Source organism: Microtus oregoni, unplaced genomic scaffold (assembly GCF_018167655.1).
Source record: "Microtus oregoni isolate MIOR12 unplaced genomic scaffold, Mior012 000040F_ref0000088, whole genome shotgun sequence".
Taxonomy (NCBI): domain Eukaryota; kingdom Metazoa; phylum Chordata; class Mammalia; order Rodentia; family Cricetidae; genus Microtus; species Microtus oregoni.
In genome coordinates, this window is record NW_024543207.1 from 11,707,168 (window position 1) to 11,851,346 (window position 144,179).

At 41.0% G+C, this 144,179-nt stretch overlaps 1 protein-coding gene across 1 annotated transcript; it reads left to right on the forward strand.

Annotated features, from left to right (window-relative positions):
* The first annotated feature begins 17,616 nt into the window (after positions 1 to 17,616).
* Marchf11 (membrane associated ring-CH-type finger 11) lies at positions 17,617 to 109,540 on the forward strand. Its single transcript, XM_041632207.1, has 4 exons — positions 17,617 to 18,342; positions 19,419 to 19,574; positions 90,860 to 91,052; positions 108,918 to 109,540. Exons 1-4 carry the CDS (start codon positions 17,821 to 17,823, stop codon positions 109,238 to 109,240), a joined length of 1,194 nt encoding a protein of 397 aa, XP_041488141.1. The 5' UTR covers positions 17,617 to 17,820; the 3' UTR covers positions 109,241 to 109,540.
* The last annotated feature ends 34,639 nt before the right edge of the window (positions 109,541 to 144,179 follow it).

Genomic DNA, 144,179 nt, shown 5'->3' on the forward strand with positions numbered 1-144,179 from the left:
AAATAAATATAATAAAATAGATGTGAAAAAAATCAAACCTCAGAGGTTCTGCAAATGAGGGTTCTGGCAGATGGGTTGATCTCTTCTCACGGATACAGCATGTTGGTAGAAGTGCCCTGTGGATGGGAACCTGTCTGTGATCTATAGTATGGAGTTTTGATGAGTCTTCTTTTGCTGGCTTCGTGGGGATGCTCTGTCCACTGCGGGCTGGGGGAACAAATAAAAACATCTGGGAACAGTGTTGGTTGTTATGATCTAAGAAAATCGCTGCTGTCACCTAATGTGTGGAGGTCAGGGTGCTTCAGAATGCTAGGACAACCCCTCATTCCATCCCTTCACCAAAAAATAAAATAAAAGTACTGTAGAAAACCAAGCCACACAAGAAAAACAGCTAGAACATGCCTTTAAATTGTTCTTCATAGATTTTTTTTTCATGTTGTCATCTATTAGATACTTATATGCAGGTCCACCTGATTCTTATTCTATGAGAAAGAACTGTGATTTTTTAAAGTCCTTTTAATTTTATCTTAAATACAACATTGCAAACAAAGCATCCACTTACTCATAAACCTTCAGTTCTTTCAAAATCTTGGCAAATTATCTTAAATAACTGCACACTATGAAATCACCCTGGCAGTCTTAATAGAAACTCACACTTGAATGAAAAAAAAATCTATGAAATTAGATTTAAATGGTAAAGAGGAAGAAATAAAAGGAAAGAAATACATAATTAAGATCAAGATAATGTTTATGCCAGTAATCAACACAGGTGAAATTGGTTTGGAAGAAAGATCAAAAGCCCACATTTTTGTAAGGGAGCCAAGGAAAGTACCAGATGTTCAACCCTGATGGTCTCATATGTGGACATGGGGCCTACATTCTCTAAACGAGCAGGCCTTTTCAAGGCAACAGCAAAACTTGTAAATGAAGATAAATTTCAAAGGATCCGATGGTTAAGCATTTGCCTTCAACTTCCCAAAGCTGCTTCACTGTCTAGTGATTTGCTCCTAAGACACTCTTGTGGATAGTTTGCTTTCGTTCTTAAAAACAGCTTCTACTTAGTTTGTAAAATTGCTTGCTGACTTAAGAGTCCCATTCTCTAGAGAATTCTATTATCCATGCCTGTATTTAGAGCATTAAAACATGCAAGGAGGCTGTACTTGAAAACACATACAGTGTAATCCTGACTCTTGGGAAGTTGAGTGTGGAGGTCAAACATTTGAGACCAGCCTGAATGCCCCTGTCACACTGCAGCAGCAAAGCAGCTTTTGTTTTAAAGTTTGCAATGATAGATCCAAGTGGACAAGTGCAGATTGGGTGTTTGTCTTCCAGCTGCTAGGAAGCCAGTAACGCTTCTTCTCCACAAGCGTGAAGTTCTTCCTCACCTAGAGAGTTTGTTCCCACACATAGCTAAAACCTTGTATATGCCTGCAGCCCAGTAAATCACTTCTGAGGAAACTGAATACAACAAAAGCAATAGCCCGCCGTTACTAACTTGAGACTATGAAAGACTGATTTCTTTTGCTGGAGTTTCTCTCAGTTGTTCATCTTACCTGAAGCTGACTGCAATGTTAAGATGCCCACATGGTAAGGAACTTAACATTTGCCCACAGACAGGAAGGGCACAAACATCCAGAGGGAAAAGAGTTCATCCAACAAAGGCCCCAGTGAGCTTGGGGGCTTTCCAATGGGCGTGGGGATACAGACACAGTCATTGATGAACTTAAATTGTGTCTGTCTTGGTAGCGGGGTCTTAGGTGATCTCTACCCAGCCTCCTGATCCACAGCGAGGCTGAGATGATGCACGGTCTGTCCTAATTTACCACATCCTAGAGGCTTTTGTTACACAACAGAAGCTGTCTTAAAAATCCAACAAGCATCTTAAATGATGATGGTGATTTAGCCAAAATTTATTAGAGAAGATGTAATCAAATTTAGAACTATTGATTACAAAAAAGGAGTATAATGTATAGGAAGACATCAGAGTGTGAGTGTCCCTACAATAATTCTCAAAGTGGATCGCCTCTGGGAACCAAAATGTGTGTGTATTGAGCAACCTCTCTTCATACATACCCAGGATTTCAGCAGTAGAGTCTGCAATGGACACAAGCGGGGTCTCTTCTAACTCAATTTTAAGCTGACAAACCTGGTGACAGATTCCACAGGACTGAGTCCCTCATCAGTTACCATTCACACATAATAAGTTGCTATTTACACTTCCACCTAGCAATGAGTTGGGGGTTCACAGCCCTTCTCGTGATTCACACTGTCCAGGAATTAGGGTAATGGTCATTTACAATTTAACCACTTACAATGATAATACAAAAGATACAGGTAAAGAATGACATGGAAGAGATACACAGGCCTAGGCATGTGGGAAGGGGACCCCTCTCCAGGAATCTCCATGTATCCAGTTACTCTTCAGTCTGATAAAGCCCATGGGTGCTTTGTTATGAAATGACAGTCACTCACATCTTTAGGCCCCAGCCATCAGACAACTATTTAGCATAGATCAGATAACTCATTAGCATAGAAAGACACTTACCACTTGGAGATCCTGGTGGTTTCAGGAGTTATTTGCTACAAAACATATGCCTGCACATGTATATGTATATTCACATATATACACGTGCATGTATATATACATAGATATGATGATAAAATCTCATAAATATCAATGAAAATTGATGTATCAAACAAAACATAAAGATGAGCTTTTATGACCTCACTGCAGTCTCCAGTGCCTTTTAGAGCAATCACAGAAGCAATTGGAATTTCCCAGAGAGAAGCAAGCTGATTAAGTTCAGTCTCTGCCAAAGCAGAGAAATTAAGATGTCCCAGAGATAAGGAAGAAGACAGACAATGAAGAATTTCCTCTTCCTCCTTGTCCCCACTGAGGCCATCCTGAAGTGAAGCTTATATTCTTTCAGAGAGGCCTCAAGCATTGAGTGTGTGACTTGGCTGTGTCCCCTGTAGTAGCACATCCTCAGAAGACCGTCTCTCTGCCCTTTGCCTTGTTTCCACTCCTTAGAATAATAATACTGAAATAACTCATAAGACCTCTGCCTGAGGCACTGTTCTGTATGAACCAAATCCAAAATAAATGATCAGAAATAAAAACATTTTTAAGAATGAGCAATAGCTAATTAGGAAGCCTAATGGCAAAAAACACACCCTAAGTTTATTGCATTGTATTTCATCACTGCTTAAAACACTTTCCAATTTCCTCTGTTCTCTCTTCTTCTGAACTATGGGTTAATATATATGCAGTGCTTCCAAGGTATATGGTTAATACTATGTATCTGTGCTAGCTTTATTACTGGAAGGCATAAAGATATTCACATTCACATAAACATATTGGACCACACATAAAAGGTTTCTGTTACAAGATATAAAATGTTGCAATATACATGATAAAATAATTATATCTAGAATAATTGTACCTAGAATATTCTATACATGTTTTATGCATGACAATATGCATACATATATGCATATTTTAAATGAGGGAACAGAGACACGGTACTTTACACAGATTGTAGGGTAAATGGAATCTTATTTTGAATCTTGCTAATCTTAATAGATACAGAAGTTTCAAATCAGTTTAGCAAATGAAAAACACAACTATTACTTTCCCTTCTCAAACCCCGTTATAATAAAATAGGGACACCTGTGTGAATCCATAGGTATTAGAAAGCTGGTGGCCCCTGCCAGTTGTATAACAAAACTTGTGGCTTGGGAGTGTAAGAGGGAAGCGGTCTAATAAACTGTTAGAAATGCTTTCATCGCTGAGAACCTCGTAATAGTGCAAATTAACCCCCAAATTTAGCTTCTCCCCAAGAAATTTCACACTGAGCAGAACTGGAGAAAGCAGGTCTGGGATGTGCCAGACACTGAAAAGGCAAATGCTGGCAGAGAACTACTTCAGCCCCTCCTGCACTTGGGAGAAGAGCCGGCTCTGGTCCTGGCTTCCAGCAGGATCATGCTGAGTAGGGGGCTCTTGGGATGGTTACGAATATCTCAGATGCCAATGCCAGGCTTGGCCACTGCCCAGACCCTGTTCATTCCACACTTCTACCTGCCTGGCTCTGCTTTATCTACTATGGAGACAGCGATGCCAAAGCCAGGCATTTGGACACCATCTCACATGCTGAACACAAAACTAAGACTTCCCAAACTGGGGTAGAAGGATCACCAAGGGAAGGAAATGTCAATGCACTGCAGCGCTACAGGCAACGGGTATAATGCCTTAGTTGCAAAAGATGTAACAACGACAACAAAGTTGCAGGGGTAGAGAGAGGTGCAGGTGGATCTGGGGAACTTAAGGGGAGAGTTGGGGTAATCATGGAATACAAAGTATGAAATTCTCAAGTAATTAATACAAATATTAAAAATGTTTATTGAAATTTAAAAAACCAAGCAGTTGTCCTCTATATGGCATTGACTATTGTTTCTCCTTTCTCTGTTTACTTTTTTTAGTTCTTGATTTGCATTGCACTTTGCTAGTCAATTCATTTCCAGCGTCACCTTTGAGGAGCACAAACTTCATTCCCCGAACTATCATCAAAATGTTTGTTTCCGTTTAGTACATGAGTTTCGGCACAAATTGAATAAGCATGCCTTTTACATTCTAGGAGATTTAAAATCTAATTCACCGAGGGCTATAATTTTCAAAGTCTAATTTTCAGCTTCCACAGCAAAAACCCAAACTGTCCTTTGAAGTCAGTGGGAAACCTTTGCACGGAGCACTGGAGAAAATGAGAGATGAGCGAAAGGACGTGACTTCATTCATCTGAGATGCCTTTCCTCTCCCATTGCACCACGCTGAATTACACTGCTTTCAATACACTTGTTTGTTCTCTCTCTCTCTCTCTCTCTCTCTCTCTCTCTCCCTCCCTCCCTCCTTCCCTCTCTCTCTGTCTCTCCCTCTACACACACACACACACACACACATACATACATGCACACATACATGCATGCATGCATACATATTTTGCTGCGGGGGATGCACACATGCCATAGTGCATCTGTGGAAGGCCAAAGACAACTTTCACCGTGTGTGCCATAGGTTAGGTGGCACGTGGCTTTACATGCTGAGCCATATTGTTGGTCCACATGCATTGTATTTATTCCGTTTTAAATTAACTTCTACTTTAAGCATAAGTCTCTGTGTTGTGCGTAGCCTACCCAGTGAGTTTCAGACACTGCCCTTTGTCCTAAACCTTCTATTTCCTTCAAGTCAAGAAATAAAAATCCAACAACAGCCTCCAGTGTTTAAATTCTTACTGTTGCTTTGTTTAAACTTCTGAAACTTTTAGCATATCCTTCTTTGTGTAGATGCTTTGGTTTTCAGTGGCATGTTTTGCATAAATGTGCAGAGTGCATTCTATTATATATAGATATTCAATGTGTATGGGAATGTCATGTGCAAATGTGTTCATTCTGATGTCATCCTTTCTGCTTCCCATTGCATTTACTAAGCAGGGTCTCTTCTGAGCCTGAAGCTTGACAATTCCCATTTATTCAGCTAGCCATCTTGCTCTGGGGATCCCTTCCCAAGCAATGGAATTACTGGAAGTTGCCATGCCTGTCTAGCTTTTGTATGGGTCCAGGGGGAGTCTAATCATCCCCCTGACACTTGTACAACAAGCATTTAATACACTGAACATCTTCCCTGCCACTTAGTGGCATTTAAAGTTGCTTCTTTCGGCTATATTAATATCTTTTAAAGAAATTCACTATTATTTAGGACGGTGTCTTTCTACACTGATAATGTTGATATCTTTGCTATGATGATATATGTATGTGGGGGGGCAGTGTTTGTCATACAATGCTCATTGACAACTTTGGTGTCTACACATCCTGATATCTGAAGAACTACCCTACTAAATATAGTAACAACAAAATTTTGAAAATGCTTACAAACAACTGCTAAATATCCCTAGCTGGTAGGAGTTGGGTAGATGTTGGTTCTTATTAAGAACCACAGGATGAGAATGAGTTTAGGCCTTTGTTATCATTTGTAAACTCATTGCTTTTCAGATAGGGAACTAGGCAGACATTTTACTGTAGGCTGTCTTTTTCTGATAGAACACAGATAGAAATGTCATACTTACTCAATGACCCTCCACTCCTGTTATTTTCTTTCTGTCAGCAGAATCAAAAAGTAATTTTGAAGAAGTGTGGTTATGTTACTTCATGCCATCAGTCTCAGAAGGTCAGGCCTAGCCTTCTTGCCCCACCCCATCCTTTCTTCACCCATTATTTTTTAAGGGCAGAAACATGAACACCAATTTGAGCTCTGCTAAAGATTCCTTCCCCCACTCTCTTTCAGTCTGGTCCTTCTTAAATACAATTTTCTTAGGTCCCATCACATCCTCTCATGCTATGTTTATCAGGGAATGTTTGTTTGCTAAGGCTTTTTCATCTCCTTGAACCCCAGATTTCTCTCAGGATCTTGTGCTGTTGAAAGTAGGGGGTGAGATTCCTTCTTCTCTGTGAAGGCCTATACAGTAAATACTTTCATCTTTATAGCTGTTGAATGTTCTTTGTTGACTGAAGTTTCTGTCCTGCCTGATCCTTCAGCCATTCAGACCCAATGAAACACACAGAGTTCTACATTAATTATAAACTGGTTGACCTAATAGCTAAGGCTTCTTATAAATTAATTCTTTCTTACATCTTAAATTAGCCCATTATTCTTGTCTATGTCAACCATGTGGCATGTACCTTTTTTCAGCGAGGCATTCTCACCTTGCTTCCTCTGTGTCTGGGTGACGACTGCAGACTGAGTCTTTCCTCATCCTACAATCCTCTGTTCTTGTTACCCCACCTCTACTTCCTGTGACAGAGCAGAGACTTTGGTCAACAGTTCTTCTTTGTTAGCACTCGGGAGTTTGATATTTTAGGAATTCTTGTTCAAAGTCTTCAGTACACCACTGGCACCACCCTGGGGTTCTGCTATTAACTTATAGTATTCTGTTCCCAAGTCTTGGAGCTTCTCTTCCCTCCTCAGTGAGCATAAGACAATCTGTGTAGGTGTCAATAGATACTAATGGGGGTGAGGTCACCCTAATCTAAAACATGGCATCTTGGCATTAGATCAAAGAGTGGAAGCAGAAAGGCCTGATTGGCCCCTCTTCCTCCCAGTCTTTTGTCTTCTTTTTCTTGATACAAATTGTAAAAGAATACTATTACCTTCTTGTAACTCAGGTCACATGACTTTTGTGATACCAATACCATCCCTTTGCCTTGAGGGAGGAAATTTCTGTCTCTTAAGACTCAGGAACACAGAGAACAATATGTACAGCCCTTGATTAACCCCTCCAATTTAGTAATGTCAGGTTACCCTTTTGCCAGATAGTTATTTTGTCCTGCCTCTTTACTCTTCCATCAGAGGCAAAGATTGAAGAGAATATAATTTTCTGTGGTTATTGTCTTTATTCAGAAAGCCTCCTGTGTCCTACACAATTTGTACTGCACAAATCTGTGTCTTTTTTCTTTCTTATTTATTTTGTTTCACAGAAATCTCAGCCACTAAACCTTGATTAAATAAGGACAAAAATGAACCTTCCTCCCACAAAACTCCAGATAACATATCTGTCTTTGTAAAATCCATTCTTAATAAATACAACTCATATAGGGGGCAAAAATGAGGCTGCATTATGTAGTTGAAGTGTGCTGAGAAGTGGTGGTAGCTAGTGTTTTCTACCCTTGGTAATGTTTACTGGCCCATTCTTGATCAGTTGCCCCACTTTTATTTAACATCTTAGTTCAGTCATTCAAATGTTTAGTGTCTGGCGATGATCTAAATTCTTCCTGTCCTCAACCCCAATGTGAAGAGAGTTTGCTTGGGACATATGGGGATGATCTTAATTCTTGTCTCTTTCACATTTCCCCCATGGCTCATCTTTTTCTATAGCCAGAAGCTATTCTGGGTAAAAGTAGGGTGATGAGAGAAGTAGGTATGTGTGGTAGCCCTTTCTTGTCACATCCGTTAGTCCTGGCTGGGACTGATGTGCACTTTGAGCTCTCTTACTCCAGCCTCTCACGGATGCTACCTCCATCTGGCATTTTCCAATTCTTTGGAGGTTCTCAGCTTTTCAATGGCTCCCTTGAACTGCCTAATTCATTGAAATAATTCATTATGACTCAGGGATTTCTTAGTCTGTGACTATTGAGAAGTTCATTGCATCTCTTACTGCTGAACCTTACTGGCTTTGTCATGGAGCTGGAAAGCAGACCACATTTTCTCATGTGTGACAGTTTGATGAAGTTACATACTGAGACACTCCTTGACACACAACCCAGAAATGTATGTAGATTTAAGACAACAGCCTGCCCATAGCTCCAAACATTGGAGCAGCTGGCGTTATTTTGGCTCACTCCCTATCCAGAGCAGGAGTGGATCCAAAGCTCACCATCCTCTTTACATTGAATATGAGTCAAACACCCACTAGTCTTTTTGTGTCTTCTGAGTGTAGAGCCCGTCCAAAAATTCCACTTGAAAGGCTAGGGTGAGAAGAAACCAGCTTCTTCCCAAGCACTAGGTAGAGCAGACTGGCATTATTGATTCTCTCTACAAATATTTATTGAGCATTTACCATGTCTAGATACTCACTGTTCCCAGAGCTGAGGATGCACACAGCCCTGAACTAAATCCCTACCTCATGATGGATGGACTTCTACTAACGGTTATGTATACATAAACCTACTTTTTCATCTTATATTACTTCTGGTGTGGGAGAAATTTCCTGCGTTCTGGTATGTAATATAGATGACATCCTTTTTAAATTCTGGATATTACTAATATAGTAAATCAGCTTTCTATATGTCTCAGAATATGGGTTATTATATATGTACATGGAAACTATGGCATGATCAAACCATGATCATTGAAAAATGCATGAAACACGAAAAGATGCTTAAAAATAAGGCTCATGGAAGGCAAATACAAGGGAGTCTTATAAGGCTCAAAGAACCTAGATCCTGAGGGTGCTTCAAGACAAGTCCCTTTTACAGAAAGCTGGTACAGCCAGGCGGTGGTGGCGCACGCCTTTAATCCCAGCACTCGGGAGGCAGAAGCAGGCGGATCTCTGTGAGTTCGAGGCCAGACTGGTCTACAAGAGCTAGTGCCAGGACAGGCTCCAAAGCTACAGAGAAACCCTGTCTCGAAGAAAAACTAAAAAAAAAAAAAAAAAAAAAAAAAAGAAAGCTGGGACAAAACTATATTAGACAAAACTATATAGTTTTCTATTATAGAAATAAAAGTAGTTTCCAAGCTTTAAACAATTATAGTGGTAAAGAGCAGAATTTTCCATTTGGCTCCTCCTCTCTGGAAATACGCTCATGGACACATCCAGTATTTGCTTTTCTTAATATCATTTGCTTCCTAATTGAACCATACAATCAAGTTTAACCATCACAAATGCCTTTAGAAGATTATGCTACCCTAGGAAGTTGTGTTGCCATTCAAACTGGTAAAGCTGGTTGATGCTCTCAGCCATAGTCCTGCAACTATGAGGTGCGCAGCTCTCTTGAGTTGGTCTACTATGGACTTATTAGTATAAGAAGCACATAAAGTTTGGTGCTGGAATAGGCTGAGAACAGATTTGCCAGAGTGGAAACATAAGCTTCTGTAACCAGCGTACTGAGTGGGCAGCTCCCTTTCTCTGGGACCCCCTCTTTTCCTCACTATAATGAAGATAATGGCACCTGGATGCTGGCCCTGAAACAAGGATTAAGTAAATTAGCACATATGAAGCACTTGGAACAGTGCCTGACCTAGTAAATGAGCAATTAATTTCAGTTATCATCAATAAGTGCAAAAGAATTGCTCATGTAGTTGAAAGCTCATTCATTTCTAAGATGAATTTTTGAAAATGTTGCAATCACTTCATTCTATGTGTTCCCTTTGTAAAGCTTTTCCTGAAAACCCATTATGGGTTAGACATTTGCACCAGGCACCAGGGAAAAACTATCAAAGTTGCATGAATATAAATGACCTGCCCTCAAATGATGTGTGATCTGTTGGTGGAGAAGGAGGGGGAACTTGAAGTGGAAAGTAGTGATAATGTGGTCTTGTCAAGACAGTGGGAGGCATAATGTGAACCTGTTGTAGGAAATCCTTCTGTAAACGTACTGCTTTTATTTGTTAATGAATAAAGAAGCCACTTTGGCCTGTGATAGGGCAGAATAGAGCCAGGCAGGAAAACTAAGCTCAATGCTGGGAGAAAGTAGGTGGAGTCAGTGAGAAGTCATGTGTTGGAAGGAGGCTGCTTATTAGTTCCCGGTTGCTCAGCCTCAAAAAGAACCGCACAGAAACTATATTATTTAAATCACTGCTTGGCTCATTAGCTCTAGCTTCTTATTGGCTAACACTTATATCTTAATTTAACCCATTTCTTGTAATCTGTGTATCACCACATGGCTGTGGCTTATGGGCTAAAGTTTTAGTGTCTATCTCCTGTGGCAGCTCCATGGCTTCTCCCTGACTCTGCTTCCTTTCTCTCACCATTCAGTTTAGTTTTGCCCCTCCTAGGTCTGTTCCCCTAAAGCTCTGCTATAGGCCCAAAGCAGTTCCTTTATTAACCACAGCACACAGAGGGGAATTCCACACTACCTCCCTCTTTCTTTTTAAATAAAAAGGAAGGCTTTATCTTTAACATGGTGAAATTACATATAACAACATAGGTACTAAGCAATAATTGCAGTTACAATATCTGTATCTATCTTTTATCATAACTAAGAAAAACTATAACTATAGATTCTTCAACTCCATCAAAGACTACAGAAAGATATATTACCTAAGTAAACAGGAAGTGCATTATAAGCAACTTCCAAAAACTCTAGAATTGACAGGAGACATCTCACTGCCTGGGCAGTCACCCAAAGTTCTTTTGTACCATCAGGGTATCCTTCTTCAGCCTACAGGCCCATAGTATCTAGCATACTTTTCCATGAAACAGGAAATTTTAAAGACAGTTCTACCTATATTGGCAGTTTGTCAGTCACTTTCTTCTGTGCCCTGCAGAATGTCTGGCAGACTCTTTCATGAAGCAGGAACCTGAAGGAGCATCTCAACTTTAGGCAAGTTCACCAGTCATTTTTCTGCTGGTCCAGTTCTGAAAAAGTCCAGGCAAGAGCAGTTTTTTGGCCAAATGGCTAACAGACTCCATGAGAAGCCTCTTCAGTGCCCAACAAATGTGGTGTGGGCAATGCACTCATTTTTTAATATTAAGGTCCTGATGATTGAATGAAGGAATGGTGCCTGCTAAGTAATTGTGCTCTCCAGAGTAATATGCAAAAGCTATATACTTTCTTGGATACTCACACTCTTCATTATAGATGCCAGTGAGTGTGGAAGCTACGAGGCCATATTTCCAGGAGCTAACTCAAGCATGCACAAAGCTTTTTTCTCAGAAATGAACTCCTGCTGCTGAAATATTTTTTAAGAGATTGGCTTTAATTTTTTTGAGTGGATTAACATTTGCAGTTATTTTGAAATGCTGGGGGTATTGCTTACATTTCCAAATGTGTTGTTAGCAGTATTCTGTGGGCAGGAAAATTGGGAGAGCATATTTAGTAGGGTTCTATTTAAGGTTAAAACAAGAAGATCATATCATGTCACCTGAAGAAGTGAAAATATTAACATATAAATCTGTGAGAATGTTCAGGGCATGGACTGAGGTGATCTGTCAGAGGGCCGCTTGTTCATTTCCCGATTCTCAGCTCTGGGTTGTAGTTGACTCCTTGGTAGGTAAATGCTGGAACTTGCAGGGGTGGTTTGGAGCAGGAAGTCCTTGTTCTTCTCCCTTGTTGCACTTTTTCCTGCTTTCATCACAGCTGCTCCAGGCCTTGTGTTTTAGCCTTCATACTAAACTTACTATACATGTCCAGCAGCTTCTCTAGTCCCTTGATTTGTTTCAGCTGAATTACTTCTAACATATTCTTGTCTGTCACGTAAACCCAGCTCGAATGATGGATTCAGAGAAGCTTTATTGCAACGAGTGCCCTTTTCCATAGAGAATTATTTACATCTCTGGACTTCCGTAACACTTTCAATCCTACAGCTCTTAGTCTATGCAATGAGTTTAATCCTATGTTCCCATCTTCTCAGTTTTTCTACAGGCACTAAGAGATCAGTCAAAGGGCACCGTGCAGCAGATTTTACTCGCTAATTGATGATTGAACATTTTCTTTTACGATCAATCTGGAGTATTTAATAGTTTTACATTTTAAATTTTATTTTATTTGTGTGTGTGTGTGTGTGTGTGTGTGTGTGTGTGTGTGTGTGTGTAGGTTAGAGTACAATTTGTATTGATCCCCTTACTCTCTTTTGATCTGGGTATCATATTCTGGTCACTGGGCCTGGCAGAAGACACCTTTACCCTCTGAGATATCTTGTTGACCCCTAAAATGTTTATAAATGATTAATTTATGCTTTTTACTCAAGCCTTTATACATTTATCACGTAGGCACCCATTGTATAACTAAAGTTTTTATAATGCTTGCGTTTGTCCCACAATAACAAGTATATCTGGATGCACAGTTCCATGCTATAGCCTTAGCTGAGGAGGGGGCTAGCTGTGTGGGTGTGGGAATCCAGGAGGATAGCAGAAGCCAGTTAATAGAATAGTTGCTACAAGCTACAGATTACATCCAAGAAGTAGGCATAAAGAGGATTTTTATTAGCCAAGCAGTCGTTCCTCTGGGAAGAAGACTTCCCTCCCTTTGAGGAATTGGTATTGACTCACAGTGATTCTGCATTTTTATTGGTGGGATCTTCACTGGGTAGTCCTCAGGGTGGGATGTACTGTGGGGACATCACAACCCTCCTTTGGGATGTGCCAGGTCTGGGAAATGGCGCAGTGGGAGGCCGCTGGGGTTAGTGGTCTGGTGTAAACCTGGAACTGGTTCCCTTCTTTGTTGAAGAGAGCCTCTATGGTAGGCACTGCGGCAGACAGATTGACATCCCTGTGAAAGCCTGCAAACTCGTGTTGCTTCCTGTTTTTGATTTCCACTCTTCTCAACAAGGTCTGATGTCCTGGTAGCGCGGTCAGCAATCAGGAGAAAAGTGGGAAAGAGTAAGGAAACTTGGCAATTCCCCTGTACGCGCTGTAGCTCTCGAATGGTTCCTAGGGACCCTGAGTCTTTATCAAGCTAGTTATGAAGTGGTTGTCTGCATTACCAAGTCTTGTAGCTGACTCCTCTGCCCTCTACCCAAGCATGGCAGGAACATACGTCTTTTTAAGTTGTTACTTGTTTAAAAGTGCATTAATAGATTAAAAATAAGATATTTTGAATTAAAATTTATGTTAATTTAATGTTTAATTCATGCTTACTGAGCATCATAGTAATTATAGCCCTTAAGAAAAAGGTTGTATATGCATAGACAGACTCAATTCAAATGGGCTAAAATGTAGAACAATGGGAAAGGCACAAATAGAAACATATTTAGTGCCACAACACAAGGAATAGCATTTGATACATAGCATAAAATAACATTTAATGTATGAGTTTGGTAGCAAACAAGATAATTTCAGCTGGGCAGAATCAAAGATGGCTTTATTAGAGCTTGGCTGACCTGTCAAGTGACATCGATTCCGCAGTTTTCCAGATGGCAGGTTGGTTTTGGATGCCCTGTGCATGCAGACGTCCACAGCGTTTTAATTAGATACTTTGGGTATTTACATCTCTGAGGGGAAGAACTCTTTTGTGTTTCCAAGGTTCAAGACAGAGGAAAGCACAAGGATTCCTTACATTTTATTGCAATATGATCTTTTACAAATCATGCACCCTCTTTAAGAGACCAGTTTCTTGTGTTCAAGGTCTCAGAACCCTTGGGGAGGGTGCTGAAGAGGGGTGGTTTTGGTCACAATCAGGAAGTTTTGACGATGCTTATTTGTTTGCAGAGTTTGGGTATCCTAGAGCTTTTTGAGGTGAGACCAGAGACTTGGAGGATTGTGGTCGGAGTTATTAAGTTGGTGAGGACCAGTGAGAATAACAAAGGAAGAGAGGACCTGGCTGTCATCGATTTGGAAGCCTTTAGAAGCATGGAAAAATTATCAGAAATAAAAAACTGTGGGGAGATGTGGTAACTAAGACGAGAGTGATGGAAAGAAAGAGTGTTCTCAAACTATGGGAGAACTGATATCTGCTAAAAAGCAATCAGGAACCATGCTGACGGTACAGGTGCACCAGGATGGCAGTCTGAACTGGGGCTGTGGGCACAGCAGTGAAAAGAAGTAGTAGAATTTGGTATATATTTTGAAACTACCTTTGAAGGACTTTTTAATTTCATGCACTAATATGAAAATAAAATGCAAGAATGACATTTTCTGGATTGAATGGCAGAATGAGTGAGCAAATTAACTTCTGGTTAATAATGAAGAGGAGAAATGGTTTGGGGTCTCCTCTATTTTTGGAGGGGACCTGCTTCGTGAGATGTGGCTTTGGATGATAAAGCCAGTATGAGACACTAGGGTTAAGTGAAGAGGAGGGAAGTTGTAAATTATTCTCTATATGGAACCATGCTACTCTGAGGCTACGGACACTGCTTAGTTTCTGGTGCCTTACAAAGCTAAACTCTGTACAGGTGAGTGCTGGGTAAGATGCTTGTAGAGCCCCACCCTCAAGTACAGCAGAAGGCTAGAGAGATGATTTCTCTGGGATGAAGTACAGGCTGGATTCTTAGTTTCTTTTCCTGAGTATGTGGAGACAACTGAAAATACTATGTATTATGTTCTGTTTCCTTGGAGGCATCAACATATCCTAAAAGTGCCAAAGGAACAGCCTTGTAATGTCTCTAGAGCTACACTTAAAAGAGTTAAAAGAGCAATTTTAAAAAGCTCTCCCAGCTATCTTTATTTGTTTGAAGGGCATACCAAGGCCATCATGCCTAGCTCAGATTCAGAATAAATCACTCCCACCTGCCATGGCTGGCATTAACTTCTGTCTAACCATCTTCTCTTGAAGTGATTTTTCTGTTGGAATTCTTGAAGGAATTTTCTGTTATTGTTATTTTTTCCCCAGCATCGAATTCCTGGGTGTGCACACTAGGGAAGCTGCAGAAGAAACTCTTAGGGACACACAGGAATGCCACAAAAAAAAGCACCTGACACTTGCCTGGCTTTTTCTCCTTTCCTCCCCCATTCTTAGATTTGACTAGTGGTATGTGAAGGGTTTATACTTTATAGATAAACAGCCCGTGTGTTGAAGGATGAATGCAGGGAGCATTATAATGGATTTGTTTAATCTGCTATGTTATGTTTAGCCTTATCCTTATTTCTATAAGCTAAGAATGGTTTCATATACTTTTCAACATTCACTTGATAAAACTTGATTTTTTAAAAAACTAGGTTGATGCACATCAGCTTCTGGTGACCATCGGAGCTGTGGTGTCCTTCCTCAGCCATCCTTTCTATGTCTCTTTCCTCTCTTCCATTTGGGTGTTGGCTGTTCCTCTCTCCATGTCTCTCATTACTCCACACTTTTACAGCAGAGGTCAGAATTTACAGTTTCTACTGCCCCTTGAAGACTCTGTAGGTAAAGCAAAGACCATAAACAAGCTTTTTGGGGGTGGAGGAGGGAAATTTACCTGTGATTTCAATGAAGATGGGAAACAATGCTTCCTTCAGATTTTACGTGGTTAGCCATCATATTAAGGAAACGGACTTTTCTGTTATTCAGCTATTGGATTTTTTTTTCACAGAAATCGGCAACCAAAAGGATGCACCTAGGTGCTGTTTTACTGCATCCCTATCCAGACAAGCTCTGCTTCATTTTGTCCTTTAAAAACATATTTTGTCATATCTCATAGAGATTTATTAGCAATACATTGCATCACTTGGCATTGTATATAAATTTTGTGTCCCTTTAAGAATTTATGATCTAGGCTTCTGATTATATTAATTCTTATGAAAACTCTAAGAATGGGATAATATATAGATGTGTGCAGTGCAATTTTGACAGGTGAAGACCCAAACAACACTGATCTACAATCACATTTCCTCAGCGTGGTAAGTTCCCGGGGCCTGCAAGAATTATTTTAAAACCGTGTTTGCTGCTGGCCACTCTGCTACCAAAAATAAACCGGTCTGAGGGAATTAAGGGTGAGAGGACATTCCTGGAAGCTGTTTCATCCGAGGCCATTTGTGACAAAGCATTCTTGAATTTTTTTTCTGTTTTTGCAACCTCATCCACATCACACTGATATATGTCAAAAGACCCTGGTCTTTTCTATCTTTCTCTTTTGTAAAAGGCAAATGTACTTCCTACTGCCAAATGTGTAACTGAAAAACTTACTTCAGCTGGTGTTTTGTCTCAACCATTTCGAAATCTGTTAACTGGAGTTAGAGACACCCAACAAACCACATACTACAGAACTATTTTTAAGAGAATGAAGAGAGGATTGGAAGTGAATTCAGGCACCCCCCCCCATGCTCTGATGCCAGAGCCCCTGCCCAAGCTGAAGTTAGTCTCAAAATTCCTTTTACAGGCTGGTGACCTTGAGCTATGTGGTGGTTTGCCTGTCTGACCCTGGGTCTTCAGCTATGAAATTAGCCAAAGTGAATGTCTCCGGGGCCAGTTGCTTGTGTCAAAGTCATTAAAGTGCCACATCCATGAAAAGTCACAATTGATTTGCATAAACAGACACCTTTCGGGGTTAAGAATTCAGACTGCCAGATTTGAAACACACTCTGCCAGAGTACAGGAGCACAGATTTCTGTTCAGTACCCTACCGGAAGGAGGGAAAAGGGGTTAGGGGGGAAACGTTCACAAAGGAACCAGGCCTGAGGAGTTAGAGAAACTGGACTCACACAGAGTCAAATAGAGGTTCAAGGTTGTAGCCCCTTCTCCTGGGAAGGAGGCAGCATCATTACTTAAGGTATGAAGGAGACCCAATGGGGCATTTCTACAGGATGTGACCCTCCAACCTCTGAGACATCTGGAAAATTTCCAAACCCAGGGTGCATACTGCAGGGGACATGGGCACTGAAGGATTCAAGGGGAAAAATGAAACAGTGGGATGATAAAGGTTCCAGAGGCTTCTGCTTGAAGAATCTTGGCATGCAGAGTCCTCTGAAGGGGAAAGGATTGCGAGCCCCCAAATAACAGTGGATCAGCCCCCCAGGAGTCTTTTCCCGCGTGCCTCTGTTCAATGGGTCCTTGCACTACAGGGTTACCTGCCTCTCCCTCACCTCCACTCCCACGCGCGTCTCCGCTTGACTCATCGCGCCCCCACCCGGCCGGTGTCACGGAAATCCCCCCCAGACCCACCCAGCAACGGTTTTGGATCAGCAGCTTCCGACCCCTCCCCCTTTTACTAGCTCATGGGAGCCGCAGTGCCTCGCGCTTCTAAGAGGGGCAATCTGCCCCGGAATCGACTTGAAAGACCAGGGGTTGGTAGAAGCAGTCCGGGGATCCCCAGTTCCAGCCGGGTCCTCTCTGAACCCCACACTTCCCTCTCACGCACGACTCGCACCCTCCTCCCCAGTCCCGCGCCTGGTCCCTCCCAGCCTCCCTGCGCATCTCCGCGCTCCCCCCGCCCCCCTTCGCGCGCCTGGCACGCGCAGCCGAACTCTACGCCGCCTCCATCAGAGCCGAGCCGGCGGCTCAGCCGAACAGCCGCTTCTGCCGCCGCCGCCGCGCTGGTCCTCTGTGTCCCCTCCCGGTTCCTCCCTCCCAGTCCCGGTGCCCTGGTCCCCTTTCCTGCTCTCCTTCCTCCTCCCTCTCCGGCCTCCCCTAGCTCTCGCTCTCTTGCTGCAGTCCTTGTCCGGCCCGCCACAGGGCGGGCAGGAGGGCGGAGGCGGCTCCACCATGAGCGACGAGGGCAGCAATCGGTGTAGCCGGGTGGACCATCGGGAAGCCCAGCCGTCCCTGCCTCCGCCGCCTCCGCCCCCGCCACCGGGAGAGCCGGCCCTGGTCCCCACCTCCCCACGCTACCGGCCGCCTCTGCCCGCTCCTTCAGAGCGCACCGCGGGGTCGGGCGAGCCGCCGCTAGAGGTGGCCCCGCGGCGCAAGGGTGCGGATGAGCGGCTGCCGCCGTCTCTGTTGCCCCACGAGCAGGAGGTGTCAGCGGCCGGCGACTCTTGCGAAGGTCGGAGGCGCCTTCCTGAGGTGGCGGTCCCCGAGAAAACGGCGGAGAAAGGCGGCCCGGGGGAGCCCGAGGCCGGCGCGTGTGGGGAGGGCGATCGGCGCGGCACGGGAGACCAGCCCGAAACACGCTCCGTGTGCAGCAGCCGCAGCAGCAGCAGCGGCGGCGGTGGAGACCAACGCTCGGGGCATCATCACCAGCACCATCAGCCCATTTGCAAGATCTGCTTTCAAGGCGCTGAGCAGGTAAGGCCAGAGGGACCCCAGGTCTGCCGGCTGTCAGCCTTTTCAGCACCGCGGACAGCACACGCCTCTTAGCTTCTACTCCAGTCCTCCACCAGTTTTAACCTATACTTTTTCCCTCTACTTGATTTTGCAGTCGGTTACGCTTCAGGTGCTATAATGGTAACATCATTAAGCGTTTCCTGTGAATTACTCAAAGTATTTTAGTTTGCAAGTAGAATCAAATCTATAGGATGCAAAAGCAAAGTCTGTTTTTTTTATTAATGTATCCAGAGGGCATAGTCTTAGACTACAAACGAGGGGAGGGAGGGAGGAATAATTCATGCTACAATACCAAATTATTAATTATTGCAAAAATTTACTGCAAATTATTAATGCTAAAGGCGCTACAGTTCTGCAGAAAGAAGCACTTTAAAAGAAAAGCCAGTTGATGTACTTGATGCATTGCTAGAAACACATTTCGAAAATTATAAACACCATGAGAAGAGGCAAATGCAAACTTTCATGAAAATCACCAAACAGGGGAAAAGATAATGTATTGCCCTTCCAAAGGGTGTGAAAACACCAGGTTTGATGTCTTTAAAAGTAAGGAAGTTGCATAAGAATATGCAGGTTTTCAGAAATAGAATGTCCCGAGTCAATATTTATGATGCTGCATTTAGAAAAAGTAAAAGCACGATGCTACTGTGAGCTGCTTTCTGCCATGCATTTCTTCTCCAGCGATGGTTAAGAATAACTGCAGAGGAAATGCATCTGACCATCCACTTAAAAGTTATTAAAGAGATTTAATAGTAGAGCTTTCTCCCAAGGGTATTGGGGGCTATGTCTTGCAGACATTTTGTATGTCAGTGGAACACTTATGTCATGACTCTAAGCACTATCTCGGAAATAGGTTTTTTTTTTTTAAGACTTTAGTATCATTCCCATCAGACATATAAAAATTTAATTTGGTTTTCTGGGATAGAGCTTGATGCTCGTATCCATCTGGGCAAACCGTTTAGAAGGGAAAGAAAGAGAGCTTAGGGTTTTTAAGTGGAGGCAGGAACAGGAATATTCACAGTGAGCTGTTTTCTTTCCAGGGTGAGTTGCTAAACCCCTGCCGATGTGACGGGTCTGTGCGGTACACACACCAGCTGTGTCTTCTGAAGTGGATCAGCGAGAGGGGCTCCTGGACCTGTGAGCTGTGCTGCTATAGGTACCACGTCACAGCCATTAAGATGAAGCAACCTTGCCAGGTAGACACGGCGCTTGCTTTTCCAGGCATGCTCTTGTTAACACGGGTGCACTTGACTTTTATTTTTGCTTAAGCAATCCCCTTAATGCTACTTAGGAATATTTAATGCAAACTGAAGTAAGCCCAAGATTTAGAATTTGTAGGACGCGCTTAGAGAAAGCCGTGACATTCTGTCTGAGAAATGCAGAGGACATTTTAACCAAATGATTTTCTTCATAATTTGTTATTTACTAGTCAAGTTATAGCTAGTTCCATTTCTTAAAGAGTATGGTGGTAAAATGTCACAGAATCTACTTGAGTTTGTTTTAGTAATTAGAGATGTTATACAGCTTATTAAGCAGACATTTTTACATTTATTTAAACTATGCCGAGCTCAGTTTATGGAACACAGATGCAAATAAAGTAGCTACTTACTAGGGCAGAAACTTACAGGTGAACTTGTCAGCTCAACTCTTGTATTCTTCATACTTAAGCTTCTGTTTCGTATGAGTTAATTTTTTCCATATTAATTCTTAGTGGCTTCAGTTACATAGTGGATTCAGACATATTCCCTGCAGCTAGCTCTATAATGCTGCTGAAATTGTACATAGTTTCAAACTTTTGTTTAAAATCACACAGTGACACAGTATCATAGACATACAAATGCCACCAATAGGCTTCTTTCTCCCGCTCCCTTATTTTTCTTGGTGGAAATAACTCAAGTTCTTTGACTAGGTTGATGAAGTCTAAAATGCAGAATATTAAGAATGATATCCTAGAATATAGTGGGGAAAGGGGTAGCAGAGGTCTGGCAGGGAAATTCAGCAGCGAGGGATTCAACAGTCATGAAAGAGGCAGTGGGTGAGTGGAGAAGGGAACATGATGGAACCTAGCGTCCCTTGTTTGTATCTAAACTACCAAATCCATTTTACATTGAGCTTAATAATATGTATGGTACTGTAGCATTTCTGAAGGAACCCAGAATGTGAATTGTTATTACACTATTAATTTAAATTTCTTAGTATTTAGTTGGTACCTTATTTATTATGCAGTGACTTTGCATCTCTGAGAGTTGCATTTAAGGCATGATTAGCAATCACAAAATGAAAAGGGGGATTTCTCCACTTCAGGCTTACAAGTTACTTGAAAAAGAGGAGCTACTTTAATGAGAGGTATGGCCACGCTCTTCCAGAACTTCTGACTGTGCATGAGTTAATGAACCTACTTATTCTGCCCTGAAAAACAGTTGGAGCTGTGCCCAAAGGCCATGGCATGGTTGACATCATTGTGTCTGTGATGAGTAGAATTCACGAGAGGTATGACATAGGAGTCTTATCTTCAGTAGTGAGCCCAGTGAGACGATGTGTGGAGCTTCAGTGGAACACTGTATTTCAAAAACTTTGAGAGATACTATATATTTATTTCTTTGAGCATTAATTTTGCAGTACATAGAAATAGGCTCTTTATGACGACTGAACAGAGTTAAAAGTCTAGGGCATATAATGCTATTATAGTCATTATAATCTGAGAGGGAAAGGAATTCAAGCCTTATGCTTCATTAAAAATATAGTATTCTAAAAAAAATAGTATTCTGCCAGCGGTGGTGGCGCATGTCTTCAGTCAGGAGGCAGAGGCAGGCAGATCTCTGTGAGTTTGAGGCCAGCCTGGTCTATAAGAGCTCATTCTAGGACAGGCCCTAAAACTACAGTGAAACCCTGTCTCGAAAGACCAAAAAAAGAAAGTATTTATTTTAACAAAAGCCATTTCCCACTTTCCCTTCAAAAAATCAAAATCCCCAAGTTAACCAACATTACTAATGTATTTAAGATTAGTTTTGTTGTGATACATATACATATATGTTTGTATATACATATACACATATATACACTTATAGATATGATTTGTGTCATTACCTGATTATTCCCCTGAGATGGAAAGTAGTGGTTAGAAAGAGTTCACATGAATGATATGCTAGAGTGTTGTTGCATGAAAGAACTTTACATGACTATACTCCATACATAAAAAGCTTGGTGCTCATTTTTTAAGGTGCTAAGGATTGAACTCTGACCCTCACACATATGATGCAAATATTCTAAAACACTGAGCTGTACTCCAAATCTAAGCTTGCTACCTTTACCTAACAGAAATTGGTCATAAGGCCTCAAAGAATGGACTTAAATGCCCAGATGAAGAGGTAGAGTTTGGTTCTCAGTTCTTTTTATTGTGGATGCCCCACAACCTGAGCCTTCACTCTGACTCCTAATGTGAAGACCCTGGGAGTTGTCAGGCATCACTCCCATGTTCCTGTGGCCTGATAGAAAGCCACCTCCTCCAGGGCAGAATCCAACAGGAAGCATTGCAAGGCTCTCCCTTGCCTGTCTATCTCTGTCTCCTAAGAGTAGGGTCGTCTCATGGCTCTGAGCAGGCAGCTCGCAGGATGAGAACAGAGTAGAGAATAAACAGTAATAGTGAGTGGGAACATTTACTGAGCCGTTAGTCTGTGCCAGCCACTCTTGTAAATGCCTTACACACACAGAGGCTATGATATTTAGTCTTTGTAACATATTAGTAATTTGAGCAATGCTGTTTTCTCTACATTATGCAATGTGAAATTGGAACACAGCCAGTCTCTCCTCAGGGTATATCAGGATTCTAACTCAATCTGGCTTCAGGGTCCATGGTCTTTACCATTGTGTTGGAAATTTCCTCTCAATCTTGTGCTAGAATGTCTTGATGTTTCACAGTCTTTTGAAGCAGGAGCTGGTTTTAACACAGTTCTCTCGGAAGGATTAGAAAATCTTTTGCTTTCTAAATTCTTAGTGATTGAAACAGTCGCTATAGCTTATTATGTCACAGGAGTCTGTGTATTGACTGAGGTCAGCTAGTGAGTGTTTTTGCACACAAAGAATTACCTAAAACTGTAATCCAAAGGTTTGGCCTTGTAAGAGCATCCTGGATAACTTTGCCATTTGACTTGTTCTTGGTGTTGACTGGGGTTCAGTCTGGAGATACTCACTGACACCCCAGTTCTCCTCCCCCATCTTGTGCCTCCAGCACTGTCGCATCTGGTTTTGAGGAGGAAGCACATGAGCATTATTAATCTCTAAGGCTCAACCTTGTCACATCTGCTGCATTCTCTGGTCTAAAGCAAATCTAGTCTGACTCTGGTTCAAGAGAAGGGCAAACCGACTCCACTTCTTGGAGTCAGACATTTTTAAGAGAGAGACCATCTCCGCAGGAGAAAAGTGCAGTGTGAGTAGCCTTCCCACCCTGATTTCTCTATTTGATCTTCATCAGGTCCATGTGGACCGGCAGGCATTGTTCAAACTTCTTCATTGGGAGCTCTGAGCTTAAGGAGGCTATCAGTGCATGGAAGTTTGGTTCGCCCTTGGTGTTTTGACTTCATTAAGCCTTTTCCGGGAGTGTTTGTTACCCTCATGTCATCATGTCCTGGATGTTCACGGAGAGACAGGAACAGTGATTGCGAGGAAACAGGCATGTGTGAGCAAAACATGCCACAGAGTGTTCGACACTTGAGTTTTATTTATTTATTTTTCTCATCAAGATTCAAATTCTTCCACTCGCTTGCTTTATGTTTCAGTTACGCTCAGTGGTAGGACCTAGGAGAAATAGAGCAGACACATTTACACCTTAATCGTTGCATCATTAGCAATAGGAGTTAATTAAGACATTTGAGGTGATTAAAATGCATTTTGCCCTCCTCCTTACTTACAGAATCTAGTTATTAATACACCCAAGATGATACATTAATGATATTTTAAAAGTAAAGGCTAATTCTGTTTTGAATCACATAATTATGTCTGAAAATTGAGACGCAAGAGTATAAAAGATCACCTTTACTTCCAGACATTGGTGACATTACAAACTGATGAAGTCATGTTGTAGCTTATGAATGCTGTCGGTGATATGAATCTTTGAGGGGATAACATTTAAGAGGTAACCATGGGTAAAACTCAGACTGAAGTGCCTCCATAAAAAATAGAAAAGCATGCATACACAAGAAGTCCTAACAATATTATTGCACATATGAGTTAACTTATATTTAATAGTCTTGACCTTTATTTGCTTAGTGTTTGTGTGCATTTGTGTGTGCATATGTACTTGTGTATGCGTGTGTATATGTGTGCGCGCGCACGTGTGTGTGCATATATGCCATGCTCTTCTTGTGGCAGTTAGAGGACAGATCCCTTGTGGCAGTTGGTTCTCTTCTTATGTTATGTGAGTTTTACAGATCAAACTTGGGTCACTGGGCTTGGTAGCAGATGCCTTTACCTCTGAGCCATTTCCAGTAATGACTTATCTTCAAAAGGAAGCGCATGATGACACCTATTCCATATGTTACTTTGTACATTAGCTTCATAAATAAAAGAGACATGCTAAGAATAGCTGCGCTTTCTCCTTGTCTGTCATCATTATTGCTTGTCCAGCCCGCTAAGTGATGGAGGTTTTGGTCTCCTTTGACAAGAGGTGCTTCTTGTTGCCTGTCTATTGTCACTAAACTGATGATGCTATTTTTCCATATAACCCTCTAAGTTTTATTTCTAACTAGTGAATACTAACTGTATAAACTTAAGGCTACAAAAAGATGCTTCATTGTGGAATGATTAAATATGGCTAGTTGATGTATTCACCACACCAAATATTTCACAAATTTTGCGGTCAGGTTATCTAAAACACGATATCTTAGCTCTTTTGAAATACAAGAGAACATTATTGCTGACAACATGGGGAGCCAGAATTTACTCTCTGCATCTAACTACAATTTCATACCCAGTGACCACCATCTCCTCTTTCCCATACTCCAACCCCACCTCATCTTCTGATAATTGCCATTCTACTGGAAAAAACATCGATATTTGTGGATTCCATGTATAAGTGAAGCCATATGGTATTTATCACCCAATTCCAGGCTTATTCCACTTAACATGAAACCCTTAAGCTTCACCCATATGTGACAAGTGACAAAGATTCTTTTTGTTTACTTTTGCTTTTTAAGACTAAATAGTGTTTTTTTTTGTATATAGTCATCACAATATGTAGGTGTACAGATCTCTGTAACCAGGTGATTGCAAGTTCCCTTTTCTGTTTCATTTTTTTCCATTTTTTTCAACACTATTCTTCACCTACATTTTTCTTCTTGCCTTTTAAAGGCAAAACATACCCCAGTTTCTAACTGAACCCATCACTGTAAACTATTATCATGTAAGTCGTTTTGGAAGCACTGAGGTGTGCTGACCTCAGTGTTGTAAGCACAGTTATAGCCCAGCTGTCCCTCCTCATGAGTCTGATTGACAGCCATCTTGAGTCTTCATGTATTTGGAGATATGAGACCTTGAGAATTTTAAATGTGGTTATTTCACAGAATAGCTGTATTGAAAGTCAGAGAGCCATTGTAAATCTGTAGTGTGTATTGGCCCCATTGGCTGGATTGCAACTTCAGTGGGAAGTTAGGGAGCCTTCCAGGTTGTTGGAGGGCAATTACGCAGGGTGACCAGCTGGAGAACCACAGAGAATCAGCTCAACAGGGAAATAGATGCTCCTCCCTCAAGCTCCCCTTCCCCCTGTGCCATTACCAGAACAGGGGAAAAGATGTGTACTGTCTACTGGGCTTGTCTCCCTGGGGAAGGACAGAGACTTGCATGCTGGCCAGTTACCTTTCAAAGAAATAGCACTCTGACCAATTTTACTTATCTTCCCTGGTGCTTCCTTTAAACACTCAGACTGCACTCTGGGCCACAGTTCTCAGAGTGATAAGAATAACCTGAACATTGCCCACAAAAAGGTCAAGGGCATGGGATTATATTTCAGTTTTAAATGTACTACCAGAATACTGCAGTCCACCACAATAGGTACAAATTAGCAGTGTTTGTATTTATTTTATTGTAAGATCCAGCTTTTAGATCTATTTGGGAGGCTTGGCTACTTTTATAAATGAGATACGAAGGAGATACTTTCACCTTCATTGAACCTCATAGTTAGTATAGTGCACCAAGGGAAGTCTATGGATTATGATTAAAATTAACTGAGATTGTGGAAATTGATTAAGAAAATGTGAGAGCGTGGAACCATCAGCCTGGCATGCTCTCACTAGGAAACACCCCCAGCGCTTGCTCACGATGTCAGTGTGTCCACGTGTGTGCAACCTTGGCTCACTATGACTTTTTATCTAGCTGTTGCTCTTGTTGACATTTTCATGGGTTCAACAGAAGATGAGAGGCAGAGACAACACTTTTCATGATCATGACCAATAATCAAAAGACGATGTGCAGACCTATATTTCAGATGTATATGCTGGCATAACTTGTAGGCAACTAAAAATGCCAAGGTAAACAGGGACCACACCACAGGACAATTTCTTTTCTTTAGAAATTGCTTTGGTTTCCTTTATTTGCTAATTCTCAAGACATGTGAATCTTCATTTTACTCACTAGACAAGATTGATGATTCTCTGCTGAATGAAATATGTAGATGAGCTTTGTAAACTACTATAGCTGTCATATTTGCTGTACAGCACTGTGTACTGTTGATCCTCCAGTTCGTCCCAAAGCCAGATGGCTCTGACGCAGGAGGAATGGGAGGGGAGGGGGGGAGCATTTGGGGCTTCATGCTTTAAAAAACCTGTATAGAGAGAGGCTGAGAGACAATGTAGATCAGATAGATAATACCTTCCAGAAATTTCTCCTTCACATGCATCTGTTTTCCCATATTTTAAAGTTTATCTTTCCTTTGTTTGAATAGTTTTTCTCTTATTCACTGTTTGTGCCTGTTCACTTACCTGCCTCTCTGAGAAAGGATCTATAATACAGATGTGTGAATCTATCAGAGAATATTGGAGTAGAGGACTAAAAGTATGTCTCTGACATAGCTTCACTTGATGCCTGGTTATTTAAATCAGAGGACCAGAATAGAAAATTAATTAAGCTCTGAGGGACATCATGGCCACTGCCTTAGCTTGGAAAGAGCTGGAGACCCCATATCGATGAATGGATGCGATGGTTTCCAGGGAAGTTCCACTTAGCAACACCGGAGGTTTAATTCCACTTAATCATAGGGTTTCAAGAAATGGTATTCCTTTGACTTTTCCCCTCCTTTCATTTTAAAATGTAAAAAATTGCAGTATATACAAAAAACAGTTACAGAGATGGGTTTTCACTGTGGTGGTCAGCAGTAATTCAAACAATGGAAGGTGAACTTGAGTGTCTCTTAGAGAATCCCAAGGACAAAGTGTTTTCAGTTTTAATGTTTGCAACTTTAAGTAAAATCCTAATGAACTCACATTATTTAGAAGATGGGGACATTTCAGCTTCATAAAAGTATTACATATTGACTATCTCTAAATATTCAACCCCTTGTCCCTTCCAAGAAGTTTCCTAGTGTCTCAGACCACAGGGATAGTTTTTGTATCCGCAGAAATGGAAGACGGAGCCATACAAGCCCTCCGTAGCCTTGGAGGAAGGCATCCTCTCATCTCAGTGCTTCCTGGCACACATGCGCAGAGTGCTGCTAGTGGACCCATCCTGACACGACCCTCCAGCGTCTGTCACTCTCCTGGTGTCCTTCTGAATGCCCTGAGATTGCATTCCTCCAGTTTACTTAGGATTCTTAGACCTGGATGTCTAATGGGGCATGCGTAGTCTTGAGTAGAACAAGTTTTAGAATAGAACACAACAGTGCTGGAAATTAAATATCTTTTTGGTCACTTTGTGAACATTCAGTGAGTACTGGTAATAGGAACCGATAAGTAAGTGTGTGAAAGCATGAGTGAGTGTGTGAATACATGAGTGAGTGTGTGAATACCTGAGTGAGTGTGTGAATACATGAGTGAGTGTGTGAATACATGAGTGAGTGTGTGAATACCTGAGTAAGTGTGTGAATACATGAGTGAGTGTGTGAATACATGAGTGAGTGTGTGAATACATGAGTGAGTTTGTGAATACATGAGTGAGTGAATACCTGAGTGAGTGTGTGAATACATGAGTGAGTGTGTGAATACATGAGTGTGTGAATTCATGAGTGAGTGTGTGAATACATGAGTGAGTGTGTGAATACATGAGTGAGTGTGTGAATACATGAGTGAGTGTGTGAATACATGAGTGTGTGGATACATGAGTGAGTGTGTGAATACATGAGTGAGGTGAGTGTGTGAATACATGAGTGAGTGTGTGAATACATGAGTGTGTGAATTCATGAGTAAGTGTGTGAATACATGAGTGTGTGAATTCATGAGTAAGTGTGTGAATACATGAGTGAGGTGAGTGTGTGAATACATGAGTGAGTGTGTGAATACATGAGTGTGTGGATACCTGAGTGAGTGTGTGAATACATGAGTGAGGTGAGTGTGTGAATGCATGAGTGAGTGTGTGAATACATGAGTGTGTGAATACCTGAGTGAGGGTGTGAATGCATGAGTGAGGTGAGTGTGTGAATGCATGAGCGAGTGTGTGAATACATGAGTGTGTGAATGCATGAGTGAGTGTGTGAATACATGAGTGTGTTGATACATGAGTGAGTGTGTGAATACATGAGTGAGGTGAGTGTGTGAATGCATGAGTGAGTGTGTGAATACATGAGTGTGTGAATACCTGAGTGAGGGTGTGAATGCATGAGTGAGGTGAGTGTGTGAATGCATGAGCGAGTGTGTGAATACATGAGTGTGTGAATGCATGAGTGAGTGTGTGAATACATGAGTGAGTGTGTGAATACATGAGTGAGTGTGTGAATACCTGAGTGAGTGTGTGAATACATGAGTGAGTTTGTGAATACATGAGTGTGTGGATACATGAGTGAGTGTGTGAATACATGAGTGTGTGAATTCATGAGTAAGTGTGTGAATACATGAGTGAGTGTGTGAATGCATGAGTGAGTGTGTGAATACCTGAGTGAGTGTGTGAATACCTGAGTGAGTGTGTGAATACATGAGTGAGTGTGTGAATACATGAGTGAGTGTGTGAATACCTGAGTAAGTGTGTGAATACATGAGTGAGTGTGTGAATACATGAGTGAGTGTGTGAATACATGAGTGAGTGTGTGAATTCATGAGTGAGTGTGTGAATTCATGAGTGAGTGTGTGAATGCATGAGTGAGTGTGTGAATGCATGAGTGAGTGTGTGAATGCTTGAGTGAGTGTGTGAATACATGAGTGAGTGTGTGAATACATGAGTGAGTGTATGAATACATGAGTGTGTGAATACCTGAGTGAGTGTGTGAATACATGAGTGAGTGTGTGAATACCTGAGTGAGTGTGTGAATACATGAGTGACTGTGTGAATACATGAGTGAGTGTGTGAATACATGAGTGTGTGAATACATGAGTGAGTGTGTGAATACATGAGTGTGTGGATACATGAGTGAGTGTGTGAATACATGAGTGAGGTGAGTGTGTGAATACATGAGTGAGTGTGTGAATACATGAGAGTGTGAATTCATGAGTAAGTGTGTGAATACATGAGTGAGGTGAGTGTGTGAATACATGAGTGAGTGTGTGAATACATGAGTGAGTGTGTGAATACATGAGTGAGTGTGTGAATATATGAGTGTGTGAATACCTGAGTGAGTGTGTGAATACATGAGTGAGGTGAGTGTGTGAATACATGAGTGAGTGTGTGAATACATGAGTGTGTGGATACATGAGTGAGTGTGTGAATACATGAGTGAGGTGAGTGTGTGAATGCATGAGTGAGTGTGTGAATACCTGAGTGTGTGAATACCTGAGTGAGGGTGTGAATGCATGAGTGAGGTGAGTGTGTGAATGCATGAGCGAGTGTGTGAATACATGAGTGTGTGAATGCATGAGTAAGTGTGTGAATACATGAGTGAGTGTGTGAATGCATGAGTGAGTGTGTGAATACATGAGTGTGTGGATACATGAGTGAGTGTGTGAATACATGAGTGTGTGGATTCATGAGTAAGTGTGTGAATACATGAGTGAGTGTGTGAATGCATGAGTGAGTGTGTAAATACATGAGTGTGTGGATACATGAGTGAGTGTGTGAATATATGAGTGTGTGAATACCTGAGTGAGTGTGTGAATGCATGAGTGAGTGTGTGAATGCATGAGTGAGTGTGTGAATGCATGTGTGAGCATTTTAGCAAGGCTCCAGAAGCATGGCGGTTGTGTTACGTCTATAGGGAGACTTTGTCTTGAGGAATTAAAATTGCTTTTATTCCCTGAGTACTGGATGGTTTTCTGTTTGCTGGCTGCTCGTTTTCCATTTGTGTTCTTAGATCTACCAGCAGTGAGATTCAGAATGTCTGGACAAATGTTTTCAGCTTTTTAGACCACAACAAAAAGCCTCAAAAGCAATAAAGAGATCCATTTTTAGAACCTAGTTTTAGAAGAAAAAAAATCTTCCGGAGAGATATATCCAGTTTTTTAAAAACTTAAAATGTCATGAAAAGAGTCTCAGGGGAAATGGAATTGCTATGTGTGACACACTTGCTTTCTTGAGACTGTCACTGGGTGAAGGGTTTCACATAACATTTGCTCTAAACTTCACTGTGTGCTCATAGCTGTGGATGAGCTGCCGAGAAAGTCTACTGGATATAACTTTTTGCTATGAAAAAAGGCAGACCACCTGACTGAAAACAAGGCTACATTTTTTGATGCGTGATTTGTACCACTGTAACCTAAGTTCAAAGATGATTTCTGACTGTGGGGCACACTACAGCAGCAGGGGGAAAGAAAGCAACGGGAGGACTCTTTCCTCTCTGCCTGTTTCCTGCTTTACTTTGACTATGACTTCGCTGTGCTGTGACTAAAGGGACCAGAACAAAGGAAACTCAGCTCCCTCTATTCTTGGGCCTTCTGAGAATAGATAGGATGATGTGGAGGACAAACTGGGAGTGCACTGGGCCATTCAGAGTGGCAGAGAGTGGCCCGATGAGCAGATAATCACTACAATTACAAGTAAATGCATGGCCAATTCAGAGGACTCTGCTGAGAACAACTGTATTGTGGCTTGTACTTTCTGTATCCTTGGATATCTGACAGCGTGTCCCCTGTGAGCGTAACTCATAATTCAACATCTGTTCCATGTGATTTATGCAAATAAAGCTTGGTATCAGCAAAGGTGGACTGCAAGCTGTTGTGTGGGTGGATAGGAGGAAACCTAGAAGAAATGAGTACAGGCAAACACAATACAGGGACTTAGGAAAAAGACTTTTCTTGCTCCATCATCCCTTAGGTTTGACATGCTGTGCAAACTTGCATCTAATAGCCTACTCTGTTTGTATTTCTATTTTTATCTCATTAGTTTGTTTTGATTGGTGACACATGGGCAATGTATTTCAATCGGAATAATGGAGGTTCTTTCCTCAATGTGCCTTTTGTCTTGCTTCTTTTTTTAGCCTGTTGATTACACGCAAGTGGCCGAGAGCTTAATTTGGGTTGGGGGTGGATGACCTCCTCAAGTGTCTAGCTCTTATTCCAGGAGGTCTCTGGGTACGACTTTGCTATATATGGTCTTGCAGTTGTGCCAAATGGCATCTTCCTCCTCAATTACCATTATGATACTGAGCTTCAGATAAGTGGGGAACTATTTCAAGATACTTACACAGGCTCGGTTTGTTTGAAAGATTCTTAGGAAAGGATAGCATCTTTCACAAATCTCAGGGGACTTTATGGTTTTGTGAAGAATGTTTCACAAGTTACTGTACTTAACTTCTCTGTGTTACAGTTGCGGATTTTCAGATGAATATGCATTTAAATGGCCTATTAGTTTCTTTTTAATGAAGTGCATGAAAAACCTGTTAATTAAATAGAAAAGAGGACAGGGTCTCTTTTATTCATTATTTGTTTTATCATTGGCCCAACTCTTCCTTAAATTTCTAAACATCATCTTTCCATCATTTTTATATGCAGAGAAGAGAAATTTCCAGTGAATATTCTAATCCCTTGGAGAGAAGGAGAGGGAGTGGCCTTTGCCTGTGTAGCATTCCCCAGGACCAAGAATGCCCAGCCTCAGACCTAGAGATTGAATTGAATTTTGATAGCACAGCTTCTTCAAGCTTCCTGCTGTAACATCTTTCTTTCATAGCCCAGTTCAGGAATCGTGCAGTAGCTTCTGTGGGTTTCATTTTAGATTGAGACAACTTGAGCAGTTAAAGAAGTGAAAACAAAAACATATAAAATGCTAGGCTGGCTAACGAGATTCCACGGAACTCGTCTGAAATTCTTTGGGTAGCTTTGGGCTGTGTGGTTCTCAGGCTATGGAGTACAGAAGACACAGATACTGAAACATTTCTGAATGATTTAAAGGGTGAGTGATGACTGCCCCTTTCTTCTATAAGTCTCCTCCTCTGCCCTGCTACTGATGAGGCTAATATCCATTACAGAAAAAGACTTAAAAAAGAATCATGCCTCCTCGTTTGGAATATGATTAAGTTCCATTCTTGCAAGTTGCAAGAAGAAAAGTACCATCTATTTCTCAAGCTGCCTATAAGGAAATTCCCCATCAAGTCACCATGAGCGATGAGTGATGCAGATATCTAACGTGAGCATGCTGATTGATAGCTTGGGAATGGATGTGTGACAATTAATAGTGTCAGTTTCACAAAACTGAGACTCAACTAAGAGAGAATCCTGTGGGCATGCCTGTGAGGTATTATCTAGATTAAGTTAGACTCTGGGAATGTCTGTGTAAAAGTGCAAAGTTGAGGTGGGAGATTTTTAGATGTCAGGACCATGGGACCTCCTCTAAAGAAAGTAACAGGATCAGAGTAAAAGATGCTTAGGAAAGAGGCTGTGGGTCCTACAGGCAGCAGCTGGAGGTGTGGGTGTGCTACAGGCAACAGCTGGAGGCGTGGGTGTGCTACAGGCAGCAGCTGGGGGTATGTGCTGCAGGTAATACCTGGAGGTGTGGTGATGCTCAACTCCCTTCAAACCCAGGTGATTTCATCCAGCTGTAGCATTTGATGTTTTCCCTGCTGGGATCTGGTCTGATCCTTGTTTTACTCCTTTTTTTTTTAACCTATGTAGGTGTTAATTTTGTGCCATCGTAAATTGAAGTATACAATTTGCTTTTGCCTGTGTAGGAACTCATAGTTAAGATATTGTTTGAATCTCATATATGAGAATTACTCTTCTATCTCTTACACAGTGTTGGAAGTCTTAAAGTCTTTGAAGACTTCTAATGTTGTACAAATGCAGTGTGAGAGTGCTGTAAGCCTATGGAGACAGGGGTAGAAAGTTATAGGCTTAAAAGTGATGTGCTTGAGTATCAAGCTGATATAGGGTGGAGTTGTGATAACTAATAATTGTTCATTTAACAGGATTTAGAGTAACAGAAGAGACAAGCATCTGGACATGCCTGTGAGGAACTATTGTGATTAAGATAGTTTCTGGCCATGCCTGTTAGGTTAACCAAGCTGTAAGGATCCACCATGCATGTGAGCTGCAGTCCTAGACTGCATAAAATGGAGAAAATGAGCTGAGTGGTGAACTTCATTTTTCCCTGCTTCCTGATGCATGATGCTGTGTGACCAGTTGCTTTAGGCTCCTGCCACCTTGAGTTGCCTACCAGGATAGGCAACTATTATGGTTAGTATGAATTGCCAACTTGAAGAAGTCTAGACTTGCCCGGGAGATAGACCTCTGGGCATGCCTGTGGGGAGAGTCTGAAGTTAGCTGACACATGAAGATCTGCCTTAACCATGGACAAGACTACTTGGTTATGGGATTCTGGATTTTATAAAGTGGAGAAAAAGGCAAGCTGAGAAAGAGGAAATGCATTCATTACTTATTCTCTGCTTTTCAATTGTGGATATGATGTTTCCAGGTTGTTTGAGCTCCGGCTGCCTTGGCCTTCTTAAGGGATTGAACCCCTAAATTATGAGCTAAGATAACCTTTTATTTTTTTTCTTCATTGATTTTTTAAGATATTTTGTCATAGTAGCAAAGCAAGACAAGCAATTAATACACATATGTTTATTTTTGGCCCAGAAGGTGATTTTACTCATGTCCCAGAGGTAACCACAGAATATTCCATCATTATTTTGTATTATGTGCTATATAATCAATACTTTGTGATTGACTAGTTTTTCATTTATGTATCAACTATAAAGCACTGTCGTAAGCCCTGGAGTTGCCAGGTTTGTTCAAGACAGTAGGGTCTCTGATTCTAGAGCTGAGATCATTGATAAGAGGAACGGAGATAACTATTTTTAAAAATCAACAAATACTTGTTATACTTTGATTATAAAGTTATCAATTTAGAGAGCCCAAGATTTACACTCAGGAGTTCCTATGTGCTTTTTAATCTAATTTTTTCTTTAATTTTCTTTAAATGTTTTAATGTTTTCTTTAATTTCTAATGAACTTTCTGTGAACATGTGTTAACTTATACGTTCTTGTAGTTGTCCTCATCAACAGTTTGTGATGGAGCTGTCTGGGTTTTTTTCTCTTAGTTTGTTCTCTTCCCATCACCCAGGACCTGGTATGAGAAATGAAGAATTTAGAGATTAACTTATACAAGTAAATAGAAACACAACACTTACTACTGTTTTAATGTAGCTAATACCCTCTGAAACTCTAGACTCTCCAGAGGAGGATGCCAAGTTGGCAGAACTAGCCATTGTCATTTATGCCATTCCCCTTAAAAATCGCCACATATCATTTACAAGGGTTGAGATAATATGAAGATTATTGTAATGCCATTGAAAGAGCATAGACTTTGGATATGCAGACCACTGTCAGCTCAGCCACTTGCCAAGCTGTGTGCAGAGCAGAAAAACCATGTCTATCAACTCTTTAATGCTACTGGAATGACTAAATCAAATTAAGTATTCATAGATGGCTAATTATGTTATACCTTGAAATTACTTTTAATGCTGGTTTTATAAGGTAGTGATAAGAAAACAGGTAAAATATATGATCTTTTTTTGACAACTGTAAATTTTTCTCACTGAAGCACATAGGATGAATGGCTTTGGAGAGTTCAGTTGTCTCTTTGAATGTACAGTAGAAACTTGACTATTTGGAGAAAGACTGTGCTCTGATGTTCAGCATAATATAATTGAGATATATTAAAGTGTCTTGAATGACTTGGCCACCATGAAAGACATGCATTGACTTAAGGAGTGGGAAATGACTTTTTCTGTTGCTCCTGCAGCTGTGCAAATTGATATTTGGGCCTCCAGAATCCATTGGAAAATAATGGATTTCATTTATCAGTGTAGTGGGATTCAGGACAGCCCATGCTGTTTTAACATCTCTGCCACTGATAAAAAATATAGATATAAAAGATTCTGGAGTGTGAGAATTCCTCCATCTTCAGAAAATTTTCAATAGCATGGAGACATTTTGTGTTTGATCTTATGGTATTTGATTAACACAGATAGAATAGTTGCTTCCCCAAATTTGATGGTTCAAAGCATTTTTAACTCAATATCTTCAGATTTTAGAGTGTACAAGTGTACCTTGGCTATTAAGTCTTTTATTCAGAAGAAAAGCAGCAATCATGTCTTAAGGAATGAGATGTTTGTTATGGATACAGGCAAGAAGGAGGAGTGGTCATTCATAGGGAATTATTCTTCATGAGCCCTTCTCTGGGTTTCTTGTGTTTTGTTGGTTTCTTATTGGGAAAGTTTAAGCCACATTTTAAAAGGTTAAAATCATTTCCAAATTAATCAGTGAATTATAGAGTAAATCAGTCTATAGAGCACGAAAACCCCATGTTGCATCTCTTTCTAGGTTGGTGGCAGATAGACTTCCCTGTGCAACTCTGCCCTCTAGTGTCCCAGAGGAGCCATGGTCATAGTGTTCTTGGGTTCTGCTGGGGTTCTGAGTTAGGGTCTCTGTATTTTTCTCATGTTCCTTGGAAATGAATAAGCCAAGATTAAATCTGAAGGTTTTCATTTTAAAATTAGAATTTATTTAAGATATTTCTTAAAAAAAATCAATGTTAAAAAGATGTATCATCTATCATTGCTTACCTAATAAGTGTGAATAAAACTTTTCGATTTGTTTTTAATCAAAACATTATATATCTATCATCTGTCTATCTATCTATCTATCTATCTATCTATCTATCTATCTACTAGTCTTCTTGTTGGTGGGGTCAAACTCTTCAGGCATTTTTGGAATAATTTTTAAGGCAATTTAAGAAAAGAAAGCCTGTGAACTTAGGCAGAGTGTAAATTCACTTGCATTTATTTTAGGAAGGACATTCAATTATTATTGTTCATTGTATTTATGGATGGGGTATGTTTAAAGATAAAGTAATTATTAACATCTAATAGTATCAGAATATCTGTGATATACTGAAAATCAAACTGATGAACAAGGCATAAATTCTTTAACAACATAATTATCTCCTCTCACATGTATAAAAGTGACTACTGACCAATAATTGGAAAGTCTTTATTATTTAAAAGAGAAATTGATCACTTCTTAGCTTCTGCTTTTTCATTTTCAGAGAAAATATTTTACATTGCTTGGGGCCACACGTTTAAAGAGAATTAGATAAAACACCATTTTAATGATGTAAAGCTTATGAACAATATTTGAAAATGGGTTTTTCTTTTCATCACTACTGATTGTTTTACTAATGGCAAGCTGTCATGCTTGAGGGAGGACTGTTTTCCAGGCGGCTTTAATTTTTATTTAAGAACCAACCAAACATTAATTAAACTGTAACTTCCGAGGCACCGAGCATCTCTGAGGTACTTTCATGGTGAGCAGATGTGTGACGGATATTTCTGTGTAGTTGTGAGTCCCTAGTGGTGTATCCTGGAGATAACAGAGATATCGAAGGAAGAAGGAGGAGAGACATGAATCATTTTACTTTTCTAGGTGGGATATACAATTTAACGTTAGAGTTACAATGCATTTTAACAACTTGAACAGTTTGTTTTAGGCAAAAATTATTTGTCTGCAAACACATTTAAATTTTTCTTTTCAGATTAGTGAAGCCAAAATTTCTCTTGGCTTGAGGCACCAAAACCACAATCATTTAAGGGCATTGTTCTAAGAAGCCCGTTCATCTGTCCCCACCTTTCTGACTGACTCACTAATGTGCCAAGAAGTGTATGGAAGTGTGGCAAACAGTGGGAACATTGCTGTCTCTGTCAGGGAAATCCATTTCAACTCTGATTTCAGTCTTGTATTGGGGAAGCCACGGAAGTGGGGCTGAGTTTAGGCATGCAAATGTCTATTTGATGATAGTGTTTCATAACATTTATTGAACCTATTTTACTCATTTACATAACCTTTTCAAGATGGACCACTGGATTTCAGCTGCTGAGAGCATTTGTTGATGTATTTTTGTCTTCATTTAAAATTAATTACTTTATGGGCAGATAAAGATTACACATGGTTATCTTGTAAAACAGTAATATATAGTTACATTATATATACATATTTATGTATATATATATAGTGTGGAGGCTAAATCAAGCTAGACACACACACACTCAACATGTGTTGCGAGAATCCTTAGAATCTACCCTTTAGCTATTTTAAGAATACATCACTATAGTACTGACTATAGTCTCCATAGAGCTCTTGAACTGGATTCTTCCTAATTGAAAATTAAATCCTTTGGCCAAAACTCCTGGCACATGGTGAGTATGATCTATTTTCTCCTTCTAAGTTCTGCATCATCAGATTTCACATAAAGGAGAGATCATATGATATTTGCTGTGTTTGTGTGTGTGTGTGTTTGTGTGTGTGTGTGTTTGTGTGTGTGTGTTTGTGTGTGTGTGTGTTTGTGTGTGTGTGTTTGTGTGTGTGTGTTTGTGCATTCATGCTTGTGTGTGGCTTATTTCACTTGACGTAGTATCTCTTGATTCATTTATGTCATAATAAAGAGAAATTTATTTCTCTTTGTTTATGCAAAGCTGATTGTATACCATTGTTAGATTTTGGAAATAGGTGATTGACTCAAGTAGAAACTGGGATGGAACACTGGAGACTGAGGAGTTTATTATAAGTGTTATTAATGCTATGGACAGACAGAGGGACAAAAACATGGTAAGATAGTTTAGGCCCCAACACCAGAGAAAGATATCATGGCAAGGTCTATAAATATACTCAAGCCCATGTGGAAGATGAGGGAACATCTTTTTATACCTTTTGAGGGATGAGGTTTGAAGCTAGAGTCTCTAAGTCCCAGGCAGAAGGGAACAAATCTATACTTTCTTTGCTGTAGACTGAGTTTCCAGGTGATCGTGACAGAGGCAGGTCTAGAAGTTCAGGATTGACAAGTAGTGTCCAATATGATACCCGAGAGTGTTTGTGAGATGAGCCATGCACAGAGGCTGGATTCTAACATGACATTCTAGGCACTATGTGTAGATGCCACATTTTCTCTATCTATTCACGTTCAATAGATGGTCACAGGTGGATTCCCTATTTGGTTGCCAGGAATAATGCTGTAATGGACTGTGTTGGTGCAAGTAGCCCTTATAAGTACCAAATGAGTTCCTTTCTTTTGGAGCATACCCAGTGTTAAGGTTCTTGTTTTCTACTTCTGGAGCAGTCTTCATGCCTTTACACAGTTTTATCATCCTTAAACACTGCGTGGAGATGCCTTGCCTCTATATTCTTTCCCTCTATAATCTTTTCAATAATAGTCATTCTAACAGGTACGAAATGATGACTCACTGTGGTTTCCTTACATTTCCTTGATGAATAGAAATGTTGAACTTTTGGCCTTTTCAGATATATTGACTTGGGTCTTTTAAATACAGATTTTATTTCCTTACTATTACCTGCATGAATGCATGGATTACAAATATTTTCTTTCATTGTGTAGATTGTCTCTTTATCCCAATGGATAGTTTCCTTTGCTACATAGGATCTTTTAAATTTAAGTTTCATTATCATTTATTACTTCATTTTTGATGTCTGTGATTTTAGTGTCTTATCTAAACAAACCAACATTTATGTAAGCAACTCATAAACTCAGTGGGTCAGGCTTCTCCTGACTTGGCCTTCTTTCTCCCAGCATTCAGTTTAATTTTCCTTGCCTAGCTCTGTTCTGCCCCGCTATAGGCTCAAAGCAGTTTCTTCATTAGCCAATGGTATTCACAGCATACAGAGGGGAGTCCCACATCAACTGGGGGAGGGTGAGATGAGAGAACGTGATGGGGTGAAAATGACTGAAATTCTTTATATGCAAGTTTGAAACTGTCAAAGAATGAAAAACCCCGTCTGACTGCTGAGTTTGAAAAGACCTGTGAGACAGGCATACTTATCCTCCATGGCACTAGGTACCACAGAGTTCTCTCCATGCTTAGTGTCTACCGTTCTAGAGCATTTCATCAAGTACTTCCACATGTACTAAGATAATATTTGTATTATTAATTGTATAAATGTGGTGTGTCATATTTATATGACACATAAGCTGAACTTTTCTCACTTTCTGAGAATAAACCTCACTTTATCTTTTGATATTCTGTTGCGTTTCATTTGCTGGTATTTTGTTGGTGATTCTCATCAGGGATATTGGTAACTTTCTTTCCTCATAGTGTCTTTGTATTACATTAAAATCTCAGCACCATGAGCAGTGAGTTGCCAACATCAGACGTTGTCGTAGAGTTTAAAAGGATTGGCAACAGTATAAATATTTGATAGATCCAACAGTCAAGCCATCAAGTCTTGGGCTTATTTAATTATTTATTTGGCTACTGATGCAATCTCTTTACTAGTTATTGTTAGATTCATATTTCCTATTTTCTTGTAATTCACTCTTGGTGGAATATGAATCCAGGAAGTTACCTGTTTCTTGGGTTATCCATCTGTTGGCACACAATTGCCCAAAGTCACCCTTTAGCCTGTTTGTCTTTTTGTAACATCATTTGAAACACTTTTGTTTCTGATTTTCTTTTTATCCCAGTTTATCTAATATTTTTTATTTAGTTTACCTTTTCACAAAAGAATTCTTACTTTATTGGTTTTCCATTTCATTGTCTTATGTAGACTTATTTAATTTAGAGTTATATGATCTTTTTTCTTACCAATTTTTTATTTATTTAAAATTTACATTTGTATAGTTTGCTTATTTCAAATGGGTGAAATTTAATTTTTTGCCATTTAATTTGTAATTCGACTCCTTTTATTAATTGAAATTCACATTTGATTTTGTCTTTATGTTATTATTTTCTTGTGCTGGGAGGGATGGCCAACAAAGGCAATGGTCTTCATTATGAGTATATTCTATATTCCTTTGTATTGTTTGGACTTAGTTTGATATATTTCTAGATCCTTGAAATGTGGTGTTATTGAGGTCTTTTCTTGATAGAGAAATTTATCAATATAAACATTTTAGATCTCTTTTTGCTGTATCCTATATAGATTCATATAATGTCCTTTGTCTTATGACATTTTTGCATTTCACTTTTGATTTCTCCTTTAATGTGTTTGTTATTCAATGCCCATGTATTTTGGAATTTTCTTAAATTCTATCATTAATGATTTCTGGTTTCTTGTGATTGTGGCTGGAAAACATACTTGATGCTATTTTCATTTGTGAAGCTTGCTCTGCAGCCTAAAATGCAGTGCATTCTGGAGAATGCTGCATGTGTGCTGTGGAGACACTCTATGGAAATAACTCTACTAGTTGGTTGGGCTTATTTTGTCTGAAGTATATTTGAAGTCTGATGTTTACTTATTGACTTTTGTCTCAGTGTTCTGAGCATTGCTAAAAGTGAGTTACTAAAGTCCTAAATGATTGTTGCATTAATCTAGCTCTCCCTTCAGACTTATTAATACTTCTTGTGTGTATGCATTTGCTCTGGTATGACATATATATCTTCCAATTGTTAAAACATCTTGATGAACTGATCCCCTTCATAATATATAAAGAGCTCCTTTTTTTTGTATAGTTTGTGCATTAAAGTCTATTTAAACCCATTTAAAGTAGATGTAACCTGCAAAAGGCATTAGTGAATAACTATCAAAGGTATTAAATATAAAGATGTACAAATAATGCTTTTGCTCTACTGGAAATTGGAATATATTTATAGATCTGTTTAATTTGTACAGACTATTTAGAAAGTTAAACATAACATTAACACAAATGGATACAGTTAATTGTTAGTCATATCTTTCAAGGGCATATGTTTTAGTTCAGGCAACTTGAATAATATTTTCTACCCTACTTCAATAAAAAAATAACATGACACTTATTATGAAAATATCCTCTTTCTCTCTATAGCAAGTGGAGGCAGTAAATGAAATAAACACACAGTAAATTGAAAGCTGGTTTGTATGGTCAATAAAATGTTCTCAATAGTTAAGCCTTTATGTCCATGCATAGCGTACTATTTTGTATGACAATGTTATAATACTAAAAATAATTCATGTTTTTTTTTTTTTTTGGTTTTTCGAGACAGGGTTTCTCTGTGGCTTTGGAGCCTGTCCTGGCACTAGCTCTTGTAGACCAGGCTGGTCTCGAACTCACAGAGATCCGCCTGCCTCTGCCTCCTGAGTGCTGGGATTAAAGGCGTGCGCCACCACCGCCCGGCTTAATAATTCATGTTTTAATAAAGGGTTTGTTTCAAACTGAAAACGCTGAATGGCATAGCATAAAGTTTCATTGAGTAAAGAAAGGAATACTTAAATTAATGTGTGTGTGTGTGTGTGTGTGTGTGTGTGTGCTTTCTGTGCTGTGCATTATACTCACCTAAACATCTCTGGGCAGACCCTCACTGACTGAAGAACAGTCTCCTCACGAGGAGTTAAGATGTTCCACACTGGTAAAGGCAGTTTTAATTTAGAGTTCAAATACAAAGCCTTTTAAATAAGATACTGACTGTATAGGTGGCAGTTTTATGATAGAAAATTGGTATATTCTCATCAGTTTTGAGTCAGAATCTGTCCGGTACTTTAGAAGCGGGAGAGTTCATTTCTCATATCTTATCAGAGAGCCTGGTAATGGAATTCCTTCTCAATGTTTGATGAAAACCAAACAAAGTCCACAAAACGCTGCTGCTGTGATTAGATTATAGTCGATATCTTTTGTGGCAAATGTATCTAGGACTCATACAAAAAACTGCTCATTCATGTGGATACTCGTGAGTTAAGGCTTACTTCTTTGCACAGTAAGCGGCAGTGGAAGCTGATGGGATTTTTAGGCAGGTGTTTATTGTTCTTAGAGAAGTATGTTACTTTTAGGAATGAAAACATTTTAAGGATATGGTTAAAATCATTTGTAGTGAAGGGCCAGAGTATGTTTCTATATCCCACCACATAAACACTTTTCAAGCCAACTAGGTGAAAGTTGGTGATCCCGGATAAGGGACTCCTATATTACAAACTTCACGATCCGAAACAAACCCTAGCTCCTGAGATGCTGGCAGTGTTGACAGCTGCCACTTAGGGAGCGCTCATGTGCTGTGTGTTCTCAGAGTGCGTGGTAGGACTGACACCCCTGAAATGTGTACGGGTGATCAGTTTAGAAGTGCATTTCTCGCTTTGTACCCAGAGTCATAGGACCAGCCAGAACTTCTGAAATTAAAAGCTTAAGTCAATTTGGAGAAGAAGATTCCCATCCATTTAGAAAGTTCATGAAGCACTGCCCAACACTATGAGATTTGGATTAAATCTCATATAGTCTATTGACTCATTTCTAACTACACAACTAATTCGAAACAGTATAAAATTGTTGACAGTTTACAAACCTAGAAAACAGACTAACCAGTGTAGTAGAAACAGGTAGGATCTCTCCTTCTCTACCAGGCCTCAACCTATCTTTTATTCCTTGGGGAAATCCTGAGAAAAGGAAAGGTCCACAGACTTTTCAGACTTCTGCAGATGTGTTAACATGTGTATCTGTGTGTGTGTTTACTTGTGCTGTTTGTCCCTCCTCACGGGAAACCCCTACATGCGGGCTGCCTTCTCAGTACATATGTTCCTGCTTTGTTCAACGAATGTACTGTATTATTTAGAATGAATTTGGCAGTTGCATTGCTTTCCTTTTTGCAGCTCCTAATCTTCACTCTTATAAAGGTAAAATCATGAGTTCTGTATGCACACAGGGATCCTTGCTGTGGGACCACATCAGACGGGGAAGGGCCGGATTTTGCCCACCATCAGCACTGTAGGAGCCTGCGTTTGCCATCAGCATTTGGGACAGTGCTTGTCTCTCATATCCTCACGGTCAAGGAAATCATAAATAGTTAATTATTACTAAATTATTAATGCTACATAAAAATGATACTCTGCTATTTTAATTCTCATTTCTCTAATCAGACAGGCAGAATGCTACTTCCTGGGTTTGCTGGCCATTAGTATGCCTTCCTTTTGTGTCATTTGTATAAATCCCATTCTTTAAAGACAATCTTTTGTTAAATTTATTCGTTGTCAGTTTTATACACATACATGGTGTTACCCTTCTGATCCCATCCCCCTCCGCACAAGTCCCTTTTGTTATGTTTTGTGTAACACTGACTTTAACGGTCTGTCCTGGTGAACATGAGCTATCTGTTGGGGCCTGGTGGGCCCATCAGCTAGAGACAACAGCTGCCTCTCTGCCCCCTCCTACTGTCTGAACTACTACTCTGTAAGGATGAGGATTCCACTCTTGTATCACTAAGAGGAGTTCATCCTCAAGTTTGTCTTCTTGTCTACCATGGCCACTTTAGTGCTAGATACCACATCTACATTCCTTGGTGGGGCATGGAGAGGAGAAAGACAATTCCTCCAGACACATCTAGCAATATCCAGGGAGTAGTTCTCAGAAATTGCTTACAGTACTTAAAATGATATCTCATGAATCACAACTTATTCATATGATCATGTCTAGAGAGAAGATAAGCCCAAATGTGCTGTATTTGTTCTGGTTAACATGAGATCTACTGAAGTAAACTTCATTAGTTCTTTATGAAGAACTGGGTGAGTAGATACTGGGCAATTATCACTCTCCACTATAGCCAGTGCTATCAACAAGCGCGTCTATTAATTAATAGTTCAATCTATTCCAATCTCTTGTGGTGTGAATACTGCACTTAGCTTTGGATGTGAACTTCGCAGCAATGCTTATCTTTCAGCTTTTCTACATCTTAATACACAACACCACTCCTCCTGTTTACTATTGGTTTTTTTTTTTTTTTTCGAGACAGGGTTTCTCTGTGGCTTTGATTCCTGTCCTGGAACTAGCTCTGTAGACTAGGCTGGTCTCGAACTCACAGAGATCTGCCTGCCTCTGCCTCCCGAGTGCTGGGATTAAAGGCATGCGCCACCATCGCCCGGCTCTGTTTACTATTGTTTAAGAGCCTCTCAGTCACACCCACTTGAATGCAGAGGGGCAGCCATGTTTCCTGGTATGGCAGTAAGGCCTTCAGGAAGCTAGCTGAGCTGCCAGGCCTGTGCTCATTCCTTTCCTACTTCCTAGGACTGGTTATGGGGCCATAGTCATTCCTGCTTTCCCATCACAGACAGATTCCTGCTTCTGTCCTTTCCCTGAGGAGGCTTCTTTCTCACTTTTTAATTCTTTCACTCTATTCTCCACATGGAGCAAACCCTTCTAGATTTCTGAGGCATATTCAAAGTCACTGTCTTCCAAGCTGTTTGTCACCATCAGTCTCTGGGCCATTGTTTCCCTCACCTCCTTCTTAGAACCCCCTTAGCACTATGTTAAAATATTCTATTTTCATTTTTAAATTATACATGTCATGGGCTACATATATATATATATATATATATATATATATATATCCATAAATGCAGATGCCCTGGAAGTACAGAAGCTGCTGGGTTCCCTGGAGCTAGGAGCCATCACAGTGGGTGCTGGGAACTGTACCCAGGCCTTCTGCAAAAGTAGCACATGCTCTTAACCATTGAACTATTGTTTTGACTTTAAGAATTGAACTGTATCTGTCTTTGCTTCAGGAATTTGGATGTAAGCTTTTGTGTGTGTGTGTGTATGCTACTCTGAGAGACACCTGAGGACAGGATTTGTGTTTTTCTCTTCCTGTCTGTATGCAGAGCAGAACACTGGACAGCACATTGATAACCGGAGCTGACAGATGATTTAGTGTACATACATGTATGCACTTAGTGCCAGACAGTTATTTTAGACAATCTAAACAATCATATTACACTCAAGAAATTTACACTTGGTGTGGTCCAAATAACATTATTGGTGATTAATCATAGTAGTGACTGGAGAGATGCGTTCAGTTCAGAGATAGCACGGCCAGCAGCTAGTGGCAGGGAGCACTAGAGTCCAACCCCAGCACTTCTATGTCTAGTTGATTCCTTCTTAGCCAAGTAGAGGAAGCAGAATTCAGGACTGATGCCAACTTCTGCAATTTGTTCAGGGCAGTTTTCTCATAGACTCTGGGAGCCGGTGGTGAGATATCTTGGCTACATTTGTGTCTCCTTTGGAGTAGGAGTTGAGGGTCTGATTCTGCTCAGATGATGTTAGGAGGTGATTGACTGGGCCATCCACAGCTGTTCTTGTCTCATTGGTGATTAAATCCTTACAAGACAAAACCGGGTTCTGGTAAAACCCAAATGAATCCTGAGGAAAGGTAGGCTGGTGCTGGTTGTATTTTAAAAGATGAATTATCAGAGTTTGCAATGATTTGTGATATGGACAAAATTATTCTTATTCTAAAGAAATACTAAAATCACGTTTTATTAGTATTATGTTGCATGGCCTAGAAACCTGGCATAAGTCTCATTATTTGATAGCAGTAGACATTTGCTATATGGCTGGTCAGGCAGGAGCTGTCTGGTCTGTACCATCACCACTGTATGTATACTGGTTAGGGCACATTCTTATGGATAAATGCAAAGAATGTACTTGGCAAAAATATTTCTTCATAGTAGGACAGGGAAGTAGAAATTAAAAATAAAAAGCTCGACTACAAACCTCAGACTTCATGAATGGGATACTGGAAAAAGAGCAATACCGTGTTGGCATCAAAACACTAGTGTTCTCTCCAAGGTTACTTCAAATTATTGTGGAAGAGCTAGATGATTAGGAAAGGACCACACACACACACACACACACACACACACACACACACACACACGACTATGCTCATGTCAACGGGAATGTTATCCTTTTCTTCATTCTTAAATTCCAACAAAACAAAATGAAAAAGCAACTTATTTTATATCTGTCCCCTTCTTTGGTAAATAGGTTCTTTGGTAAATAGGTTTCTTTTTATAGGTTTACTAACAATATCAGGGTAGGATATAATGTATAACCAGTTTACTTGTGGTTATCAATGGAGATCTGGAAGGAAAAAATGAATTTAGTTACATTTTTAATATTTCCAGATGTGTGTGCATAAGTGAACAATTGCACATATGCACACAAATACAATATGCTTCTGAATGAAAGATATAAGACAAAAGGGTGATAACTTTATTCTGTCTGGATATTAAAAAGTTAGAACAGTATGAAAAGTGAGATGTGGCAAAGAAGTAGTATGGGGAACTAACTGGGCTTTGGCTGTAGTTACTAATGAATTGTCTAGAAATGTTTGTTTGAATATAAAGCTTATTGCACTATGTCTCAGCCTTCCACCTCTATACTCCTGTCCCCCTAGAATTTAATTTTTGTCTCTAAACATTAGTTTAAATGGCCCACCTATTTATTACCTGAAGATTTCTGTAGCTATCTATATGTTAGCTGTAATGAATAAATTGACTCCTTAACAAAAATCAGAAGAGGGAGAATCAGTAAACTGTTTGCCTTGCAGAAGCACAGACTTGAGTTTGATACTCGGTAGTAAGATAAGAAAAGTTGGGCATGGTTACATGCTCCTGTAATTCCAGTGCTGGCAGGGAGGAACAGGCAGTTCCATTGAGCTCACTACACAGCCAGCTTGATTTATTTAATGATTGATAGGTCAAGTGAGGGAGCTCACTCAAAACAAGGCAGCCAGCTCCTAAGGAACAATGTCTGAAGTCTCTATATACACATGTGCATATACACCAACTGTGGGGTTTGGAAGAAAACAGCCCCCCAAAAGAAGTGATCCTGTTAGGAGGTGTGGCCTTGTTGAAGGAAGTGTTTTCTGTGGGGGTGGGCTTCGAGGTCTCTTTTGCTCAAGCTGCCCTCAGTGTGACAGTCAGTTGACTTCCTGTTCCTGCAAGATGTAACACTCTCAGCTCCAGCACTATGTCTGCCTGCATGCTGCTATACTCTCTGAAACTATAAGCAAGTCACCCCAATTAAATGTCTTCTTTATAGGAGTTACCATGGTCATGGTATCTCTTCCCAGAAATAAAAGCCCTAACTAAGACACCAGAACTCAAACACAGACAAACATAGACCAACAAAGAGACAAACAGATGGACAGACAGTGACATACACACACACAAATACACACACACACCCGCACAGATGCACAAGCACACACATATAAAATTATAGAATTGACGAACCTGCAAAGAAGATGAGATGGAGGTGGGGGTGTGAAACCAAGAAGACCACCCCAGACCCACCTGGGAGACTGGCTGTGGGACCCTGATGGCTGCAGAGGATACTTGACACCAGAGTATCAAAGAAGACAAGAACAAGATGGAAGAGAGGCCTGACTTAGTATGATTTGAGGACTCAGAAACCACATCAACTTAACTTATCCTACAGTTAACTCTACAGATTGCTTGCTGTGTAAGTAATTAACTAACATGTGCGACATTTTCCAGTTGTCAGTGAAACCCATTTCTTTAAACTCTTTGATAGGACTGTAACAAGATACGTCTTGGCCTTACATGCCCACCTTCTTTCAATTAGTTGGACTGGGGATTAAGTTTCTGCAATGTGAATGATAAAGGAGATCTTCGAACCCAAATGAGTAGCTGCCACAGTGTTTGCCACATTACCCCACTGTGAAGACCCTCACCTGTTTCCATGATTTATTCCTTGAAAAGAAGCCAGCATGTGAAATCTATGCTCAAAGTAGATCTTTGTTTAAATGTGTTCAGCTTTCTTCAACTAACCTACACCACAAATTTCTGTGTGAATCTATCCTAACCCAGAAGGGAAGGCTTTCCCTGCGGGTTTCACAGGCGGCCTCTTCCCATACTGTCAGTGGTCACTTTCACTTTGCTGGTTTCGTATGTTGAGCTCATGACATTTGAAATCCAAATCAACACTTAAACTTCACTAGTTATCCCCAGCTTTCTATTCAGTTTAGATGTTTGCCTAGCAGACTGGATACTTGGGTAAGAAACTGAATGCTACATTCTAGTATGTTCACAGCATTTTGTATTACGAATTTATAGACTTCTATTTGGCACCAGAAGATCCCCATGTGGCTCTTAGATTTTGACATATTTTTCCGAATTCAGAGCCACGTGACTCACCCCTGTGTATTCCTCTGTGTGCTCAGTACACAGATTGCAATGTGTTTCTTTGATAAAGAATCAGAATGCACGGCTTAACTAAACGCTAGACCCTCAAATCAATCAAGCAGGCTGATGGGAAACAAGAGGGGGGATTAACGGATGAGAAAGAGAGAATAGCAGCGAACAGACGTTTAATGGTTTAGTGCTGGAGAACACAGGCCTGTTAAGGATGCTGCTGGAGAGGTCGGGGCTGGGAAGGAGGAAGGATGGAGAGAGGCTGTGCATGGGGATGGGCGCCACACTGGGAAAGCACACATGATCTGGGTATCGTGGATCAATTTGATAAATTTTACCTTAAGACAGCAACTTAATGAATGGTCTTAATTTTGGTTTAAACATACTCAACTTGAAATTCCAATGGACTATGGAATGTTATAGTGTGACATGTAACAAGCCAGGAACTTCTGAATACCTTGGTGGGATAGTTAACTTTGTGTCTTTACAAAACAGCACTGAGCAGGGCGGGGGGAGGGGGGAAATGACCAAAAAATGGTCAACTTAATATTTGAAAATATTTATATGTGTCTTAGTCCTTTATGTTTCCTGAACCCATTTCACAGCATCAGACTGAATTTTCTGAGCAATAGCCATTAATACTTAATTGTATTTTGTGTATAAAACGCTCTCATATGTATTAGCATTATGAAACGCCTTAGGAAAATCCAAACTATTGATTTAATCATTAGTTTCTTTTTATAGATGGGTCCATTGGGCCTTAGGGAAGTAAAAATAAAATTATTCTTGGTAACGTGACAAATGACACCGAACCAGGAAATGAACTTGGTTTCACTTAAATTCAGTTAGTTTTTATTAACAAGAAAAAATGGACATGACCACATCTAGAGAATGCTGGACTCAACTCGGTGCTGTGGTTCTGGTATGGTTTGACTATTTAGCTACATTCCCTGGTCATTGGTATATTAAAACCATAGCTTGGTCACAGGCAGCACTATTGAGAGATGCTATGGACTTTTAGGAGAGTGGTCTCGAGGAGGTCCTTAGGTAACTGTAGGTGTGCTCTCTAAAGACTGCTTCAAGCTTATACATTTTCTCTTATACAAGCAGCTCTCATGAGGGACTGCTCTCTCCAAAGTCCAAGCCTGTGTGGCCACCGGATCTGGTCTATATCTCTAGTGTGAGCTAAATAAATGTTCTCTTGTTATAAACTCGGCTTCACCCAGTGTTGTGTAGTAAAGACACAGGGTTAGCCAACCCACCAAGGCATTCGGGAGTTTCTAGATTGTACTGTCCATACTGTAGCAGGTCATACTCCATTCAAAATTCAAGTTGAATATGTTTGACCCAAAATGTCTGCACCTGACCCATCCCAGCCTCGGAGACATTTTGAGTTCCAATGTGATGAGACAAGTGTGACTGTTCAAAGAACTGGAACTTTGCCTCATGCGCAAAACTGTTAAAGCATTGTCAGTGTTTGCCTCAAGCTTGTGGCTGTGGACTGTTTATAAGACACAAATAAATTTCATATTTAGGCTTGGCACTCATCTCCAAGAGATCCCTTTATGCATATGTAAAGATCCAAATTGTGAAAAGAAGATTGCAAATCTGAAATCCCATGGTTCTCAGCATCTCATTCAGGAATACTTAGCCAATAGTTCTGAAGTCCTTCCCATATTCTGAGAAGGTTTTACCAGCAGGCTGTCCCAGGTAGGTCTGTTCCTGGGGCACTCACACAAACCTCTTTACTGTTATTCTGGCTGCATACCCCTATCCCAAATGCCTCCCTCCACTTGGACCCAGACAAAAGTTTCAGAGTTATTTGCCTTCCGGTCTTTGATCTTGCTCCGTTTTACAGTTAGTATCTCTAGAATAAACAAAAAGACTGAGTTTGAGTGGCAGAAGCACCTCCATTTATAGTGTTGGCTAGGGCTTAGCTGTGTTTAGGAAACTTTTCTTTCAAGTCTACATGCTGGTTCCCAATACACAGCTTAGAGAACCTCAGACATAGGGCACGGAAAGTCCTTCCTGGAGAGAAAGAATACTGATATTCAGTGGCCTGGTTAGCTGTCACTTACAAGGTGCTGAGGAAGAAGAAATGAAGCAGAGTGGACCAAGGACAGCCAGTTTGCCTTGTCTCACTGTTATAAAGATAGAAAAGGACTGGGGAATAGGAGTCAAGTCTTCCCCACCCCATCCTTCCTCCATGGCACCTTGCCTACACGTTCATGGATGGTGGTTTCTGATTTCTCATGAATCTGTGCTGTATCAGAAATGAAAAGCAGATACAGAGAAAAAGATCAGAAGTGCTTCAGGCAGTGTGAAATGCCAAGGACCAGTAAGGAAAAAAGAGAAAGGGGATGAGAAACAGCATAGGCATAGAATATCCTGCTCCATTTTAAGTCTGACGTAGTTGTCCTTTATCTATTAAAACATGATATGCAAAGAATGTAAACAGCTTTGCTATAAGTAGATCCACCAAGGAGAGAGACAAGGGCAATGAGAGCCATAACTGGGAACTTGACCTGGTTCACTGAGTTAAATTGTACACTGTGTTCCTTTGAAATGCTGGCAACTGGAACACGTGAGCAGTGTGGCCTTGAGAGTATCGGCAGGCTTTGTCAGAGTTCCTTGTCACCTGTTTTGTCATCTGGTTGCCCTCAGAGCCATCTATTTGGAAACACCGTGGTCTCAGGAGGAAAATTTTTAACTCTGTTCCTTGAGTGGAGTGGAGACAGTTTCATTGCTGTTGTATCAATGGGAAAATGCCACCACTGGTAAATCGTATCGCATATTCCCAGTAACCCAGAGAAGAGTCAAGTGGAAAGATGATTAAAAGAGTACCTCCCTGCACAGGATACTGGCCTCCGCAGTGATAATAGTAATGACTCTAAGTTATGAATGTCTGCTCACTGCTGTGTAATTCTTCAGCCCGTACGTAAAGTCTCGGGGTGGACTGTGGAGGGTGTGAAAACACCTGCATGATGGAGCGCTTGGGTTTCCTCTTCTTTTGGTGTAGACTAGATAGTCATCCACCGTTGAGAGTGCAGGGATTCTCTCAGCTTCAGAACTTTGCCCTAGTCCCTTCCTTTCCAGTGGTGCGGCACACTTCACCATGACTTCAGAAAAAAATAAAAATAATAATCACAACATTTGTACACACCTATTAAGATGCCAGAAATATAAGCAGCACACAAATCTTAGTCATTCCTATTCCTAAGGTGTTAGTGTTCTTCTCTAATTCTAAAAGTTTTTAAAAATTGAAAAAAAATTTAAAAATTAAATATAAACATTTAAATTTTGTTAAATTTGTCAAATTCCTTCTCAGTTTGAATGGAAAAATATTGTTTCTTCTCTCCGACATACTAATATGAGGATCTCTGCTCCCAGCTACCTGCGTCTAACTTTGAACACTTCTAGGTTCCTCAATGCTGAGGACAAGGTCCAGGTGCCCTCACAGCTGCCTTGGAGTTGCAGGCCAGGGGTCCCAGAAGGATTATCTTTCAAGCTCAATCCCCAAATCCCCATCTCCCATTGTGGTATGTATGGGAAAAAGAACCATAGCTTTCACTGGGACAGTTTCTTTAGTGATTGCTCCATCCCCAAGTCCTCTACCTAGTCCCAGCTCCTCCCAAAAAAACCCAGTGGTTGTAATAGAGAGGAGATCTGTGGTTTCTGCCTGGTGTCTGCTGTTTTGAAAATACACAAGAAGTTCTATTGACATACATGCTTTAGCTGTTGAACAGTTCTATGCCATTTAGATGGTGTAGGTTTAAGATTTTTTACAATGAGGCCATAGGGTTGTTTGTGCACACATGTGAGAGAGAACATGACTGTGTGCATGCTTGGATGTTGATTTAGAGATTGTGCTGATTGTGTGAGAAGCCTCAGAGACTCACACCCTTTTCCGTATGCACAGTAGACACGGGCGTCATCCGTCCTTGAAGGATTTGTCAGGTCCGCTTGAGTGAAGTAGATGCCATCTGGTGTATTCAGGGGAAGGCTGTGCCTTGAGAAATCGTGGCATCTTCCTTCCTAGTAATTGGCTGTGGGTCTACAAGATCCAGTCAGCTAAGTTTTTATGTATCATCAAGTTACTTTCTAAGGGGCATAAAGGGATGGTTCAAAGGTTAAGAACACTTGCTGTTTTGAGGGGACCCATGTTCAATCCCAGCATCCACACCTGGTGGCTCACAATCACATGTAACTCAAGTTCTGGAGGATCTTACCACCTCTTCTTGTCCCCTTGAGCACCTGACCTCAGCCCCTCCACATAGTCATATAATTTAAAAATTAAAAAAAGACCCATTTAATCCAAATAATTGTTAGGATACATGTTTCATGGGTGCTCTGGGTGATTTCCATTTTCTGACCTTTCTTTGCATCCATTTTGGCTATTTAAGGGTTTATCATGTTTCTTGTCTTAGAAAAATTCTTTTTAAAAAGTCTTATTATTCCATACTACTTACATAAGTAGTGTATGCAGTGTGACCAATGGGCTTTCCTATGAATATATTAGGACTCTGGAGATTTCAAGAGATCATTCTTTGTTTTACAGTATTATGCAAATAGTGTGTATTTTTCCTTTCGAATTCATTTTTTTGACAACTAAGTTTTGAGAATTTCAACTTTGTACAGATGGTAGATAGGCTTTCTTTCCCTCTGGTTTTATAAATTTTCCATTTCACTGCACTGTGAACAAACAGTATTGTTCCTTTCTATTTTTATAGCTTAAAGGGACTTAAAAAAAAACTAGTGAATAGTAAACGCATTCGGTAGACATTTGTAAAGAAACCCCATCTTTGTTTTTCTGATATGCTCTTCCATGTATGTGTCTATTTGTAGCTTTAGTCTTATATCTTATTCCCCCGAAAGTTGTGAACTTCCAGAAGGATCCCTCCAAACTCTTCAGTGATCCTCACACCGCTGCAGTTTATCATGGTTTACTACGGAAATATTGACTTCATGCTTATGTTAGACTTTCTGTAGTTTTCACATTCTTCAACTTCTAAGCAGCTTTTTCTTACCTGATGCTATTATCAATGAGTCCAATGCATCTTATTAAGATCAAAGTTATTGAACTTTTAATTGACAGACACATACATTGATATCACGAATTTTAGGCCAAAGGTCCACGAGGCCATGCCAAAGGGAAGGTGCCCAACTTGCCACTGTAGTTTCTTCACCACACTTTTGCTCTTCGGCTATTTAGACACCTCAGACAGAGCTGATTTTATTTTTGGTTCTCAATGCTGTGGTAAGCCTTCCCTAAGTGTTTCATACTCAGGATGCAATCTCCTGCATCCTCTGGACTGTTTCTACAGCTAAGCTCATGCTAAAATGAATTCTCTGAAGCCAGTCTCCAAATGACACTCATGGGTCAAATAGGGAGCTTCTTCTCCGACTTCTTGTATTTCTACCTTGGTGAGCTTTCTTTTTTCAATGACTTAATGACTTGGGCTGTTTAAATTGCGCCTGCATTCACCAGCATTCAGTTTCTGAAGCCTCAAACCAGCAAAAAACTAGATCTGAGTGTGTAGTTGGTGCAGGTGGGGCGTGTTCTTCAGCACACAGTACCGTGATCTTCCTGCTTCCGCTGCCAGACTATTAGAACTGAGAAGGCTTCCGAGAGAAAACAGCCCGGAGTGTGTGACTGCCTCATTCCTGACCACAGCAGGTATGCTGGAGCCTCCTGAATCTCTCCCGTGTCCTGCCCTCCCCGCCACATCCAGCTCCTTCTTGATAAAGATAAATTTTGCTTTAAGCCCCCTCCATCTACTTCTGCAGTCTGTTTGCGCTTTTGTTCCTGTGCTCTTCCACATTGTGTTTTATCTATTCTAAATTGGATTAAAAACATTTCCGGAATCTATTTCTTGTTGTGGAGAAACTCTTGCATCACCCTAAGCTGTAGTTTATTGTTTTCCACTTTCATGTATCCGTAGAAGACAACTCTGGTTGAATAATAAGGTCACTTACTGAACAAAAGCAACTTCTGCTATGCCTCCTGATGCCTGTGCACTCTTTTCCTGTGATTGAAGGATTGGCACCACTATGATTAGAACTTTTAACATTTAGGGGTTGCCTTAACTGTTGACTTGCTTTGGTTTTACATAGGGGAAAGTGTTAGTTTCTCCTCCCTGCAGTTTACAGCATTAGACTAAACTTTGATAAATGGAAAACACACAGGGTTGCTGGATTTACAGTGCCATTAGAGGCATACGTCTGCTTGAAATGAAAGATCTATCCAATTTCATCTTTCTAATAAATCCATCCAACCTTACAGATACCGGTGTTGAAATGATTATGTCAAACGTAAAAGACTTAGTGACCTAGCTTCAGCGAGGGTAGACACCACATCTGAAAACATTGTTGTAGGAGTATTTGGTCCCAAAGTCCATGTATGATGTAGAGGGAGGTTGATTTGTGGTAATGAGGCTTCTATTCTACCCTATTTACATCTCAAGTTTGAAGCATATCCTGAACATTCTTCTACTGCTTTCAGATATGCCTTTTGAATTATTTTCATAAAAGAATTGAGTAGTTGTTTTTAAACCTGGTTTCCTCAGGCGTTCCACCAGCAGAACAACTGATTTTTTTTCTAAATCATAAACATGATTCTTTTCTTTTTCAAAGAACAGTTTGTTATTTCTGGTTATTAGCACCTCCTTGGTTATATTCTAGGACCGCCTGGGGAGAATCCCTGCAGAATCTGTGTGACAATACAACTATATTTAAAATGCGCAAATGTCAGGAGCACAGCACCTCAGTATTCCCAATGTGTGAGCATATTTTGCATAGTACAATTGTTAGAATTCCAGATCTGTGTACACCCAGTCTTGATGAAGCTCTGGTAGTTTTAACTGATTTGTGGCAGAGGCACAGTTACTCAATATATGTATATGTGAGTATGTAGAACAATCTATGTGAGTTGTTATCTGAGAGATCGATCTAATTTTCAAGCTGAATCTGGTTATAACATTAAGATTTGTTAAAATTAGATTCCACCTATATTTGTCAATTAATGGGCAATAAACCCTGGTCTCTCTTTTTCTCTGTAACTGATGAAATATGGTGATTTTGTTGATTTTTAAAAGGAAATAGAGCTTAAAACATGAAAAAGGAAAAGAGAAGGAAATATCTATTTTGGATTTTATATCATAAATTTAACTGCATACTTTCTGTACATTCATTTATTTCTTTTTGGATCCTTGTTTTTCTTTGTACATGTAAAGTTAAAGTAAGTTAAAGCATTATCAATCCAAAAAATTATATAACTCTTTGGAATGAATGCCAACTGGAGGTCACTATTTATTGAAACCCAAAGCAAGCTCTAGAAAGACATCGGGGTCGCCCTACCCCTGTGCAGTTATATTCACACAGCTTTTCCTAGAGTCACTGAAACTCAGCATAGAATGAAAGCATTGCTGAGCCGGCAAGTTGTTAATTTTCCTAATTAAGCCATAATGGGACTATAATATAACTCTAAAATAAATATTTTATTTGAGTATCTTATCATTAAATTTACTAATGCTATTTCAATTAAACATTCAAAAACAAGTATTTTTCTCATTGTAAACTATTACTTGATAAGTTGTTTAGTATTTTACTTTACAGAAAAAAAATCCAAAAGCTCCAAAACCCAAAGGCATAACCTCTCTGCTAGAAGGTCTGCCTGATAGGTGTCAGGAAAATATCACCAAGGGAATACTACTAATAGAGAGGAAGTGATGGGCACTAACCTTAGCCCATTTTGATCTTAAATATCCATAAAAGGCCTTTGGAATGCTCCAACATTAAAGTTTAAGGTACTGGTCACTTCAGATGAAGAAAGCATTGTGCCCTTATTTATACACTTTATATACGTTATACCCTCATACACTGCAGAGTGCCAGCCTCTGCCAGTCTCATGCCAGTCACACGGCCTGTGGGAATACCTGAGGAATTTTTGTTCTCACACCCAATGCTGAGCTATGGTGCTAATCCCAAGGGTCCCTTCCAAAACAAAGCCATCTTCCCATCAACCTGGGCTTGTCAAGGATGATGGCCCTTCTTCACCTAGAATGTCAGTGATAGAAGGGCAGGGCCATACTTGCTGAAGAAAAGAGTCTGTTTTGTCAATGACAGGAACCAGGCATAATATTCCAGGGTAAGTTTAGTCTCTAAAGTTTAAGTGCCAATCTGATACCCAAATGGTTTCTAATTTCCTGGCATGAACAGATGCCAACGCATGCTCACATATTTTTTTAAGAACTGTGTTGAACTCTGAATGTGTTTTGATGGTCACAGAATGATGCACTTGCAGAGGTGTGCACGCATACAGTTTGATCCATGGCCAATGACATTAAAGTTACTTCTCTTTGTGGGGTGTATTCTATGTGCCTTTTCCCACACAACCCTCTCCTAGGAGTCTGTCCCAGATCATGTCAGTCATGTCGTTTGTGTCTTAGTTCCTGTGGTAATGTACTTGGACAAAAATAACTTAAAAAAGGAGGGGTTGATTGTGGCTCAGTTCAAAGGTGTAGTCCATTGTGGTAGGATATCAAAACATGAGAACCTTGGAGTGACTGTTGATATCACCTTCTCAGTCGGGAAGCAGAGAGCAATGAGTGAATGCAGCTGCTTTAGATCCTCCCAAGGGTTTCACTACTCATGACATTCAGGCACCTCAATCAATGTAATCAAGATAATAATTCACAAGCATGCCAACAGGCTCACCTCCCCAGTGATTTTTAGATTTTAAATTTTAACAACACTAACCACCACAACTGGTAATATAAAGAATAGTTGATATTATTTCTCTGGCTACCCTTTCTCCTTCATTATAGTGTGATCACATCAATTTCAAACTCATTTCCCCCTAGCAGGTTGCAACATGGCTTGGAAGCTAATGGCTATTCATAACTTTGTAGAACTGAGCAAAAGTATTCAGCCACGGCCTCCATCCACATGTGAACTGCCTACAGACAAGCATTGTCCTTTAACCCCACAGGTAGAGATGCTAATTAACCACACCCACTGTAGTCATGGTACAACTGTGTGCTTCTGGTGGCCTTAAGAAGCCCACTGAACCATGTTAGGACATCTCACTGAGTACACTTGCTTCTTCTGCAGTGCAACCTCTACTTGTAGTGTCCTTTAGAAAATTCCACACAAATAGTTTTAGCCCTTTGAGCTCCATGTAGCTCTCCCCAAACCCCTGTAGGTCATGGATTGACTGGTCAGTTTTGTCAATGTAGTAGGTAGGGTTATGAAAACCAGGCAGAGTTGATAGGCATCAGGGGCTGCAACAGCAGGGTATAAAGCAGTGGTTTCCAGCCTTCCTAATGCTGTGACCCTTTAATACAGTTCCTCATATTCTGGTGACCCCCAATCATTATTTTGTTGCTACTTAATAACTGTAATTTGACTCTATTGTAAATCATAATGTAAGTATCTGTGTTTCCAATGGTCTTAGGTGAACCCCATGAAAGGGTCATGACCCATAGGAAGAGACCTACTTGTATAAGGATCAGGGGCTGTGGCTAGGAAAGGAGATGAGTGGCATATAGGGGAACATAGCCACTGCCACATTCCTGGGTGGGCAGGCAGGGTTTGTTGAAGCTCACTACCACATGTAAGCAATACCACAATTTTATTATTTTCACCCTCTGACCTCCTAAACGCCCCTCAGTTGATCCTATTTACTTAGACTCCAGGGAGCAGGTGACCTCATAGGATTGACAGGAGAGTAAGAAGTAAGAAGGATTGAGACAAGGTCCAATCAAGTGTATTTAGCACATAGCCTCTCCCCTAGATCTCCCAGCATAGCAAGTGTAGTGCCCAGGAATTGGGTCAGAGTAAAATCCTGCAAAGTATATGTGACCCTACACACTGGGCAGCCTCTCTCCTTGTAGAGCAACACCAGATTGTAACTGTAATATCAAGCTTGACCTTGTCCAGAAAGCCAGCTACACATGCAAATGCATGTCTACTGTGCTGGCTCAGGTGGGTTACAGACCTTCTCTGACATGCATTAGCTTGATGTGGCCAATCAAGTTTCAGTAGCTTCCTCAACAGAGTGGCTTGCTTGCTCTTTTTGTTTTATTCTGCTGCTGTGATAAAATGCTCTGACCAAAACCAGCTTGAGAAAGAAGCGTTCATTGCATCTTACACTCATAGGTTAGGTCACAGTTCACCATTGAGGGAGGTCAGGCCAGGAACTCAAGGGAGGAACCCTGAGTCAGGAACCATGGCCTAACACTTCATGCTGGCATGCTGTCTGGCTGGCTCACAGATTTGTGCTTAGTTAATTTTCACATACATCCAGAATCACCTGCGTAAGAATAGTGCCACCCACCATTCACCAGGCCACCTTGCATCGATTACCAATGAAGAGAATCCTTCACAGACATGTCCAGAGACAAACCTGGTAAAGATAATCACCCAACTGAGACACCTTTCAGGTGATTCTAAACTGTGTCAAGTTGACAGTTAAGGCTAGTTAAGGGACATGAGTTAGACACTAATGTACCTGTCCAATACCCTCTGTGTTGTGGAGATACCTTCTGTAATTTGGAGCCTTAGGAATCACCAGAAAAAAGAGCACATGATGAGCACATAAGACAATCTTTAATCTTTGTCATCCCTGCATGGGGATACCTGGGTACTCAGATCTAATCGACCACATGGTTTCATTGCCTCAACTGACTGCAGAGAAAGGCAGGTTTAAAGGTGCTTGATAGTCTGGGCTAAGCACACGTGAATCTCAGCTCTAAACATGACTGGAGTGAGTTGGAGCCAATTGAATATTCACTCCACATATTATAATATTCATTAAGTCCTGTTGTCCCAGAAATTTGCATTATACTCAGTAAAACTTGAATATTTAAAGTTACTCTACATATATTGCTCTAACTTCATCATGCATTGCTTGAACAAATCATGGAGGAAAGCTTTTTCTCCTGATTGAACTGTGCCAGAACAAGTAGGTAGACTCGTGTTGTTAGTAAATGCTTAGGATTCTTTAGCTATGCTCCCCCAAGTTTTGATACTTTAATCAAGTTACTAACTTGACTCTTTATATCTAGTCCTATGAAGAGTAGATGCAAACCAAAGGAGGTACCATTTCTTAAGGTCAAAAACATTAATTGTATTAGTAATGAACAATGTATAGGATGAATTTATTTAATGCCATGTTCATTACAGTCTTAACTATGTAAACATCATTGTATGAGAATTTTAAAATCCTTGACACAGGATCAAAGCCCAGGAAATAATATAGTATCATTTGCCTTTTCTTGCCCTAAGAAATTTAGGTCCACTCTATGGTACTGAGTTTTCTATTATTACAAACAATTGATTTTTATTTTAAAAGTGTATGTGGAAGGCATAAAAATGTATCTGTTATAATGCTAATGACAAACAGGGACTTTGTAGTTAAGAACCTAAGCTTAATTTAATATGCAAAGTATTAAAACTAGGAGTAAGGAACATAATAATACATGTGTTATAAATTAATTTAACTGCCAACATAATACATGACTACATTGCTAATTAGTGGCATTTATATAGTACATTCTTGGCATACAACTTCTTGGAATCAGTGAGCTTTATGTAAATCAGAAACTGTTTAATTATTGATTCCCTTTCCTTTATATGCTGTATTAACCAATTTTGTGTTGCTCTACCAAAACAACTAACAACCAATCAATAATAAGAAAATTAATTGAAGATAGGCATCCCCCAAAAAAGTACAAATGACTAATAAGCATATGGGAAAATACCCAACAATCATTGTCATCAGGGGAATAAAAAGTAAAATTACACTGAGATAACATTTCATCCCAGACAGAAGGGCATCATCAAGGTGAGATTGAGAGAAGGGAATGAGCCTGTCTTCCCAAGTAGTGGGACAGAAGCCAGTGTAGCCATGCTGGAAGAAGTCAATATGAAGGATCTTCAGAAAACCAAAAATGGAACTACCACATGATTTGATTATTCCACTTTAGTAATATACACATAGGACTCCATGTCATATGCTGCTGGATTCCTATTCACATATGTTTATTAAAACCCAATTCATAAAGCCACATTGTATAACCATTATATATATATATATATACATATGGATGGATAATGAAAATGTGATGTGATGTGTGTGTGTATCTGTGTCTATGTGTGTCTCTCTGTGTGTGTGTGTGTGCCCGAAGGAATTCTATTCAACCAGAAAAAAAATGAAATAATGCCATTTACAAGAAAATGCGTGGCACTGAAGATCCTCATATTGAGTAGAATAAGTGAGACTTAGAAAGCCAAAAATTGCAAATGATGCTTGTATATGGAAGCTAGATGTGGCATAAGAGCAGAAGAATAGATGGGGACTAGTGGGAAGTGGGACTTGGGGACCAGGAGGTACAGTGTACTGGTGGCGAATACGAGTGGAGTGTCCGAGGTTGAAAGCACAACAGAGTCAATAATTTTATAAAATGGAAATGTGCTAGTGGAAAAATAAACGCTCTAAAAATGTTTATTTAGCTCACCACTTTGAAGGTTCAGGGATGTGGAACTGGGGCTTGTCAGGGCTTCCTTGGCTGCATCACAACATGGTCAAAGGCATCAAAGAGCGAGTGCATGTTATCAGGGAAAATCCCATGATGAAACGAGAAGCCAGAGACCAAAGATAGTGAGTCTTACTATATGTGTTGTGTCGAGCTGGGGAGGTTAATCTGTGTGGTACAGATGTATGTTCTTGCCTATAGGAAGGCTGCATGTTAACGTCCTCTTCTGTTACTTATCCACAGTATTTTTTCAGAAAGGGATTCTCACTGAACCTAGAATCCATCATTTTGCCTAGATTAGGTGGCCTGCAAGCCCCAGGAATCCTCTTGTCTCAGTCACCCAGAGTTGACTTTGCAGTCATGTGTCATTTCTCCCAGCTTTTCATTTGGTTGTTGGTAATCTAAGCCCAGCTCTTCATGCTCACACATTATCTGCTGAGCCATCCCTCAACCCTCAGTTGACATAACAGTGTCCCCACAGGAGAGTAGCCGTGATTTCCCTGAGGGGAGGAGTCCCACAACAACTTCATTACCTTGACCTAATCCCTAAGGAGCCTTCATCAACTCCTATATCACCACACTGGCATCAGAGCTCTGAAAGGGAAGTTTTGGGTAAAACACTCAAACAATATACAAACCATAGGACGCCTGCCCCTTTCATCTACCACCTCAGCTTCAAATCTCATCGATGAGCTGCAATCATGAGTTCTTTATCCCTCCATTAATCTCTCCCACTGTAGTAGTTTATGATACTTATTGTGCACAATGATTCCCGACTAAAGGGATAGTATTTAAGAAATCCAAGCCAGCAACTGCAGCAAGTGATTAATCTAAATTCAATTGCATTCTAGAGACTTTCAAGCAAGAAGTTATGTTTATAAATCAGAATGAGAAAATTCTCACGACATCAACTTAACGTTTTCCCCACCTCATGGTGTAAGTGCAATAGGATTTTTTTCTAGCTGGGCACTCTAGGCGTCCTGAAATGTTTCCTTTCGGTATTCTATCAAAGCAGTGGATGCCACGAAGCTATCACAGCCGGGGTTAACAGGCTGGCTGACCTTGGTAGCAGAGCCAATCCCACAGTGTTGGCAGCTTTTCCAGGCTTTAAATCCATTCCCGGAGCAAGCCTGGAGATTATGTTCCGCATGGCGGCACGAGCTTTGCTCAGAAATTAATCCCATGCTTTGAAGGCCACACGGCATGGGGCCATTTGGGGACTGTCTCTGTCCTTGAGGATTCTAGGATTAGGCTACAAACATGATTGGTTTAATATTAACATGTCTCTTCCAGATCTAGACCAGCTACATGTATTATCCCCATCTGTACAGCAGCAGCTTTACCTGTGTTTAGTGTGGAGGTCAGCTCAGGGGCCTGGTGTACATTCAAGTCGGATGGTCATGAATCTGCTGTCATCAGCGCTGTCTTCACCCATGTGTTATCTCTGCACAATGTGGTCCGTCAGAGTCATGGGAGCCCTGGTGGGTTGATACTGTCTAGTACACTATGTGATTCAAACACCATGTCACCTCACACAGCTGACAACAGGAGGCTGAATAACACTCCTCCAAAGAAATCGCTGATGGAAGAGAATTATAGTAAACTTAAAACAGTAAGAACCTAACAAACCTAGCATGCTTTGAATGAATACTGCCACGTTTCTAGAAAAGCAAAACAAAACAAAACAAAAAAAACTACACACACACAAGCCCCACCCCCAGCAGTCTAATCAGATATGATAGACATCAGCCGAAACCTAGATATGGTTGGTGTGACGGTGTGATTGCTGGTCTGTGCTGTCAACTCAAGTACATTGACAGATGCTCAGGATGGGACCCTCAAATGGGCGAAGTGATTGGACAAAGAAGGGAAATGTGAGGGAGGCTACAGGGGCTCTACAAATCTTTCTGTTCTGAGTGGGTTTGTTTATGGCAGCTGCTCCCTCTGATGTCAGACTTCAGTTTCTACCCTCTCTTCATCATAGCACCAATACAGAGACCGCCCAATGCACGTCCAACATTGATGGGACTGAGACCAGGGACTGCTAAGGCACCCCACTCCCTGTCTTGGAAACTTGATTCTCTTCGGCATTGCAGACAGCTGTAGCTGTGCCACCTCGTACCTATCCCAGAAGCCAAGCTATTCTCCACCCCACCCTCTTGGTTTGCATTCCTATAGTGGATCCTTCCTAAACCAATTGAGATGAAAAATATAGACTCGTATCAGCTGTAGTTCATTGTAGTATCATGTCCCTATATGTGTTTGTTTTTCAAGATATAAATTAGTGATCCTATAAATTCCGGGAGCTTGAATGCTGAGAGTCCATGTGGTGATCACAGAGACCTCCTTGAGCACTGTGGACATGGTGAATTTCATAGAAAATGCTGTTAGGAAGGCAGGCAGTGCAGTTTTAGCCCGCTGACTCTCGTGGCTCCCTCTCTCAGGTGCTCTTGCCCCCTCCCCTGTGAGTCACTCCACATAACTCTTCCTCAGCAGTCTGAGCTCCTGTTTCCTAGTAGCAATTCCTCATCTTCTTTTCTTTACAACTTCACACTAATTGCTTTTTCTGTTCTCAGCCCATCCCTGCTCTCATTCAAGGTTAATTTCATGCTCAGAAATTGCAACAAGCCCACGAGATGCACGCTGTGTTCTCCTCATCTCCTGCATTCAGATGCTAGCCTGATTTACACTAGACAGCTCTGTATAAACCAACACATCACAACTCTATTTACTTAAGAGGAAAGATCTGAGCTTTCCCCAAGCAGTCCTGACTTCAGCATTTTATTCTGTTGACTCATGGATATCTGAACATTTTCATGCCATATGGCAGCTTGTAAAAGGCATATTTTTGTACCTATATATTAAATGAGGCCCATGACATAGTTTTTAATATGGCAATACTACATATGCTTGTCTTCTACGTATCCATCTTCATGTGTGTAGATTCTTCCAAATGATGATTCTGATGACGTTGGTAATGTTACTACAAATGTCTGTGCAATTAAATAAGAAAACATAATTTCTGACTTTTGACCTTGGTGTAGAAATGAGTCCACATAGGGCTTAAATAATAATACAGGACACCATGGCTTCACCATGAAGCCCAATCAAAAATAAGAGCCCAGGAGTCCAGAGACAAGGCAGCATGAGGCATATATCCCAAGGCTGGGTGTGTTGAATTGGTTCACTTGAGCTGCTTGCTTAGACAACAGGGAGTTATTGTTTCAAGTAGTGACCAGGCATCCTAGATCAGGGTGCTGGCAAGATCTGTGGGAGCTGAGAGAGAAGGGTCTGTTCCAGGTTTCTTCCTTGGCCTCCAGGAGCCATCTTTTCTTCTCTTCACAAGGTTGTTTCTGTGCGCCTGCATCCTTATTCACTCTTCTTTCAACAAGACCACTCAGTTTCAAAGGCAACCCACTCAGCTGTTCTTATTGTGCCCCATTCCACGCTGTCAACCACAGTTAGAGGCCGTCAGGCATGTTTCAGTCAGAAGGGATGAGTCAAGTTTATGAGGAAATCATTGCCTACACAGTCTCTCAGCATCAACTGTAAAAGGACCACTCATTTTAAGAAATATATGTAGCATTAAGATGGCACAGGCTAATGTTTTGGGATTAATGAAGCGCGTCTTCTGTGGAACAGTCTCTTCAGGTGGTGTGGATCTGTGTGTATGATCAACTCTCTGAAACATTTCTGCACCATTCTCCTTTGATGGAGTCTTTTCTTCTGAAGGAGGGGGATATACCCCTGCTGTGCCTGGCCCCTGGCCTTGCTGCCAAGGAGGTGTAGTCTGGTGAGGATGCAGTGTATGTAGTGGCTGATGCAGAGGGAAGTCGGGGCTATGAGTCTATGTGATGGCATGAAGGAAGAGGAAAAGACTACAGGGATACAGGGATGAGGGCAGTAAAACACCACTGTCTGGGCTTTTATCCCTTGTGTCATTCTTCTCCTTGTTTGGAAAATGCTCCCCTTAAATGTTGCTCATTTCTGCCAGGCATTGGGAAGTTATTAAGAATGTCTACATGGATGCTGGGAGCTAACTTGTCAGATTACTGACCAAGAAAATATCCAGTAACAGAGACAGTCAGCTAGCAGGTGGCTGGGCCAGACAGTCTTCCACTGCAAACGTGGAGAAGCTCAATCCAGCTCTCTCCTGGAAGGAGTCTCCTTCCCCTTGCTTTGACGGTGCTGCTGAGTGGGGAAGAGGATGAACTAATTGGTTTAACAGCTTCCTGGGGAGGCGTAATGCTGAGACATCTGGAACCAGAAGTTTCCGTTGGTTGTGATTCTAGATAAGGTGTTGGGATGGATGTGAGGGGTCATTTGTGGACGAGAGAAGGTGGAAGCATGGGAGCTACATTCTTTTATTTTAGACATGGCTTCACAGCTATATGCCATCAGACAGAGTACCTCAACTCTGTCTCAGAGTTTCTATTGTTAACAGGACCACTGAGTACTAGAGGAAAGATAATAGTAACTGTGGTTCAAAGCCCAGTGCTTCTGCAACAGCAGTGCCCAGGAAAGTACAAATCCTCAAAAAAGTTAGCATTGTTCTTATCAGACACCTGAGATCTGTAGCTGCAGTGATACTGGGGGCAGGACATTGATGGGACAGTTGGGATAAAGGTAGTTGCTCCAGGATAGGTAAGTTTACTTCATTGGGAATAAAAGCCTCAGTCCTGCTCCTTAGATTTAGCAATGGAGGTTGTTCACTGAGGTATTGCACCATACATAGTAAAGTGGTGTTGGCAACAGCAGCATTGCTAGTGCAACTTGGACCTTCATCATTGAGAAATCCTTGAATTTAAGGATCCACTCAATTGCTACTTTAATTTGTGGCTTCTAATTTTACCACTGGACCCACTAACCACCACTTGTTACCATATTTTAAGTTTCTGTATGATGGCTATTGTCAGTTTTTTATTTCCTGCTTTGTGTCATTCATTCATTCATTTTTTTGTTTATGTCACTGACATGTATTATGTCATTACTATGTCACAGTCAGTGTATATGGTAAGGCAAATAGGAAAGCATGAAATAAAAGAAATTCCTTGTCATCATGAGCAAGGTGGATTACAAACAAGTAAATAAGTAATAAAACACTATGCCAGATGATGGTAAATCCTATGAACAAAACCTATGAAGTTCTCATCTGGAATGTGGCATTTAGGCTTAAAACTATCTGGCCTGTTGCAGAGGGCTTCACTTCACTGATGGATTGAAGCTATGCAGAAATTTGAAGGAAGTGCCTGCGTCTACCTGGGTAGACTACCACAAAGTTGATGGTTTCAAACAACCACTATTTGTTTAGCTCAGTAACCTCTTTATCAGCAATTTGGCTGGACTCAGCCAAGCAGTTCATCTGCAAGTCTCAGTAGCAGACCCAGGAGGCTGGATTCTGGTCAGTCTTGTGGTGCTTATGTGGGGTTGCTTACCTGTGGCCCATGTTGGTCTACTATCCTAAAAGTTATCCCATGCTTGTCCCCAATATTGTCTCTTTTGCAATGTTTTATTGGTCAGAAGAGACCTTGCAGCAGGTCTGGAAGAGAAGGAGAGGATGAGACTCCTTTTAGATTTCTTGCCTAACTCCACTTGTCCCCTTGTGTGTATGAGTTGTAAAGCTTCTTGAGGGTCTGGAGCTGAGCTCAAGCCTGAGATGCTGTAACCATTGAGAAGCAAATCCAGGTTACTTTGTTCAATAGAAACCCAAGAGCAGATGCCGAATGCCCAGGAAGGAGTCTACTGTCTTTACCTGAGTGAGACTTGGCATATAGACAAGAACTGTCTCACTTTCTCCCAATGTTTTCAGTATGTACCTGGAACACTGTGAATTTTTAGTACATATTGGTTAAATGAAAGAGTGTAAAGATACTATCTGCTTGGGAGTTGAAGGGCCTGGGAGGGATTCAAAGGAGGGTAACTGGGAGGGGTGGAAGAAGGAGAATGATGTGACTGTATTTCAAAAATCCTTGAAAGTGACCAAATTCATTTGGGTCACACATTCTTCAAGAGAAAACAGCAAGGGCTGATGAGAATCACTCTTAGACAAGCAAACTGCAAAGAAGACCCAGACACACCCAGCCTCCTGGGAAAACAGAGACTGCTTCTGCTACCTGGAAGAAGTCTAGACAAACCGAGCTAACCTGTTGAGCTGCCTGCAGGCTGTGCAGTGTGATCCAGGCTTCCAGCTTCTGTCAGCTGTCCCCCATGCTGCAGTAGGCTCTGGTATGTTTGGGGTAGGCAATGAAGTTATGGTTGCATCATTTCTGCACCTTCACTAACAGTCACGTAAGTAATCCTAATAAAACTCATTAGTCCACCAAAAAAAAAAAAACACTTGAAAACAAGCGAGTTCAAAATCAAGGGAATTTAAAATGCCAGATAGGATCCCCTTCTCAGAATTTCCGTCAGAGTTCTCCATTGCCTTTGAGTGCTGTGCAGTTGCTGCTCTGTGCTTGCTGTCCTTAGACTGACTGCTGAGGTAGGAGTGCCCCTGTTACAGCACTTAGCAGAAAATGTGTGGACACGAAGCCAAGGGAGGCGGAGATCCATTGTGGAGTGTTGTTTAGTGCTGTGTTTTAAGCTACTTCACTTTACTCCATTGCATTCTGTGTTCTTTCCCTGAATTCGTGGATTGAGTTTTTATTACTATAAATAGAAGTAATAAAACAGAACTTTGTGCTTTTTGCTCTAAAGGAATAATTGGTGGAATAAACTCAAGGACTTGAGGAGCCCTAAATGGTATTGTCAGCAAGTCACGCAACGTAACTCTGTGTGTGTGTGTGTGTGTGTGTGTGTGTGTATCTCCTGAGACTTCAGTAGCTTCACACACAGTATTTATTAGCCTCTTTTTTTTTTTAACATTTGACAACTGTAAATCTTCTAATTATTATAACTCTAAGGCTTGGAAGTATGAGTGAATCCTCCTTCAAATTTTATCAGATGTTCGAGTTGTGGCCCCTGAGTGACGTTTGTCCATCTGAGGGACCATTAAGTTATTCAGGATCTATCTTTCCACTCTTGAAGCTCAGTCCAGATGCTTCCTCAAGGCTTTTGTCCTCTTCTTTGCATCTGGCTTTTCCCAGTATCACGTGTCCCTTTCCGTTGGATTATTTCCAAAGGTCCAAATTACACAGACTCCCATAGTCTTCCATCTACCTTGCCGCTACTGTAATTCCCTGTCCCAGGTGTTTTAAACACAGTGTGTCCTCACTTTCTGATCGCTCTTCTCTCTGCTCAGTGCTGATGTGCCCCCTCATTGCTTTCATGGAAGCGTTCTCAAAGCCAGCCCTGGCCTCCTGTCCGGGAAGGGGCTCTGCATATCTCACAGTGCGACTCATTTCTTGTTGTTTCTCCTCTGGAGTTCTCTTTGTGTCTTAGGATGCTCAGGTTTATTTTGGTTCTGTGTTTTGCTTTGGCTTTTGAAAACCCTGAATATGGAAGCTCTTTTGTGTGAATAAATAAGTACCTGTTTATTGACAACTTCTTTTGCGCATCTAATGAGAAACGGAATTTAAATGCGCCTGTAACAGAACTCATGTTTTCCTCCTGAAATGCCCTTGCTTTCAGAACTCCATATTTCAGTGTTTTATTTTTCTTCTCACTTACGTCAAACACAGCTCCCCTGGTCCAGCTCACCCTGTCCAGACCAATAGCATCATCTTCTAAATGGCATTTCTGCTGCTTCTCCACCCAGGTTCATGTTGTATAGAGCAACAAGGAAATGCCAGTTGTTGGCCTCTTTAGTGGTTGGTTGGCTAGCCAGCTTGGGAGAAATCTCAATTCCCTTAAAAGAACTAAGGCAGTGAGCCTAGCCTTTAACAGCTGAGCCATCTTAAGGTCATGCTCAACTTCCTTAGCCATCAGGGAAATGCAAATCAAGACAACTTTAAGATACCATCTTACACCTGTCAGAATGGCTAAAATAAAAAACACCAATGATAGCCTTTGCTGGAGAGGTTGTGGAGAAAGGGGTACACTCATCCATTGCTGGTGGGAATGCAAACTTGTGCAACCACTCTGGAAAGCAGTGTGGCGGTTTCTCAGGAAATTCGGGATCAACCTGCCCCTGGACCCAGCAATACCACTCTTGGGAATATACCCAAGAGAGGCCCTATCATACAACAAAAGTATATGCTCAACTGTGTTCATAGCAGCATTGTTTGTAATAGCCAGAACCTGGAAACAACCTAGATGCCCTTCAATGGAAGAAGGGATGAAGAAAGTATGGAATATATACATATTAGAGTATTACTCAGCAGTAAAAAACAAAAACTTCTTGAATTTTGCATACAAATGGATGGAAATAGAAAACACTATCTGTGTGAGGTAAGCCAGACTCAAAAAGAGGAACATGGGATGTACTCACTCATATTTGGTTTCTAGCCATAAATAAAGGACATTGAGCTTATAATTCGCGATCCTAGGGAAGCTAAATAAGAAGGTGAAGCCAAAGACAAACATATAGGCATCCTCCTGAATATTAACCTTCATCAGGCGATGAAAGGAGACAGAGACAGAGACCCACACGGGAGCACCGGACAGAAATCTCAAGGCCCAAATCAGGAGCAGAAGGACAGGGAGCACGAGCAAGGAACTCAGGACCGCGAGGGGTGCACCCACACACTGAGACAATGGGGATGTTCTATCGGGAACTCACCAAGGCCAGCTGGCCTGGGTCTGAAAAAGCATGGGATAAAACCGGACTCGCTGATCATAGCGGACAATGAGGACTACTGAGAACTCAAGAATAATGGCAATGGGTTTTGGATCCTACTGCACGTACTGGCTTTGTGGGAGCCTTACTAAACCTGGATGGAGGTGGGTGGTCCTTGGGCTTCCCACAGGTCAGGGAACCCTGATTGCTCTTCGAGCTGATGAGGGAGGGGGACTTGATCGGTGAAGGGGGAGGGAAATGGGAGGCGATGGCGGGGAGGAGGCAGAAATCCTTAATAAATAAATAAATTAAAAAAAAAAAAGAACTAAGGCCCCTTTTGATGCTGGTCCTGCCTGCTTTTTTGAATTCATTCCTTGTTTCTGGGTCTGTCTCCTGCTACTTGTATTCTCCACAGGCCTCAGAATGCTGCCTGTCCATCAGGGCCCTACCCTCTGTTAAGCCCATGTGTCCCTGTTCATTTCTTTATTTATTTATTTATTTAAGATTTCTGCCTCCTCCCCGCCACCACCTCCCATTTCCCCCGAAGAGCAGTCAGGGTTCCCTGCCCTGTGGGAAGGCCAAGGACCTCCCACCTCCTTCCAGGTCTAGTAAGGTGAGCATCCAAACAGCCAAGGCTCCCACAAAGCCGGATCAAAACCCAGTGCCATTGTTCTTGACTTCTCAGCAGTCCAGAGCCAAGTTATAACAGTTTATCCAAAATGCTGGAAATGTATCCTTAAGAATCATCCATCAAGAACAGTCACCTTTAGGCGGTGGGGTCTAGTGAAGGAAGTTTGGTCCCTGGGTACATGATCGTGAAGGGTATATTGGAATTCACCTCCTTTTTCTCTCTCGCTGCTCAAAACCATCATGAGGTTAAAATATTTTTTTTTTTTGTCCATTTGGTCAAGTGATGGATGTCTCACTGTATTGCCGGAGTCCCCATACGAACAGCACTAAATAACCCAGAACCAAAGGGCATGAAAGGGTGGGCTAAAGTCCAACTCTGGTCCTTTAAGTTCTCTGTCTAATCACTCTCCTGTTGCCATGGTAAAATCCCATGGCAAGCACAACATAGAGGAGAGAAGGCTTTCTGGCTCACAAGTCACTATTTCAAGGACATTAAAGTAACAGGACCCTGAGGCTGCTGGTCACATGATACCCACAGCCAAGGGTGGAGAGCAATTAATCGTGCTTGTGTGTTCCTGCTCAGCTCACCGCCTCCACTCGCCCGTAGTTAGAGGTAGTTAGAGGCCTCTTCCGAGAGAGTGGTGCCACCCACAGTGAGCAGATCTCCCACTGCAGTTAGTCAAGACAGTCAGCTACACACACCTCCCTAATGGACATAGCCCATACTGAAATTCTCTTCTTAGGTGGATCTAGACTGTGTCAGCTTGAGACGATTAAAACTAACCATGTTACCTGAAGGTTTTTTTTTTGTTTTTTTTTTTTTATAAAAGAGGTTTCCTGGAATCCCAAATCTACTTCAGTTTCCCCCTTTCTCTTCCTCCAAATTTATTGGCATGGACTTACATCCTGACCTTTTTATTTAATTTTTTTAAAATATAGTATCTATTAGGCTACATGCTACATGAGAGGGCCTCCTCTGATCTCCTGTCTCTGCACTAATGTATGGGCAGAGAGACCACTAAGCTGATGCAAGAAGAATTTTATTTTGCAAGACACATGAATTTAAATTAAACAGCCACATTTTCATGTACTTTCCACCTTTCTAAGGGCCAGAAAGCATTGCTGTTGAATATATATATATACTATCATATAGTTGTTTCAAATGTCTACCTAAATGAATCAGTATGAATCAGTTTAAGGAAAGTTTCCACCATTTTATCATATAGCTTTAAAGCTTAGTGAGTAAACAGGCAGTACAGATAGTCAGGAATAAATAATTCACAGCATCTCTAATGAATCATGCTATAGGAAAGCCGGTGGAGTCATATTTTATTTATCTCTGTATTGGAGAAAATTCATCTGTGAGTTTCCAGAGTGGTTGGTCCCATACTCAGCGTCTTGGTCCAGCATGTGTGGAGTGAGTGTTCTGGAGGAGACAGAAGCACTGCTCCGTCTTTTGCTGTCCTCATCAAGCTGGTAAAATCCCTGCAGTCACCGCCGCAGTGTTAGCACATCTGTCCTTCTCTGTGTATTTCCATCCCATGACTTAAGGAATTGCCCTGAAGTCCCAGCTGCTGGAGTGACATTGCTATTCATATTGAGTCTAACTCTGCCTCTCTGTCCTCCTCAAGTGTCCTGCCCGGGAAGTAAAACACCTTAGAGCTGTTGTCTGACCCTCCGGGAACAGAGGGAAAGGAGTTTCTATTTGCCCATGTCCGACTTCCTAAGCATTTGTTTTTAGGTGTGAGCATTTTCTCACAGCTGCTACATAGAGTACGATGTTATACCCTTTGACTCCAGGTATTACAAGATGTGACGTCATCATGAAGAATAGGCAAATAGTATCACTTGTTTGTTTGTTGGTTTGTTTTGCAGTTAGGAAGTGCTGACAGTTTTCCAGTAGTGGTCGTCCCCACGAGAAATCTAGTTTGGTCAAGCTCTAAGCACGGGCAAGGGCAGCTCCACGCCTGTTTAGATGAGCATGCGAGCAGGGGCTAATGTAGTGGACTGTGCTGAGAATTGATCCTGCAGGTCCTGGGCACGGAAGTGTATGGTCTGTTTGCTTTTACCCATGTGGATCCAGCTTGGTGGCCGTGTCCCTCAGAAACCAGAGGAAGTCTTGCGTCGCTGACACAAACGCTTCATTTGAAGGCACTAGTTACAGGAGCACTTTCTTTCCTTTGAAGCTGAGTTGATAAACACAAAAGAGATCATTTTCTTTACCATTTGAAGTGTGTCTTCTGTTACACATCCCACGCCCGCCAGTGCTTTCCCACGGAGCCGTGTCTCTATTGCTGTAAGATGTAGCTCTTCCAAAGGCACATCTGAAAATAGTGTAAGCAAGAGTCATTTTCACTGACAAAGGTAACTATGGAAGAAAGGAAACATCTCCAAGTTCCCATTTAACTGGCATGTCGATTTCATGGAAATCGTTTTATTCTTGCTTCCTGTCTGTTACCACGTGGGCTTTCTGAGTATGCAATGTGACTCTCCTCCCTGTGGCAAGTTGCTCAGCTTCTCTCAGGCTTTCTGCAGTGGGGGTGGGGCTCTGGGCTCAGATTTATTGATGAGCTCATTCTCTTCCCCTAAGTGGATGAGGCTGTGAAATCAAGAGCCACTTGACAGTGGTCCTTGGCTGGGAGGAAGCTGGCAGCACAGAACATGAGCGGAGCCTGAGACGGCACAGGAAGGGAGCTAAGTGCACAGCTAATGCAAGTGCCATGGAGGAAATTGACGAATTAAGGAACTAGAGGGCACTCATTACAAAATAATGGCTGAAATTAGACTCACAAATTTTGTCTTAATAAGGAGATGGGCTAAATATTTCATCTTAAGTTATTCTTCCTTCAAAATGCCATTTACAAATTCCCATCTCAGCTTCTGTTAAAAATATCACTGAAGAGCCAGGAGTCACAGTCTCCTTTATGAACCTCCCTGTTGTTTTCTGTGAAAATGGACAAAGCAATCACAACGGCCCGAGGCACAGAGGACAATTAAATGCTATAAGCAGAAATTCTTGGATGACTTCTTTGTTTAATTTTTCAGACCATGATTTTAATCCTGAAAACAATGATACAGCTCGTCAAAAGAAAATGTGACCTGTAAAAATGAACAACCATGTTGTAGTCAATTTTTATATTAATAAGTATAAAAGTTGTTTCATCCTAGTGGCAAAATAAACCTTGTAAGGACACGGACCCTGGTACCAAGTTTGGGGAACAGGGTAGGATTCAGGTTTACTGGGAGAAAAGTAGAGATTACTACCACACAAAATAATGGTAATTTCTGGAAGATAAGCAAAGATAGATGTGAAAAATCGAGCATGCTGGAGATTGACCTTAAACATAGCCCCCATGAGGGCGAAAGCAGAGAAGTTGCAGGATTTCCCAAATTATCTGTTTTGCCTTTAGTTATCCTTATAAAAAGATTTCTGCTACTTTTAATTCTGGCATTACAAACTGTCTCTGTTAAAAACTAAAATGAGCCAGCTGCTGGTGCCACATGATTTTAATACCAGCACCTGGGAAGCAGAGGCAGGCAGACCTTTCTTGAGACTGAGGCCAGCCTGGTCTACAGAGTGAGTTCCAGGATGGGCTACAAAGCTACTCAGAGAAACCCTGTCTCGAAAAACCAAAAAGAAAAAAAAAAGGGAAATAATAGTGTTCCTTTGTAAATAAAAATACCCTCTTGGTTAAAAATTTCAGAATTAGAAAAATGGATTCTATTGTTGATGATTCTTCAAGGACAGCCTGGTGCTGAAATTCTAATTGGTGTTCTTCCATTGAGCCCTTCTGCATGCCCATTCCATGTATGAATCAATACATTTTGTGTAATGCAGGAAGGTCGCATCCATCTGGAAAGATTCTCTTGTTGAAACCCCATCCTTTGTAAAGTCAATCAGCAAGAAGACACAATTCTTTCGGTGCTATTCTGTAGTGTAGGCAGGTCTTCCCCTGGCACACTGGTCAGCTGGGGATGACTGACTCAGTGACATAGTAACCTGCACCTTATGTCTTGTTGGCCTCCTTCTGGGATAGTTTGTCAGAAGATGTCATGGAGAGCTCACCAATCCAATATATAAAGGGACTTTGGTCAATCACCTTAAGCTCTAGTGATTTTGAGGAAATTGTATATATGCTGAAGCTGACTTTATTTCAAATATATCACATATTTCCCTTATGTTTCCTAGTGTTCTGGGCTGTGTGGTTAGCATGCATACTGTGTTTTCTATTTACATCATTTTTCTTCAGGTAGCTTCTGTATGGGTCCTCGCCATCTTCTCATCAGACCTCAGGGAATGCAGCAATCATTATGTCATAGGCTGGGAAGACTTCCCAAGTCTATGGCCACTTTCTATAGTGAGCATGCCTGCAGCTTTTATTCTGCTGTGCACTCACTAGCTGTGACCTTGTTGGTAGTCACCTTGCCTTTGCCCTCAGTGGCTGTTAAATGACACATTGGACTAGAGGATTTCTGAGCACTGATCCCAGTACTTGAACCTCCGCAGCTCAGATACACACCCTCTTACACCTCATGTTTGCACTGCAGCATCATTGCTCTTTCCTGTGTGACGTGCTAGTCCTCCCCCAACTCGACACCTGTGAGCCCGTAGTGGACACCTACCTAAGCAGGTCTGCTGGACAGTCGTCTATGTCCCATCAGCTCTCCTCTCATCCAGTGACACAGAACAATCACTCATCTGTGAAGAGCAGGTTGTGAACGCAGGAGCAAACTCTGCAAGCTTACTTCATGTCTTACCAAGGGACTCTACGCTGCCACTTTTCTCTGCACTGTCACTTTTGCTTTTAAGGGATGGTGCTTTAAAACTGTAGGCATGATTCATCTTAGGATTAACTGAGAACAATGAATAAGTCAGTTCTGGAGAACTAAACCGGTTCTGGAGAACTAACTCCATTTCTCAAATGGAGCATCATATGGAAATCCATAATGGGCACAATGGTTCCCTGTTGCTGGGCTAGCTATTAGAACTCAGTTGGGGGTTTCCTGGTAACTCAGTCATCTCAGTAACTGGTTACTGGTCGCTCTTCCTTTGTGCTTCTTTTCCAAGACAGAGCTCTCTCTAGTCTGCTTCTCCATGAGACTGAACTCTTCCTGTAAAACAAGTTCAAAGGCCCCTCCACATCCTCTCAGTAGGAGAGGGTTCCAGTGGGGCATGCTTGATGGCTATGGCAAAGAGAACATGTCAGAGTAAATGGCTCACTTCGTGGCTGGGGAACAAAAGAGAGGAAAGGACAGGGTGCACCATCCCTTTAGGATCATCTCTGGCAAATGAGGGTCTCAAAAGGGAGCTATCATTTTCAAATAGTGCCACCTGGAAGACCAGTCCTTTATGGCATGGCCTCCTGTGTGTGCTGGGGGAGGAAAGGCATTCGGCACCCAAACTTCCAGAGCCTCACAGAAGATAGCTTTTGTGATTCCACAGTGCAACCCTGGAATAGAAGTCGTGGAGCTCGGTGGGGAGAATGGAAAAGGGAAATGCAACCTGGGCTAGGGAAAAACCCTATGTGAGGTATGCCCAAGGAGAGCCTGGCTAGCACCAGAAAAGAGAGGCCACCTCAGTGCTTGTGCCCAGGGAAAATGTTTCAAAGGCATTTCAGAAATTGTCAAGATTGCAATTCTCACAAACTCAGATGTTTAGAAATTCAGAATTCTTTCAAAGACCTTCCAAGGAAGAATCTTTTTAGAGAAGAGTCCTGGAGTGCCCTCTGGGCTCCAAACTACAGGATTTGTTTCCTTGTGTTCAGCCTGAAAGTCCCCGAGGGGGCACTGCGGCTATTTTTGGAGCAGAACCCTGTATGGCTTATATGAACAATAGACCTCGATGATGTATATGGAAGACTAGTTTTGATAGCATGGTATACAGATCTTGGTATCTGGTACTGAAATTTCAAAAGACAGCTTAAAAGTTCCACAGTACATAAACCAGAGTTCTGCCATCAACCATCGTAGGGTGGTGTGTGAAGGTGACGTCAAAGCTTCAGTAGAGACTTTGGAAGTTAGGCTTTCAGGAACAAGGATCATGTGCTGAGAGAAGCTACAGGCATTGTGCAAAATGAGCTTGACAGAGAGGCCACATGCACAGCAGCCTGCAGAGTGACAAGGTAGTGATACCCAAGCCCTTGGCAGACCTCGCCCAAGTGCACCTTGGGATATTGTATTCCACCATTGTATCTTATAAGCATGGATATTTCTTTTATACTTTCTGCAGTTGCTCACAGCTGAGTTTGCTTTAAATCCCCAAAGTGACTTCGGGCTACTGAGCAAGGCTGGAACAAATAAAACCTTAGCAATTCTTAAAGATGGGCTTGGTGCATTTCAAGCTGTGAAATGGGCATGCAGCTTTGGGGGGATAGGGACAGGATGCTGAGTTTTGGTGCTGAATAACTATCATTCAATGTTAAGTTCATTTCAATGTTTGATTCCAGGGTAGTACTGCCAGGTCAGATGTGGAGCCTCGAGGGAGGGCTTCAGTCCATTGGAGAGTATGCTCTGTAGGGGACTGCAGGACCTCGATCCCATCCTCTCTATGTAGTTGCTTGTTTTTCTGCTTTCTGGCCAGAAATTTGTCCTGCTTCATTCCTTGCCTCACTTCCTGTTCCACCTTGTCATCCTGCACCTCTGTCAGAGATCTAAATGCAGCAAGTTCCTCCAGTCATAGGCTCAGGCATCTTCAGCTTCCCCCAAAAGTTTTCTCCTTTGTAAGTTAATTGCCTCAAGTATTTTGCTATTATGATTTAGATGACTAATACAGATATTAGATTGTTAAAAATCCACTGTTTCCTCTCTGTATCCACATGCTTTACTTCTGCACCGTATGTGTGGGTGTTTTCCCACATCAAGCGCTTTTCCAGTTCTCTGCAGACACAGTGACTGGGTGCCTCCTGGCTCAATTCAATTCTGACACTACCCGAGTGGACCTATGTGAGTCGACGTCAGATCAGGTTAAGGGTTAGACCGATGAGACTGTCCCAAACTTGGCTGTCAGTCGCCAATCGTAAGTCCAAGTTGAATTCCTTCTCATGTATTTGGCAGCTGTTGATCAGAGATTTCCAAGCCCTTTCCTGAGATTGCACCTCAGGAATTTACAATAATGACTCATAAACTCAGGAAATACCTTAATTGCGTTTGAATTGGTGGGCTATAAGATATGATATAGGGATAGCCAATGTAAGAGACCAAAAAAGGTGCCTCTGAGGGCCATTCCAGAGTTCTCTGAGCTCTTTCCTCTTAGGTTTCAATAGAGGTCTCATTGTGTGGAGGTGATTATCTTAATTGGGCCTTAGTGGTCAGGTCAGCCTTCAACTCTCTTCCTCACTGAAGATCAAAGAGAGGGGATGCAATTTTATATCCTCTAACTATGTAGTTGGTTTTTGTGGAAGCAGTATCATCTTGATGCTACCCAAGGATCCCCGCAGATCCAAGTCTTCTCATTAATATACAGAAAGATGCTTGTGACTCTTAGACATGCTTATTGCTTTTAGAGAGCCCGATAGCTTTAAGAGACATATGCCTGGAAATGGGAACAGAGATGAGGCACCTACATTCCTGGTTATGTCACCGGTGCTCACTGCAGAGAAGTGAGGTCAGAATTATTATCTCTGTTTGTCCTTCAGCTGAGGATACCAAGGTTTTGAAGGTCAAGCATTTTCCTGAGGTTAAATAGAAAAGGTTAAATAACTAAATAATTAGAACTGTCATCAAGGCCTGACCCCTCTTCAACAGCAGATGGAGAATAGAGGACCCATCACACATGTGTGTGTGCCCAAAGACATCTGCACACCTTTTACAAATACTGTCTTCATGATGTGCTCCAAACACAGCTCGGCTTCCAGAGCCGCAAGGGAAAAATACTCTGCGGCTTTTTCAGGTGCCTCGGCTCCCTGGAAAAATACTGACCTTGTGTTGTATTTTGTGGCGTTGTAATGGGAGGAGAAGGCACTTTCCACAGAACATTATGGGCTGTTGCCTTCAAGCTCTGTGAATCTTGCTTTGTAGCGTCTCCTGCCCCCTCCCTGCCTTGACACAGAGCTACTTGGATGAGCACAGCTGAGATTCCTTCTGTCCCGTCAGCCTACTCTTTACCTGACATCTGTCCCTACTTCGGCAGCACTTCTGTCCCAGTCACTCAGCTCCCTTTCTCTTATGACAGAAGCTACAGCACAGTCTTCCAAGATCGCTCACTCACTACTATAAACCAGCGCTGTCTTCCCTTCCCACTTTCCTGGCTCTGAAACACTCTGAAGCTTTTTGCTTCCCATGGAAGGTGTGGAAACGGGCAGTCACATTTAGCATCGTTGCCTCCATTCAACAATGTGTTCATTGTTTCTAAGTTTTAAGTGCTCTTATTTTACTATTGTCAGTGTAACTCCAACTCTTCCAAGCATAGGTATTTTTTTCTTTTCCCCAGAGAAGTTTGTTGGAGACAAAATTATCCTTTAATGGGGACACAACTTACTGGAAACCAATAATAGGGTTATTTGATTTTCCAGAAAAAGATCAACAGTGGTTTTTTTCAAGCCTCTCTCTCTTTGTGAAACCACTAGTTCGTTCTGGGCTCTTTTCTCTGAGGATCTAAGCGGAGGGACCTTCCAGGGAGTGTGCCCCCCACATCTGTTGATGAATAAATGGCCTGCTTAGTAGACTGGTAATAGGTGAGTCACCAGGCAAAAGGGTTCAGATTTATTTTGTTCTGTAAAATTCAATACTTTGGAGAGCTTGTCAAGATAATCAAAGCTTTCATAGAAAATAATACACTACTCCCTCACTTGAAGCCAAAGCCATAGCTTAAGGGCCCTCCCGCAATGTCTCCTTTGGCATTGATGGCACAGGTGGTTTCTGTCGCTTCGATGCCAGCTCCCTGGGTTGACGAGAAATAACTATGGCTGAATTAGAACAAATGCACTTTAAGCTCCCCCAGCATATCCAAGGTCTAGACACAGTAATTGTGTAGTAATAGACAGGGTTGGGTTTCTTGAACTTGCTACTATTGATGGTTTGGTTTTGCTGAGGAGTCTGCCTTGTATGTCACACAGTGTTTAGCAGTATTCACAGATGGTAGTGGAACCATTTGTAAAAACACCAACCAATTATTGAATAAACTTGGGCTTTAGGGTGGAGCTGAGGCAAAATATCATGTGCATCTAAGAAAGAGTGGGCTAGGAGCTACAGTGACTTTGGAGATACTTTCATTCTATCTGTCCAGTTAAGATAAAACCAAGCTTTGCTCCACGGCCCAGTGTGTCTAAGTTCTGATGTCACTCTGTGTCAGGTTACTCAGTTCCAAGGTCTCAGCATCGATAAGTTATAGTCCCTGCTGTGAGAGCTCATGATGATGTCGGGGGAGCAGACATATAGATGGACAATCATGGGTCAGTGGGAATTACAGGGACATACTTCATCCTGTTGTTGATGCCATGGAGATCAATTTCTACAGTCATATTTCTGAATGTACCTTTTACCGTTGAGATGGATTCTTTGGAGTCCTGTAGGCACAGGCTTGTTTTAAATGGGAAACCCATGCATATATCCTTTGTGGTGCTTGTTTAGGTTGATGGTTTCAGCTGAGACTTGTATATTCAGATTCTCCCTGCCATTTACAGAAAGACTTGCTTCCACCAGGAGGCGGTTCTGGCTCGTCATAGCTGGAATTGTCATCTACTCAGTGCCCACTGGGAAGGACACAATCATTTTTCATAGTTCGTGACTCTAGGACATGATGCATGGCTCAGTTCCATTTCTCATCCAGTAGGAATGTTGCTCACGTGCACTGTACAATATCTGAAGGTAGAAATCAAATGTTATATTAGATTTTTGAACTAAAGGAGTTGCTGTTTGAATATTTCTGTAGACTTACAGAGTGAGGCAGGCGAGAAAACTCACAGGTCTCAACAAAGGCAAGCGAAGGTCGAATTTGAAAAAAAGCTGAGAAATGTTTGTACCTCGGAGGGACATTGTTCTTTCTTCCTCATCTCTCCCTTCTAATGTTTTAAACCTCTACATCCCACTTACTTCTCTGTATCCCTGTGTCTTGGGATTACAGGGTCTCCTAGCAGTTATTGGCCATGGGGCCTTCACTCTCTCTGCATGGTCGGGGCTCTGTCTGGGAGCTGAGCATCTCACTGAAGCAGGAGCTTGCACTCTAGCAAGGCCATCGGATTCGTGGATTCACAATTCTCGTGTGAGCGAGTGGTGTAACATTTAAGTGAGGGGAAGATGTCCTTGAGGAATAGCTTCTGTCTGTTTTACTTTAGTGGAGGGGCAATGAAAAGGTCAAATGATTCCAGAGAGGTGTTCATCTACTTTATTAAGGTGTTTCTCAAGTAAAGGATAAAATAGGGCATCAGCCTTCCTTCTTCTTGCACTCCTTACAAGGGAGCAATGAGTCACCAATTTGCACACTGGAGGTTATAGTACTTATGTCAGTGAAAGGGATTCTTTGGACTTCAGTTAACATGATATATGACATTGTATGGTGATGAGAACTTTGAACCAGGAAGCTGAATGGTGCAGCCATACTTAGGCACAGCAGCAGCATTCTCTACCAGATGTTTCTTGAAAACAAGAGGATTTGGGAATTTTGTTTTCTCAAGGAAGGTGTATGTGAGGGCTGTTTGTTCTTTGAAAGAAAAATATAGCTAAATGTAGCCTCTCCCTTCTGCGTGCATACGCGTATGTGTGTGTGTGAGTATGATGAGTGTGTATGATTTTACTTAACCTTTACTGCAACCATATTAAATAAGTGTTGCTCTTTTGTTTTATATGTTTTTTCCTTTTGGCATTGGAATTGAATTATGTATGTTAGATAAGAACTCTAACACTGAGCCACACCAGCCTGTACTGTTATTCCACTTTAAGCATGAGTAAGATAAGGTCCTTCTTTTTCTGTGTTAAGGCTCTAAATTTATTTCAGAACTCTAAATTTTAGTTTTATCAGATATGACTTACATACCATGTAATTCATTTATTTTGAGTGTATACTACAAGGGTCTTTAGGGTTTAAACTTCTGTCACCCACGAAGCATCTCTAGAGTTTTTAAGTATTTTATTTGTTTGTTTGGTTTGTTTTAATTGTTACAAAATTCTTAAAGTGTAGGGAAAAAGAGATGAGGAAGAAAGGTCAGATTAAGTCATAAATTAGTAGATTCCTTGTGATGAAGCAGAAGAGTCATGGACTGGAATCCTATGCAAATACAGCAAAGAGAGGGGTCGTGAAATTGTACAACTCAAATCAGTTGGTGAAATGCTAGGAACTTACTGCTCTGAGTCTCAGCGTGTTCTCACCATGGAATCTCAGCATGTTCTCACCATGGAATCTCAGCATGTTCTCACCATGGTATCTTAGCATGTTTTCACCATGTTCTCATCATGAGTCTCTGCATGTTCTCACCATGTAATCTCAGCATGTTCTCACCATGAGTCTCTGCAAGTTCTCAGCTATGAGCTTCAACATGTTCTCACCATGAATCTCAACACATTCTCACCATGAGTCTTAATATGTTTTCACCATATCTCATCATATTCTCACCATGTCTAGGCATGTTCTCATGCTGGAATCTCAGCATGTTCTTACCATGAATCTCAGCATGTTCTCATCATGAGTCTTAGCATGTTCTCACCATGAATCTCTGCAAGTTCTTACCATGAATCCCAACAAGTTCTCACCATGAGTCAGTCTCAGCAAGTTCTCACCATGAGTCTCAGAATGTTCTCACTATCAATCTCAACATGTTCTCACCACAATTGGAAGAAGAAAGTGACCCATGCCAGCCGTCTAAGAGACTGTCTTTATCTTGCATTCAATTCTGAGGTCTCAAGAGTTTTGACTGGGCTAGTAACTGTGGCCAGCTTTTGTACTTTGGAGCTAGAGAATTTGTTTCAGGTGGTGCCTCTATCACCTGACTAATGACTTGAAGCCCCTTTCCTCACAGTGTCTCTTCCACTGGCCCAGGACCACTCACATAGCCTGAGCCAGTTTGAAGGAAGTCAGATTTGTTAACTGCTGTGGTTTCTAAAACCGAGGAAATTCATGTTGGCTACACAAGGACAGTCTTTTGGGGGGTAGGCACAGGCTCATTCTTGTCCTGTGCTGTTGGTCAAAACATGTTACTGACAGGGATAGAGAAATGATTGCCTCTCCATGGTTTCAAGAGACATGTGACAGAAGAACACTTGGGTAGGGATGCACCATTTTTGTTTATCCTTGGAAGAAAGAGAAGGGGCAAGGTTGATCTAAGCAGGAGGCGTCTCTGAGTCAGAGCCATGGCACTGTTGTGCTTTTGTGATGCTCCATGCTTTATGGTAAAGACCCAAGCTCTGATTGATGGTGGAAACCCTCCAGCACTTTCCTCCTTACCTCCTACTTTCTAGCAAGAAACCTTATTGTTTTCCCACCAGTGCCCTTCCAAATATGTCACTCTCTCCACAAGACTACAGGGATTTCTTCACCAAACTCTCTTATTCATCCTCCTAAGGTGATTCAGGTTACTTTTTCGGGAAGTTTCCCCTCCCTGATGGCCACATAAAAGGAAATATGTCCCCTTGCTAAGTATCATACTCATCTTCTCCATGAGTATACCCAGGCTTATGATTTCCTGAGAACAGGAATTTTTCACAAAGTTAGTAATTTCTATACAAACTACATATGCCAGCCGGGCGGTGGTGGCGCATGCCTTAAATCACAGCACTTGGGAGGCAGAGGCAGGCAGATCTCTGTGAGTTCGAGACCACCCTGGTCTACAGAGCTAGTTCCAGGACTGGCACCAAAACCACAGAGAAACCCTGTCTCGAAAAATGAAAAAAACAAAAACAAACTACATATGCCAGGCAATTGACAAATGCAGTTTGAATGGATGTTTATGTTTTGGTCCTAAAAAGGTGTAAGAGGTGTGTGTGTGTGTGTGTGTGTGTGTGTGTGTGTGTGTATGAAAATACTATGTGTACTTTTACATTGGTGGTGTCAAGCCATAGTGTGACTTCTCAAACCTGGAACTAAAGCAAAGTCCAGTTGCATGCAGTAGATTCTGCAGAATCACCCCCCACCTTACAGACTGTGTCTTTCCCCAGGGCTCAGCCTCTCTGTGGTCTTCTCCCATTGATCCAGTCCCCAGCCCTCTGTTTAGGGAAGCAGAGCTCATTATGATGACGTTAGGGTAGAGCTTTTCTGAGATAACTGTCTTAGTTCTTAGTTCCCTTTTATTTAGTGATTTGATATAACAAAATGCCCTAAGGTTGAGTGCTTTATTAAGAAAATATTGAACTCACAGTTTTGGAGGTTGGCACTCTGGATCAGGTGGCCCTATCTTTTCGTCCTCTTGAGAGTCCCTCCAGGTAAATAGCATCATATTATCAGGAGCATTTACAGAGGAGATCGCAGGGCCAGGCTTCCTCTTCTTATAACTGCTCTCACTCAGGAGAACTGGCTGGGTAAGACATGCATTACTCCTCTGAGAATATAGCTTCCTTTTTACAAAGGGCTTTAATATGTATTTTTGACATTACAATGTAATCATCTCATTTCTCCCTTCCACTCCCTCCCTCCAAACCCTTCCATACATCCCTCCTTGCGTTCTTTCAAATTTGTGGCCTCTTTTTAAATTGTTGTTATATACTACATGTATGTGTATATACATACATATTCCCTAAGTACATAATTACACACTGCTCAGTCTTTCTGTTATAAAATTTCTAGCATATGAAAACTGTATCCAAACTGTGCCAATAACAATTATCAAGTGTCATTCACATAGAATGCCACTGAGGTCTCAATGAGATGAAGTACTTGGTTTGGGGGCCACTTCTTAGCCTCTGATCTTTGTCCTACCACATTATGTTGCCTTTCCATGGGCAAGAGATGAAAGCCTCGTAAAAATCCCACAGAAGCGGCTGTCTGCCTTCCGCTGTCACTCCTCATTACCAAGGGCACCGCTCTGTCCACTAACAGAATACTCAGTGCATGTTCTGCATGAACTGCGATGATAAGGCAGCTGCCAGCAGTGGAAATTCTGTGGAAAAGCAAATTTGGAAACACTGAAAATTGTAATAATCTCCTTTAGTAGAGACAGTTCTTGAATCTTTGTGGGGAGAAGAACTCAGCCCAGCTATAGTCTTACATGTTATTTAGGGCTCCTGGGTGCCCAACAGGTAAACATAATTGACTCTGTATTTGGAGGAGTAATAGAACAAGCATGCACCATGAACCGGCACACACCTTTAAATCATGTGTGGCGAGATCAAGGCTACTGATGTTAGACAGATGTAACATGATATAAAAAATTAGGCAGAGAGGGAAAATATAACACAAGATTTCAAGAACTGAATACACACACACACACACACACACACACACACACATATTCGATAAATAGGACCTTGACCAGTCTATGAAAATCTAAAAGTTATCTGGGCAATCAAGTGAGAAATATGAGCTATGGATAGTTCTTTGGGAATTAGGAGAAAATAATGGAAGAATACATATGCTTTTTCTTAACAAGCTTCCAAATTGTGGCTAAAGGACCCTTCACCTATTCTCAAATAATTGGCCTGTAAATTAAGGTTAAATTTCCTTGGGGGTAACTGTGGGTAGACACCACCTGACGGGCTTGTTTGATTCCTGTAATAGTTGTTCTGGTCTCTGGTTCTTCACAGATGCTCCCTGGGTAGCACCCTCTCTGATCCAAGTCCCCATCCTCTGCTTGCCTTGACTCATTTCATAACCCTACCTCCATCTCTCACTGATTCTGCCTTCTTCTAGGGTTGAATTTGGAACTTTTCAGGCTTACAAACTTCCTTTGTCCTCTTCCATTTTGTGTATCTCCTCTGCACAGGATTTGAGCCAGATTCCTTCCTGTCCTGATCTATTCTGCTCTGAGTTTTCCAGGTATCTGGAAGACAACGTCTCTTTGGCTTTCTGAATATTATCCAGTAGAGTGGGGCTCTCATATCTGGGACACTTGAGTAACCTGTTCCCCTCTTGCTTTATTTTTCTGATCATATGACTTGGGTCTAGGCATTTTAGTTAAATAAAGTGACAGTTTACAGCCAGGACAGTGTCTGTCAATTGCATGACTTTCTAGTAGCCAAGAGATTAGAATGAAGACAGTTTTCACATAGGAAAGTAGGCTCAGAGATTTTCCAGCTGTCTGGTTCTTAGAGAAATTTCAACCCAATCAGAGATTTGGAACTTTGATTTTTGTCTTGTTATCCAAGAGATTAAAAATTGGAATTATTGGTACTTCTTGACAGATGATCATTTTAAATGAGTAAATATATGATAAATAGCAAAGAAACAGTCTTCATGATAACATTTCCAATCCATTTTATCTAGAATTTAAATTTGGAAGGAATAACTACCTAAAAACAGTACATCTCAATCTTTAACTGTAATTCACCTGAGTCTTTAATTTTTTTGAGGAATAGCGTGGAAGTCATGTTTAAACACTTTGGTTCAGAGCTGAGTGTGGTACACTAGTGCCCAAGACACTAAGGCAGGAAGATTTAGGGAGAAGAACCAGTCTGAGATGCATAACAGGTTCAAAGGGTAGCCTGGACTACATAACCTATCAAGCTATCCATGCATTCCTCTTCTCCATGTGCCAGTTTTGAGAAAGTAATTGCCCCCCCACATGGCATCTGTCTGTTTCATATATAGTATGAAATTGACTGACAAGAAGTCAATGATTGCAAGTTGCTGTTAACTTTTCCAAAAGTATAGTTATGTTTTCTGATCATTTTCTAGAAGTTGCTCAGGTTTCAGCTTTCTTTTGTCTGATTTTATTTCAGCTTTGAAAAGTTAATGAAGATACTTTTCTAGCAGAGAAGACCTGGTTCAATCCATGAAGCCACTTCTATCTTGCAGCCTATAAAAAACTCTATGACAAATAGGACCTGTAATCAAGGGGACATTGCATCTTCCTGTCACTCTGATTCCACCGTAGCGAGTTCTCTGCCCGTGTTTTCAATCCTGACTTAGGACTGCAGTCTAAACACCACGCCAAGGTGATTGAAAATAGATACCGTCTAAACCCCTTAGGAACAGATGTTCTCTCGAGCAGCCCTGCAAATAACCCCATCTGTCATTGACTACAGGCTTATGATTTATGTCTGGCCTTCCTTGTAGAAACAAAGATGACACAGTACTTGGGACCCAGTGATTTAATGCTTACCAAACGGGATTGTGCTCTCCAAGTCCAGGCTGCTTTTCTCTGAGCACATGTTATTCTCCAGGAGCAAACTGGCCTCTTAGAAAATGCCTTAACTCTTTTAGATAACAGGACGGAGACACATCTCTTAAGTGGTTTCCTAGACAACAAACATGTTTTACTGGTTGGAAGTCATTTCTACAGAAGGAAACTTTAGACCTTGTTTTGATACCCCAGTCTTGCGTATGTCACATCCTTGAATATGGTATCACCTTGGTGCTGCTGCCAATTCCATCAGTTTGAGATGTAGCCAGGCCTTACAGGGTCGCAGATATGTAAATGTCTCTGTGCTGATCATGGGGAAACACTGGCCCAGGCAATCCCTTTCATGGGTCACAGACCCTCTTGAGCTGCATTTGGTGAGAGGAAGGATGCTCTTGAGACACATGTCCCACTATTCCTGTGAAGATCGGGGTGTTTTTCTTTAAGAATTGCAACCCTCTTTTCAGCGTACACCTAGACTGCAAACTTTAACTTCTTTAAGCCATTCTCTTCCTCAGTAATCTGAACATTTTTAATGTCTATCTGTTCAATATTTTTTTTTTTACTACAGAATGGATAAGAGCCATAAAAACTCGTCAGCTATGCTCAAACCTAAAATGTTCTGCTGATTTGAAATGTCCTCCAGCAAACAGATTAGTTCATCATCTTTAAATTCAACTATACTCATCTTCTCAGAACACTGGCAGAATGAAGACAGGTTCTTGGTCAAAATATCACACATAGCCTCCTAGTTCAGTTCCTCCCAAAGCTCATGAACTCGGGGGCCTCTGCTAAGGACATTTCTTTTAGGATGCTTGTCTGCCAAGCCCCCACCGGAATAACCAACCATGTTCGGGTGGTAGTACACAAAGGGGTTTGAAGCACGAACTGCCAAGCTCGTTCACAGTTCATTCACGGAATAGTTGTAGAGGCCTAGACACCTCGTGCTCAGTGAGGTTTATCACAATAACGATGCCACTGCTGGCATCAATTTTTATGTCTTAATTATTTTCCCTGCTCTTGTAATAAAATATCCTGTCAAAAGCAACTTAAGGGTGAAAAGGTTTATTCTGACACACACCATGCAGACACGTGAGGTAGCTGTTCACATGGCTTCTGCAGTTAAGAATCAGAGAATGACAAATTACTGTACTCAGCTAGGTTTTTCCCTTTCTATGCGGTCAAAGACCCAAGAGCAGGGAATTGGTGACTCTCCCACCATAGTTAACCTAATCAATGTAATCCCTCACAGACATGACCAAAGACTAACCTAATCAATATAATCCTTCAGTCAGGTCCAGAGGCTTCTCCTAAGTGATTATCAATCCTGTCAAGTTAGTAATCAATATTAAGTATCTTGTCATTTCTGCCCACATTTACTTCTCTTTAAAGCGATGATTGCTGCTCTCACAGAGTTGCTATGGTAATTCAGTGAATTAATGCAAGATGACAGCCACATGTTGTCCTAGATGAATGGAAGTTATTATTACTAAGTTGTCTCTAGGATATTAAGTGAGGGTAAACATCCAACAGAGGACCTTCTTGGTTCCAATTCTTAAAGAAATAGTAGTTTGTTGTATAGATACAAATAGTTTTTAAGACTGTAAATCAAGTCTTATGGACTAAAAATAAAATAACATTAAGTATGGGAAACCGTACTTAATTTAGGGACTGGTGTATGTATCATCTTTCTACACATCAATGGCATGAGGTCAGTAAAAATCACGAGAGAGAGAGAGAGGAGAGAGAGAGAGAGAGGATGGGAGGAAGAGAGGGAGAGGAGAGAGGGACAAAGGGAGCATATGAGGAAAACATTTTTTTGAGACAAGGTCTCATTATGGAGTCCTAGTTATTCCAGAAGTTACTCAGCATACTAGGTTGGCTCAGTTTTATGGCAGTTTCCCTCCTTCTCTGAGTTCTGAGATTTCAGGCATGCACTACTATGGTATCTCCAGAGGAGACAGTTATGTTTCACCATTGAAAATTAGCTCAAGTTTCAAATGTTTCCCAAACTGAAGTTTAGTCTTTAGATACCATGAGGTGGAAAGACAGGCCCCAAGATGGTCATCATCATCTACTTTTTTATTGTTGTCTCATGGTCTCTGAGCGGAAACTATGGATGCTCTCCTACTTCTGAGAGCAACGATGAATTCCTGAATTCCCTACCAGAGAATCTAGATCTATTATTCCTATGGGAGAAATGAGACAACTCTCTCCCCTTTTGTAGTTAGCTCTAGAAATAGAAGGGAGTTGTCAAGGGAGAGCAAAGAAACTACCAAGATGATGTTCCTATGTCGAAAGAAGCCCCTGTACGCATGACCACATTCCAGAACTCTGCCTTTGACAGTGTTTTTCCTCACTAGCTGTTCAGTAAAGTGATGTGACATTAAGCGCTCATCAGCACATGAGGAACATAAATGTACTGGAAAGTTTGTTTGTGTTGTTAATGGAGAAAGTTGAGTTATTCACAGAGTGATACCAGAAAATTACAGAGGATTCCTTATAGACTATATATGGTTTATCCTTCTTTAAATTTGAAAAATCCGAGGAAACAGTAAATTTCTGTTATAACAGCACATAATTGACCCTCCCAGTGCAGTGTGATCAATTTGCATCCCCGTGGTTGCTCTCATGAGCCTACACATGTTCCTTCAACCTACAGGCATTCACACAGTAAGCCACCTTAAATTTGGCCTCAACCAGACAAGCGTGAAGCATCCGTATTTCTTGCTCCTGGAAGTGTCCCTTTCTCATTTGGCTTCTCTGCCAGTGAGGGGCATATCTCCTAGGTTAGAAGTTTGACCTGCAGACAAGGTCTAACCAAAGCTGAGTAGAATGACTTACCTGACACTGAACTCTTCAACTTAAAAATTCCACTCTCCCGTTACACAGATTATTGGAAAAAGAACAATATAGACCAGTGTAAAAGAACATACTCGCAGAATCCTATTCAAGCATTTTTGATTATCCAGGAGTCCTGTGAGTAAGTCCTTTCTCCTTGGTATATGAACCTCCAGATGAAAATCAAGTACACACACAGATACACAGACACACATACATACACACACACACATAGACACATCACCACCACCAGACACACGCACACACACACACACACACACACACACACACACACATCACCAGCACCACCACCAGACACACTTCCACCACCATTACCAGACACACATACACCCCACCACCACCACCACCACCATTGCTCTGTGAACTTAAAAGTATGAGTTACTTTAGAGCCAATTGTGGTGGTCAAGAGTCTGTGTAGCAAGAGAAGTGTGACGTCAGTGCTATGACAGAGGACTTGTCTGACAAGCAAACCCCCCCAAATGTATGCTTTGTTTTATGTTGTGTTTGTGTTTACCCGAAGGGATGGGTTCAGGGGAAGATCCTGCATGTAGATGTGGCTGCCTCCATTTAGGGTGCATGGCAGCTTTCTGTGCTGCTTCCTGTGCTGCTGTACTTAAGGCAAATTTTAACATAAACCCATGGTAAACAAGAACCAGTTACACTGCCTCTTTCCAGGTGACAACAAGCTTGAGATGCTTTGCCATTAAATCCCTAGCAGGTGGGATTAATGTGTTTCTAATTACATCAGGAAGCTAAGGGAAGAAGCAAAAATGCACTTGAAACGCAACCCCATTAGCTTATAAAGAGGAAATAATACACAATAGTTTATGATTTTCATATGTGTTAGTTATAAATAAAAGCCCACACTAAAATGAAGAATACGTTTATCACAGTGAACAATTATTCATTCTGTCTTCTGTTACGTAAATGACTATAGAGTACTATTTTAAATGTATGCTGATATTTAACCCATAATAACAGAGAATTCGGTAATATATATGTAAATAGTGGATGTTAAGTTCCAATTTAAAATATTACAAGTGGATTATTTGGTTATCTGCTGATGAGGTACCTGTGAAAAGGGGAGGAGGGAAAGAGAGAATGCAGAGGGAAATTACAAGTGAGGTTGATTTGCTGTTAGAGACATGTACATGCAGACTTAAGGTAAGTATGAGTTTTAAGAAAACTCAGATTTATTTAATGGACATATTAGGTTGAGCTCCTTTGGGAAAGGTTCTTTAATGAGCCCAAAGTGACAAGAGCAGGCCTTTCCTCCACAGACTGAGTAGATTCTTACGCGTTTTATTGATTATGGGTCAAGCATTTTTTTTGTCTTGTGTGTTTCTCAAGCATATAAAAGTGAGAACGTGATTAATTGATCTTCTCAATCTAATAGGACCACTGAAGGATATTGTCAGCCCCTGTAATTCCTCTCAAATGCTGATGCTTAGGCTCTACTCAGTCACTCCTCATTGAATACTGTGTGCTGCTTTGCTTCCAAGTGTTTCTAAGATCTGCCATTGGTATACAAATTCTAAATCTTGATAAGAATGCTCCATGGCTTACCTACTGCTAGTAAGAGCAATTATGTCTGAGGACATGAGCTACCCCATTAACAGATAAGAGCAGATTTTGACTCCTGTATTATTACTTTCTGTTACTTTCAATTATGATTTTCACTGATGATCACATATAGTTTGCTATTTTTACATTCTTCTACAAGAACAAGAAAGAATTGTTTTCCGTTCTTTAAAACCAAATCTGCGAAGGAGCAAACAGCGTGAAACAGAGCAATCCTCATTGTGTGTTGTCAGAAGGTATTTATTTTCATGTGGGTATGTGATTTCCAGGTACCAAGTCTTCTTGAACCATTCACACTCAGTGTTATTATCTGGACTAAAACCACATTACACTTTGAGAATGGCAAATTAATGACAAGAATGGAGTCAAAGGCAATTCATTAATCATTTCTGCTCGTCTATTTTTTCTATCCTGGATATGATGGAGAAATTCATTTGGGGGACGATCAAATTGGAAGGGGTCTGGCGTTATGTCGAGCAACACTAAGAATGTGACTTTGTAAATTTTGTCTGAGTCTGCACGGCGCCTCTCTCTTACATGCCTCTGTTTCTCTTCTAGTGGCAGAGCATTTCTATAACACTGGTTGAGAAAGTTCAGATGATTGCTGTAATCCTAGGATCCCTGTTCTTAATAGCGAGTGTGACTTGGCTCCTCTGGTCAGCCTTCAGCCCCTATGCAGTGTGGCAGAGGAAGGACATCCTTTTTCAAATCTGCTATGGAATGTATGGTTTTATGGATCTAGTGTGCATAGGTAAGACCACGGTGTTCAATGTTCACAACCTGTCCGTAACGCCTCTCTTTCAGCACCTGCACTTTTGCCAGCGCGTCTAATATACGCAGAATGTTGCCGTATAAATTATCTTGACTTCTGGTTAAATGTTTGGGGCAGCAAGAGGAGGTTGCCACAATTTGGCTGCTTCCAGGGTAGTTTGAAAAGAAAAAAAAAGCAGGTTAGTGTTCACTGAATGTGGCATATTTTGCAACTAAACAGAAGATGGAGTGGCTGACGAAATTAATAGGTGGGGGACAGGGAGTAATGTTAGAATTGCCACCTGTTTCCAGGGAGCAAGAACAAACCGGTGCCCTTTCCAAAGCTGAGGAAGAATGCCCAGTGCCAATGGCAATATTGTGGGTTTGTAAAGATGACTGCCCTAAAAATCCTGCTTCATAACTAGTGCTCAGATTCCTTTGGGAACATAAATGGCCCCTCAGAAAGTTGAGGGCATGGGGAAATTTTCCTTGTTAATTTTTTTTTCTCATTGTACTTAATGAATTCAGTGTCTGAGAAGAGGGAACGCTTCTTCCTTTCCCTAAGTGTAGCTCAGTCAGACTTCACTGGAAGGTTAGGCTATGGTTCACCATACCACTCACCAAAAGTTGATTTAGGCAACGTTGTGTGGTGTGTGTGTGTGCGAGGTGTCCTTGCAGGCACTGTGATGGTGACAGCTGGTGGGGAATGCCATGCGGCTGTCTGGAGAAAGACATTCAGGAGAATTTGCCAGCTTTGAGTTGGTTCACAGCCTCCTGGGTCATAAAAAGAACCAAATGGAAAGGTAGCCATGATGGAAAGCAACAGTTTGCACCAAATATGGTCTCCAGACCACTGGGAAGAGTGGCATCCTGTCACTGATTATAAATGCTGATCACCAGGCCCACCCCAGAACTACTGAACCAGAAAGCGGACAGTGGAGCTGGCCTCTGAGTTGTCCACATTTTCTGCAGTGGTGAGGATCCTGGGGAGTCAAAGGTCCTCGGGAAATGATGCCTGGGTGATCAGATGACTTGGTTTCCAATCCTGGCCTTTACTCGAGGCTCTTTCTTTCCACCCACAAAATGGAACAACAATTTCCACCATGTAAATCTAAATGAAGGCAGCAGCAACTGTGAAAGAACCCATGGTTAGTAGGCAGTGGCAGATGGGATATGTAAGCACTAGTCAGAAACACCAAAGTTACACTCAGCCACTTGAATTAATGTCTGTACTTATGAGAGTCTAAAGTTAACAAGGAATTTTCATACCCTCTGTTGTTTTATAAAAGGAAGCTTATACACGCTTAAAATGTAACCATTCCTGCTTTCCTTCCTTCCTTTCTTCCCTTGTCACTAATACAAGACTAACGAGAAAGGAAATGATGAAAGTTAAATCTCAAAGGAGAAATGAAGGAGGCAAATGTTGTGAGGATAGTAATCTAAGCACAGGCTTCCTGGATAATTAGTCTGATCACACACAGGAGTGCACTCTACAGCGCTAATGCCCAAGCAAGTGCTTGAGAATTCCAAATCTCTTCAAATTTAATCTCTAGGGCATTGCTCTAAATAAAGAGGAGTAATGAAACCCTTCAGCACACCAAATCCCTCCAGCAGCTCAGAGAATGTGTTAATTCCTTCAATGTCTGTTATAAAATGTGGCATGCTTTTGATATCACAGGGGAAGCGCTTCCTTAGCCCGGAAGAAGGGATTTTGGAAGTTTTCACCATAAATAATGGATAAATTCAGGAGGGGACAGATTTATTTACTCCTTAATATGAACATTGTTTGTCCATCAATAGCTTCAGTTTTGTGTTTTTGTGAACCAACTAGAACAAATTTAAGAAAGAAAGTTAAACACAACAAACACACACTTTGATCATTAAGCTCAGAAGTTAGCCTGTGCGGGGAAGTCTAGCTGCCTTTCCTAACTCCTTGAAAAACCAAGAAGGACCTGAAGTAGGAAATCATTTCTATGAGTTTCAGGGTGTGCAGTCATTGCTAAGTTATTACGTATTACTGTCGGCATTTTAATTAAGACTATTAGAACTGCCTTAAAGAACACAGGCATGTGAACCAGTGATCTTCAGGAAATATGTGCTATATTTGGGATCCTCTTTTAAAAATTGAATATTCTTTCGTCTTCTAAAAGTCAAATTCCTGAGAAAGAAAAATAGTTGCCATATTTTCTAGGGACATTTTAGAAAGTGAATTTTATCTGTGTTATAAATATTGAAAACACATTCTGTTGTCTTTTGGCTCATCAGACCCCAGCTCTCATCATTCACTGATCTATTTGCAGCATTGGAAAAACTTTAAATAATTCAGATGGAATGTTATTTCATTTGGCAACCTCATTAATTAGTTTATTTTAGAAGTATGAAAATGTTAGGTTTTTTGCCCTAAGAAACTGAGGAAGTTAGATAGTAAAGGATGCATTAGCCAGATGGATTATGTCCAGTATTAGCCCCAACCAACATTACAAATTAATTTGAATGTTTTTTCATTAAAGGTGCACACTAACAACAATCATATAGATTACACCTTAAAACTACTTCCTAGAAGACAAGTCCATGCTATGCCTGGTAAGAACCTTTCCAAAGAAGACAGAACCACAGCTTTGAACAGAGGCCAGCACAAACTCACACAGACAATACCTCTGTAGGACATTGTAGCCAAACAGGCTCCCTGTTTGACCTTGAACTGGTGTCTCCCTTGGTAACTATCCTTGAGCATAGTTGATTTTAATCCCTGTGGTCAAAGACTGTTATTTCAAAGTATTTTATCTACTTCCCTTCATTTTTCTTTAAGAAGTTTTGCCAGCCTCCATTTCTCAGAACACATGTCTAAGCTGTATCAATATTCCCATTACTGTTACAAAGCCTAATTCTTTGGAGACTTTCTTTCCTTGTTTGTTACTTAGTTTGGCAGAAAGCATAGGTGTGTAAACATGTAACTGAAAAAACGGGATGTGAACGGGATGTGATATCATAGGCAGGTAAATAGTCATTCAGTGGTGCAGGGAGTGATCTCTGCTTTGGAACTGCATGGAGAGGAAGTGATAGATAAGCAAGATAATGCTGATGCCTGGTGAAAGCAGAAATGCCCCCTTCCCACCACTGGAAGGACTTCTATGAGGTTTTCAAACTTGCTCATTTTCAAAGAAGAAAAACAGTTTGAATGTTCTTATAGAGAATAATTCAGGGGATGCCTTGCTCAGCCTAGATATAGCGGGGAGGGCCTTGGCCCTGCCTCAGAGTGATATATCAGACTTTGTTGACTCCCCATGGGAAGCCTTACCCTCTCTGGGGGAGTGGATGGGAGTATGGTGGGAGGAAGATGGGCGGATCAGGACAAGGGGAGGGAAAGGGGAAAAAATGAAGAAAAAAGAGAAAAAAGATAACCCAGAAAAATACACAGATGATTACTATAGGATAGAAATTAAAGTGCAGTTATTTTATGAGATGTGTAAGGAATTGAATCATTAAACACAAATTTAAAGATTGTTTTCTGAGCCTGTTTTCTGGGTCTAGGAATAAATTCAGGGCATTGTGCTTGGTAGAGAAGTCCTCTACAACAGAGATAAATTCCCAAACCCCAGAAGACATCCTTAATTGAGGGCATTTGATTACTTATTTCCTGATACATTGTATTGGTTTGTCATATATTTTTATTAGTAACATTCACTTTTCTTCTCCCTTAAGATTTAGCATCTTTCTTTTATTAGTGTTTTAAATTATCCCAAGGGTCAAATTTGAAATGTTGACATCATGTCTGCCAGGTAGAAATTTTTCCATAGATATAAAAGTGGTCCATATCTGTGCTGTTGAGTACCATAAATAGAGTTATGATTGACTGTTTAGGATGTAAATTGTGAGAAGATTAGATTCTAAGTCAAGATTTGTTTAAATTAATTTAAGTAGACGAATGCGGCTAATGAAAACCATTAGAGGACAGAATGGCCACTGTGTAAGTTGAAATTTTGTAAGTAAAGTGCAAACAAGTTTCACTCTGCTCAAATACATGGGTTGAAGTTCTTAACAATAAAGGGACTTAGTTCTGAGAGAGGAGTAAGGTGACAAGGGATTCAGAAAGACTAAGAGAAGAGTATGAAAGGAAGAGAGGGTCGATGCCAAAAGAGAGACCAAGAGCCACAAGCTGGAGACATGCTTGACAGATGTCCTTTTTCTGGTACCCTTTTCTGAACCTTGAAGAGAGATTTCTGAAGTTTATACATGAACTACAATTTCAGCCTACCTTTTATGTACAACCCACGTCTGTTTCCAACAAGTGAAATATGAAAAGGTATTTGGAGATCTCCTGCAAACATTTAGTGGGTGCCATTCAGGTCCTCGTCATTCGCAGGACAGCCTGAGTTTCTGAGATGAATAGTCAGAGATCATAACGTGGGAAGAAGTATAAACTAACATAGACTTTTGCTGGCTTTTCCATGAAAGATTTGCACCCTGAACCAGGAGAAGTTAGAAACCCCAGAATGGAAGAGCCAGTGTGGGGAGAGGGCCAGGACATTGGCCAGAGGATTCACCTTGCCCCTTGATGGGGGACAGAAGGTCACACACCCATTGATTGTGTGATTCAGAGGCTATATTGTGAGAGGAAGGTATTAATGACTAATTTGGGCATTCTAGGAGTGAAAGAACATGAAGTCAGTCTATTAACTGGCATCTAAAATGAAGGTATTTCCCAAGCCATCCCGGTTTCAGGAGGAGTGAGAATGTGCACACTGTAGAAGCAACAGACTAAAGCTCTGTTAGGGGTATTCCCACAGCTTCCTGTGAAAAGGAAGCCCTGTGTCATTGCATAAGCATCCCTGATGAGGGAACTATAATTAAATCATTATGACCCTTTTATCTAAGAAAATAAGCAAGACCACCATGGGTCATACCAGTGGGCAGCTGGTCTTTCCTACAGCAATGCACGAGACAGAGAAAGTTTCCTGTGTGTCATTTCCACGTTTCCTCTCCAAGGTGAAGCTGAGCATGGGTGATAGAGATGGCACCGACCGACTCTCACATGCTGTGATTTCCCCAATACACTTAGATGCTCTGGGGCCAGCTGCTTCTGCTGCATTGACTGTCAGTTTCTGTGTGGAATCCATTGCCTGAAAATAGTTGAAGAAAACAGCCTTGCTCTCTCACTTGGTTTACCGGCTAAACTACTCATCTGTTACTTTTATTTCCCCATTAATTTCTGAATTTAAAGCACAGGATCACAGAACGGAGGGCTATTGACATACTCAGGCACCTTTGGACACACACTTGGATGTACCCACCAGGAAGCAACACACTCTCTCAGGGCTCTTTTGCAACAGTGACTTTGTCTCCATCCTAACTGCAACTGATCCCGTATAAAATACTGACATGAGTTTGATATGACGATCCACACTGTGCTGCTTTTGGATGCTTCCAAGTCTACGAATTCTAAAAAGTAAACTGGGATGTGCTAGAATGGCAACCAGATCAAAATATTTTCTTCTTGCCGTACCAAGTGCAATCAACACTGAAACATATGCTTCTTAGGCAGGAGGCTCATTTTACCCCAAATAAACTTTTATTCGCCTAGATTTTCAATCAAAACAGTTATTTAAATTCCAACAATTCCTATAATTGTGGTGGTAGCCCTATTGAAATGCACTTTTCATAGGTGACTATCTGACTGAAGTTTCTCGGGCTCACAAGCTTCTCTGAGTCACAGTCACCAATGCACACACATTTCACTGTAGAGTATAACAACGATAAATGAAAGTCAGTGTTTGGTTGGCTGGATTAGAGATATACTTTATATATCATAAAAGAGTAATTTTAACGAGTCAATATAATGCTTTTATTTGGCTTTTAAATTTAGATTGCCATTCATTGTACAGGTGGTTTTGTTTCACTTTGTGAATTTTTTCCAGGTAGAAAGCTAAAAATAGGGAGAGTGAGATGGTTCAGTGTGTAAATGTGCTTGTGACGCAAGCCTGATGACCTGATGACTCTGACCCCCAGTAAGATGCCAGATATTGAACTATGTCAGTAGGTTCCAGTAAAGCCACTGTTCCTGTGGGAAATGGAAATGAAGACAGGAAAGCAGCCATGTAGCTCATGATCACTAGCCTGCACACCCAGAGATACCCGGTCTCAAAACCATTGTGGACAGGGACAGTGGAGATGGCTCAGTGGCTACAAACACTTCCTACTCTTGCAGAGAACCTAGGTTTGGTTCCTAGTGCCTACAGAGCAGATCACTGCCATTTGCAGCACCAGTTCCAAGGAGTCTGAGGTCCTTCTCTGCCAGTATGTGTGTGCTGCGCATGGTGCATGCAGGCAAAAACAATCAGGTGTGTGCTGCACAGAAGTGCATGCAGGCAAAGACATTCATGTATGTGCTGCACATACGTGCATGCAGTTAAAGACATTCATGTGTGTGCTGCACATACGTGCATGCAGGCAAAGACATTCATACCCATAGAAAGTAAATCAATAAAAAAATGTGTAAAGGCTAGGACTGAAAATTATCCTCTGACTTTACACCATTGTGGTGGCACATAAGTATGTGTTCACATACATTGTACACACACACACACACACACACACACACACACAGAGGAAGGGAGGAAGGAAGGCAGAGCACTAAATAATCATGTGGTTTGATATATTAATAGAAAAATTTAAAAGTACAGTTTTCTAACTCTTGGTATTATGTGAATAAGGATGAATAATTCTGGCAAGAAGAAATTTCAATATAACCATAAATATGTTCCCTCCTCGGTGGTGCCCTCATAATGACCAAAAGTTTCCACTCAAAATGAGGCCGAGGGTCATCTCCATTGCTTTCACTAAATATGAAGCAATTGGCGTAAGAAAACATAATGAAGAAACAGATCTCCTGGTATGGAAACAAAAAGAAAGAAAAATAAAAGTTAAAAAAAGTAAGAAAAGACTTAATTCTTATTTTCTGGTGCCTTTTGAAATGACAGTATTTTAAAGTGTTTTGTGGGAAAAATGGATCTACAGAGGAGACAGAAGTGTTAAAAAATAAACTATCAACCAGGTGATGGTGGTGCTGGGCTTCCTTCGTCACATGATTCACAAGACACGTGATGGAGGAGCTTAAACACCAGTAGGCACAATAACCACAGCAGTTGATTAGCTTGTATTTCCTTTCTTGAATGTTTATATCACTGCAATTTTAAACTCTAGAAAATTCCTTTTTTTTTCTAGAACTGTATTTGATCAGGTACCCACCTCCTTCAGTATTACAAATTGGCTACTTAAGAGACCTTCATCCTTCTGCTTCTATATGAAGGACAGAACATTCTTCTGTTCTTGGCCTGAACCCTCTGGGGTTTCCCCGTTGAATGCACCTCATAGGCTGTGTGGTTCACTGCACTGTCTGAGTCTTTGCCATGTTTGACCACAGCTACTACAGCTACTACAGAAAGCACACTGTGCTAGCACACTAGAAATCATTCCTTAGTTGTAGTAGAATTTATATACATAAACATATCATTATTCCTTGACTTCAGAATAGGCTAACATGCTTCAGACCCTAGGTAATGCTACTGTTTCATTCAGAAAGTCTCTGATACATCAGTCAACCACGTCTACCCTAATCACCAGCCCCAGCCTCTAATACTGCAGAATGTGACCGCAGTTTGAGTGCATGCTGGGGGAAGAGGCAGAGTGGCCCTGGGATGTTTGAAATGGTTAAAGAAAAACAGACTTTTACACTTCATAAGCTTTGAGAAGTGGGTCATTATCTCTTTCCCTGGAGGTATAAATTATAGGGTTTCCTATGTCTTAATCATAGTGATGTTTACCAATTTCTAAAAGGATTATTATCTCGGTTGGCTGTTAGTGATACTGTTGCGTTTTGAACCTCGGGGATTAAAACAGAAAGGAACTCATCTTTGACCCAAGCTTTCTGGGCTGTGTTGGAATGGTCTCAATACTAATTAACCCTATAGGTCTCCCCTGAGGAAGAGAACAGAAAAACCCAAGAAAGCCATTATCGTAATGACCTTGTAAAGACCTAGTTCTTCTGAAGAAATATTAACCAAATTAACCAAATAGCAGATCAAGTGTGCTATTATTTCTTGACTTCCATCTCATACATGGGAAATCAAGACACTCTCAGCTGTGTCTCTCCACTGTGGAGCCAAAAGGGTGTCAGTTGCCTGTTGAGACGCATGCCGCTTGCATCATGTATTTATAGTGTGCTTCTCCCGAAGTGCAAGGCAAAGAAGCAGAAAGTGGTCAGCACACCTTGTCTGTTTTTTGACTTTGAGAATAATTTGACGTATTTTTTTGCATTTTACGGTACATATAAATTATAATGAACTGAAACTTTTAATGCTCATAACATTACATTGAGACAAAGCCTCATCCATGTATATGTGTGCTATCAATAGGAAGTTGCAACAGGGACCAGAGGGTTTGCACAGCCTGAAACATTCACTATCTGGGGCTGGAGAGTTGAATCGGTGGTTAAGAGTACTAACTGCTCTTTCAAGAGGACCTCGGTTCAATTCCCAGCATCCACATGACAGCTCACAGCTGTCTGTAATTCCACTTCCAGGGGACCCGGCACCCTTCCACAGACATGCATGCAGGCAAAACCAACAATGTACATTAAATAAATAAATAAAAATTCCCTATCTGGCCCCTTTGCATTTGCTAAGCAGGGATGTTAACATGCCCACCACTTTGTCTACTTGCTACCGAGAGACATTCACAGGAAGGAAAGATTGGCTGTAACCTGGAAAGTGCCAGGAGAGAAATTTCTGAGAACTGGCAAGAGGAGGGGTAGATAATAAAGGGTCAGTAAAACCCACATGGGGAAAAAGTCTTGAGCTGAATTTCGCAGAAGAGCAGATACTTAGAAAGGACCAGAGAGGGGGCAATTACTGGGACTAACATAACTATAAACATACATATAGTATTGCATAGCTTCCTTCCTTCCTTCCTTCCTTCCTTCCTTTCTTCCTTTTTTGTTTTTCTTAAAGATTGGGTTTCACTACACAGCCCTAGCTGGACTGAAGCATGATATATAAATCAGACTGACTTCTGGACCGCAGTTCAAAAGACCTTAAGAAATCCTTTTCTGTGCGGTTACACATCCTGATACTGAAGAAATATTGTTGATAACCATAGGTGTTGAGGACAGTCATGTAGGAGAGGGCGATTCTGCATTTCTTAGTCCCGGTAGGGAACCACCAGAATGAAGAGAGATGAATCAGATGTCAGTGATCGGTGTGGTACCAGCTGGGAGGCATTCAGCTGGGGATACAGGGAGAGCCCCCTCTGCTGGGACCCACTGACCTACTGTCAGTTCCTGAAGGACAGGACATCAATACAGGGTTAAAGGAGAGAAAAATAATGGATTCCTCTTGAACATTTATTTTTGTCAGACTTTCTGGGGAATCCTAGGGAATGTGGCCAGCAAGCGGCTGGAATTAACCGTCTGCAGCTCAAGATAGAAGTTGAAGCTAGAGATTTATATGTGGTCTCTGAGACAAGTGTCTACACAGGAAATGATCTGGGCAGGATGAGAAGAAGCTTGAGGAATACAGGGAGATAGAAAGGGCAGAGGAGCATGGCCAGAGTTGGAAAGGTGGCCCAATCAAAAATCATTCCAGGTAGGGAGGGCAGGGCCGGTTTGGCAGTATGGGGGAGCATAGGTAAAACCTAAAGGGATGTGGGCTTGAGAAAGATGTTGCTTACTGGATTGCACATTTTAATGGTAGGGTTAGCTATACACAATTGGTAAGGAGAGATGTTTGTTCAAAGTCAGAAGAGAGAATGAAGCTCCAGAGATGGGGAGGAACAGCTTGACATCTCCAAGAGTGCAGAGACCCGAGAGCAGCTTCCAGGGGGCAAGAGTGCCATGCCCAGTAACAGCTGGACCATTCCCCTGAGTGAAGCGGGAGGGTGAGCACAGCTGGAGAGAATGCCACTGATGGAGTCAGCCTCTACTCTTTGTAAGATGGGTGGAGATGGCACAATATGGGAAGAAGAGTCTCGGGAGAGTAATAAACGTGGTGGCTGGCTGTTGAGCACGATGGGGGATTAGCCGATCCCAGGAATAGGAAGAACCGCTGGGAGTGATCTCACATTCTCCCAACGCCAGAGATTACTAGCCCTGCAAGATACAGCCAGACAGTACATTTTATCCCAGGAAGCAGCACTTCAGAGGGATAAAGTGCAGTATCTGGGATAAGGTGGGATTTGGGTGATAGAGTTTCTGGGACAGAGTAGCCATGCATCTGACCTTAGGAAAAATGGGCATCAAGGTGAAGAGAGTGGGTAGGGCAGAGAACTGGGAAGTGGAGTCGGAGCTTGGAGATGACGTTGCTTTCAGGAGGCAGGCTATGTCCAGAAGGGGATTTTGCATCTGAGTCTATAGAACCCGCATTTCCACAGATCCTGCAGGCATAGGAAGCAGACCTTCTGTGATTGTAGACATTTGTGGAGTGGGTCTAAGTACACATCTCTTGTAATTATGTTCTCTATGTGAGGGTAAAGAGGCATTCTGTGACCTGGGTACTTTCTAGACTAGGCTTTGTGTGCCTGGGAAATGGGTGAGACTAGGAAGTAGCAGTTTGGATCTTAGAGAAACTTGGGTGTGTTCCATGGCCCTGTGAGATGACGAGGTCATGAAAGATAAATCAGCTTAGAAAGAGAAAGAAGAAATTAGATCACATGACAATGAGGCCAAACTTGCAAGACGACCCATTCAGAAGGACAAAGAAAAGTCGACTCTCTAATTCCCCAAACCCTGCGACTGTCCCTCTCATCTGATGCCTAGACCTTTGGGCACTTCCTGGCTTTGAACTAATTTGAGATACATTTCTCACTCAAGGGACCATTCCTCCACAGATGACTGGGACCCTGGAGGCTGAAAGGAGAGAAACACTGCTTTGAGTCATCAGTAGCTAAGGGGAGTGGCCCAGAAGTCGAAGCTTTGTGTGTTTTCACAGCTACTTACAAGTAAATAGACAAGATCTTTTTAAATGTATCCTAGGAGATTTCTGAATTACTAGGATAATTCAGAGTTACTAGGACCCATGCACCAGCCCAAGCCCTTCACCTCAGTGTTCATGTTTGACCTGCACGGAAGACTGTGAGGCTGCCCTTGTTGTCATTCTCGTCTTAGGGTTGAGAAATCTGAGTACAGACAGCCATGACCATGGCTGCACAGACCAGAAACAAGATCTAAGATTGGCATTCTCCTGCTCCAGTGATTATGTAGAAAGTCTAATAATAGTTATGTGACAGTGAATTAAATTGCCTATTTGACTAAAAAACCCTCCTTCAGTGCTAAACTGGAATAATTTATAAAGCTTATCATCTATATAATAATGGGAACTGTGTCTATATAATAATGGAAGAATATGAAAATATGGCATAAAGAGTAAGTTTTATGATTGGAGGGGCTGATTTTAGATAAAAAATATTTTTTTCCTAAAATTCTATATATATGTATATATATACATATATATATATATCTTTATTCATTCACTTATTTATAATTAACCACATAAAAGTATAGAAGTATTAGTAAAGGGAGTATAAAACATGATAACCTGTCCCATAAACCCTTTCTTTGTTTCCATTGTTTTTCTTAATAAAAATTATCCATATGAAGAGTCTCATCTGGCCTGGAGAGATGGCTCAGTGGGTAAAGTTGTTTGTAATGTCAGCCTGCTGGGTTGAGTTTCATATCTGGAACTCATAAAAGGTGGAAAGAAAGAACACACTCTATGAAGTTGCCATCTGATCTCTATACACATGCCATGCCACCTACATATATATACACACCAATCACACACACACACACACACACACACACACACACACACACTCCTCCCTCAGCTTGAAGTTCCCCATTTAACTAGGTTACAGAACAATTATTGAGGAAACTAAAGTTCGAGAATTTTTATTTGTAACTAAAAATTTCATTATCTTCAAATAAGGTGTCTTGCTTGGTTCATAGAATAAAAGAGGAGTCAAACATTATTGTAATGTTTAGCTGGCCCCATATGTTTGGAAATTTTTCCCATTTCTTTTATATTCTATGGGAAATACTAAAAAAAATGTCAACAGAAGCAAAGAAGCCTATTATGATTCAAAAAGATAAATACACTTTTAACTACTCAGTTATATCTTTCAGTTTAGGTGTTCTAACATATTCTTCTCACCCCTCAAAACCAACCCAGCAGTACATGTATCATCCTAGTTTTGAAGGTTTATTAATCGTGTTTAGTGAGTTTTCAGTAGGAGTTTGTTAGTTGGGTAAGAAATGGGAACCCGGTGTGTTTGTTGAACTTTCACTAGGAAAAGGCCTCATCTAAGCCTTGGGTGCTATTTCATCTTCTTCTTGAGTAGTATAATCTCCCTTTTTGCCACTGACCACTCGGTGGTCAGGAATGCCTGGCTTTAACTCCTGAGGTCTTTGGCTCTGAGGTCTGAAGTTGTACATTACAACTTCACATTTAACCTTCAGGCCCTCGAATGACCCACGTCACATCCATCTCTAGATCTCAGAACCCTTTTCTCCTCCCCAACAAGTGAAACAAGAGTGCTGTGTCACTCTGAAGTAAAGTGACCACGGATCAACCAGGCTGTCTTTAGTCCTTAGCCCCCACGCTACAGGGTATTTCTGCTTTGTTACCAGATATTTCATTATCATTGATAAATAACACTAATGTTTCCTTCAGCTGGTTAAACTAATTCTGATCTGTGCTCCTAATTATACATCATGGCTACTTTTGTTATCTACCAACACATTAGGCCTGTCTCTTTACTTCACTGAGGAAAGCCTTAGCCACAGATCCTTTCCAACGATTACTGGTTAAATTGTAGAAGACATAAGTATTATTCTGCTGAGGATTACCTTAATGTCCTCTTGTTTGCCATGCCCTGGATTTATAACCTGCAGCATTTTATTATAGCTTTGGAGAAACATTCTATGACTATACCAGTGATAGGTTTGTGCTCCAAGGTTACTAACTGAATGATCAAGAAAGTCTCTCACTACTAAGTAATCAGAACAGTAAAAATATGACCAATTGATGAATTGACATGCAGAAAGTTTGAGATGAAGAAATGGCTTGCTTTCTGTTTTCTTTCTTTTTTCTCAGTAACTTAAACTTTAGTCCTGGCCCAGTCATTTTGTAAGCATCTGGGTTCATAGTTGTTTGATTCAGCCAAGTATTTGGTGACCAGGCTGACAAGAGTGGAGAAGAAGGACACAGTTTGCGGGGCTAAAACTCCCTGTAACTTTTTTTTGCCACTAATGATCTTTCTCTTCATCCTTGTTTTCCCCTGAAGGCAAAGCTGTTGTCATAAAATAGGGCCATGACCCCTTAGGCTTTTTTTAAATCCAGTTTTGAATCACATATTTAAATCCATCTGCCAGTGTTTTAAAATATTACTTTAATGTTTCGAAGAACTCTAACAATTAATCACAACCAACCAAAATACAAGGCAAAAGCCCTCACACTGAAGCTGGACAAGGTAACACTACAGAAGGAAGCGAGTTGCAAGAGTAGGCAAAGACACACCCACGCCCACAGTTAAAAATTCCACAAAAACATGAAGCTTACAGTCACAACGTGCCTGCAGAGGACAGGTGCAGACCCCTGCAGGGCCTGATCTTGTCACGTAAAGCATTTGACCACACACACTTGCATGCAAATGTACATGCGTACACCTACATGTACTGGGGTAGTGACATCTTGGCAAGGGACGAAGGAAAATTTAAACTAGAAATTTTAGCAGATCTCAACAAAAATTATCCTTTGGCCAGATCTCTGCCACACTTACCAGCCTTGCCAAGGGCCTTTGGATGGAGGAGAGCAAGACTTCCAGAGGGCTGCGCAGCCTGGGGGAACCGAGATGAGAATAATTTACCCAATCACTGGACAAAGTCTTCACAGTTTGTGACATTGTCTTTTAAAAAGACTCTATGACCTTTTCCCCTATGAAGTAGAGGGGGTTGGACAGGGCCATAGCTGTTTGAAGTTTGTTGTTAGGGCTATGGAATATCCCTTGAAGACATGTGTTCGGCTTTTATTTGGTTGTTGTTGTTTTGAGATAGGGTTTCCCTGTATGTTTTTTTAGAGCCTGTCCTGGAACTAGCTCTTGTAGACCAGACCAGGCTGGCCTCGAAGTCAGAGATCCCCTGCTTCTGTCTCCTGAGTGCTGGGATTGAAGGCGTGCGCCGCCGCCACCACCACCTAACTCTACTGAAGTTTTAATTCCTAGTGCTCTCTGTAGAGTGACGTTCTGAGGATGTGATTGGATTTGTGGGCTCCTACCTACTTAATTAATTAATCTGCTATTAATCCATGACTTGATGATCCTAGTGGAAGGTGGGAGAAACCAGGAGTAGCACCATGCGGCCTGGTGTTAGTCCAAGCCCCTCCCTGGGCCACCATGTGTGCAAAGCTCCACTTATTTAGACTTAAAAGTGAAGAAACTCCTGAATCTGAGAACCAGATAACCATCCTCTTGATTAAATCATTTCCCTCAGGGATTTTGTCATAGGATAGAAAGCATCCTATCAATATTAAATGTCACTAAAGCACAGGGGTGCTGATGATAGCAACAAGTTATGTAACGTCTCTCAAATTGCAACCTCTAGTATTTGATTTACTTAAGTTTTAAATGAAGACGACGATAGATTTTCTATAATATTGAAGTCAGATTATACGATATAATGAAATACTAGGGGATGGATGGTTGAAACAGCAAACATTTATTTGTTGTGGTTCTGGAAGTCAGATAATTCAGGGTGCTGGCATACTTTATACCTCATAGAGGCATTAGGACCAACATCTCCTTGTTATAACTTCACATTGCCTTGCTTGCCAGAGGGTTTGTAGTTAATGTCCAATATAATTTATATTTGATTAGAAAGCTTGAAAGTCTCTCCCTCCGCAATCCTTTCCTCTTTCTGTTGTGTGTTGGGTACTGAACCCAGGGCAGTGCAACATACCTAGGCAAGTGCTCTACCACTGAGACACACCCCTGGCCCAACTCTCTGTTCGTTTCAATTCTTCAGGTGCGCATATAGATAGAGACAAACATGGCTTGTGTCTGTGTGAGAACATGTGTGCACACGGGCAGACATGTGGCCTTGTGAATACATGGTCCTTGATTATCTCCTTCACCTCTTAGGCTCTGTGTCCTTGACAATTGAGGCTAACATACTACTTTGAAATTTGGGATTGATTTTACTTAAATAAATTTTTTATGTCAATGAAGTCAAAACCTATCTAAGCTTAACAAAAGTGCCCCTTGAATATCAGTAATATTTTCAATTAAATGTATTGGCAAGAAAAAAGACTACATGCCCGCCACACTCTTCAACTCTCATGCTCTGTTGGCATCTATGATATGAAATATAACACATATCCTAAATTAGTCAATATCTATATTTTATAGGAATTATCATTGTTTTTCTCTGCAAGGTTAAGGGCTAAAGTGAAATATGAATTCAAGCCTCTTATTATGTAGCCTGAAATTCCTTTGACCTGTGGGAAAGTACCATTGATAGAGTGCTTCAATGTTGATTTTTCAGCGCAATGAGCTAGATTTGCATGAATCCTAACCCTTAGTTTAAGATCCTGGTAGTCATGTCTTCCCATAGGCACCAGCTCAAATAGCACTTGCCACGGCTTCAGAGACTTTGAAGAGGAGACAAGAGGTTCCTTGTAGGCAGCATGGGGTTCATTCTGTTTAGGGGAATTTAAGTTTTAGAAGGCAAAGGGCAGCTCTGAATGCTTATGAGGACTAAAACAAGATCTAGACATGATTCATGACTGATATAATTTATAAGTAACCTATGGAGGTGGACAGAAAAAAAAGGACTGTGTCTTCTGAGAACTTTGAAGGGATTCTCTTTAAACACCACTCAGAAGGTACTTCAGGGGAGAGGAGAACTTATTCCTGCACTTTGGAGTGGTTTTTATATTCAAGGAAGGGATTCTAAAATATATTCCTAGAAAGTGACTCTATCTATGTTCGTGTAAATGGTCAAACTTCTAGCCCTTCAAAGAGAGTGAGTGGAAAAGGAATAAAATGTCAGAAAAACAAGTGTTTTCTATGATAAAGCCATCTTGCAACCCTCATCACCACCGCACACACTCTGAATGTACTATACCTTGGACTGTAATTGCTTTTTGATTAGTGTGAACAAGGTCTCACATCCATAGACTCACTATTGATTTTGTAATTCAGAGTAATTTCTTACATTTATGTACTTACCATCTAAGAGGAAACCCAAGTCCTTCAGTATTGAGGAATTGCAATTTATCTGCAAACTCTCCCGCTCAATGCAAAACTTGGGTGTTTCAATTGCATTTTAAAAAAGAAAGAGAAAGTCAGGCAGACTAACTCACTGGCTGTGATTAATTCTGGAAGCTAATAATAGAAGCACCAATTAAAACATAGTCATCTTGACTTGTAATTCCAGCTGTTCCCTGTAAATAACTGGTTGGTTGGGTCAACTTCTGTTGTTCGTTTAGGCAAAGGAGTTTCATCATTGATTATCCTCACGATGGACAGAACATGTTTTTCCTGCTATTTCCTTGAAGATGTGCTTATGTACCAGGTCACACACATTTTTAGTGGGCCTGTAAATGTCCCGGCGAGCTGTTAAGTCACATATATAAGAAACTTTTCTTCTGCTAAGGGGGCAATGTGAACGAATAAAAGTCTGACTTCTTTTTTCAAGGTCTAGATATGTTCATCACCTGCTTGGCATTGTTTTCACTGATAAATGTATGGAAGGGATGGAGAGAGGAAGGAAGAGAAAAGAGAAGGTCAAAAGGAAGAAAGAAGGAAGGGGGAGGGAGAGGGGGAAAGAGGGGGAAAGAGAGGAAGGGGCCGGCAATTTTCTCCAGACAAGCATATGCTCAACCCCCACTTGCTGAGTGTCTGGTAAATCAGAGCTCTTTTAATCCCTCATTCTTTCAAACTTAAAGTCCCTCGGCTGATTTGTGCCCTTTTCTGTTACTTCAACTCCAACCATTTCCTTCTGTGAAGATTCCTTTTTCTTCCTTTTCCTTCTGTAGTCTATTTATGACTTTGACTTCTCTGCTCTTCAAGGTTAAGGTAGCAAATCTTTGTTTCCCTGAAGGTTTCAATAAATGTTCGAATACTTATAAATTATCTATTATCTGGGAAATTTGAATAACTCAGGTGCAGAAGTACTCAGAATGACAGTTGATAATCTGTGTCCTTATTTCTTTACGTGAAGTATAATTCAAAGGACTTTTATAAGCTCCCCTAGTCTCAATTTTTCATATTTTTATACATTGATCACATATATCTACTAAGAAAAAAAGTTCAGTGCTCTTCACTTCAATCATGCTGTAAGAAGGGTCCATTTCCTCCCACTGTGATTTTGACATTTTTATTATGGTTTCAAGACATCCATGGTTGTGTCATCTGTCGCTTTAAGAGCAGGGAAATGGTAGTGACCCTAATATCTACCTCTTAGATGGTCCATTCAGTCCCAGTTAATAACGTGCTGAATGATTCATAGTTGGCACAATGTCAAGTTTAAAAAATGAACCCAATGATCAAAAACAATGTGATCCTTCTCTGTGTACTCTGAGCTAGGATGTTGGAAAACATTTATATTAATGACAGTTAAACTCACCACATGTTACTGAGTTATCTCTGAATAATGAGCACCTCTACCTATCATGGAGTAGTTTGCTTGTAGCTACCCCATTCCTAAGAATGCTGTGTTCTCTGATATAATGGGGAACAGATAAGTCTATTTTTTAATTCCTTTACTCAAGATAATGCTTCCAACTTTTGTCAATAGTTATTTTCTTTTCTTGAATTTTAGGCCTCATTGTCCATGAAGGAGCTGCAGTTTACAGAGTATTCAAGCGATGGCGAGCTGTCAACTTGCATTGGGATGTATTAAATTATGACAAAGCCACAGACATTGAAGAGAGCAGCCGAGGAGACTCTGCCACAAGTAGGACTTTGTGGTTACCATTGTCAGCCCTGAGGAACAGGAACTTGGTCCACCCCACGCAGCTAACCTCACCACGGTTTCAGTGTGGCTATGTCCTATTACATCTATTCAATCGGATGCGGGCCCATGAAGATGGGTCAGAAGACAATGGCTCTGGGGAGGTGGTAATGAGAGTGACATCCGTGTGACAGATACATGCAGCAGCAGGGAGTGGAACCTGCTCATTTCGGAATGTAATTGCAATGAATGGCAAAACCATAGCACTTCTAATTGTACATCCATGGACTTTTTAAAATCTATGCTTTTTATATGAACATTTGAATTGCAAATACATTTTTCTGAGAAAAAAGGAGGCTCCTTGTTTGCTTTGTGACTTAACACATCTTTTTAAAGTTAGCTCTCAATTTTGAATGTAGTATGATTTTCTTTAGACCCGTTTGTAGGTACTGGTGTAGTAGCTACACACTGTTAGCAGGATGGAGGTAAAAAATGAGCAACTACAGTCCTGCACCACGCATGGCAGTTCCAGGTGAGCTAAGAGATGCAGCAGTCTGGAGGGGTGGGGGTGTGGAAGAGTTGTCCTTGGGGCATCAGGAGAGGTTGTCCCTGGGATACCATGGAACCTGGCTCCTCAAGCCTGAGCGGTCATTTGAAAATCAGAAGAGGAGGTGCAGAGAACACTTTAGGAAGAAGGGGACATGCTGCACAAGTGAGGGCACTGTGTGTAGGGAAATGGGGAATGCAAGGCAAGACAGGTTCCCTCCTCACAAGGGTGACATCAGAGTATGGGACTGAAAGCCACAAAGATGCATGAGCAAGCACGAAGACTTGCAAGCCCAGGTCTGGGGCACGAGCGTGTCTTCTGCTTCCACTGGAGCAGGTAATGTACAACAACAGAGACACCAGAGCATCCCTCGGACAGCCATGTATCCTTTTCCTCTTCTCAGGAGACATCAAAACCATGATTCTAGAAAGGAAAGCTGGAATTTCTCATGAAATAGAAGACGGCTTCTTCATTAACAAAAGCTCCTAAACACTTCAGAGTAATTACAGCTTGTCATCTGATATTTCTTTTAAAGTAATAATAAAATTTAATTTTTATAGATTGCACTAACTAAATATATGGCAGAATAGTTAGATTTTTAACTCACTGATAGAGTTTTCATCTCACACTGGTCCTAACACACACACACACACACACACACACACACACACAGAGAGAGAGAGAGAGAGAGAGAGAGAGATCACCATAGTAAATCAAGTGCCTGCTTCTGCATTACCACCTGTGTTCTCCAACCCCTTGCTTTTGCTCCATTAGAGCCCAATTGTTCTTTCCAATCCCTGCCATCATATCTCAGAATTAGTGACACCATTTTGTTGTTGTTATGATGCCTAAATATTCTTCCCTTTCCTGAGAAGTTAAACAAAACAAATTTGATTTTGGCCCAAAATGTAACAATTACCTGTGATGTATCAATTAATGTGTCCTTTATAAAACACACATTAGGGGATGGAAAAATGGCTCAGAAATAAAGAACACTTGCTGCTCTTGCAGAGGATCTTGGTTTATTTCACATCCCCCACATATCATGTCACAGTAGGCCAAGTTCTAGGATCTTACCATGGTACTTTACACAATTAGCTTAATTCTTATCAGTTCAAGGAAAAAGATACCATCATGTAAGCAAGTGCTGTAGTTTGCAGTAACCCTGAGAGTTCTGATCCCAGGGGTGTTTGGACATTAAATCCACACCTACACAGCTGCTATTGATCTTGTTAATTAGTCAAGGCTGACAAGGTTGTTTTAAACAACACTGTCCTAAAAATTACAGATCACTTGGAGAAAGTGGGAGATTGAGAGTAGTAAGTAATTCCCTCTCAAGTCTTCATAATATGACTTTTCTAAAAGTGTAAACCTTAATCTAAAACATTTTATATATACTTTTCAAAACAAGCCAGCAGTCTCTGCATGTTTTCAACTTCTCCTATTTCTAGCGTTTTCTGTTTGCAAAGTGACTTTCCCTTTCTGACACCACAAGAGAAAACAGAAAGTTGTGCCCTGAGATGATGTCTGTCTCTCTCTGTCTCTGTGTGTGTGTGTGTGTGAGAGAGAGGAGCGGGAGGAGAGAGAGGGGAAGAATATGAATGAGAATTTCACAAAGTCAGCAGAAATACTAAAAAATACAAATGCCAAGGCCAAAAGGACTGCTTCTAAATAGAAGACCTCAAGAGTTACCAAATGTGGCTGAAAAGTAAAATCAAGGCCAAGAAATTGTTCCAAAAGGTTAGGAGTAAACAAAGCTTTGGTTCTTTGGACAGAAAGATTCCAGTGAAATTTCACGTAAAGGAAAAGTCCGTGGACTAATCACAAAACACAGTGCAGAGCAGAAGGCAGCTGTTCTTTCAAAGCTGTTCTTTTCCCATCCTAGTCCCTTTTGCTTCTCTTCACTCCAGACGTGATCTCCGTGTCCTTGGGTAAAGAGCTGGACTGCCTATGGTGTGACTGACAAACCAAGACTGCAGAATTTCAGGGAGATTCTCTTTATACAGGCTTCTGACAGAGAGCTCAGAGCAAGGGCCTTTCTGTGCACACTTAAGCCTCAATTCCAATAGGAGGGAAAGCTAGAGACCACTAAATAATGGAGCTTTGTGAAAGTCAATTAGGGTTCCTCCGCCTGACATCTCCTGTTTTTCTGCTCTTTTCTTAGTCAAAATAGTGTTGAGAATTTTATACATGTGTATAATGTTTTGATCAAATTCACCCGTTTTCTCCCTTTTAGTCCCTCCCCATCCCCCATACCACTATTACCTCCCACCTTCAAATGTTCTTTTTAAAAATTCCACTGAGTCAACTTAGTGCAGCCTGCATGTGCATATGTCAGAGCCATCTACTGGAGCAAGGGCAGCCTCTATGGGCTGCATTCCTGAAGAGAACCGACTCCCTCTCCCAGCAGCTGTCCCCAGTAACTCCTCAGCTAGGGGTGTGACTTCATGACTTCTTGTGCCATCCATACTGGATGTTGATTGGTTTGACTTTGCACAAATTTCTTGTTTTTTTATTGAGAAAAGAAGGAAAAAAAAATAAACAAAAAAAAAGTTTCCACCTCCTCCCAGCCTCCCATTTCCCTCCCCCTCCTCCCACCCTTCTCCCCCTCCCCCCACTCCTCTCCCCCTCCCTGTCCAGTCCACAGAGCAGTCCGGGTTCCCTGCCCTGTGGTAAGTTCTAGGTCCTCCCCCCTCCGTCCATATCTAGGAAGGTGAACATCCAAACTGGCTAGGCTCGCACAAAGCCAGCACATTAAGTAGGATCAAAACCCTGTGCCATTGTCCTTGGCGTTTCATCAGCCCTCATTGTTCGCCATGTTCAGAGAGTCCGGTTTTATCCCATGCTTTTTCGGTCACAGTCCAGCTGGCCTTGGTGAGCTCCCCGTAGATCAGCTCCACTGTCTCAGTGGGTGGGTGCACGCCTCGTGGTCCCGACTTCTTTGCTCATGTTCTCCCTCCTTCTGCTCCTCATTGGGACCTTGGGAGCTCAGTCCAGTGCTCCTGTGTGGGTCTCTGTCTCTATCTCTATCCATCACCAGATGAAGATTCTATGATGATATGCAAGATATTCGTCAGTATTGCTCTAGGATAGGGTCATTTCAGGTTCCCAATCCTCAGCTGCCCAAGGAACTAACTGGGAACCTCATCTTGGGCACTTGGGAGCCCCTCTAGGGTAAAGCCTCTTGCCCACCCTAAAGTGGCTCCCTTAACTAAGAATTGTGGTTCCCTGCTCCCCTATCCACCTTTCCTTTATCCCAATTCTCCTGTTTCCCCAGGTCCTACCTCCTTTCCTTCTACCTTTTCTCTCCCCATCTCCCCTTAACCCCATCCCACCCTACCCCCAAGATCCCATTTTCTCCCCGGCAATTTGGTCTACTTCCCTTAGCCAAGAGGATAACTATATGTTTTTCCTTGGGTTCACCTTCTTACTTGGCTTCTTTAGGTTCACCTATTGTAGACTCCGTGGCCCTTATTTATGGCTAGAAACCAATTATGAGTGAGTACATCCCATATTCATCTTTTTGGGTCTGGGACACCTCACTCAGGATAGTGTTTTCTATTTCCATCCATTTGCCTGCAAAATTCGAGAAGTCATTGTTTTTTACCGCAGCGTAGTACTCTAGCGTGTATATATTCCATACTTTCTTCATCCATTCTTCCATTGAAGGGCATCTAGGTTGTTTCCAGGTTCTGGCTATTACAAATAATACTGCTATGAACATAGTTGAACAAATGCTTTTGTCATATGATAGGGCATCTCTTGGGTATATTCCCAAGAGTGGAATTGCTGGGTCCAGGGGTAGGTTGATCCCGAATTTCCTGAGAAACCAAAACACTGACGTCCACAGTGGTTGCACAAGATTGCATTCCCACCAGCAATGGATGAGGGTACCCATTCCTCCACAGCCTCTCCAGCAAAGGTTATCCTTGGTGTTTTTGAGTTCAGCCATTCTGACAGGTGTAAGATGATATCTCAAAGTTGTTTTGATTTGCATTTCCCTGATTGCTAAGGAAGTTGAGCAGGACCTTAAGTGTCTTTTGGCCATTTGAACTTCTTCTGTTGAGAATTCTCTGTTCAGTTCAGTGCCCCATTTTTTAATTGGGTTAATTAGCATTTTAAAGTCTAGTTTCTTGAGTTCTCTATATATTTTGGAGATCAGACCTTTGTCTGTTGCGGGGTTGGTGAAGATCTTCTCCCAGTCAGTAGGTTGCCTTTGTGTCTTAGTGACAATGTCCTTTGCTTTACAGAAGCTTCTCAGTTTAAGTAGGTCCCATTTATTCAATGTTGCCCTTAATGTCTGTGCTTCTGGGGTTATACATAGGAAGCGATCTCCTGTGCCCATCTGTTGTAGGGTATTTCCCACTTTCTCTTCTCTCAGGTTCAGTGTGTTCGGGCTGATATTGAGGTCTTTAATCCATTTGGACTTGAGTTTTGTGCACGGTGATAGATATGGGTCTATTTCCATTCTTCTACAGGTTGACATCCAGTTGTGCCAGCACCATTTGTTGAAGATGCTTTCTTTCTTCCATTGTATACTTTTAGCTCCTTTATCTAAAATGAGGTGTTCATAGGTTTGTGGGATAAAATCCGGGTCTTCTATACGATTCCATTGGTCGACTTCTCTGTTTTTATGCCAGTACCACACTGTTTTCATTACTGTAGCTCTGTAATAGAGATTGAAGTCAGGGATGGTAATGCCTCCAGAAGATCCTTTATTGTATAGGATTGTTTTGGCTATCCTGCGTTTTTTGTTTTTCCATATAAAGTTGATTATTGTCCTCTCCAGATCCATGAAGAATTTTGATGGGACCTTGATGGGGATTGCATTGAATCTATAAATTGCCTTTGGTAGAATTGCCATTTTTACTATGTTGATCCTCCCAATCCAAGAGCAAGGGAGGTCCTTCTATTTTCTGGTATTCTCTTCAATTTCTTTCTTCAATGCCTTAAAGTTCTTGTCAAATAGATCTTTCACTTCCTTGGTTAGATTTACCCCAAGATATTTTATGCTGTTTTTGGCTATTGTGAATGGTGAAGCTTCTCTGATTTCCCTCTCTGCTTCCATACCCTTGGTGTATAAGAGGGCGACTGATTTTTTGGAGTTGATCTTGTATCCTGCCACATTACTAAAGCTGTTTATCAGCTGTATAAGTTCTTTGGTGGAGTTTTAGGGGTCGCTTATGTACACTATCATATCATCTTCAAATAACGAAAGTTTAACTTCTTCCTTTCCAATTCGAATCCCCTTGATCCCATTATGTTGTCTTATTGCTATTGCTAGAACTTCAAGCACTATATTGAAGAGGTATGGCGAGAGTGGACAGCCTTGTCGTGTTCCTGAGTTAAGTGGGATGGCTTTGAGTTTCTCTCCGTTTAATTTGATGTTAGCTGTCGGCTTGCTGTATATAGCTTTTATTATATTTAGGTATGATCCTTGTATCCCTAATCTCTCCAAGACTTTTAACATAAATGGATGTTGAATTTTGTCAAATGCTTTTTAAGCATCTAATGAAATGATCATATGGTTTTTTTCTTTCAGTTTATTTATATGCTGGATTACATTGATAGATTTTCGTATGTTGAACCAGCCCTGCATCTCAGGAATGAAGCCTACTTGATCATAATGGATAATTTTTCGGATGTGTTCTTGGATTCGATTTGCCAGTATTTTGTTGAGGATTTTTGCGTCGATATTCATGAGTGAGATGGGCCTGTAGTTCTCTTTCCTGGTTGAGTCTTTGAGTGGTTTTGGTATCAGAGTAACTGTGGCTTCATAAAAGGAATTTGGTAATGACCCTTCTGTTTCTATATTGTGGAATACCTTAAGGAGTATAGGTATTAGGTCTTCTTGGAAGTTCTGGTAGAATTCTGCATTGAAACCATCTGGTCCTGGGCTTTTTTTGGTAGGGAGGTTTTTGATAACAGCTTCTAATTCTTCGCGACTGACAGGTCTGTTTTGATTGTTCACCTGGTCCTGGTTTAGTTTTGGTAAATGGTATTTATCTAAAAAAGTGTCCATTTCTTTTACATTTTCCAGTTTTGTGGCATACAGGCTTTTGTAGTAAGATCTAATGGCTCTCTGAATTTCCTCTGTGTCTGTGGTTATGTCCCCCTTTTCATTTCTGATCTTATTAATTTGCGTGTTCTCTCTCTGTCGTTTGATTAGTTTGGATAGGGGTTTATCAATCTTGTTGATTTTCTCCAGGAACCAGCTTTTTGTTTCATTGATTCTTTGGATTGTTTTCTGTCTTTCTATTTTGTTGATTTCAGCCTTCTTCCTGATGAATTGTTCCTGTTATGAGTATAAAATGTCCCTCTCCATCTCTTCTGATTGATTTAAGTTTGAAGTCAACTTTGTTAGAAATTAGTATGGCCACACCTGCTTGTTTCTTAGGTCCATTTGCTTGATAAGCCTTTTCCCAGCCCTTTACTCTGAGTAGGTGCCTGTCTTTGTGGTTGAGGTGTGTTTGTTGTAGACAGCAGAATGTTGGATCCTGTTTTCTTATCCAGTCTCTTAGCCTGTGCCTTTTTATAGGTGAGTTGAGCCCATTGATATTAAGTGATATTAATGACCAGTGGTTGTTAACTCAGGTCACTTTTTTAGTAGTAGGGTTTGTGTGTTTTCCTTCTTTGATTTGCGCTGGTGAAGGGTCTCTAGATGTTTGAGTTATTGTGGTCATTGTTGGACTCCTTGGTTAGTGATTTTCCTTCTATTATTTTCTGTAAGGCTGGATTTGTGGCTACGTATTGTTTAAATTTGTTTTTATCCTGGAAAATTTTGTTTTCTCCATTTATAGTGAATGAAAGTTTGGCTGGATATAGTAGTCTGGGCTTGCATCCGTGGTCTCTTAGTTTTTGGAGTACATCTATCCAGGACCTTCTGGCTTTCATGGTTTCCATAGAGAAGTCAGGTGTAAGTCTGATAGGTTTACCTTTATAAGTAACTTGGCCTTTTTCCTTTGCGGCTCTTAATATTCTTTCTTTATTCTGTATATTTTGTGTTTTGATTATTATATGGCAAGGGGATGTTTTCTTTTGATCCAGCCTATTTGGTGTTCTGTATGCTTCTTGAACCTTCATAGGTACATCTGTCTTCAGGTTGGGAAAGTTTTCTTCTATAATTTTATTAAGTATATTTTCTGTACCGTTGAGCTGCACTTCTTCTCCTTCTTCTACTCCAATTATTCTTAGGTTTGGTCTTTTTATTGTGTCCCATATTTCTTGAATGTTTTGTGATGAGAGTTTGTTGGACTTGCTGTTTTCTTTGATCAGAGCGTTTATTTTCTCTATGTTATCCTCAGAATCTGAGATTCTTTCTTCTATCTTCTGTATTCTGCTGGTTATGCTTGATTCTGTAGTCTCTATTCGTTTACCTAGATTTTCCATGTCCAGCCGGCCCTCTCTTTGTGTTTTCTTCTTTGCCTCCATTTCAGTTTTCAAGTCATGAACTGTTTCCATTATCTGTTTGATTATTTTTCCTTGGTTTCCTAGGGTATCATTCACTGATTTACTCAATTCCTCGAACTTTCTGTTATACTTCTCATCCATTTCTATAAGGGCGTTTTTTATATGCTGTTTAAGGGTGTCAATCACTTTCATGAAGTCAGTTTTTTCTACTTCTTCTTGATTGAGGTGTTCATGTCCTCCTGTTGTGAGGTCACTGGCTTCTGGTGGTTTCGTGTTGTTTTTCAGATTGTTGGGGAATTCCTGCATTGGCGTCTGCCCATCTCTTCCTCCCAATACTCCCCTTTGGATCTTCTTTTACAGGATCAGGTCTTCTTGCCCACTGATGTACCTTCCCAGTGATGTCACTCCCCAGAGATGTTTCTCCACAATGATGTTTCACTTGGGGCCCAGATCGAAACTCTGAGCTGCTTGGTTAGCTCGCGAACAAAGGGCCCACCCTGCTCGCTGCGGCCAGGCTATGGGAACAAAGGAGCTACTGGCCACCCGTTTGTCCTCCCGGTTCAGGTTCGGTCCCAGAGCCCTAGCAGGCTGAGCAGGGAGGTGCTATGCCGCCAAAGAAGGGAGGGAGGGAGGGAGACAGGGGGTGGGGGGGATCTGGATGTAAGCTGAATGGGATAGGAAGAGAGAGGAGGTATGGGCAGTATAGCCCCTGTAGGATGGCCAGGAAGTGTGGGCGGGCTGAGGTATGTTCCCAGCTGCCCCAGCACTCACTCACCACTATGATGTTTCACTCGGTGCCCAGATCGAAACTCCGCACTGCTTGGTTAGCTCGCGAACAAAGGGCCCACCCTGCTCGCTGCGGGCAGGCTATGGGAACAAAGGAGCTACCGCCCAGCCCTTTGCCCTCCCGGTTCGGGTTCGGTCCCAGCACCCAAGCAGGCTGAGCAGGGAGGCCTGCACAAATTTCTTACATGCAGTAAGAGACAAGGCACCTTACACTCCCTCTAGCCAAACAAAAACTCTGTCTCTCTTTAAAATCCTGAGCCCCTGCTGCCTCTATAATAGGAATTATGTTATTTTAAATTTATTTATTTAGTTTTTAATTTCATTTTACATTCGAACCACAGTTCTCCCTCCCATCCCTCTTGCTGTTGTTCAGACCCCCAAAATTTGATCTCCTTACTCCACTTCTTTGTATCTACATTCAGTCAGCTCATTATTTTTTTAAATTCTTTTTTTAAATATTTATTTATTTATTATGTATACAATAGTCTGTCTGCATGTATGCCTGCAGTCCAGAAGAGGGCACCAGACCTCATTACAGATAGTTGTAAGCCACCATGTAGTTGCTGGGAATTGAACTCAGGACCTTTGAAAGAGCAGGCAATGTTCCTAACTACTGAGCCATCTCTCCAGCCCCCAGTCAGCTCATTCTTTCAGCACTTTTCTCAAATCTAATCACAGAAGACCACCTCCTTTGCTGGTCTAAGTCTCCATCTTCTCTAATAAACCTGTTAGAAGACCTTGAAAAGGCCAATTATTCTAAGTTGACTTGCTTCCTCCAACAATGACCGTTTAGGACATCAGAGAGCGACTGGAGTAGGAAATAGACTCAATATAGCTTATTAGTGAAGATGAAGACAGAATTCATAAGAAAAAGCCTTCAGTGGTACCCAGTGTCTTTGTTAGTCACATGGAAGCATGCAGAGTTGCAGACATACGCAGAAGGCTGCTGTGTAATTATGGAGACAGCGACCAGAATGATGCTCCTCCAAGACAAAGAGTAGCTGCATCCTTGACAGCCCATACCAGTAAGAGGCAACACATGCTTCTTCCTTCCAGTCTCTTAGTACACTGAGCAGCAGATCTATCATGTCAGAAAGTAAACCAAGCACACTACTCTCTTTTCAAATGTTCTCTGCTGAGGGCCCATCTCACTGTCCTTGCAAAGTCTCTCAAGGACCTGCTCCTGATGATACCTTCTTCCTCAGCCTGTCAGCTCTCTACTTGCTCATTCTGGCTTGTTCTGAATCTCAAACCTGTCAAAAACATCCCTGCTATAAATTACTGGGTAGATGAAGCCCAGTGCACTCTTTCCCATATGTCCTCATAGAACCATGTTGCTGCTTTGGGTCCTTAGGTCCTTTCAGATTTCTGTAAAACTGCCACTATTCTCTTACTCTCTGCTTTCTGTTTTTCTTGGGGAGCATTAGTCACGGAGTAAAAATTCTGTCTATCCATTCCTTACTATGTTCTATTGTAAGTGCACAACATCCATGAGCACTGGGCTGTATTTCATTTGCTGTTGCTCCCAAGACGCCTAGAAGAAGGAAAGGTACAGACTGGGTTCTGATTACATTGTGAGGGCAATTAATAATGAATCTGCTAGAAAAAAAACATGGCATGTAGGGTTCAGAGGAGATTATTGGAAGTTTAAAAATAAATTGATGAAGAAAAGTAAGTGCAGAAAAAAATAAAAAGATGTTATTGAACTCAAAGTATTGCCTAGAACATCAAGGTGAGAGGTGATATCCCAAACTAAGAATTCCTCAGGGCATCAAAATGTGTATTTCTACACATTTGATTAAACATAAACTTTTGCACAAAGTAACAAAATATCCCTGATAAACCTGGTTATGCCTTTAAACACACAGCTTTGTAATAATAATGTGCTGATTTTAAATCCAAGTAAAATCACCACAATGTCTTGATTGGGAGACTTGAAGGGCAGGCATCTGCTGGCCAGACCGAGAGATCTTTACTGCACACTCCTTTCAGCTCTAAGAGCTTTTGGCTATCTTCATCTTCTTTGTCACTCCCCTTCCACTTTTCCCCTTTCTTCATCACCAGCACCACCATTATCAACACCACAAATCACCATCCCTTTATGACCTCAACAAAGCTCTCCATGATGACCATCCTTTCAGAAACAAGAATGGAAGAAACCATTCAAGACTCCCCTTGGAGAAGACTTACAAACACCCTCCAGGGATTCAGACCTGAAATAAAATCATAGTATTTAGAAATACATTAGTGAAAGTCTGTCCACAAACTCCCAGTGACTATGACTAAAATGTACTGTGTGTACACATGAAATTCTCAAAGAATTAATAAAATATCTAGCTATTATTGGAAATAAATATTTAAGACTAATTTTCCCAAAGATAAAGGACTTGTGCCACAATATCCTGTAGAAAATTGTGTACACAGACACACAGATGCATACATACACTATCTACTATCAATCTACCTATCTATCTATCTATCTAATCTATCATCTATCTATCTATCTATCTATCTTTCTTTCTTTCTATTATCTATTTATCTTTCTATCTATCTACCTATCTATCATCTGTATCTATGTATATATACATAGCTATATGCATAACACATAAACACAAAACTATATGTATATATATACACGTACATACATACATATCTATATATACACATAAATATACACATAGAGACACACATATGCATACACACGTGACTCTCCCAGTGACCTGGGAGAAAATGCAGCCTCCATTGTTCACAGGTTTAAACTTTCTTGTTTACTTTAATTTGAGATAATTAAAGCGAACGGAATTTTAACTGCAGGTTTTGTTTTGCAACCAGGAGATCATACTTCAATAACATCTGTTCAGGTAATCATGTTTATGAACACTTTGCATCAATGTCCTTCCAAATAAAAGCAAATTAAATTTACAGACAAAAGTACAAGATGAAAATGTTCTCCCAGTCTATTCTTTTACCAGAAACACTCCAGAATATCATTTAGAACTCTCTTTTTGTCTTGGTCAGAACTGAATTCAATAATGATCATAGGTTAAAATTTTCTACCGGACCTTATGATACCAATCCTTTATGCTTGGGAAAATTAGCATTAAAACATTTCCAGTTATAGCTAGAGACACTTCTTTTTTTATGTAATAATTTTCTGGGCATATGTGTGTATGTACTTGATAACATAGCACTAAAATTTAGTATATGGTTTTTTTCTGTAACATATACAAGCTTGGAAGGCCTATGAGTAATAGTGAGTGTCACTGGGGCTGTACTTGAAGGTTCTTTGGGTCCTCAGAGGCTTCTCTTCAGATATAATCAAGGACTAGCTCTTCTAGAATAAATCTCCTAAGTGTGAGATTACAACATTCCACGGGACAGAAATACAGTCATCTGCTCCAGTCATGTTCTCTTTTTCACATGCTCTCTGCCAGAAGAAAATAGGCACTTAGTTAGGGACATGCGGTGGGGAAAAAGGAAAGACGGTAACTCTTTGTCACCGTCCATGGAAATGCCACCATGAGAGTAGAAAATTGGGATGATGCTCAGTGGTTCATCTTCCAATGTCTGGTGTCTTTGTGCCCTCAAGTCATTGAGCTAAATCTAATTCTCATCCATCCTGTTTACTCTTTAGAGCCACTTAACTCAATTCTGTGTTCAGAGGTGTGCAGAAAGTCTGGCTTCTATCCTAGCTTTATGAACTCAGTTGACAGCCTTAAAATCCATCAGCACTCAAGAATGAAAATAGAAAACTTTACAACTATCTTTATGAATTTGATAATTGACATAATAATTGCACATGTTTGTAAAAAGCAGGGTGACAGTTTGATGGATGCTTGCAGTGTGTACTGATGAATTTGAGTACTTCTAGTTCCTTAAATATTGGTCATAGATGTGGGGAAACTTGTCTCTTCCAGGATGTTATGGATGGCATAATAAATAATTAACAGACATTGTCAGCCTCTTATGTTGTAGAACACTAGACTTATTCTTTCCATCTAACTGTACTTTGAGCCTCTTTACCCAATTCCCCTCTCTATTCGTCTACTCTTCTACCCTATGAGGACTATGACCAATCTTCTGCTCTATACTTCTATGAAACCTAACCTAACATTCTCATAAAAATGAGGAGGAAAAGTAGTTGTTTTTCATTCTGTGGCTCATTATTCTTAAACACAATATCGTCCAGTGCTATCAGTAGCCACAAATAGCAGCACTTTTTCTTCTTCAAAATTGATTTTATTTTAATTGTAAATACAATTACATAATTTTCCTGTGTCTCTCTTCCTTCCAACCCATCTCATGTCCCCCAACTCCATATAAATTTGATTTTTTCTTAATTATTGTTGCACATATATACATATATTCACACACATTGATATAATTCATATGTATACATTTATACATACAATACATGTGTGCATAAATATATTACACACAAAGGCTACTAAGCCAGTTCAGTGTTGCTCATATAGTTTTAGGGCTTACCATTTGGTATTGGGCAACAAATCAGGAGTTTCACCCATGAGGAAGAGTCTCCATTCCTCTCTCAGTAGTCACTAATTACCTGTATTCTTTTATCTTGGAGTGGGATCCTGAGATATGTTTCTCATCCATACTGGCATATCAAGTGGAATTGTCATTGTTCTGGTCTTATTTGGGCAGCCATATTGTTCAGATTGCTTATTGATACACACATATTTTTGGAAGTTGCTACAGTAGAAGGTAACTTTCCATAAGTCTTTTTGAAGGGCTTTAAGAGTAATTTGTTTCTCCCTCTATACCTTCCTCTCTGCTCCCAAGTTTTACTCCACCTGTCCTATTAACCCCTTTTAACTCCTGTTCTATTACCTCCCCATCCTTTAAAGGCAACCCCAAGACCAGCTAGCAATTTCTTTGACATCTATGACTCTCTTTAATGAACTGTGTATCTGCAGATTCAAAGCTAGTACCTACAAATGAGAGAAAACATGTGATATTTGTCTTCCCAAATCTATATCCTCTTATTGAGAATGATCATTCCCAGCTCTATCTATTTACCTGTTAATTTAATCTTTCTTTACAGCTGATTACTTACCTGTTGGCTGAGGTTTCTGTCCCACCATGAGGTTTTCTTCATCTGAATCTATCTTTACTGTATATCTTTCTTTTTCTGACCACGTGAGTCTTTAATTTGCTAAGCAATATGGCTAGGATTAAAGCCGTGGCTTTGACAGCTGGATCCAACCCATTCCTTAGCTTTCTGAAAATCTAGCCTCAAGGCAAAAGTACCAGAGCCGTGTTTATTGCCACAACTCTATGGCATTTCAAGATCCCTGACATCACCAAGAAGCATGCTGTTGGCAATTCATAAACACCATTTAAGTGTTTGGTGACAGGTCCTCTTAAAAGAGCTGCAAGGTTTTGCAGCTAAAGCTGAGTCAGGAAAGCCTCTCTTAAATCAGGCACACTTGCCTCTAGCAAACAGAGCCCACCTGAGAAAATGCTACCAAGAAGCCGTGCAACTCTGGTCTTTTTGTCTGGAATTACTTTTCCAGATCTCTCAGGCACCATTTTTTGACTGGGGGTTTCTGTCCCACCAGGTCCCACATCCATTTAGTCCCAAATAAACACCCAGAGGTCTACATTAATTATAAACTGTTTCGCACGCCTTTAATCCCAGCACTCGGGAGGCAGAGGCAGGCGGATCTCTGTGAGTTCGAGACCAGCCTGGTCTACAAGAGCTAGTTCCAGGACAGGCTCCAAAACCACAGAGAAACCCTGTCTCGAAAAACCAAAAAGAAAAAAAAAATTATAAACTGTTTGGCCTAGTATCTCAGGCTTCTTATTAACTCTTATAACTTATATTAGCCCATAATTCTTGTCTGTGTTAGCCATATGGCTTTCTTCTTTGTACCTTTTTTGGGGAGGCAGTGACACCTTGCTTGCTCTGTGTCTGGCTTCCTCTCTGTCTGGGTGATGCCTACAGACTGAAACTTCCCTCTTCTCAGAATTTTCATTGCCCTGCCTCTACTTCCTGCCTGGTTGCCCCACCTATACTTCCTGCCTGGCTGCTGGCCAATCAGCATTTATTTAAAATATAATTGACAGGGTACAGACCATTGTCCCACAGCACTTATCCTGTAGATCTTATCTTCCTGGAGTTGATGTATTGGATACCTCATGAACTCACATATGCACACATGTGAGAAAGAGTGACCTCCAAAAACTAAAACTAAAAAAAAAAAAAAAAAAAAAAAGTGAGAATTAAAACCGTTTGGCCAAGTGAGACCAAAAATGCAGAAAGTTTTGCTTTCTTGTGTTGCTGAATAGTTCAGCAGCCTTCAGGCTTTAGCGAACATGTACATTCTATCTTTAGAACACATTCAGAGAACAATTCCAGAAATGATACAGAGAGACTCCATCTGGAATCAATTGTTTAAAATGCTCAGCAAAACCCTCCTTCTCTTTGGAATGTTCCAGCCCCGTAAACAGAGTTAAGATTAAAATAACTCTCCAATCTCACTCTTGGCTGGAAAGTAGGAGTGTTTGGGGGGGGGGATGTTTTAACATGAAGAATTCCTACAAAATATTCTGGTATGTTTTGTGGTTTGTCCATGTAGTTCTTTCTTTGTACCTTTTTCTTTTAAAAAAGTTGTCTTTACGTTGCATAGGGTTAGAAGTTCATTTCTTTTATAAATACAGTAACAGAATGGTGAGTTTAGCCCCAGAAAGAGCAGACAACACGGGAAAGCACAAAAGAAATGACTGATTATCGGATGGGCATCTGCATGTCACACCATCCTCAGCACATCCTTCTTTCTGTAAAGCAATAAGGAAAACTATCTTTTGTGTAGGTTAGACCAAAAGAGTCATTCTTTGGGGTGCATGGGAGGAGTCGAAGATGCAAAGAGAGAGAATGAGGTAATACGGTAATCATGTATGATATTCTAAAAAATATACTCACTATAAATAAAAATGAAATCATATCCACTCTTTTCCTTCACCGTCTGGGCCCATTTAGCTCCTATAGATTGGGTTTCTGGTAGTGCTTTGTCAGAAACATCCTTGAGCCTATTAGGTGCAAATTTTATGGTGTCAGTAATGGACCAGACACATGAAGCAATTTTCCAAGGTACCAGGAAAAATGAATTTCCTATCCTCAAGTAGCTGTTATTGCTCTCGACACTCAGGTTCACTTCTCCTCCCGTCTCTTTGTATTCATCCTAATTAGAAACAACTGAATCCAGAGCTGTTCTCTGCCTGGTCAATCTGCAATTGGATTGTCTGTGTAATTCAGATGGAGAGACCTGATCCTGCCAGTCCCTAACAGGTCCTCTCCCACAGGCAGGCAGTGCATTGCATCTGATTCTGAGTTGTTTTGTTTTGTTTTTTTGACAACCCAAACTAAAAGGCTGTATGAGCCTGACAAAGCCTACCAAGTTTTTCTCATGTTTCTTATTTTTGAGACACATGAAAGTTTGACTTGTAAGGATTAATCTGTGTTCACATATAGTGTGAGCACCAGGGCTATGCTTGCCTTGCTACTGTGTTCACATATAGTGTGAGCATTAGGACTTATTTTTAAAGAAAAGTCCCCAAATATCACAAAGGGTCTGAGGAAATCCATTCAGAAGTGAAGGACAAGAATGTTCTAGTTCTCCTGGTTGTCCACTCAGAAGGTTCTTTCTGAGCAGGAGTCAAGCACAGTTGTCTTGTGTTATACGTTAATGGCAAGTTATTTGAGACCATCCTCTGTTTCTTATCTCGTTCACCTCAGAGGTGAACACAAGAGTTAGGTCACATGGGCTTTCATTGAAAGGAATACACTAACTTCCCACATGTAATCCAATTTGACATCAAAACTTCTCTCCAAATCAGTGATAGAATATCCATTTCAGAAAGGTCGTTTTAAAATCACACGTGGTTTATTTCGCTACCTTTTGAGGGTTTTTATTTATTCAAGGCTGCGCTTAGCCTGAGCGTCACCGAAGACTTCTCAGCTGCTCTGTAGATCATGAGCCCCCAAATTCTCCCTGTGGTAAATATAGGATTCACGAATAGTACGCAATCCCGTACTCTCCAGGTACCAGCAGCTTTGGAATTGGGAAACAATTTCCACTTTTATTCTCTACATGGGAACTCTCGTCAGGTGTTACTGTGTCTCTTCTGTTGTTTGTTTGTTTGTTTAAATAACAGCACCTGCATCCCTTTCAGGGGGATGCTCTCAGAAGAAGTCGGGAAAGACTGTGTGGGATGTTTGGAATCTGACTCGAGGGCGCCACTCCCATTATGCCGTTATTTGGAACAAGCAGCCAGGCAGATTTCCCAAACCCCTAAATCCATCTGCTTCATCTTCCTGGCAGCTGTGTCCTCTGTAAGGACTGCAGGGACGTGCTTCTTACTCTGTCTCACATTTCACATGAGAGTCACTGTCTGAAGCTACCCTGGACTCGCCAAAACCTTGTCATCTTCACAGAAGGTGTTCCGGACGCCAGTCAGCTGTTTCCACCGACCAGACATCTCTAATTGTCTTGTAAAAGCTGGTAAATTAGATGCCACAGAAGATGCCCTTGGAACCGATCCTACGATGTTGTTTCTATTTGTCCCTTTTAGAGGGTGAACATTCAAATCCAAGATCTTTTGATATTTCTGTTTCAAAGTACCAAGAATCAGCATCAACTGCACAGTGTAAGCTAGTGTTTCAAGATCATCTGTCTTGCAAAAATCCTTGGTGGGCAAAGGAGGAGTGAAACTTAAAACTCTGCTTCATTTAAGTATGAGTCAAGATAGGATGGATAGATAAACGACCATAATGAAGACCTCAGGAACTCAGGGGTTCAGTCGGCATCCAAAGGGGTAGATATGGCCTTGAGGCAGTAAAAATACTAAAAGTAGGGGACTGTGGGCATTCAGTATATGGGAACTGGCCATACATTATCAGGGTAAGCAGACCGTAAAGAGGAATTACATATCCAGTGTGGCTTCATGGGCTGCAAATAAATGATGCAGTAGGTGTGCTATTTTTCATCCATATGGCATTAACTTAAAGTGTCTCTTGATGTACCTTTTGTCCTTCCTTGACTCATTCTCCAGAGAAAGCACAGCTCCCATTAGGAGGAGGCATAGCCTAGCTGGCAGGAACGGGGACAGCTTACTCAGAATGCCTGGGCTCGTATCTAGAACCCCCTGGTTGGCTGTGTGGTTTTGTGTGAGTTACTTCTCTGTGCCTTGAGCTTTATATTTATGAAATGACATGTTATCATTTCCATCCCTAGCATAGAATGAATATTAATGAAATCAATATAACCAAAAATCATTTAAACAGTGCCTGGCATAGGATAAGCCTTGCAAAAGTGTTAGCAACCATTATAACAACACAGAGACAGATATAAAACACTTTATAGCTGAAAATGAGTTCTGAACTATGGGAAGTTTATTTCTGAATTTTATTTATTTATTTTTGTTTTTTTCGAGACAGGGTTTCTCTGTGGTTTTGGAGCCTGTCCTGGAACTAGCTCTTGAAGACCAGGCTGGTCTTGAACTCCCAGAGACCTGCCTGCCTCTGCCTCCCGAGTGTTGGGATTAAAGGCGTGCACCACCACCACCCGGCGGGAAGTTTAGTTGTAAAACATCTTTTTATTCTAGGAGTCAGGCTGGAAAAATCAGAGCCACTTTCATTGTGGGTGTGAATCCTAGATGTTCTGGTCTCTGGATGCAAGGCAGTTAATACATGGGTTTTCTGTGCTCAGACATGTGTTCATTCTTACTTGATGCTCCCTGTGCAAGGTAGCCTTCTGTTGCTGTGAAAAATGTTTGAGAAAACCAGCTTTTCCAGTTTTAGAGGATCCAGTCCCTGCATTCAGGTGCTTCTCCCAGCATTCTTCAGCCTGTGATGAAGCAGAATCATTGTGGTAGAGAGAGAATGGTGGGCCTGAGCTACTGATCTCAAGTCAGTTAGGAAGAAGAAAGCGGGGGGAGGGAGGGAGGGAAACAGAGAGAAAGAGAAACAGATTGGAGAGAGAGAAAAAGAGGGAGGGGAGAGGGAGGGAAGGAGAAAGGAGGGAGGAAGGAAGGGGAAAGGAGAGAGGGAGGGAGGGAGGAAAGGAGGGAGGGAGAGAGGAAGAGAGGAAGGGAGGGAGGAAGAGAGGGAGGGAGGGAGGAAAAGAGGGAGGGAGGGAGGAAAAGAGGGAGGGAGGGAGGGAGGGAGGGAGGGAGGGAGGGAGGGAGAAATTACCAAATTACTACTAAGGTGGCCAGAAAATACATTCTTCAAGGTATGACCTCATTCCTTCCTGTAATTTCCATCCTTCCACATGTCTATTTTTCTCGCCATCTCCAAATTACCCATTAATATAAAACAACTTGACTAAAACATCAATGAGGCCAGAAACATCATGATCTAACCACTGTACCAAATCTCCAACTTCAAAAACTACTGTATCAAAACACACTATAGACCAAGCCTTTCACACATGATCTTTGTGATGCGTTCCAGATCCAAACTATAGAACTCTCTGAACACAAGAGATGTTCAGTAAAAATGCTAGTCCTAGGACTTGTTCCTACTCCAGGAATATGAAACCTGGATAGACGATTCCAATACACTCAGTTTTGACAGGTCTTGCCCCTCCGTTTGTTCTGAGAATTCTCCAGTTCCAGTCTTCACTCCTACTCAATCAGATTAAATTTTAGCATTCCTGAGTTCCATGTAAACAGTAATTTTAGTTACCTCCCAGCTACATGCTAATAGTTGAGGTCATGGGTACTTTTGGCAGGGGAAAGGCGGTATGGGGGTGAGAGGAGTAGGCATCATTGAAATCATGACAGAGTTATAGGACTTGAAAAGGTACAATCCGAATGAGAAAAAATGGGCATTCTTTGTTTCCCAGCTTTTATTTGATCCCAATTTTAGTATCTGAGTAGGTTTAATGCATTTCTCTTATCCACTACTTCCTTTTTCCTGGGATGTCTCATTGCTCAGTAACAAGACAAAATATAAATAACCAGGACCTTCAGTGAAACCTCCTCACCCAAGTATCGTTTGCAATTACTCGGACATTGGTTTCAGTAAGATTAAATGGTGAGTTTCTGTAGTGTGTGGGTGGGGTGATAACAATACTTGAATTCCTCTTCTCTATGATGCTCAATTTTCCTCCGTGTGTGTTTCCATCTATATGTTTGCTTCTATCTACCCATCTTCTACCTACCTACCTATCTTAACCAACATACTTCTGGGTTGACGAAATACTGATTAGAGTGTTTGAAGAGATCTGGCCTGAGGGGATCGAGACAGTTTGGGACACATTCATTTTGTATGGAGAAAGAGGGGCACAAAATCCATCCAGATAAATTCCCTATCAACTATCCGCACCAGGCAGGTCATCTCATTTAACTGCACTGCTACACTGTGCACCAAGTCATCACCGTTTCAGAGACAGAAAGCTGAGGCTCAGAAAAACAACCCCAGTACATGTAGCTAAGAGGCTGTATATTTGTCCTTAGTGTAACACCTAACAGACCGCAAAATGCTTTCAGGTGAAAATACTTTTAAACCATCATAAAAGAAATAAAGAAGCAGGCAGGAATACGTATAATCCTCCTTGTTCCCACAGATGCATATTGTAACCAAGCCCTTAGCCCACCCACTTCCATATCTCTATGACCTCTTGTTCTCCAAGAATCCCTCCACTTTTCAATTCCTTCTAGACAAGCCTCCTTCTTTCTAGAGACAGAACCTTTTGCACCTCCATCCATTGGTGGTTTATACGACCTAGGAGTCTTACTCATGTAACTCTGTTTCTAGGATGCCTCTCTGGGACACAAAAGATATATAAAACACAGAGTTTTCATATTCTTATGCCACCTTCATGTCCAAATCTTCATAGAAGAGAGAATAGAGAATAGTTACTTTTTATAAGATTTCAGTGAAATATCAAATCAAAATATCAAATATTTCTGACAGTTTTTTGTTCATAACAAAAATATTCCCCCAGAACTGCTTTCAATTCTGAAAGCTGTAATAATGTAAAGAACTATAATGAAACTTTTGAAAGTTAGTCTCGTTTCCTAGTATTCAGTATGCTAAGGTGGGGTCTGAGAAAATGGAGTAAAACTTCGGCCTGGGGGATGGAAACAATGTCACAGGTCACGTGAAGCAAAACCTGAAAAGAATATGAGATACAGGAGTCTACTGTTACGTGGCTTAACTATGTGACCTTGACCAAGTTACATTGTGTTTCTGTCCTCTCAATGGTATAAAACCCCAAAGATGAATCCTGGTGATCTCAGGAAGTTCTGTCATCAAATGAAACAGAGATGTGGAAGAGTTTTGAAAATGTATTATGTACAAGGAATATTACATATGCTGTAAACAAACGCTGCTTCCGTTAAGCCAAGAGCTGAGTCACTGGGACTAGCAATGAAGCAAATGGTGAAAGAGAAAAAAAAGGAAAATATAGATGCTGAGTCATTCTCCTTGAGCCTCATTACACCGGGGGTGAGTCAGTGAAGGTGGCAGAGCTGAGGGCAAACCAGGTGAGCAGCTGGGGAAAAGGGGTCAGACGGGGTTGCTCTTATATCCAGAAAATTGTTCAAGAGTCGCGGGTGAATTAAGAAGGGGAGTGTTTTTGATAGCCAAGGACGCTCTGTCACAGTAATGTAGATGGATCCTTCGCTTAATCAGGAAGTTTTACTTCTATTCAACGCCCACTGTGTGCAAGGTAAAAAATGCTGTGGGTGATTTAAGGTGTATGATGCAATGTTTGTCCTTGTTACAGAAAGAACAAAATCTAGTAAAAAAAGCAAGGTGAAGTGGATGTCATAAATGAATGAGGTGTGGCAATGCTTCTTCCCTTGTATTTTAATATCTGTGTGTACTGCACATTTAAAATATCACCTCGGGAACAACTGTACGCTAGTCTTTCCAATATTTGGGAAGGATCAGAGGTTTCATTCCCAGGTCGGACATGTGAAGCTGTGAACCAGATGCTTGCCTGTTTTGGCACATGTCTACTTATTCATAAAGAAGATCTTTGGAAAAATATGAATTCTGAGCATGTGAATTGGTTACCAGCCTTCATGTTAGCCTAATGGAAAGTCATGACTCACTGTAGTTTCTTTTTGCTTTCCCTGAACATTCACATTTGCTGGTCACTCATCCTCTGATTAATTCATATATGTCCTAAGTGTCTCAATATTTCATCTGTAAAATATGATTATAACATCAACTCACTTATAATGTTGTGCCAATTAATACAGTGATGCTAAAACCAGCAACCAAGTGTTCAGCAGAATACGTGGCTCTTCATACCAATTTCCAGCAGAGACCAGATACCATCCCATTATTGTATTCTAGAGGTTATAATTTTATTATCCTAAATGGATTCTAATAACATATTTCTAAAGATTACAAAATATCTAAAATTCTACATAAAAAGCAAACTTCCCTTCTCCCACACAGAAATGACCCTTTCTGTGAAGTTCTAATGCACATTACTGGTTAGAATGCACGATTATTTGGATTAGTGAGCAAAGGGACAATGCCTTGCTGCCTCTGAATTTATATGAACAAGGACACAGTCTTTGGCTCAAGGGTATTACTTGACTGTCCTTTGAGTCTTCAATAGGTTGCAGTAGATGAGAATAATTTCTCTGGCAATATTTAGAGCTGGGACTAATGAATCTTCATATCTTTTCAAGCTCATCTATTCTGATTTAAAAGCAATGAATAGCAGCAGTTTGGAGAGATGTACTTTGTTCATGGGCATAATAAAAAAATAGATGTCATTGCCACACAATGTTCTTAATGTCCTTTCCCCAGGAGAGAAAATAATTGCTACAAGGAATTAAAATTTAACTCCTTGCTCTTATTACTTCAAAAAGGTTTTCGGGCATTTTTTAGGTCCCCCCATGGTTTATCCAATTTAACTGCAGGATATTTTATATTTCTATGTTCATTAATATTTTACCTGTATTTGGCATATTGCTAACAAACTAAATTTATATTCCATTGTAGTAATTTTTCAAAGAACGCAGAGCTTTAGCACTTTGAGTGGAACATACAGAATGCAGACCTCATCCTTAGTCACAATTTGTAGATGAGTGTTGGTGTTTAGACCTGTCCCTAGTCTCAATCCCTTCCAAAAAGTTTCTCAGGTGAAGGGGACACTGCACAGATGCAAAGTAGAAACCCCTAAAGAAAGGAGATCATGTTTGTGTCAGGAAGGGAAGCCAGATAGCAGTACTGTCTGGATTACAGTTTCTTTTGAGAATCAAGTCCAGAGGTAGAAATATATAATGCAATATGATAAATGTATCCTAAAAATTATATCAATAAACAAAATATCTAACAGAGGTAGAAACATACATGTATACAATCTGACAAAATAACTTTGCAAAGGTATACAAATATTGTAAACAGAAATAACAAATATAATTTGAACTTGTATCAATATACAAAAATCTATACCAATGTAAATTGTCCATAAATAATAGCTCACAAGTATTTACTTTTTTACTTACTATTATTATTAATGTAAGCTTACACTAAACTACCTATTATCCCATTCAATTTTTCTTCTTTGTTTTTAAAGAGATCTCTGGACCTATATAATTTCTACTCTAATTCTCTACCCTATACAAGTAATAATCAACCCCTAAATAGTGTTCCCAAACCTGAGGAAAAACTGTGTTGGGAGTGGGGATGCTGTTGGTAAGAGTCATGTAAGCATGAGACTCTTAGTACCAGGGTTGTGGATTTGAACCTCACATGGGGCTCCAGATGTTACTGGAAGGGGGAGTGAGGACACAAGTAGACCTGGGAAGGCTGACGGTTTTCTCTGGGTACCTAACAGGTCATGTCCTAGTGTGGTCCAGCCTCTTACAGATCATTGGCTGAAGGAAGTTCCCTATCAATTTGGTGCTAGCACATTTCCCAAGATTGTGCTTGCTCATTTTTATTGTCAGGGTAACGGTATTTAGATTCACTTCAGATAGACAATTTGGGGGCACATCTGAGCATATTTCTAGAAAGGTTTGCTGAGGATGTAAGATTAATCCTAAAGGCACCCAGCACCATCTTACAGTACAGTTAGCATCCCAGACTGAATAAAATGTATAAAGGGAAAGAGTAAGCTACATGTGAGCACTCATTCCTCTCTGCCTCTAGGCTGTGGGTACCATGTGACCAGCTGTCATATGATTCTGTTATGTTACCCTGTATATTCTGGCTGCTAAGACTTCCTTGCCATGTAGGGCTGGGCCCTCAAACTAAAAGCCAAAAGTAAACCCATCCTTACTGCATTTGACTTTTCTTGGGTATGAGTAACCTAGAGGATGCTTTAGGTAGTCACCAGCAACTGTTATAAACTTACCACTGGGGTAAAGTCTACTTACCATTCATGGACTGGAAGATTTCAAAAGCACCATCTAAAATCCTAGGACTCTATTCCTTCTACAGCATCTACATTTTAATAACAATGATTTATAACAGTGGAACATTTGGAAAGTACCCATAATACCCTTTGTTATATGGGAGCCCCAGGGAGCATGGCCCCAGACTAATGAAGTACTTAAAATGTCACACATAGTCCATAGCAGACAAGTGCTAACTGATGGGCTGCTGGGGTCAGACCTCAGGGTTTAGAGATATCATCTGGTCTCTCCCAAACATAAGCTATACTATGTGATTTTAAAAATATGCCACAAGCAAAGGAGCAAGAGAACTTTTAGTAATAAAAAGATTGAGCTATTGGCAGCAAGATACTATTAGATTGCTGTGGAATTTTTGGTGCTGCTGTGATTGCGATGACATTGCTAAGATGCAGAGCCTTGATCATGTTCCCCGTTAGCCTCTTGTGCTGCACTGGAACCTTAGCAGTTTGTTTGGGTCCACGGTAAGGAACTGAATATACCACTTGCATATATTACCCAGTGCAAGCGACTTACAGAGAATGCTGTATTTAGTGGCTGCCGTAGTAGTTCTTCATTAATAGATGCTGACACAAACCTTCCAGAGCTATTTCATTTCACTCCAGACTCCAATTCTCTTTGCATGGAAAAGTAAAGACTTTTATAAAGCAAATAAAGCATTTTGAAAACACAGTATTGACTCAAGTCTGCTGCAAAAGGACAGTAGCTTTGGGGAGACTATGGGCTACTTTTGGTTCCTATGCTGATTTTGGATGATTCTCACAATCATCTTCCAAAATAAATCTGTAAATTGACACAGATGGAATGTCTTACTTCTCTGTCTGTGGTAAGTGCACTTCTTTCCAGGGTGTCCTTATTGATAAAGGCGTCCACTCTGGTGCTAGAAGGACGGAGCTACTCCAGACAATCTAAAGGAGAAGCTGAAACCACATGCAGTTCAATTCCAGAGTTGCTTCCGCCTGCATTCTTCCACTCTCTTTGTCTTCATGGCAAAGCTTTATGGGAACTTGTATTATTCTACTTTGGTAATATTAGAAAAAGATCACAGGCTGGAAGGCTTAAACAAACACAGTTCTGCAGTCTGGAGGTCAAAGACCAGCATGCCAGCATGGGGGTTCCTTTGAGGGTATGAGGGCAGGATCCATCCCAGACATTTCTCCCTGACTTGAAAATGCCATGGCTGGCTGCATCCTCACATGGCCATCCTGTGTGTCTTGTTATCCCAATATCTATATTGATAGAGATCAAGGACAAGAGGCGAAGCTGCTCTTCCCTGAGGTCACACACCACAGTGAGAAGGAGGTAGTGCCAGCAGCATTCAGCACAACATGATAAGAAGACGCATTTTAATTTCCACCTGAGAGGATTTAGAGATTTCTTATAGGATCACTTTCCTCCAATTGTAAGACCTGTTAGAATAGACATGGTTCTTGTTACCTGCACATGTATAGTCTATATGGAAAAGAACAAGATAGATGTGGGTATAGAATAGGTACATAATCAATATGCAATTGCTCTTTTTGTTGTTGTTGTTTAGATAATGTATACATCAGATTTGAAGTCATCCCGCTATGGCTAGAATGTGAAAGGTCTCCCAGAGGTCCTGGTATTAGGGCACATGATGTCCACTTGGTGGCACTGCTTGGGGAGGTTGTGGATTCAGTTGTTGGGCATGTGGCTGAGATAGCAGAGGGTGTGGGTCCTGAAGTATCTGTCAGCCTGGTTTTCAAGCGTGAGTTCTCTGCTTGGAGCCTCTCTGCTACCTGTGAAACTCACCATCGTGAACTCTACTGTGCCTTCCCCAAGGAGAAGGGTGGAAACTGAGACCTGAATGGCCAAACAGACTTTCTTTACATCAGCCAATATTATATTGACAGGTCATTTTTGTCATGGTGACATGAAATGTAATGAATATCCTCCACTCCACTAGCTGCTCACCGCAGCCCCCGTCTGCGCTCTATGCACTAGAACCCAGTTCACAAGCTTTGGGCAAGGGGATGGAGGTTGAGAATACACATACACACTCAGAGACACACCGACACACAGACCTTCAAACACTGGTAACAAAAAGCCCCTCTTTAATAGCACCTTGAAGGCTTAAATACCCTGTAGTCAATAGCCAACAGGTGAAAATCCCATCCTCTGATCCTCTAGGCTAGGCACCTCATTTTACTCATCGCTAATGCAGGTAATTCAAAGGCTAACAGGTGTTGGCCTCTCCCCACTGAGACTTGACCTCCCAGGATGAAAAATGAAAACAAGCTACAGCCTCTGCTTCGCAGATCACCAGAAAGTGTCCAGTGCCCAGACGACCCCCTGTAAAGGACCAGACAAAAGATGGACCCTTGCCACTGTGTGCAGCTGGGAGACTTGGCATAACCTTGATATCAAAATTTAGATGCATGAAACCCAGGCTGCTAACTCCATTTTAGTGTGTGTTTTGAATTTGAGACACATATTTACATATTGTATACAGCTGTGGCTCTATGTTAAAAAGAAAACACTCCATTATAATGATATATGCTTACATTTTGAGAGAAATGGCTTCATGCATGCCCCTCTCCCCAAGCCTCTAATTTCTGGCTCTGTGAAACAGCAGTTTTATCTAGCCTTTGGGTTCTAATTTATACCCCTACTTTGCTTTTGATAGAAGGTAGATAGCTTCTTCAAATGTTATTTCCTTGAAGGTATTTGTCTGATCTGTCTGTGAAGAAACAGCTCTCTTTCTGCTACTCTCATGCACAAAACGATGAGTGGAAAGCCCCTTATCTAGTTATCTTAACACAACACAGAAAATCATAAGGTAGTTATCGCCAGCATGTTCCTTATTTTATGGTGATACATGCCTTTAATTCCAGCATCAAGGAGGAAAACGCTAGTGAATATTTATGGATCAAGAATATTCCAGCCTACACAGTGAATTCCAGGCAAGAGAAGGTCTACATAGTGAGACCACCTTGAAAAAGTAAAGAGTTTATACATTTAAAAGTAGTTCCATGTTAGTTGTTTCATTTTAATGCTTTTTGCCAAAACAGAACAATAAATGTATTAGGTGCTAGATAAGATAATTCTGCTTAGGCAATTGAATCAGTACAAATATTCTCGTATAAGAATGCATATATAAATACATGTATAACAAGCAAATGCCTTTATGATTCACATATCCAGAAGTAAATATGAGACTATTTCTCAGGGTAGTGAGCCCTGAAACCTCTGCTTGTCTGTATACCCTTGTCATATTAAATCCTGTAATTATGAGGTAGGGCAAAACCACTGTTTTTCCCTAAATCTTTTCCGGTAAGCCAGTGTCATGTGGTGATACACAGATGAATAGAAATGGGTTAAATCAAGATGTGAGAGGGCCCTCCTCTTACAATTGGTGCTAGCTAAATCCATGTAAAAGAAGAGGGCCTGCTTGTTTCTCCCAACCACTCAGCTGGCTTAGCCCTGAAATAACCACACAGAAATTGTATTAATTAAATCACTGATTGGACCATTATCTCTAACCTCTTATTAGCTAACTCTCACATCTTCATCAGTTCCTGAGCACGGAATCCCACCAACCATGAGGTTCCTGAGCACGGAATCCCACCAACCATGAGGTTCCTGAGCACGGAATCCCACCAACCATGAGGTTCCTGAGCACGGAATCCCACCAACCATGAGGTTCCTGAGCATGAACTCTTGCCAGCCCTCGAGCACAGAGTCCCACCAAGCCCTGAGCACAGAATCCCACCAATCCCCAAGTTTGCCCCAGAATCAGGCTTCAAAATGTCACCAACCCCAAGCCCCCTCTGGAAAGCTCCACACCCCCCCCCAAATCCTATATAAGCTCTGTACCCTGGGAGGTCACATTAGCCTATTTCTGTGTGTTTGAAGGGGTTCAAGGAGAGATTAGTTTGATACTGGTAGTCTGAGTAAGAGACATTCTTCTCCATTGTGGGAGGGAATCACTGCAATGTGTGATTGGAAAAAGTCCATGAAAGACTGCTGATTTTGTTCTCAGCCCTTCGGCATATTCCTGGAACTGAAATCTTCAACTTTGTTGTCAGGTCTCCACACTGTAGCAACACACTTCTGGGTCTTCAGCCTGCAGAAGGAAGATCAGTGGACTTTCACAGGTGCCACAGGTATTTGTACAAATGTCCTACACCAGGCTGTCCTTGAACTCTGAATCCACCTACCTCTGCCTTCCTAGTGCAGGGATTAAATGTGTGTGCCACCACCTTCTGGCTTATATCTCATTTTTACATGTTTTTAAATGTCTTCTGCTAGTTCTATTTTTCTGGAAACATCAGAGAGTGCAAAAGTCAATACTTCTATCAGGTGGACATTTTGCAAATGTGTTCTTTTAGAGACAGGCTTTGTGTGCAGACCAATTCCATAACTGCACACGAAAACCATATAATCTCTGCTTCTTCTGTCTAGTCCTGAGTTTTGTCCACTTCCATGAGTAGTAACACTTCTAGTTGAACATAGAACCTCTTGAGTCCCCACACTGGGGAAATACCACTGAGAAATGATACAGAGGAGCAGAGAACACTGATCAACAGGGACATCATGGTCTTGGTACTACACTCTGAGAATATGCAGATTTGAGAACATGCTTCCATTCCCAAAACACCATGCATGACATTTAGTGGCTTTTATTTCTGTAAAATTTTTCCCTCTGAGAAAATTGTCTGATAAATGACATTTTTGAAATTTGTCTTATTATGAGTATCAATTACCTTATTCATATACAAAGGTCACATTCAGCAACCAATCAGCCAACGTCTTTAATTTTATTCTCTTAATATGGTCTTTATTTCCATCACTAGCTATTTCAACATGGCATATTAGTGAGTAGGAGTATATGACTCTGTGTGTATATATGTACATATGTGATTGTAATGTTCATAGTCTATAAACTGAAAAATTCAGCTTAGTAATATAGTAAAATGAGGTATGGTGCTGGAAAAATTTTTCAGTTGTTCCAAAATAAATCTTGTCACTACATAGCCTGTTTGCACATCACAGACAACCTTATACTTAAAGGAAATATGGGAGACAATCTATGTTGAAATATTAAAAATTTTAAATATTTAATTCCCTTTTTTCTCAATATTTTCTTTTAAAAATAACCTCAACTTCTCTAACTCTCTCTGTTGGTCCAACTCTCTGTTACCCTCCCTCCTTCTCCTTTTTCTGTGTGGTATGCACATATGTGCATGTACATGTGTAGGTACATTCATCCATTCATGCTCATGTGAATACCAGATGGTGATATTGAATGTCTGTCTTTGTTACACTCCAGTTTTTAAGACAAGGTCTTATTGAACTCACAGCTTATCACTTTGGCTATACTGGCTGGCAAGTAAGCTCCTAGGATCTAATTGTCTTTGCTCTGGCCTGCAGCATTGTGTTTCCAGAATATTTATAAGTGTGTTCTAATGATCTGGACTCAGGGCCTCATGTTTCGGCACAAATATTTTGCCCACTAAAAGCCATCTCCCAACTCAGGAACATGGGCTTTCTGCATGTGTTGCTTTAGTTCTCTCTTTTCTTTTTATTGAACTTTCAAGAGCACACATGCATAGATTATACTTCACATGTCCTTATTACTTCTGCTTTGACTGTTGCTATATCTGACTGCTGTTCCTATTTTAAAGTCATCATTTTTCATGTAGACATTTATTTTCTTCTGTATTGTCTCCGCTCCTTTTCTTTTCTTAAAAAACCTTATGCAACCTAATGGGTATAGATTGAGAGCAGAAAGAATTGCCTTCACTCTTTAATAGACTGTTGAATATTTTCAGGACCCTAGCCACCCATAAGACAAATAGTCATCAGGAAACCAAAAATGGCTATCATATAGCATCAGACTCACCCCTTCCTCAAGCGATATCAAGGAAGGGAAATTTCTGGGCAGTGAGTTACATACAGAAGACACAAAAGCCACAGAGTTAGCTGGGATGTTGTCCCAAACTCAATGAGAAATTATTATCTTCCAGTTGAACAACATGGAAAACTTCTATCAGGCCTCTTCACCTTCAAAACCCAAACCCAAATATGTGTTTTCCTCAGTTTATAAGTAAATGATGACCCAGTGTGTCCAAATCAGGGTCAGTTGGTGTGGAACCCCAGAAGACACCTGGGCCTGGGTCCATCTCGCTTGTTCAGGTGAGAGAGATGCCCATTAATTAGAAATATAACTTTTTCAAATGTCTACTTCTACACAGAGTTCATGAATATTCTAGAAACTGATTGTTTTGGTCACTGTCTGTTGACAGAGATTTCTGTCCTTCCTGGTCCAGCAGCCATTCAGTCCCAGAGAAACACACAGAGGCATACATTATTATAAACTGGTTGGCCTATTATTCCAGGCTTTCTATGTGTGTGTTGCTTTAGTTCTCTCTTTTCTTTTTATTGAACTTTCAAGAGCTCACATGCATAGATTATACTTCACATGTCCTTATTACTTCTGCTTTGACTGTTGCTATATCTGACTGCTGTTCCTATAAGATGTAACTCTTACATCTTATATTAGCCCATAATTCTTGTCTGTGTTAGCCACATGGCTTGGTTCCTTTATCAGTGAGGTATTCTCATCTTGCTTCCTCTGTGTCTGGGTGACAACTGTAGACTGAATCTTTCCTTTTCTCATCTCACTGTCTCTACTTCCTGCCTAGTTGTCCTGCCTATACTTCCTGCCTGGCTACTGGCCAATCAGCATTTGATTAAAAATAATACAAGTGATAGGGTAAAAGACCATTGTCCCACAGCAACTATCCTTTTTGGACCTAAGGGACACTGTTATTCTCTTAATAAAGGTATGTGTTGAAGGTGTGTCTGGGGAGGCAGAGACAAAATGAGAAGAAAATTTAAGGCCCATTATATTCACTCAAATGACAACAACTTTTAGTGGCATTGAGCATTGACTGTCCAACCAAGTACTGCATAAGACAGTCTCCAAACAGCTGCTGTGTCTATGAGGCATCTTTGAATTTAAAGAATAAAACTTTATTCATGGTATTTCTAATGAAATAATCAGAAAGCACTCCCTGCTCACCCTCCCTCAAACATGCAATGTCATCTCATTCCTTTCTCACTTTGCAAATTACACACATGTGTATACATCACTGCTGATTGGACACCATTGCAAGGAGTATCTGGGAAGAAATGGAGGAGAGAAGAGAATGTAATCAAAATGTGTAGTTTATTTTATTTAAAAATTTATATAACAATACACACACATATATAGACAAACCATGCGTACACACATGCTTCCGTGTGAGCAGTTTTGTGCCTTTAAGGAACTAGTTAATTTTTCAGGAAGCTTTATAATGCAGAATTCCTTAAATGAGCAAATGGGGGCAGAAATCATGCATGAAATTCCATATTTCTCTAGGATTAAATGTTTAAACAAAAATTTCTCACATATTTGTATCTTTGAGATGAAATAGGAAGAATTTTCCTAAGTTAGTGAGACATCCCATGTGTTTTGAGTTGTCCGAAAATATGTTGATATGATTTCTATCTGTTGAGTGGGTCAATCACAACCTTTGGTATGTGGAGGACACTTTTACTTTCTTCAATGACTCCTAGAACTAACCAGAATCCTTTTTTGGTGGTAGGGAAGGAACCACAAAAGTAAGCTAGTGTGTATTGACTTTCCCCACTCTGTGAAGTGTATACTTCATTTTTAACTCATTAAAAAAACATCTGGGCTGTAGACATTTGCAATTTCATTCAATAGTCAAGGAAACTGAGGATAAAGAAAGTTCAAACAAGCCTGTCTAAGATAATGCAACTAGTAAGTGATGGAAATGACATTTCAATTGAGCTTGTCTGCCTCCAAATTCCATGTTATGTCTAGCAACAATTGATTCTATCTCTGCTGAATAAAAAGTTGCCTCCTCTGGTAATATTCGCATCAATAATTGAACAAGGCAGATCCAGCCTTGGCATGAATGCCAGTGTGGGTCATCTGAGGTAATTGATGCCTGGCAGAAGCCCTTTTCCCTTTAGCTCTCTCCCCATTCCACTTTTCTCTGGCTAGACAAACTGTATTCCAGTGTTGAGTGAGCACTGAAGCGTAGCTTTCTACTCAACCACATCTTTTCATTTGTAGAGCTTGTCAAACTATAAATTAAAGAAAAAATGAGGGAGAGAAGAAAAGGAGGTAGGAGAGATGAAAGAAGAAAGAGAAGGAGGGGTGAAAAGGGAGGGGAGAAAGAAAGGGAGGGGAAATTATGGAAGGAAAGTAGGAAAGGAGGGATTAGGGATGGGAGAGAGGGAAGGGCGAAGGAAGGAAGAGAAAGAGGGAGGGGATGACTCTCTTCAGTGTTTTACTTTTCTCTACTTCTTGAGATGTATGAAAAGGGCCAGATTTAGTGTCCTGCATGCTAGCTTAGTGATTGAAAGAGATAAATGTCCATGATGCTGACAAGGCACCAGGGAAGCTGCAGTTCGAACCAATTCATTGATTTATTTGCCCCCTATGCTCCTTTCTCTAAGAAGGACCTGCCACAGAAGTATCATGGAAAAGACCTCTCAGGGCCATGAACTGAGCTAAGCTGAGGACCTCAACACTGTACAGAACAGTATTATGTACCATTCCCTTGAGATGCTCTGTAATGCTATGAGGAGTAGCACTCAGCCTCCCTACAAATGTTCTCTCAGACAGTGACAGCTACCTTCCCTGTTCCTCAGCTGCTACCAAGCTTACCTTCTATTTCCCCAGCTTTATGTGTTCTCTCTTAGCATTGGAATTCTGGGCTTTGTCCTAAAAAAAAAAATCAACATTTTCAATTTTTATAGCATCCCCAGTGAGAAATTCAGTTCATCACTTGAGGCTGTTTTGTTTCTCTTAAACAAGCCTGGAGGTATTTTCCCTGTTTTCATTTCAGAAGAGTTGCTCAACATTTGCCGGAACCATTGTAGAATTACTTCTCTGTAAAGAAAACTAGTAGAATAATCATTATTTGCTCAGGGTTGGCATCTGGGTTAAATGAAACACAACACAGGCTAGAAAATTTAAGCAAGTTTGGTGTGTGTGTGTGTTTAGTTTTTGTAAGAACACTTTGTAATTATCAAGTTGTTTTGAAGGAAGCTATTGGTATTCCTCTGGCCATCATTACAGCTATTCATTACTCCTTCCACACATGGAGGAAACTGCAATTACTGAAACGTAAAGTGATTGCAACTCTTATAGGTCAGTTTTAACTGAATAACCCTGAAGAACAATACTGTTTCTATGTTCAAAGAGGTGGGAGGTATGCTCCTTAAAATGACAGATATCAGCACAGACTCCATGACTTACACTCAGAATCTAAAGGAGAAGGTGATTAAATGTTAGAATGCCTGGTCTGGTTACACAATAGCATCAGTAATAAACCTGTTTAGGGAAGGTTTCTTTTTATTTTACATGCATACATATGATAATGAGGGAAGAATATATATACACAATTATAAAATCCTAGTTGTTCCAACTGTGGCTGTCTCTATTTCTTTGAATTGCAGACAAGGAAGCAAGCAGAATTGAGATTAAAATTTTGGCTGACAGGGATACTGGTAATGTTTCTCTACTGTAGATGGTGTCCTTTATTTCTCTGGGAAGCTTTCTGTGATAATTTGAGTACATGATGATTTCTGATGATCTCAGGAGAACAAAAGGCTGACCCAGTCAGAATTCATCTTCTGCTTGCAAGTGCTGATGCAACCATTCAAAGTGATTAAATATGGCTGTAATAGTTCAACTGAACATGCCCATCTTCTGGCACTGTGGTGTCTATGCCCTGTGTCTGCCATTGACGAGGTGGGTGTGTTGCTAAAGGAGGCCTTGGTTGGAGATTCACAGGTGGGAATAGCATTGAACTGGCTCGTATCATAACCAATCCTCAAAGTAAAGGTTCCATTTCTGAGGTAACCTCGTTCATCCACTGACACAGCATCACTTATTAGTCCTCTTCTCTTGAAAAATGTGACATTGAGGATTAAGTTTCCCACGCAAGTTTTATGGGGACACATTCAAACCACTGTGCATGACCTCTCCAAAGTGGTCTCCCCATTGTTTGTGCCACGTGCATTTAGACTTGCATGGTAAGTGCTGCTGGCAGTCAACAATCAAATCATTGTTGTGCTTCATTGGTCCTTCTCTCCAACAGACTCTCCCGAGAGTCAGCAAAGGCCTAGGTTGGTGCTGGGATTGGGTGGGGTAGAGTAGTCTCAAGGGTTTGTATGCTCTGGCAGTCAAATAGGCTGCATAGTAAACGTTTTAGACTCTGTGGGTCATTTGTCTACAGTAGCTGTATGTAGCACATGGGAATGTGTACACCACGTGCCAACGTGAGGGAAGAATTGACAGGCAAAGGTCTTGAGTCTTTGGCAGCATTTAAAGAAGGGTTTATTTGTCGTGACTCACGGATTAAGGGTATAATCCATCAAGTTGGGGAAGGAAGGCATGGTGGCAAGAGCTTGGGGCAGCTGGGTGCATTGCACACCCAGTCAGAAAGCAGAGAGGTGAATGCTGGTGCTCAGCTCACATTCTCCTTCTCTTTTAGCTCAGGACCACAGCCCAGGAGACGACTCCACCCACTTTTAGGGAGAATCTTCCCACCCCTGTTCAAACAATTTAAAAACTCTCCTGTGTACAATGGCTTGTCTCCTGGGAGATTTTAGAACCTGTCAATCTGTCAAGTCAGCAATTATTTTTTAGCTTCCCCAAATCTTCCTTAACTTCGCACCTAAAGGTATTACTTCTCTTTTTGCCAACATAATATTTTATTGATTATTTGGGAATTTCATATAGATAGGAATTTCATCCCTATCTCACTGACTTCCCAGTTCTCCCAGGTCCACCCCATCCTTTACTTCAACAGCCCTCACACAGCTGGCTGGTCCTGCATGTGCTGACCCTAAAGAGACTTTCCCGAGTCTTCTTTTTGAGCAGGGAATGCCTTTAGTACCTTTCCTGCTCAGCCTTTTTCCTTCCA

Excerpts from the sequence above, each read along its gene's own strand:
- Marchf11 (XM_041632207.1), top strand. The coding sequence starts at position 17,821 with ATGAGCGACGAGGGCAGCAATCGGTGTAGCCGGGTGGACCATCGGGAA. Across the intron at positions 18,343-19,418 it reads GCTTTCAAGGCGCTGAGCAG|GGTGAGTTGCTAAACCCCTG; the intron begins GTAAGGCCAGAG and ends TTTTCTTTCCAG. Across the intron at positions 91,053-108,917 it reads TATGGATCTAGTGTGCATAG|GCCTCATTGTCCATGAAGGA; the intron begins GTAAGACCACGG and ends CTTGAATTTTAG.